General features: G+C 34.1%; 2 long non-coding RNA genes across 2 annotated transcripts; one reads left to right on the forward strand and one right to left on the reverse strand.

Annotated features, from left to right (window-relative positions):
* Nucleotides 1–3311: 3311 nt before the first annotated feature.
* On the reverse strand, nucleotides 3312–9786 carry LOC118151549 (uncharacterized). The gene is made up of 3 exons (XR_004739919.2): nucleotides 9583–9786; nucleotides 8246–8331; nucleotides 3312–3423 (listed from the first exon to the last, which is right to left on the reverse strand). It is a non-coding gene; the product is annotated as an uncharacterized LOC118151549 (long non-coding RNA).
* Nucleotides 9787–12321: 2535 nt separating this feature from the next.
* LOC144578773 (uncharacterized) lies at nucleotides 12322–61788 on the forward strand. The gene is made up of 3 exons (XR_013525175.1): nucleotides 12322–12590; nucleotides 61352–61430; nucleotides 61681–61788. It is a non-coding gene; the product is annotated as an uncharacterized LOC144578773 (long non-coding RNA).
* The last annotated feature ends 82391 nt before the right edge of the window (nucleotides 61789–144179 follow it).

The raw sequence follows: 144179 nt of genomic DNA on the forward strand, positions 1-144179 counted from the left end.
GGTGACACCTTTACTTATCTGTTGACTCAGAGGCATAAGGAGCCCAAAGTGGCTAGAGGACAGTCTTAAATTTCATTTCAATTGAATCACTATTTTATCTCCCAGTGGAAGCATTCCTCCCTTTGAAATTAAGACTTCTGTACTAGCATAGCTAGGATCATAAAGCAAGAAAGAAAAAACCTCCACCAGTGGGTAATATTTACCATGGGTAATACTGAGTGCAATTCCTGTTCAACCTGTTGATTCCTGTGCCCATGAATCTTGGCTATGGGAGAAATTTCTCTTTAGGTATTCATATTGGTAGACAACAAGTATTGTTATTCCTCAATTATCATTTTTCAAATAGTGATATATTCAGAAAAATGTAGGTTTTGTACTAAAAATGAAAAAGGTACAAAGAAAAAAATACATCTTTGATCAAAGGGTACAAACTTACAGTATTAAGTGAATAATCTCTGGAGATATAATGTGCAGAATGATAACTACATTTATTTAATGATAATATATTGTATATTCAAAATTCACTAAAATATTGTACAGCTTACATGTATTTACCACGCGAAGATAAAAAACCAAGAAGATAACTACGTGAACAACTGCATATGTTAATTAGCTTGGCTATAAAAATTGGTTTTATAATGAATATCTATTTTAAAACATCATATCATAACCTTGAATATATACAACTTTTATCTGTCAATTATATTTCAATAAAGCTGAAAAATGTAATGAAATATACATAAAAACAATTTATTTGGAGTTCCACAATGTTTGTATTTCTAGAAACAATAATCCCTGAATAATATCAGATGTATCCTTCTACAATATTAGATGAGATTAAAATCAAATTAATAGTGTATGTCTTATTTCCAGTCAGCTATTAGTCCATGGCTTTCAGTTATGCTGCTTGTTTTATTTTCTAACAGGAAATTCTCTTTTTATGAGTATTTGGGGGCATTTTTATAGTTTTTATTTTCTTTTGCATTGCATTTTCCCCCAAATTCAACATTCTCCCAAACAGATACTATCCTCTATAATTTAAATAAAAATAAAATACCACAATTATAGAAAAAAACGAGAAATAACATGGAAAAAATGTATACAGTTCCCAATTTTCTGGTAATTCTGATATAAAAGAGATGCTAGCAAACTATACTTGTCTCTTTTCTAATGAAATTGATGTCATTTCAATGAGTTTTATTACTTCTTAAAACTTGTAACATTTTACCAAGTCCTAAAATTCTATATTTTAATACTATATTGGGCTTGAGCAGAACCAAATAAATATTTACTATATTTCCTACCCAAGGAGTAGTTAAGAGACAAACAAAAGGTAAGAATAATAGGAATAAAATATGAATGCTACTGTGAATGAAGCAGAGGTTAAAGCAGAATGCTGGGCATGCAAGCTTCCTGTATACTGAACAAAAGAACTGGGCTTTTAACACAATCATAACAGATACTATGAAGCAACTGGAAGCTTCCCTTCACAGAGACAAAATCTACCCTCATGAAATAAACACCATAACAGATTTATGTGGAATTACAGTAGGAAAGAGGAAATGTGGGTGAGGTGCTTGGAGAGAGACCAGAGGTATTAAGTTTAGTGGAGTTTCTCTTCCTGAGAATAGAATGAGGGAATAAGTGTTCACTCAACACCCTAACATCATCTGTTTACTGCCTTTTGTTTATGGTGCCTTCATAGAATCCCAAATTGCAGCTTGTACAAAAGAAATGCCAATATCTAAGTAAAATATTAAGGGGGAAGGTTACTAAGCTATTCTCCCACAAAACTGACTCTCCCACAAGAGTGAAAGAGAAATAAAATACCCTATTAAATAACTAACTGAGAAGAAGAATGAAAATTACTATCCTCAAAAGGTAGAAATAGATAGAAAGTTAATCAAATCAACTATTCTAAGAAGTTATATCCACAATTTTGTTTTCCTGTGGATTTGCAGCATAAATTAACAGCAACTATGGTTAAACATTCTCAATACTAGAATTTATTTTATTGGGACCCCAGGAGTGGTCCACTAGGCAGCTAATAAAAACACATGCAAACCTTATTTGAGAAATGCCTCCATTTTAAGACCTGAAATCAATTAGGCACAATTTCAGGATAAACAATTTCCCCATCAAAAATCAGACATATGAATTGCAAATAATAAACAGCAGAATCAGGACAGTAAAACATCAAATACTATAATGATAAGTCCCAGAATATAAATTAAACATTTAATATACTTAAAATAAAAATATGGGTAAATAGTAAGAAACATTATAAAAACAAAATACTTAGGAATAAAAGTAAAATAATTAACATTAAAGTTTCATATTATAGATTCAACAACGTATTTGGACTAAGCCAAAGAGAGAATTAATAATCTAGAAAAGGCTAAGAATATTACTGAGAAGAAAGTACAGATACATAAAGGTATTAAAAATTGTAAAAGAGAGATAAAGAAAAATGGATATCTAAATGAGAAGGTCGGTAGTGAAACACACTAAAATGAATTACTATACTCTAGAACTAGATATATCTGAAATAAAATTTAATACAATATTGAGTTAAAATAGCAAGACTGGAAGACAAATAGAATTATCTTTTTGTAAATTAAACACCATAAAAACAAATTAGCTATTACTTACTTATAAAAAAACAGCAACAAAACTATACAGCTGCAACATTCTGTTACATTCATTTGTGACCTTGAAGCCAAAAATGAAATTAAAGATATGTCTAGCGAAAGAAAAGTTTAGAGACTGAAATTCTTAGTGGGTGACATCTTCAAGCTTTCATACCAGTTCAGAACTGCCTATCCTGTTTCATGATACACAACAACACTTACCTGTTAGTGTTTGTTAGTTGTTTTCTATTAGCATCAGCTGAAAGAATCTGCAGATAAATGTTCCTAACAGCTTCATATAAGCATTCCATTCATACCTTGTTTACTTTAGAGTATCATATTTTAAAAATATGCAGCTTTTTTGCAAGTGAAAATTCTCATTTTAATATTATTACTTGAATATTTTATATCACTCTTGGTATTGCAGATGTCTTATACACTTATTAGTCATTACATAGTTTTCTTTTGGAATTTTTGTTATATAATCTTTATCTGTTTATGTCTTAGAATAATCATATTATTAATTATAACGTGTTTTATTTGATAAAATATTAATCTATTTGATGTTTACTTATTTTAAATATTACCTACTGATTAAATTTATTTTACTAGACACATTGAATAATAGATACCAACATATTTAAAAGCAATATTGATTATTTAGTTTTTACTCACCCAAATAATGGGATTTTGGTTTCTCTTATAACCCTCCTACTCTCAGTTGGCTTTGCGGAGGCAGAAAAGTGTGACACCTTTTCTTACCTAAATGTCCCAAGTGTTGCAGCCAACAGTCCTATAACAAAAAGGAAAAAAAAAAAAAAAAAAAAAAAACAGGTTAATGAGAAAAGCACAACTAATTAATTTAATCACAATTTTTGGTGACATGAAAGTCTTTAGAAATGAAGACCTAAGACACGGGAAAAAGGATTTTTATGCTTATGTTCAGTGAAGAATGAACAGCCACATAGAAATGTAATTGGTCAAAGTGTGTCAACTAATGGTAATAGACTGAGCAGAGAAACTCATCAAGTCCTATTTGTTGAGACTCCTTTTGGATTCTCTGTAGCTTTCCTTCCTCCCAGGCAAGCAACAGGACTCCTCTGGAATGAGGGTTTTCAACACAGAAAGAAAAGGGAGAAAATGAGCTTTCTAGATTATATGGCTTGCTTTGGGAGAGAGGAGTTCTAGTTTACATGGCCTGTCTTAGAGAAGAGAAATTCTGGTTTCTATGACTTGCATTTTCTTCTGGTGACGAAGAATGGACAGGAATCAAAAGGATGAGAGGTTAGAGAGACCTTGCATCTGAGGCTGATCTCTTTAAGTTAAAAGTTACGCAGCATGCCAAGGTGCCATATTTGGAGTATTGTTTTCTGAGCCCCAACAGCTTTGTTTACACACAAATATACCCACAAAATATATTGCTTCTTTTATCTAGTACTATGCTATTTAACAGGTAAAATTTCCTCTTGTTTCTAGTAGAGGAGGTGCTACTTTCATTTCTTTGAAGTGATCAATAAAATATTAACGTGATTTGGTTAAGAATAGAATAAGACATATTGTCATATAATTTGATCCAAAATAAGAGATAGCTAAATTAAGGAAAAAAATAATCTTTAGTGAATATTTTATCAAAGCATATCTACTAGAAAATATGCTTCTGTGTAAATCTGTCTTCTAAAACTTTTTATGTCCTGGAATGCCCTTCATGATATTGCTCCAAATAAAATGTCTTATTTCACATCTCTGACAATTATTTTCCATCCTTTCCAATAGATATTAATTCAAAATTTGCTTTCCTATGAAGTTTCTCCAGCCAACTTGATCGATTCATCTTTTCTTACCTACTCATAGGTGATTTTGGATCTTTATAACTCTAGCTTAATTACAATGACTGCCATATGAGTGCCGTTATTTTGTCTATATCCCTACAATATTTAACCCAGTTTGCTGCATTTAGTGAATTCTCATAAGATACTTGTGGAATAGTACTTTATAAAAAGAACCCATTCTGCCAAAAAAGCTTGGCTGTCTCTGATTACTCCAGCCTTACCTCCTATAGATCACTCATAACAATCTGCTCTATTCTGATCAGAACTCAATAAAGAACATATATATGTAAGGTGGTATTATTTTCACAGTAGAAGGTGTGTTTTACTATCAATCTATTATCTGACATGTCTAGTGAAATAAATTTAATCAGCAGCTAATATTTGAAATAAACAAGTGGAAAGTAGTTTAATATTCTTATCATATGACACATTTTAGAATTAATAATTATAAAAACAGTCTAAGATTCTGCCACTCTTTTGGTGCACATTTAGTGAAAGCCCAAGCCTTACAATGAGAAGGATAATGAAATATTACTCCAATTTCTCTAATGTTGCAGGGCAGGACAGTTAAATTTTTCTCAATATAAATATTTACTCAGCTACTGCTCATGGATATAACCATGGTTTAGGGTCTTGTCAGATGTAAGAATTCAGCAGAACTAATTCTCTATGCCTGGAGGTAATAGATTAGTACTAGTAACAGTTGGGCTCTTTGCATCTAGGAGGACCATCAGACAGAATGCACAGCATGGGAGCCATTTTAAAATGGAAGAGTTTATTTTATTTATTTAGAATGTATCTACTGAGTGTCAATATTAACAATCACAGTGAATGAAGATGGCATTTAGTTTATTTGGTGGTTGCTGTTGATACAGAGCAGTTTAGAGTATCTTCTAACCTTGACAATTTGAGCAATGAAGATGCAAAAAAAATAAAAGATGTATATTGTAAAGTGCAAAGAGGTGTAAAAGGGAAGAAAATGAATATGTGCTTGTGCAAATTGAAAGATAATGTTAGCAATGAAGTGATTGCCACTCAAGAATCATATATCTTAGGCAAGTATTATAGAAGAATGAAGAAGGATGAGACAAATAATTCATGTAAATTGATGGAATAAACATCACTCTAATTCCCTTGTAGAAACCCTGTGTTAGAGGATCCTTAATTCCATTCTCTGTGTTTCCAGTAACAGGAATAACAAAGCAGCTGCAGTCATAGGTACATTACTAAATCCTCTATTTTATTAGAATATAATACAGAATTGCAAGCTTATGCATACTGATTGTTTCCTTTGCTAAGCAGAAGCTTTTTAGCTTGATGTAATCTCATTTAACTATCTTTGTTTTTGTTGCTTGTGCTTTTGAGCTGTTACTCAAAAAATATTTGCCCAAACCAATATCCTCAAGCATTTCCCAATGCTTTCTTCTAGTGGTTTCAAAGTTTCAGGTCTTATATTTAAATCTTTAACCTATTTTGAATTGACTTTTATACATGGTGAGAGATACGGATCTCATTTTATTTTTCTGCATATGGATATCCAGTTTTTCTGGGACCATTTATTGAAGAGACTGTCCTTTCCCCAGTGTATGTTCATAATTTGCTATTTCTTGTGGAGAAAAAAAATAGTGTATAATTTCCTCTAAGCACTGGATCATTATATCTTTGACCAAGATGCCTGAAGATTTTAAAAATCTGAGCCAGGAAATATGTGAAAAAAATAAAATCATGAATGTCAATTGAAGTATATCATTTGTAATCACAAAAAATTGAATCACTATGATTTTCATGTTTGTCCCTTCCAGAACTTATATTGAAATTTGATCCCCAATGCTGGAGATAAGGCCTCATGGGTGCTGTGTTGGTCATGAGATCGGATCCCTCATGAATAGATTAATGTCTTTTCTCAGTGGTGAGTGAGTTCTCACTCTACTAGTTCCCACGAGAGAAGATTGTTAAAAAGAGCCTGGCACCACCCCATTCTCTCTTACTTCCTCTCTTCCATGTGGGCTCAGTGTACACCAACTCCCATTTGCGCTTCTACCATGAGATACAGCGTCCCAATCTTAAATGTTTCAGCCACCAGAATCATGAGCCAAATAAACCTTTCATCTTTATAAATTGTCCAGTCTCAGATATTCCTTCATAGCAACACAAAACAGACTAAGAAAACTTCCTACACAGAAGAAAAGAGGCACAAACTATGCCACATCAAATGGCTTTTTGTTACAAACACAAACATCTATGTTGAGTCTGATCAATCATGCATACTCCTTCCCTACTCCCTAGATCCCCAGTCCTGGATGCTGAATGAAGGAGTTTAAGGTGGAGAGGTAGGAAAGCTGGACTTCAGGTCATTCTATGAGATCTTTCCAAGAGTGGGCAGAATCCCCTTCTGCTATAAAATTAATTGACCAGAAAGGCTGCTGCACAAATTTGGTTTCTGACTTTAATTGAGTTGAATTTGCTGAAATTATTTATTTGATTTTAAAATCTTTGAAATAGTTTTGAAATGGATCTTATAGCTAATTGTTGTAAAGCTATGACCTCCCTTAATACCTGTTGTTGGTAAGCATAAATGTATATATATTTATTGCTGCTAGTAAACTAATATTTAGCAAAATTTGCTTTTACTGAATTCATAGGTATGCCATTAGAATTTCTTTAAATATATATTTTTAATGCATTAAAACACTTTTTACTGAAATATTTGTCTACATATACTGAGGTTAACTATGTAAGAATTTGTTAAAATGTATTCTATTTTGCTGCTTGATTTGTATGAAATTTTACCCATATTTACCTTGTCTGCATGTGCCGTATAGGAATTAATTCAAATTTATTGTACATTTTGTCTTGCTTTCTACTTACCATCATTACTCAAATAAATTACAGTGTTTTCTTATACAGAGTTTTGTAGCCTAGTGTTTACCAGTATACAAATACATGTATTATTTCTGACTGTGAAGCCTTAAATTACTTTTTCAGTGCTGGTATATTAATGCTTATACAAAACTTATGTTTTACTACAGGATTTTATCATAACTATCATAACCTATACTATATTTATATCAATACAATATAATTTTACAACAAAATAACTTTAAAATTACTTTCAAAATATGTTAGAAAAGAAGTGCAGAAATTTAATTTCTTGCCCAAAATTTATCAGTACATTTTTTGGTAACTCGTTTTGCCTATATACCTCAAATTCTGGAAAATACAAGGTGGTTTCTGAGCACACAGAAAAAAAAAAAAAAAAAAACAAGCATTCTTTTAGGGTACATCACCATACAACTACCCCCAAAACAGTGGTCTCTTGGGAAACCAGAGCTATTGTGCAAATGTAAAGATCTCTAGCAGAGAGTTTACAGCTGATTCCTTTCTACCCTTCTAAGACAGCTGCTTTCAAAGTACAGTAAATAAGGTCAGATATACCACAATATAACTCAGCACAGGAGCTTAACTAGAATCAATAAGAAGATTCTCATGGACTTAGTAGTTACAGTAGTAAGACAGCAACTGAGCAATATTTTATCACTTAATTTTTGTTCCTAAAATCATAGCTAGCTTATATTTATATTACACACCAAAATACTGGATATTGAACACAGATTAGTACTTGTGATTACTAGTCATTGGCTATATCATCATTAATTCACAGCTAATTTACTAAATATAAACACTGAGTAAACTGCCATACCCCCTTGTCCCTTATATCAATATTACATTAGCCACCAAAATCTGTTTTATAATTTGCTCTGCTAGCATTTTAATTTTTCCACATACCTGTACAGCTCTGTTAATATTCTTAATATTCTTATTTGCAATGTTGTTTCAATCCAGACTCCCATGCACCTACATGCTCATCAAAGCTAAACAAAATAAAACACCACCAATTTAATGTTTCAAAGGAAAACATTTATTCCCTGGCTTGGATAGTTTATCATAATATTGTTCCTCCTCATATTTTCAAGCTTCTCTTCCATTACGACTTTCTCTCTGCTGTATACCACAGTTAAATTGAACTGCTTATTTCTTCAAAACTATACTTTTCATTATGTAGTCTCCTCTAGGTGTGTTGTTTTTTCTTTTTTATTACTGTCTTTTGAAGTTTACTCATTTCAAACACAATTTGAAAGTTCAATTTTGTTACACATGACCATAAAGAATTTTGAAAATTAAAAATTATCTCCTTTAAACTCTAACTATCCATTCTTTGCCCTGTTATGACACATTACCCGCTTTCTTACATGGTAAACTTTATTCATGTCTAATCTCCCTTTCTATATTACAAGCCTAAGGTCAGATGCTTATACCATTTTATATTCCTCATTGTACCTTGCTAGGAACCTGTGTGCAATTCATATTTCATAAATATTTACTAATGAATAAAGTGTTGTCACTAAAATGTAAAGGATTTTGAGAACACAGATATATCAACATAAATTATTAGTTGTTTTTCCAGTTGATTGTATTTTGATCCAAGTGGCTAATGCCTGTAAATATATGATATAAGCTCACTTATTTTTTGAAAATAAATAGTAATGTATTAACAATGTTATCCTTAAGTGTAGCCAGTTAGTGTGTAAATACCAAGGCTTGCAAATGTCTTGGAGATTCAAATAAAAAAATAACATCTAGTATTTGTAAATATTTAGAAGTAATTTTCCTTGATAATATGTATGCCACTACTATAAAGATGAATGAAAATATAAATTTAATTTTTAAGTTACTCCAGTTAAAAACGAGTATGTTTAAACATTGTTTATTTCTTAAAATTAGGAAAAATATGTATCAAGTGAGGTCCAGCATACTGTTTCATCTCTCTTTCTGCTCCCAGATGTCCTCACAAATATTACATCAGAAATTCTAACTTGAAAAGATATTTATGGAAGTGATTAGAGTGGAGATACAGTTCTTTTTACCAATATTATGTTAATATTCAGTGCAGCATGCTATAATCTGTTTTTAAAATAAAAGGATATATGAGGGCATCACATTTTAGCAATTACTTTGTGATTCTCTCCATATCCATCATCAGAAGGGATAATAGGCCCTTTCTTCCTTCCCTCCGAAAATGTTTGTGCAAATGATTTAAACAAAACCTTTTAGATATCACTTACTGAGAAGAGGTGTCCACTGGTTTTGTTTCATGTGCCGAACAAGTCGATCCCATAAAGAGGTATTTCAAGTCTCACTAATAAATCACAGGTTCCAAGGATGATATGGAAGACACAGAATCAGAAGGTTGGAGACACTCTGTAGACAAAAGTAATGGTTATTTCCAATGTAGACTGATGATATTATTAAAGGTTCCATCTAATGCCTTAGCAATATGTAGATTTCAGGTCTTTGCAGTGCTTTGGGTAACAAATGACATAATACTCCCCAAAACAACCAGAAGAAGTTTTAGCAACTAACTTACAAAATTTCAGGGTAGTTGAAATTTTTTATATCCCTGAGGTAAAGACCAAGATTCAGTGAACATGAAGTTATTACATAGTCTAAATTTTTATTTGCTCTGAGGAGCTCAAAGCACTATTCAGGTCCTAGTAAATGTTTTCCCTATGGATAAATAATAATAAATAAATTATTGTAAAAATTATGCAAATTATATCCAATAATTCAATGTGAAAGTGAATAAAATACTTAGGTTATTTCAAACACTTAATGCACTATCAGAGAGTTTCCAAAGTACAATGGTAGTTTGAAGATTGAGTTTCAAAAAATCATATAAACTTTGTCAACATGATATGATAGTTTGGTTTCTGCCAAGATATTAATTTTAAAAAATCTTTGGTAGTTTGAAAAATAACTGCTTTTATAACTGTTCTATATTTGCATAATGCTTTCTAGTACTCATGAGCAATAATAATCTAAAATTTTTCACCAATGTGGCTAAAATCCCTCAAGTCATTTGATTTTTATGACATTCCTTTTAGCAGATGAGTATTATTAACATAATACAAATAAACCAAATATACACTTTTCCAAAGCATATATAGCATTATACTAATTCTTTTAATCATTCCATTGTAAAAACCCACACAATAATGACAGGTGTTTAATACTGATAACATACGATTGTATCTTTTTTTTTTTCTTTCTCTTTTTTTTTTTTTTTTTTTTTTTTTTTTGAGATGGACTCCAGTCTTGCTTTGTTACCCAGGCTGGAGTTCAGTGATGCAATCTTGTATTACTGTTACCGCCACTTTTCTGGTTCAAGCGATTCTCCTGCCTCAGACTCCCAAAAAGTTGGGATTACAGGCATGTGCCGCCACACCTGGCTAATTTTTATATTTTTAGTAAAGACAGGGTTTTACCATGTTGGCCAGGCTGGTTACCTACCTTGGCATCCCAAAATGCTGGGATTACACGTGCGAGCCACTGCACCCGGACTTTATCTTAAGCGAACATTTTTAAATGTTTCTTTTTTCTTCTCATATTAGTAATAATCATTTATAGCATACATTACATTTTAAAAGGTGTACTATTTTAATTATTTACTTTCATTTAAGTTTTTAAAATATTATACAATTTTTATAAACTTACACTTTGAAAATACATAAACTTTTGCCCAGTAACTAATGAACAGTTTGCTTTTGTGTGTCAAATACAAGTCTTAATTTTCCATATCCCATGGTATTTTCCTCATACTTTGTCTCAACCACTTGTCATTAAGATTTTGTACCACCAATCTGCATAAAGCTATTTGGTTTGATATATACATAGCTATCTCATATTTATATATATATATATATGTAAACATTATATATATATAAACATCATATATATACATCATATATCTATACATCATATATATACATCATATATATATACATCATATATATATACATCATATATATATATATATATATATGTATATGTCACAGGATCCTTTGAGTGTCACTTAGCCAGCTGGAAACCTCTGTGGCTGGCAGCACCTTTGCTTGAGTTTTGCTTGCACCCGCTGAGCTGATTTCGCCCACTCAGCTCTTCAGGATGCACTAGGCTCACTCACGCTGCTGGCCCGGATTCCACTCTGGTGGAGGTTGAGCCAGGCCTGGAGCAGTGAGGGGTGTATGAGTGAGTGAGTGCAAGGCCTAGTCACTGCCCGCAGCCAGGTGCACCTGCTCCTCCCGCAGGGCGTGCAGCTCCAGGCACTGTCACAGGCGCCAGCTGTGTGAGAGACTGTGGCTGGACTAGACATACCACCAGCAGCTTCCACTGCTGGAACTAGCATCTGGAAGAGCGGAACACTGCGGCTCCTGAAAACTTGGAGACACAAGCAACTGAGGAGTCCAAAGGAGTGAGAAGAGACCGTGTTCTGTGATGGGTGGCCTCATCGCGCTGTTGCTGCTACTACTGGTCTTCGCCGTGGCGCTGTATGCTCAGCGACGTTGGCAGAAGCGTCGCCGCATCCCCCAGAAGAGTGCAAGCATGGAAGCCACTCATGAGATCCAGTACATCCCATCTGTGCTACTGGGTCCACAGGCCCGGGAGAGCTTGCGTTCCTCCCGGCAGCAAACCCACAATTCCGTCATCGGCGTGCCCATCCGGGAGACTCCCATCCTGGATGACTATGACTGTGAGGAGGATGAGGAGCCACCTAGGCGGGCCAACCAGGTCTCCCGCGAGGATGAGTTTGGCAGCCAGCTCTGGTTCCTGCAGCCCGCAGCTTGGTTAGCTGTGGGGGCGGGTTGGGGGTAGGTGTGCTACTGCTCTTTCCTTCCGGCTGCCCGCAACTTGACCAGGGAAGCGAGGGTGTCTTCTTTAGCTGGTTCAATTCCGCAGCCTCACTCCGGCCCTTGACTCCGAGGCGGGCCCAGTCCCGCCACCACTTCCTATCACGTGGGGGCGGCTGCGCCTTGCGGCAGAGGGCGGGAGGCGTAAGATGTTACAGCTCTGACTCTGGGTATACCAAGGTCTGGGATTCCAGAAGGGTCTACCCTTCTCATGTCACGGCCTGCAGCTTGGCGAGGTGGCCGGAATATGTTACAGCTCCTTTTGCCCCGACCCACAATTTGGCAAGCCAGGAAAGTGTTAAAACCCTATTCACGCCCACAGCTTGGCCTGTCCTGAGTTCTCCTCACATATCCAGAAAGAATGAGGTTACACGGACAACTGGCAGGTAAGGCAGACAAAAATTTTATTAAACCACAGAACAGCTCTCAGTTCTGACTGAGAAGTGGGTGGCTCCTACCCTGGGGCACTAACTCCTGATGTATGGCTGAGTCCATCCAGAGTTTTTATGGGCTCAGAATGGAGAAAAGTGCATACTAATTGGACCGTTGGTGGGCCTGGAAATAGCACCATTTGGTTGACGTAAAGGAATCAAGGAAGTTCTCATTCTGGAGTGTAGATTCTACCTGGAACTGGAACCCCAGTTTTCAAGCTTCGAGGTGTGTTTGGCTTGAATGTCAGATTTCACTGGGGACCCACCTCTATCTGCCTAGGAATTTGTCTGCCTCCTGCTGCTATTTTATATATACATAAATGTTTATATGTACTTGTAAATCTGACAGCACAATGGCATGTCACAAAATGAAGCCTTAACATTATCAAGCAACTATTTAATATAAAAGTAGTAATTATAATTCTAGACCTCCAGAGAAAATCTTATACTATTGCAAGAGGCAGTAGTATATATTGTAATAGGCTCAATCCAGATTTAAATTTATTTTGTATCTATACGCTAAATAAAATATTCTGATTCATAATCGAATGCTAAACATGTTTGATTTAACAACTTAACTGTTGTGGAATTTTTTTTTAGTAACAAAGGCAATTTATTATATTTATTATGATTATTGGATTAAATCATCATTCACTTTATTTGAGCCCAAGAAACCTTAGTAGCTTATGATCACTCTATTCAAAATACAGGGGAGCAGTGGTCTAGGTGGTAAGGTAATATAAGCAAATAAATATGAGTCGACAAAATAATTCATTTTTGCCTTCTTATGGATAGCAATAAGGAATGGACAGTACAACACAGAATAAAAGAGCAGTGTAGGTAAAAGCAATGTAATAACAAAGATAAAAATAATGGAAACATCAAAGGTGGAGAATATTAGAAAGTATTATTTTAATTTTAGTTTCAGGAGTACATGTACAGATTTGTTGTATGGATATATTATCTCACGCCTAAGTCTGGGCTTCTAGTGAACCAATCACTCAAATGATGAACATAGTACCTAACAGGTAGATTTTCAACCCTTGTCCTCCTGTTTCCTCCCCGCTTTGGAGTCCCCAGTGTCCATTGTTTCCATCTTAATGTCAGTCTGTAACCATTCTTTAGTGTCCACTTGTAAGTGAAATAAAGTAGGGGTAATAAAAAGAATAAATTACAGAATAAGAAAACAGGACTGTGTGACAGAATAGTTACAGAAACAATTTTAAAAGACACAAATGGGTTAGAAGAGAAGAAGAAAATAAAGACATTAAAAGATTTTTTTTATGCAGGAAACAGTATCCATGAAACAAGCATTCTGAATATGCTTGTGCTCAATTTTGTCCTATTGCTCACACCAACTTCAGTTATTAAAAATTGAAGCATGATACGCATATAAGAAAAAAATAGAGAAAGGAGGCAAAGAAGTAATATAACAATGAGTCAGTAAAAGGAAAATAAAAAAGAGAACTCAAAGAAATGCATGAAGCTAACAAGAAACAACTGGGTTTGAAGAAAGAAAAGGTGTGATTGTGCTCGGGGGATGCTTGTACAGGCATTAGTTTCAGTTAGCCCATTAGAGCAGGTTTAACAGGAAAAGAGAACAAGTCACATAACAAATATTTCTACTTTATGTCTTTCATAATAGACCCCAGCCTTGTCAGAATGCCCTGAGAGGAAATTAAATTAGATGATTTCATTGGAAAGTGATCTGGAGGCAAAAAGCATAGTTTAGAACCCTTAAGAGCCAGGACCTACTACATATTAGGAGAAATATGTGGTCAATGAAAAAGAATGCCTCAACAATAGAGAGTTTCCGACTTTTAAAAAAAATTTTCCTTCACTTTCTTTGCTTTGTGACAAAATATACATAAGTCTAGTCAACTGGCTCAGATCTGCCTTAGGAGCCTGGCAATAACGTTAAGGTACTCACCTGTATTCGGTTTCTGAAGTCAGATACTGCTATAAAATGCTGTTTGAGAAAGATTCTACTTCCCTCTAAGTGCACTCTTTTCTTCCTGAATATGCTTGTGCTCAATGTTCTCCTATTTGCTCACACCAGCACCAATTATTAAACAGTGATTCTAAATCATAAATTAATTCAATTTGTGTAGTCTTGGATTTTGCTCTAGCAGAGTTTGTTTCTTTGTGCTTTTCTTTTTTTTTAGTATTAGGATAGTCCATATATTTGACAGAAGTTGAGTTTTTGTGGGGAAAGGTTGGTATGGTATCTACCCTACTAGTAATACATAGATCTTTTGTTAATAACCCAAAATATGTTTCTGTGAGTGACAGATTTTTATTTCATAAAATGGTTATATTTGTCTTTTCTAGAAAATCAGTTACTAAAATTAAAGAATGAGAAAGGATATTCTTTTAGTTATTTTTAAATGTATAATTAAAACACTTCTAGGCTTCATTCCTCAGCTCTCCAGCTTCCTGGAAGCCTTTCTGTACCCTCACAAGCAGAATCAGTTACTTTGTGGTGCTATGGTAGAATTTGGACATTATTTGTCACATCATATATTGACTATTTTTGTCAGTTCATGTGCTGCATTTACCTCATCTGGCAAGGTACATACCACATTGTATCCTCTTAGAGAGTGGGTAATTGTGCCATCAGTGGCCAAACTTGCCTTAAGGCAAGTAATATAATTTTGTGGAATTGATTATAAAAAGGCAGGAAAGAAGAGAAGGAAAAACTGATATCTATTTCCATGCCTATCAGGGTGAATAAAGTTAAAACCGCTTATTGAAATCAGCCCTTTAAATACATACTATTATCTACTGCTTTATTTCTACTGTCAAAATTAACATATTCTCAGCCCTACATATATATATATATGCCATGTAAATGTCCGGACACACAAATACACACACACACACACACACACACACACACACAAACACACATTCAAAAATACCCAGCCGCATATATAGAAACAGTATAGATTTTTCAATTTGTAATTTCAACTTATTTCCACTTTAAAAGGAAGTATCTAAATCTTCTGGGGATAGTATAGGAAGCACACACAACTTTAGAAATAATTAATTTTGGCATATTAAAAACAAGGTAGAAAATTTTATTTTTATTAAATAACACATGTAATAAAAACTATATGTTCTTTCAGATGAAGAGATAAATATGCATACAAATAGGTTTGTACTGATGCATAGAAAAAGTATAATTATAAGCATAATTTTTATTGTCCTATTATTGGTTCTGATCATAATAAATATATAAAACTTCTATGTATTTATTAAATTTTTAAATATTAAAATATATTTAGCTAATATTTTGAAATATAAAAATAATTCACCAATTATTGATTATTTGCACTCATAATGATATTATATATAAAGCTAATTAAAAGATAACATTTTGAAAATATTTAATATACTCTCAATTTCATTGAGATAGTAAAATAATTTATATTAACTATGTCAGGGATTTACTAGTGGCTCATATCAATAATGATGATTTATTAAACTGTGTTTCTGGCATGGTATTAAGTGTATAGCATATAATAACCCACATAACCTTTCCACCTACCTTGTAATCATGGAAAATACCCTTCTTTGAAGATTTATAAAAGCAAGGATCAGAAAATCTTTGAAACATGCTAGTAATCTAGTTTGGGAAAGGCACACCCCATATTGCAATCCACCAGGGTTTCTCAACTGGAGTACTATTGACATGTTAGACCCAGTAAGTGTTTTGTTAAATGTGGGATGTTTACCAGCATCCTTGACCTCTACCCACTAGATGTCACTCCCTGACACTGAAACAACAACAACAAATACCTTGGGACATTGTCTAATTTCTCCAATGTACACAAATGTCCTCTTTAAGAAGCACTAATCTATGTGAATCCAAGAAACATGTTCTTAATGAGTGCACTGTACTGTCTCTTGACCTAAGTTTGCTGATAATTAGAGACAACTGTCCCCGAGAGTGACTGTGAGAGAGAACATTGACACATGCTATCTGTGAGACAAAAAGATCTGACATGTATTTACCAAGCATATGCTATGTGTGAAGCAGAAAGAACGTAGACTTTGTTCTGTAGTTTTCACTTGCAATATGTTCACCAGTGTAATTTCTACTGAGACTGAATAACCAGAAAGCAAGGGTGAAAAATATCACCCTTTTAATAAGATTGATTCCGGGTACTGCCTCCTAAAAATTATAATTTGAGAAAATTTGATTTGTATCTAAGTTTCCTCATCTGGACTGTGAGGATAATATCAAGTTTATAAAGCCAATATGAGAAATATAAAGAACAATGTATTTAATATTTCTGGGAAATAAGAAGTGTTCAAAAATGATTGGTCTTTATTATCATGATTGAAGAATGATCAAAAATATTCTAGAGGTTTAGCACAAAGGAAGAAACTTATTTAGGGTATATTGCTTCATAGTTCTAAAATAATTTTAAATATTTTCATATCCAAATCATGCATAGTAAAATAAATTATGTGTTGATTGATGTTATAATCCCTAGGATCCTTTTCTCAATAAACAATTTTTTTTTCTTAAAGTCTGTGAAAGCAAGTACAGCACTGTGGACAAATGTACCTGTGCCAGGAAACATTAGAAATGATTAAGAAATGTGATAGAAAAATCTACAATGGAATAAAATCATGTCTTTGAAAATTCTATAAGGAAAGAAACATTTTGAAAGAATAAACTCAATTGCCTCTAAAATTTATATCTGCAAAATTTTATGCTAACTTTTTATTCAGAAATTTTTTTTGTTTTTGTATTGGTTTTAGTAGCTATGCTCTTTCTATAGAAACCTAAAATGTCAACCAGTTCATAGAACTACAACTGCCATAACAATTTTAACAGCAACCACATCTACAACTTATAACCATGTTATAAATGGAATTATTTTTTAAAAAGGGGGGCAAGTTGTCTCTGATTATCAGCAAACTTAGGTCAACATCACCTTATGTTACTATCTAATATAAGGTAATACGAATTATAGTATCTTGTCAATCAGATATTGGAAATGAATATCAGGGGTATGTATATATGTATAGATATGTACATGTTTAGTATCTACCTACCTACCTACCTATCATCCTTTAATTAGGACTGATCTGATTCTGTAAATTCTCAATAGCTTTTGTAGATTTTGATTACTAATAGATTGTGTAGGCTTTTCATTTCTGAGCCCTTAAAACAAATTCTCAAAGGAGGCATGACCATGTGATATTGAAATGACTTCTTCTGAGCATACATCAACCTTAAATACGTCCTTTGCTCAAATAAGTCTATTAATGTTAAACTGCTTAAATAAAACCAACTTGAACAGGAGACCTGTAACAGCTAGGATAAGCTATCTGGTTTTAAAATGGGGACCAATTTTCCTGGCTTCAAACACTAGTAATCCCCTATTTTAAAATGTCTTGTCAGTGTAAATAAGTCTGGAATTGAAAGTGCTCAATTTGGCCCATCATATTAGACTGAGTGACCTGAATAATATATTCTCTACTGTGTAAAGCAGAGATACTCTCAAGGTTTTAGGCGCCCTCAGCAGCCAAGATGTAGGTGTTCCTGTGATCTTATAATGGACTCCTCCTGCATTCCAGTAATTATCCTTCCATATGTTGAATAATTGCTCTTTCTACCCCACCTTTGCAGAACACACATTACATACTGTCACACAGGGAAAGGGTTATATTTCATACACTAATTTATACTGAATAATGATCAATACTGTTGCTGTCTTCTCATGTAAGTGAGAGAAATGACAGGTGTAACTTATGACAGCTTCCAGGGTGCAGATTGTTTTAAAAATCTATCATAAAAGTGCAGATAGGATAAGTGAAACAATTCACCACATCACATCAGAAATCTGAAAATACTCAAATAGGTTGGAGAATTTAAATTCATATTATTTGAGTATAAGGTACATTAAGGACTGTCCCTTAGTAACTCAACTCTGTCAACTAAATAAAAAACAGTGAATAAAATTATAAGTTAATGTAGTGTTCAAGGACAGAGTCTATGTGGAAATATTAAATTAGTCAAAAGGGTTTTATTCAATGAAACCTTGTATAGGAGAGAGGATGCTTTGCCAGACTAATGCTATCATCTGATTTTTCTGCCAAGTATAACTCTGTGGTGGAGACATGTATCTTTGGACCTAATGTGTAGGTTTTCAGAACCTAACATTATACCTTTGATTTGCATTACTAACAATTTTTTTTCATATTTTAACTTACCAAACAATCTCAAGAGGCTTTTGCTTCTTATATAGCTTTTCAAGGGTAATAGAGTAAACACTGGTCAGGCTGACAATCCTGTTGTTTCTGTTTGGAATGTTATATCTATTGCTGGAAAAATTAACCTTTTTGTTTTATTCATTAATTTACTTGCATTATATTGTTAGCTGAATCCATAATCCTGAGTCTGAATAACTCTGCTATTTAGTTGGGACCTACCATGGTGGTTATCTTTGTCTATAATATTCTTCTTTCAACTTCCACATCAGATATATGCACTTTTAGAGCAAAAAATTTTGTAAATATTCACCCAAGTCAATTTATTAACTTAGATAGTGTCAGAAGTGCAGGAGATTGCTGAAAATTTTTAGTCCAACCATTGTGCTGATTTAGCACAGGGACTTTTTTGAATGTTCTCAAGAAACTAAAAAAGTGAATTGTAGCATATGAAGAACTATCCGAGTCCTTAATAAATCATTGGACATGCAAACCTTTTCACTGTTGCATATATAGAATAGAAAATATTAAAAACAACAGAGTTTGTGTAAGTTTATACTTTAGGTATAAGAAATATAACTGAGCACAATGGATTAAAAAGAAAGACATGGTCAAACTATGCTGTCTGTAAGAGGCTTCCTTCTGATCCAAAGACATAATTAGGGTGAAAAAGAAGGACTGGAAAATGTATTGGATATAACACCAAAGATGTAGGCAATAAATGAAAAATAAAGACTAATTTAAATTTATAAAAACTAAGAATGTTAGTGAATCAAAATACACTATCAACAAGTAAAAAGACATCCCCCAAAATAAAAAAACCCTGTATATTATATGTCTAATGAAGGATTAATTTCCAGAATATACACAGAATTCTCAAAACTGAACAATGAAAACCAAATGACCCCATTCAAAAATTGGGCAAGAACTTGAATAGATATTTCTTCACAAAGATATACAAATAGGCAATAAGCACATGAAAAGATACTCAACATCTCTAATTATTAAGAAAATGTAAATCAAAACCACTGTAAGATACAACATCATACCCATTAGGATGGATACTTCAAGCAAACAGAAAAGAAGTGATAGCAGGAATGTGAAGAAATCAAAACACTTGTGCACTGTTGGTGGTAATGTAAAATGGTGCAGCACTATGGAAAACAGTATAGTAATTCTTCAATAAATTAAAAATGGAATTACCATATGGGCCAGTAATTCCACTTCTAGGTATATATACAAGATTTCAAAGAAATATTTTTATACCCAATTGATAGCAGCATTATTCACATAGCCAAAGGTAAAAGCAACACAAGTGTCCATCAACAGATGAATAAATAAACAAAATAAGCTATATATATACAATAGAATATTATTCAGCATTAAAAAGAAATGATAGTCTCTCACATGCCACAGCATGGAAGAACCTTGAGGACATCATGCTAAGTGAAACAAGACAGGAACAAAAACACAAATACTGTATAATTTTATTTATATAAAAGTACCTAGAATAGTCAAGTTTATAGAGACAGAAAATGGAATTGTGGTTACCAAGTGCTACAGAGAAGAAGAAATGGAGAGTTACTGTTTGATAGGTATAGAGTTTAATTTTTATAAGATGAAAAGAGTTCTGGAGACATATGATATTGAGATTGCTCAACAATATGGATGTACTTAACACCATTTAATTATACACCTGAAAACAATATGGCAAAGTGCTACATCTCTTTCATCTATTCCTATACAAATTATCTTTTTTGTGGAACAGAAATTCATGCATTACCTAGAAAATCAAAAGCTCCCACTAATTTAAAAAGAAATCATCTAGAAGGAAAAATTAATTACTTGTAATTTTATTACAGGTAAACTTAAAAAATTGAATATAAATCTGTTTTAATATAAACATTATTTCCAAATATATTGTAGTGATATTTTTGCTCAGTACACTAAATAATACAGTATGATGTAATAGAAAAGAAACTGAACTGGAAGTCAAAAAATTGACTAGGTTCTTACCTTGATATCTAATTGGAAAACAGCAAAAAATAAGGACAAAAATGCCTAGCATTAAGGCAATCGTCACTTGTCTTGCATATTTCCTAGCTTTTTAATCATAGGTAAATTATGCAACTTACCAGGGACTAGACTTACTCATATATAAATTAGTAGAAAAATAGCACCTATATCATGAGATCTTTGAGAGGATTAATAAAAGCATACTAGAGATGCATAAAAAGAACAAAAATGAACAGGCTTTCAGAGCTTAATGAGTTTAGCTATTATGATGATGAAACCTAGATCCTTATGGTACTTATAACTTTAATTACTTGTTTATATTATCTATTTCAATCCCAACGACACATCTATGTTGTACATACTTTTTTTTTCTTTTCTATCTCTTTCTCTCTTTTTTTTTTTTTAGATCTAGTCTTGCTCTATGGTTGTACTGGCGTGCAATAATTACCCTATATAGGCTCACTGCAACCTCTGCCTCTCGGGTTCAAGCGATTCTCCTGCCTCAGCCTTCTGAATAGCTAAAATTACAGGCATGTGCCACCATGCCTGACTAACTTTTGTGTTTTTAGTAGAGACAGGATTTTGCCATGTTAGCCAGGTTGGCCTCCAACTCCTGGTCTTAAGAGATCCACCTGTTTTGGCCTCCCAAAGTGCTTGGATTATTGGCTTAAGCCATGGTGCCCAGTACACAGTTATGTTTTGTAATCTCATAAGAGATAATGTACATAATTTTATCATCCCTATTTTACTGCTGTAAAAAATGAGGCAGAGTAAATAATGTCATGTTTGAAATTCTAACAGCACAACTTTCTATGTATGACATTTAGGAAAATGAGAAATTTTACATAACAGAAAAATAATACACATGAACTAGCATGATAGCTTAGGAGTCTAGAGAGTTGATTATGGTAAACTGGTGAAATAACTTGACTGGTATAATAAGAAATTTAATATGTTTTAGGGTGATACTGATTTAGTATTGAGTCCTTAAACAGCCAAGGTCAAAAGAAAGTTATAATTTTCTATTTGAAAAATATTTAGACATTACAGAATATTAGAAAATAGAAAAAAAATAATTTATTCCACTAGTCTAAAGCTAATATTTTATTTTGTGTGCATCCCACTTAGCTTTTTTATGCATATGCATACATTGCAAAATTATCATCACAATGCACATTTATATTCTATTATAATGCCTTTTTTCATTTAACATACCCTTTTTATTTTTCTCAAAAATGATATATAATTTTGACTGATTACCATCCCTAATAGGCATATAGTTTGTCCTTAGGAATAGTTACCATAATTTATAATTTAATTAACCATTCCTCTGATGGACATTTCAATTGCTTCCAATAGTATTGTATTATAAATAATATTTACATGTCATTGTGCATAAAACATTCTCATAATTTTCTTCATGTTTAGAAGTAGTGATACAAAGTCAAGACATACAAACTTTCTTATGGCATGTGATATATACTGCTGCTAATTTTTTCCCTAACACTTTTACAAATGTTCACAACTACCAATTTTCCCATAACTTGGTCAACAAGTACAAGTTTGTTTTTCTTTGAAGATTACTAATAGGAGTGTGGAGGGAGGATTTCTGTTACGAGGTAGTGTATGGGATGATATTCAAAGGTAAAGTTTAAAGTCCAATCAAAATTAAGGAGTTGATGTGAATAACAATAATGTTAATTTTGTATTTATTAAGTACTTTATATGTGTCATACTCTGAATTCTGGATGCTTTACAGGCATTATTTAATTTACTCCACAGAGTAACCTTAGGAAGTATTTAGCATTATGAAACCTCCTGCAGATGAAGACCCTGAACACAAAGATACTAAGTAGTCAGATGAAGTAAAGCTTTCTGAGTAGCAGATTTTGGACATAAAGAGTTATTAAATGAGGGTCCAAGTAAAAAGCATAGTCAAGCTTTCTGATTTCATTTCAATTTTTAAAATTATATATACATCATTTCTCAGTCCTGCCCATAAATGTTATTATAACTTATATATTGATTTTTTATTTCCTTCTTCCCACGTGTTCAGAGAAACTGATCTCCACATATTTCAGAAGCATATCATACTGACTTCTCCTTCCTTAAGTATTTTAGTTAAACCTTCTAAAATACCATTTTAAAAGTTCTATTTATGTTGTAAATTGATAAATTCTTAAAGTGGCTAAAATATTGTGTATTTTTCACTTCCTTCTTACTTAACTACACTTCCATCTTCTTTCTCTTATTTATAATTTTTTTATTTCTAAAGTCAATGGCATTTATTAATTAATAACTTGTATTGATACTTCCTCAGTTACATGGATACAAAGTAATTTTTGTCTACTTCAATATTTTTTGCTCTATATTATATAACTATGTAATGCTTATATTTGATAAATTATTAGAACTTCTTAGATTTTTATCCTTTTCAAACAGTTTGAAATTTATAGGAATATAAAACAGGTTTTATTTTACCATCTCTTGAAGTGATGAATATAGAAATGTAAAAAGAAATTAACTAAAATGGACTCGGTAAACTCTTGTGACTTGGTTGCCTGGCAATATACTATGCTTTCCTTTCATATTCAGGTAGATTTAGGTTCACCTTAAGATACTTAAGGTGAAATATAACCAGAGCTAAGTAAAAATGTCATATGACTTTATGTAAACCAAAAGAAAATCAAGCTTTTGCTAAAGCATTAAACTATTGTGTGTGTGTGTGTGTGCATGTATATGTGTGTGTGTATATAAAGCTATATATATGATGTATATATGTATATGTGTGTATATATGTCTGTGTGTGTATATATATGTGTGTGTGTGTATATATATATATATAAAGAGAGAGATCTTTTGAAACAATGTCTGGAGAAGTTTGTCCTTATTACATTTTTGTTTGCAGACAATTTGTAATTTTTAAAACTTATGAAATATCTTCCTGGCCTATATGCAATGCCAAATTAAATTTGATTAAAAAAATGTATGTGGAATATATGGTCTTTCTTCTACTATGGTATTTAGCAACATTTAAATGATTAAAACACTATATAATTTTTGGAAGTTCCTCTAAAGAATGAATAGCTCCAGTCCCAACATAAATTACCCTAGAAAATAAATGTTGAAAATAGTTGTAATTCTATTCTCTGTCCCTGCTTTAAGACATCGTGGACTGTTGTTTTTAAAGGTACAAATCCTTTTGTTTCAGAGACGTTAGTATTCCATGAAAATGCTCAGAAGTATTAGGTGCTTTCTTGAGTATATACAAGTTTGGGAAACCTAATGTGTCATACTTTTAATTTTTACTAAGAGCACTAAAGTTATTTCAATAGCTGTTATAATGGAAGAAAAATATTAATTTTACTGAATTGTTGAAATGTGTTGATTGTTGAATATTTGTTATCAATATTTGAACTTTCAGTGTTAGGTTCAGTATATTTTTCCTTTTCACATTGATCACTCAGCTTGAAAGAGAAATACCTTTTTATGTGTAATAGTACTAGATCTTATAATGGACACTATCATATAACCACATTTTAGGAGATACAGCATAACCTCAAATTGTTATGGCTTTTTTTCCTACTGTAGATAAAGGTCTTTGATTGATTAAAATGTCTGTGGTTTTGAATAACCACCTTTACTAAGTCTCAGAGGTAGGTCACTTTGCTCAATTAATTTATAATTGAACATGTTTCCTGTGGTAGTGGCATTTGTAAGGGCAAAATTAGAAATTGTTCCTAAAATATTATATTAATTTAGATTAGATGACACAGTACTGTATATAGTATTTTGTGGTTTGAAATGAATATAGTGTGATGTGCATAATATATGAAGAATGTTTACTCTTCATTAGTTTAAGGAAATATACTCCTTTGTAAACTACATATACATGTATATTTGTGCTTAGATTTATAATATGGTAAATACTTTGCTTTCTTCTGATTCTATTCATTTCCCTGAGGATTTAAATTGAAATTCTCCAAGAACAGCTTCGTCCTCCAAAATTGAACCTGTACTTCTTAACTGCTTTGTGTGTTCAACATGGTATATGTGATTTAATTATATTTGTAACTTGCAAATCAACAGTGCAATTGGGTTATCAACGTGCTCCAGTATAGAGGAACACGTTGCTAAATATATAATCAGAAGAGAAATGTTTTAGAATGAACTATTTTATAAAATCAAAAAATATAATGTATGCCTTATTATACAATATCTTTAGATTTATATGAGAGTATGGGCATCTTACATATTTTAATACATGTATACTAATATTCACAGATGCATAAGTGTATGTCTGTGGTTATATGCAATACATATTATATGTTAACACACATAATTTTGTTTAATTGCCTTTTGTATTTGTATGCACAGCTGCTTCTCAGACTAAAGAAGGTTACTATTTCCGAATAACATTTTTGCGGAAATTACTAGTTGGATGAAAATAAAACAAAACATTTTAATTATAGATATATAATTCTGAATTGAAGTGTGTGTTCTCGGAGAAAAACAAAAAGTTCTAATGAATCTGTGAAGTACTTGCATTACATTTCTAATAGTAATGTAACATCCAATATCCACTTTAGCATTAATCATTGATTTAAAGGCACATGCGCTGTCTTTTGATTAAATGCCAAATTGCCTGGAACAGGCATTGGCAATTAATTCACTGCAAATAGAACACTGACAATAAAGATTATAAAGGGGCTTCACTTTTAATTGTGAGGAAGTGCTCAATGCCATGGAATTTCTAATTCATGTTTATTACTGAATCTCCTACTGAGTTTCTACTCTGAGGTAGGCAATAAGTTGTCAACATATTTCCACAGTATATATAACAGTCAGGTAATAGATACCAATATTTCTTACATCTCTAATTTGTTTATTTGGTTCTCACCCTCTGCAATTTTTTTCTGGGTTTTAACTTAATCATTGAGGAATATTTACTCTGGGTGAGACATTATGTTTCTGCTCAGGTGAGCTTGGGGGTGAACAAGCTGATCTGCCCGTTTGTGACAGTAGGTAGCTAGTAAGCCATAAGCAGGGCAGGAGAGCGTTCCCTCCAACACACACCAGGAGCGTCAGGCAACCCTCAGGTGATGGTCAGGCAGTCCTTCACTGTTTCTCTGAAATAATAAGTGGTCACAGCTGGCGCCAGGGAAAGGCGTTCTCCTAATTCAAAATACCTGAAACTGATCAGCAGCTTCCCGAAAAGATCACAGGAGGGGGGAGAAGTAATGCAAGATCCCGAAACTAGGCCAACAATAGAAAACCACAAGTAAAGAGGCAGAGCTGCGCACTTGGTGTCTCAAGTTCAAGTTGCCTGCTTGGCTCTCTTCCAAGTGTACTTTCCTTCCTTCCTTTTCTTTTTTTTTCTTTTTTTTTTTTTTTTTTTTTTTTTGAGACGGAGTTTCACTCTTGTTACCCAGGCTGGAGTGCAATGGCGCGATCCCGGCTCACCGCAATCTCCGCCTCCTGGGTTCAGGCAATTCTCCTGCCTCAGCCTCCCGAGTAGCTGGGACTATAGGCACAGGCCACCATGCCCAGCTAATTTTTGTATTTTTAGTAGAGACGGGGTTTCACAATGTTGACCAGGATGGTCTCGATCTCTTGACCTCGTGATCCACCTGCCTTGGCCTCCCAAAGTGCTGGGATTATAGGCGTCAGCCACCGCGCCACTTTTTATAAACTTTCACTCCTGCTCTAAAACTTGCCTCAGTCACTCTTTCTGCCTTACACTCCTCAGTTGAAATTATTTCTTCTGAGGAGGCAAGAATTGAGGTTGCTGTGGACCCATACCAGTAACTACCACCACTAACAAAGTGTGGTCCATTAAAGCAATAAACCCAAAATGAAAGAGTAAGCCTTTAGTCAATTGTTGATATAATCAAGAGGCTAACATCAGAGTAGAGGGTGATGCTCCCTGTTTCTTTTACCCTATGCAATGACACACAGTGGGGAGCCAGGTAGATCAGCAAAGACCTGGAAGTCATCTTGCTGTTCAGGAAGTCCAGATAAAAGACTCTGGCAGGTTTATGGTCCCTGGGGTTTGGGGAGGTAGAAGGAGAGGAGGGATATCAGTGGAAAAGTATTTCAGATTGAGATTGAGAGATTGATTCAGATTGAGAAAAGGATCAAGGTTTCCCTCTTCTTCTCCCTCAAAAAGGCCTCTGTAGAGATGCCTGAAGTGATCCTGGGTTCAAGGCTTCATATAAAGAGGCCTAGGAATAAAGAAATAAAGGTGTTGGGGCCGGCAGTAAATATTGTAAATATGCATGAAAATATGTATGCATGACCGGCAGGACAGCATGAGCAGCTGGAGTCCTTGGGTGTCACTCCCCTTAAAGACTATAATGGACTGGCTATGTACGAAGTCTGGTGTTTGCAGGGCAGTACACTCCTCTGAGGCCTGTCAGGTAAAGCCTTTTTTATTGCATGAGGTCTGGCCTGAAAAGTTCCACATAGGTTTTTAACCAGGTGCTGGACTTCTCATTATGTTAATAGTTGCATTCATTAGCGCTTTTAATATTCCCCATAGCCCAATGTGATTGTCTGCGCTTCATTGAGGAAGGAACTAGGGGTTACACATTGTTAAAAAACTTGCCTAACTTTACAAAAACATTTTATAAAAGGGTCAGAGCTTACCTGACTGTAAAACTCACATTTATGTCCTTATATTATATACTGTTTCCTAAGTAAATCTCAAGTAACACCATCATTGAAAGAGGTCGTTCTCTGACTTTTTTCTATACAGTTTTCTTTTCCTTGTCTGAATTTAATCAAACATACTCTGCTAATTTGCCTAATTTTATAAATCTCGTTTCTTAATGTCCTGTTTTTAAATGATTTGAAATAGATGGAAATCATGTTTCCTCAGCCTTCACTTTATACCTGTCTCTTTGTTATTAACCTGACCAATTTGAGTACTGTTTTGAAAATTCTTTCTCTCATTTTTTTCCTCTTAGTTCAACACTCTCCAATCTTTGAGTTTCTTCTAGTTTGGTCTTTCACATGTTGGACAACAGAGGCATTATTGTGTATTAGCTCCCTCTAACCCTAGTGAAATTTCCAAGTTACGCATTTTTCCATCTGCTATTTGTTCTGATACATTATATTTATTTTTCTGTGCATCCTTACACATTTTTTTAACAAAAGGTGTAAGTAATACCTTGGTAGGATTGGGGTGTCAATGTATATGCTGCTTCAGTGTCAGTGTAATGTAATTCCACACAGATTACATTACACTGTAATGCAGTTCTCTGTGGGGGAAAACAAAAGAAACAACTCAAATGAAACAATGAAATCTTTTATAATTATATTCTATGAGCAGTAGAGGTGGAACAATGAATATAGAAGGATACTGAAAATAGTAGAAGTCTTAGCAATTCTGTGTGTGAGGTCATGGTATATTGAGATATGCGAACGAGGGATTTAAGAATAGTCTACAAGACCTTGATATTTCAAGTCCTTTAGAAATCATAACAAGACCAGGACTTGTGCTTTGTCTGGCTATATTAAAGTTACTTTATTTTTCATTTTTTTTTATAATTTCCCCCCACCAGCTCATAAATTTGCTAGAAATATATAAAGCAATAAATAATGCTACAGATTTCAAAGCCTCTATCTTTCATTCTCCTAAATTGTTATCATTCTTACTCTGATAAGTCAAATGACTTTTTTGATGTCTAGGTAATATTCTTTCTTCCTTTCCAAAGCCTCTCTTAACCCCACTTCCAAATCTGAGGCTCACAAAATGAGTCTACTTTCTTGGGGGGCCCCTGTGTCCTGGGCAATCTTCTTCAAGGTTGTTTTCAATTGTATTAGAAATATAAATTTATATGTCTCTTTTAGCATCATTTAGGTTATCAAATATTCTTTAGGATAAAGGATGCTAAATAAATAATTGTTGAAATAATGACCCAATGAAACAAATCTTCCTGTATAAATATACACAGAGACAGCAAAGAAACTGAATTGGGAAATAGCAGATTCCCTTATGTCATTCAGAAATTGTCTCAAGAAACCTCACATTTCTATGTGTTTATAGAAATGTATTTTTATTTCCTTAATTTATAAATTTTATTTTAACAGCTCTATATATTGAGTCACAATATGACAACAAATCTTTTTTCTTAAGAATACTGATGATAGATGTCAAAGGTTCGTTTAAATAATGACCTCAATAAAAAGAAATATGATAACATAGATAAGTGTGTGGAAAGCCTCAATCAAGATAAAGTTGGTATGATGGTGAAACCAGTTGGACAACTAAAAAATGATAAGGCCAGTTATTGGATACTTATAAATCTTTTACAGAACAAGTTTAAAAATCTATGGCTTATGCATACCTTGTACCTTAAATATAAGTATTCTCACCTTGGAAATTTCATATGACAAGCTTGTAATACTCGGACACTGTGGGGATCGCTCCTGCAAAGGGCCCTTGACAGGACACTCGCCATCTTGAGCTTGAGCCCATACACGTTTCTCCTCTCCTGGAGGCTGTTGAGCTAAGGGAAAGGAGGAAGTCTGGTTGCACTGATTTTACAAACATCAATCTTTGCCTCTGACATTTGCAACAGAATGGCTGAGCTCAGGCCTTGTGTTCTAATGAGACATTGTATGGGTAGACATTGTGTGCCTCCTAGTTCCTTCTCTGCACAATAACTGTATGACTTCATTTACCTCTGCTAACTCAATCATATTGTTTGCATATGATCCTATATGAATAGGCAAAGTTAGAATGACATTTAGAAAGGTCCAGCTATACCTTGTTAACAATCTTACTTGCTTGTGTAACTGATTTTAGAAAAACACATGATTAGATTTATGATCCCCTTTTTTCAAACTTTATTGTCCCTTTGCTGTACACCCTTTGATTAAGAGTCATACTTTCTGTACCCCTTTTCTTGTGATTTTTTGTTCTTGATTTTATTTCAAGATACAATGGAATGTACGTCACTCCTCAAACACTGAAAGATATATAACCTGTAGTTTGCACAAATAAACTTGCTGTCTTGGCACTTCTTGCTCCAGCATTGCCTGGCAGTCCTCCAGACCCCACTCTCTATCTATCTTTTCTTCCACGCACTCCCTCTTCCAGGTTAAGAACACTTGAGTGGGGCTGAGGCTCTCCGCTGGTCGGAAGCCCCCTGGCAGACGTGCCGAACCCCCACAGGACACCAGGTCTTCCACACTGTAAACAGAAAGTGCAGTCACACTGTAGACACAGCAATTTGTTACATTTAGTGGTCCTATTTCCACAACTTTTATTTGTCATATGTTTATAAAAACCTGCCATAAGGTGATGATATCTGCTACCAACTCTTGTAGTTTTAACTATTTAAATTTGAATGTATTTGCAATATTCACTCTAGGTACAGGTAACCTAAATAAAATTTGAGGTGAAAATTGTCATACTTTACTTACCCTTGAGCTGATAGTTCTTAAGAAATAAATCTGAATGAATTTCTTTATTTTATTCTATTATTCCCATAATAAAGATATTTGGACATCCACAGTATAAGCATTTTGAGACATGCAATACTTTAGGAAATAGAACATTAACAACTTACGTAGTAAGTTATATACTTATATTTAAGGTAGTAAGTTGTTACATATGGATTGGTTACAGATAGATATAATGCAAATGAGGAAAATGTATGTTTTATTAAGAGAACATGATAGAAAGCTTGAGGAGGAAGTTGATATTTGAGATGAGGCTTAAATAGTACACAACGATGGCTGGATTTGCTTAATTAGGAAAAAATACTTAAAAATACTTTTTAAAAAAGTCTTCTTTTGGTCTGGCATGGTGGCTCATACCTGTAATACCAGCACTTTGGGAGGCTGAGGCAGGTAGATCACTTGAAGTCAGGAATTTGAGACCAGCCTGGCCAATATGGTGAAACCTCATCTCTCCTAAAAATACAAATATTAGCCAGACATGGTGACATGTGCCTGTAGTCTCAGCTATTTGGGAGGCTGAGGCAGGAGATCACTTGAACCCAGGAGGTGGAGGTTGCAGTGAGCCGATCGTGCCACTGCACTCCAGCCTGGGTGACAGAGTGAGACTCCATCAAAAAACAAAAACAAACAAAAACCTCAGCCAGTAAATGTTACATCCTGCATAATCTCATTATTATAAATTTAAAAACAAGCACAACCAAAGAATAGTACCTTACATCACATTGAAAGTTAACTTTAAGAGTGAGAAGTAGAGGGACTGAGAGGAAATATGAAAAGATTTTGAGTCCCAGGAATATCTTATTTCTTTAATCTCAAAAAAGTAATATTTTAAGAGAAGTAGATAATGGGGCTACCTAAAGAACCCTTTACTTCAGGCTACAAAATTTGGGCTTTACATGAGAGTCAATTGAGCATTAGGGAACTATTCTTAGGCTTTGAACAGATAAAAGCCAAACTATATATAGTTCTCCTTAGAGGATAATCAGACAGTTACAGGTAGAGATGACTACAGATGAACTGAATGAAGACATTAAAAAAACTAATTTCATTTGAAAGATAATCATAACCAAAATTTTATTAGAATGAAAATATAATGAAATAAGAAAAAAAAAGAAAGAAAGAATGTATTAAACATGGCAACTAATATGGCTAATCAGTGTGAAAGAGAATAAAGATAAGTATTTAATGTAATGCAAATAAATAAAGGTAAAAAAGATGTCTGGGTCATTGATGGAAAAGGGGAAAAACAGGAAAAGAAAATAATATGTATTGGAATAATAATCAGAGACTCTGTGTGTAATGTATCAGAAATCTTAAATGTTGATAAATGTGCTAAATCTTTCAATCTTCACAGCAAAATATGGGATATGAACTAATATTATTTTTATTTTAATGAAAAATGGAGGCAAAATCAGGTCAGATATTTTTGCATTGTCCCAAAGCTACTGTCAGAAACAGAAATTAACCCAGACTGCCAGAATAATTTCTGAATTTTTAATCACGACACTATTTTACCATCTTGTCTGAAATAATTGAGTGCTTATTCTATAGAAACACCTCTCTAAGTGCTTTATACACACAGTAAGTCATTTCGTCTTTTAATAATCTTATGAGGAGCATATGCTTATGATCTTGATTTTAGTAAATGTCAGTTTAAGAACCTAAAACAGCTTCCTGTCTCCTGAGTCTGCACACTTCACCACTATTAAATTTGTCTGTGAGATAACTGCTTTTAGACTTCCTGAGTTTGAAGTATAAGTGCAACATTTAAGTGCAAATATCCCATTGGAAATTAGGTACAGAATTGTAGGAGAAATTTGAACTAGGTACACTTACGACACACTTTCACTTAGGTTTTTAGCTAAAACCATAGGAACAAATAGGATACTAAAGAGAATAGAAAATACTGCCATACACAAACAACAATATTTTATTTATATGTTCAAGAAAATTAGGGTGAATTTGTTTATGAAAAGGTTACCAGTGCTTAACTAAATGATAAACTTTTAAATTTAGTAGACTTTAACACAATTCACTAAATCGTGTGTTAAATAGAACTGATCAACAAAAGTTCACAAGTGTAGTAAAAAATTAAATATTTCCCTAGTATTTTCTTTTTTTTTTATTGCATTTTAGGTTTTGGGGTACATGTGCAGAACATGCAAGACAGTTGCATAGGTACACACATGGCAGTGTGTTATGCTTGCTTTCTCCCCTTCACCCACATTTGGCATTTCTCCCCAGGCTATCCCTCCCCACCTCCCCCTCCCACTGGCCCTCCCCTTTTCCCCCCAATAGACCCCAGTGTTTAGTACTCCCTTCTTTGTGTCCATATGTTCTCATTTTTCATCACCCGCCTATGAGTGAGAATATGCAGTGTTTCATTTTCTGTTCTTGTGTCAGTTTGCTGAGGATGATGTTCTCCAGATTCATCCATGTCCCTACAAATGACACAAACTCATTTCTGATTGCTGCATAATATTTCATGGTATATATGTGCCACATTTTCCCAATCCAGTCTATTATCAATGGGCATTTGGGTTGATTTTAGGTCTTTGCTATTGTAAACAGTGCTGCAATGAACATTCGTGTGCATGTGTCCTTATAGTAGAACGATTTATACTCCTTTGGATATATACCCAGTAATTGGATTGCTGGGTCAAATGGAATTTCTATTTCTAAGGTTTTGAGGAATCACCACACTGTCTTCCACAATGGTTGAACTAATGTACACTCCCACCAACAGTGTAAAAGTGTTCCTTTTTCTCCACATCCTCTCCAGCATCTGTTGTCTCCAGATTTTTTAATGATCGCCATTCTAACTGGCGTGAGATGGTATCTCAATGTGGTTTTGATTTGCATCTCTCTGATGACCAGTGACGATGAGCATTTTTCATATGATTGTTGGCCTCATGTATGTTTTCTTTCGTAAAGTGTCTGTTCATATCCTTTGCCCACTTTTGAATGGTCTTGTTTGTTTTTTTCCTGTAAATCTGTTTAAGTTCTTTGTAAATTCTGGATATCAGCCCTTTGTCAGATTGGTAAAGTGCAAAAATTTTTTCCCATTCTTTTGGTTGCCGATTCACTCTAGTGACTGTTTCTTTTGCCGTGCAGAAGCTGTGGAGTTTCATTAGGTCCCATTTGTCTATTTTGGCTTTTGTTGCCAATGCTTTTGGTGTTTTGTTCATGAAGTCCTTGCCTACTCCTATGTCCTGGATGGTTTTTCCTAGATTTCCTTCTAGGGTTTTTATGGTACCAGGTCTTATGTTTAAGTCTTTAATCCATCTGGAGTTAATTTAAGTGTAAGGTGTCAGGAAGGGGTCCAGTTTCTGCTTTCTGCACATGGCTAGCCAGTTTTCCCAGCACCATTTGTTAAACATGGAATCCTTTCCCCATTGCTTGTTTTTTTCAGGTTTATCAAAGATTGTATGGTTGTAGATATGTTGTGTTGCCTCCGAAGCCTCTGTTCTGTTTCATTGGTCCATATCTCTGTTTTGGTACCAGTACCATGCTGTTTTGATTACTGTAACCTTGTAGTATAGTTTGAAATCCAGTAGTGTGATGCCCCCCGCTGTGTTCTTTTTGCTTAGAATTGACTTGGCTATGCGGGCTCTCTTTTGGTTCCATATGAAGTTCATCATGGTTTTTTCCAGTTCTGTGAAGAAAGTCAATGGTAGCTTGATGGCGATAGCATTGATTCTGTAAATTACTACGGGCAGTATAGCCATTTTCACGATATTAATTCTTCCTAACCATGAACATGGAATGTTTCTCTATCTGTTTGTGTCCTCTCTGATTTCATTGAGCAGTGGTTTGTAGTTTTCCTTGAAGAGGTCCCTTACGTTCCTTGTGAGTTGTATTCCAAGGTATTTTATTGCCTTTGTAGCAATTGTGAATGGCAGTTCGTTCTTGATTTCGCTTTCTTTACGTCTGTTATTGGTGTAGACGAATGCTTGTGGTTTTTGCACATTGATTTTATATCCTGAGGCTTTGCTGAAGTTGCTTATCAGTTTCAGGAGTTTTTGGGCTGAGGAGATGGGGTCTTCTAGGTATACAATCTAGGTATGATTGCTAGGGCTAGAACTTCCAGTACTATATTGAATAGGAGCGATGAAAGAGGCATCCTTGTCTAGTGCCAGATTTCAAAGGGAATGCTTCCAGTTTTTGCCCATTCAGTATGATATTGGCTGTTGGTTTGTCATAAATCACTTTTATTACTTTGAGATATGTTCCATCGATACCGAGTTTATTGAGGGTTTTAGCATAAAAGGCTGTTGAATTTTGTCAAATGCCTTCTCTGCATCAATTGAGATAATCATGTGGTTTTTGTTTTTGGTTCTGTTTATGTGGTGAATTACGTTTATAGACTTGCGTATGTTGAACCAGCCTTGCATCCCCGGGATGAATCCTACTTGATCATGATGAATAAGTTTTTTGATTTGCTGTTGCAATCGGCTTGCCAATATTTTATTGAAGATTTTTGCATCTATGTTCATCATGGATATCAGCCTGAAGTTTTCTTTTCTTGTTGGGTCTCTGCCGGGTTTTGGTATCAGGATGATATTGGTCTCATAAAATGATTTGAGAAGGATTCCCTCTTTTTGGATTATTTGGAATAGTTTTAGAAGGAATGGTACCAGCTCCTCTTTGTGTGTCTGGTAGAATTCGGCTGTGAACCCATCTAGACCTGGGCTTTTTTTGTGTGGTAGGCTCTTAATTGCTGCCTCGTCTTCTGACCTTGTTATTGGTCTATTCGTAGTTTCAGCTTCCTCCTGCTTTAGGCTTGGGAGGACACAGGAGTCCAGGAATTTATCCATTTCTTCCAGGTTTACTAGTTTATGTGCATAGAGTTGTTTGTAATATTCTCTGATGATGGTTTGAATTTCTGTGGGATCTGTGGTGATTTCCCCTTTATCATTTTTTATTGCATCTATTTGGTTGTTCTCTCTTTTATTTTTAATCAATCTGGCTAGTGTTCTGTCTACTTTGTTGATCTTTTCAAAAAAACAGCTCTTGGATTTGTTGATTTTTTGAAGGGTTTTTTGTGTCTCAATGTCCTTCAGTTCAGCTCTGATCTTAGTTATTTCTTGTCTTCTGCTGGGTTTTGAGCTTTTTTGATCTTCCTCCTCTAGCTCTTTTAATTTTGATGATAGGGTGTCAATTTTGGATCTTTCCATTCTCCTCATATGGGCACTTATTGCTATATACTTTCCTCTAGAGACTGCTTTAAATGTGTCCCAGAGATTCTGGCATGTTGTGTTTTTGTTCTCATTGGTTTCGAATAACTTCTTTATTTCTGGCTTCATTTCATTGTTTATCCAGTCAACATTCAAGAGCCAGTTGTTCAGTTTCCATGAAGCTGTGCAGTTCTGGGTTGGTTTCTGAATTCTGAGTTCTAACTTGATTGCACTATGGTCTGAGAGACTGTTATGATTTCAATTGTTTTGCATTTGCTGAGGAGTGCTTTACTTCCAATTATGTGGTCAGTTTTAGAGTAGGTGTGATGTGGTGCTGAGAAGAATGTATATTCTATGGATTTGGGGTGGAGAGTTCTGTAAATGTCTATCAGGTTTTTCTTGCTCCAGGTATGAGTTCAAGCCCTGGATATTCTTGTTGATTTTCTGTCTGGTTGATCTGTCTAATATTGACAGTGGAGTGTTAAAGTCTCCCACTATTATTGTGTGGGAGTCTAAGTCTCTTTGTAGGTCATTAAGAACTTTCCTTAAATATCTGGGTTCTCCTGTATTGGGTCCATATATATTTAGGATTGTTAGCTCTTCTTGTTGTATTGATGCTTTTACCATTATGTAATGGCCTTCTTTGTCTCATTTGATCTTTGCTGCTTTAAAGTCTATTTTATCAGAGATGAGAATTGCAACTCCTGCTTTTTTTTTTTTTTGCTCTCCATTTGCTTGGTAAATCTTCCTCCATCCCTTTATTATGAGCCTTTGTATATCCTTGCATGTGAGATGGGTTTCCTGGATAGAGCACACTGATGGGTTTTGGATTTTTATCCAATTTGCCAGTCTTTGTCTTTTGATTGGTTACTTAGTCCATTTACATTTAGGCTTAATATTGTTATGTGTGAATTTGATACTGCCGTTTTGATGCTAGCTGGCTGTTTTGCCCGTTAGTTGTTTTAGATTCTTCATTATGTTGATGCTCTTTAGCATTTAGTGTGATTTGGAACGGCTGGTACTGGTTGTTCCTTTCTATGTGTAGTGCCTCTTTCAGGAGCTCTTGTAAAGCAGGCCTGGTTGTGACAAAATCTCTGAGTACTTGCTTGTTCGCAAAGGATTTTATTTTTCCTTCACTTCTGAAGCTCAGTTTGGCTGGATATGAAATTCTGGGTTGAAAGTTCTTTTCTTTAAGAATGTTGAATATTGGACCCCACTCTCTTCTGGCTTGTAGTGTTTCTGCAGAGAGATCTGCTGTGAGTCTGATGGCTTCCCTTTGTGGGTGACCCAATCTTTCTCTCTGGCTGCCCTTAGTATTTTCTCCTTTATTTCAACCTTGTTGAATCTGACGATCATGTGCCTTGGGGTTGCCTTCTTGCAGAATATCTTTGTGGTGTTCTCTGTATTTCCTGCATTTGAGTGTTGGCCTTTCTTGCTAGCTGGGGGAAATTTTCCTGGATATTCTTGGATAATGTCCTGAAGAATATTTTTCAGCTTGGATTCATACTCTTCATCCCCTTCTGGCACACCTATCAAATGTAGATTAGGTCTCTTCACATAGTCCCACATTTCTTGGAGACTTTGTTCATTCCTTTTTGCGCTTTTTTCTCTGATCTTGGTTTCTCGTTTTATTTCATTGACATGATCTTCGACTTCTGATATTCTTTTTTCTGGTTGGTCAATTTGGCTATTGAAACTTGTGCATGCTTCGCGAAGTTCTCGTATTGTGTTTTTCAGCTCCTTTAATTCATTCATATTCCTCTCTAAGTTATCCATTCTTGTTATCATTTCCTGGAATCTTTTTTCATATCTTTTTTCAAGGTTCTTAGTTTCTTTGCATTGATTTAAAACATGTTCTTTTAGCTCACAAAAGTTTCTCATTATCCACCTTCTGAAGTCTAATTTCCTCATTTCGTCACAGTCATTCTTCGTCCAGGTTTGTTCCCTTGCTGGTGAGGAGTTTTGGTCCTTTCTAGGAGGCGAGGTGTTCTGGTTTCGGGTGTTTTCCTCCTTTATGTGCCGGTTTCTTCCCATCTTTGTGGATTTCTCTACCTGCCATCTGTGTAGTTGCTGACTTTTCGTTTGGGTCTCTGAGTGGACACCCAGAATGTTGATGATGAAGTATTTCTGTTGCTTTGTTTTCCTTCTACCAGTCTAGCCCCTTCGCTGTACGACTGCTGAGTTTCGCTCCAGGCCCTGCTTGTCTGGGGTGCACCTCTAGCAGCTGTGGCACAGTGAGGGATGCTACCAGTTTCTTTTTCTGCTATCTTTGTCCCAGAATGATGCCTGCCAAATGTCAGTCTTTTGGATATAGAGGGTTCAGGGAGCTGCTTGAGGAGACAGTCTGTATTTATAGGAGCTCAATTGCTGAGCTGTGAGCTCTGTTGTTCATTCAGGGCTGTTAGGCTGCTATGTTTAATTCTGCTGCAACAGAACTCATTAAAAAAAAAACCTTTTTTTCTCAGATGCTCTGTCTGGGGGGGTTGGGACTTTATTTTTGAGTGTTTGTTGTGCTGTCCTGCCCGGCTAGGAGGCAGTCTAGTCACTATTTGCCTGCCGAGGCTCCGCCCTGCTGGTGTGATGTTTGCCCTGTTGCTGCAGGCTCTGTTCTTCTGCTGTGGTCTCCACCCTGCTGCCACGAGCTACGCCGTGCGGCGGAGTCTCTCTGTTGTACCGGGTTGCCTCGGCAATGGCAGGCTGTGTCAGCAATGGGCGTGTACCTCAGTAGGGGCTGATTGCCTTGGTAATGGTGGACGCCCCTCCCCCATGGAGCTGCGCTTTCAGGAAACCTACCCACCAGGTGCCTTTGGAATCACCATTTTGTTTGTCGCACTGTGCTACCCCAAACGCTGCGTCCCTAGAATCTTCTTGGCTGGCTCACTGTCCAAGTCCCGTTCAGTCTCAAGTTCAGCCCTCTCAAGTCTCAGGTTGCCAATTCAACAGGGCACCCAGACTTGTGCCCTTTGTGCAGAGTTCTGTGGAGTGCCGCTGCGCTACAGCGCAGGTCGCCACCGCACCGGCTGCCGGCTACACCAGCCAAAACCTCTGCCTGGCGTCCCGCGTCTCTTTTATACCTGGGAATTTCCCTGTTCTGTGGGCAACAAAGATCCATCTGGAAATGTTTCCCTAACTCACCCTCTCCACACATCCACCGAGAGCTTCAATCCTGGGTTGTTCTCACAGCGCCATCTTCCAATAAATCGTATTTTCTTTGTATCTCAGTTATATAGCTATTTAGGGGGCAAATCAGATATTTAGGTTCTAGTATTCATGAGACTTAGTACACCATCTATTTGTTCATATTTGTGCTTCACTGTTTTGGGTAACTGAAAAAAGTGTTTACTCACACACCTTCTGCAATCCTAAATTCTAATGCTGGAAAAGTCTAGTAGTTTCTGAAGTCATTAAATGAGAATCCAATAATATATTTGAAGACTTAGCAATATTGATCAGAAAAATATTTCTAAATTTACTTTAAGATTATTTTTATTTTAAAATATTTAACCATATATTCAAGATGTTAATTGCCTGTAAGTATCACAGAAGGCATAACTATCAAATCAAAATCAAAGAAGGGACTTTGTATATGAGACATAATCATCTTACAAATCGGAATAGTACATAACATGGAGTAGTTTCATTTTTCATGGATTTTCAATTAAATAAGAATTAAAATTTTAGCTCGCTATGGTCATTACATTTATTATGATAAACAGAGGTGTATTTTATTCATTGAGATAAATAAATTGTTGCCATTAGAAAGAGTTTTATTGCTCATTTAGCTCTTCAAGAATTTTAGGAATTACACTAATTTTGTTTTTTTAATAGAGCCTATGTTATAAAATTACTTCTTTTTCACACAGATAGATACCATATTAATAAAATAAGTGTAATATCTCTGAAAACAAGAAGTGAACCAAGATATCAGTAGTAGTTAATATCTTGCTGGTGATTAACTAGATGGTTAATTGGTCAATTCTAATAGGTAGTAGGAATGTCAGTTACCTACAGAACATTATTGGAACAATAATGGAAGAGACCAATTTCAGAATATTTCTTCTATTCTTTCAAAACCTGCAGACTCCTTACCAGAGATAAGCTTAAAATTAATATTTCAGGCTGAGCACAGTGGCTCATGCCTGTAATCCCAGCACTTTGGGAGGCCAAAGAAAGTGTATCATTGAGCTTAGGAGTTCCAGACCAGCCTGGCTAACATGATGAAACCTGATCTCCATTTAAAAAAATACAAATATTAGCCAGGTATGGTGGCATGCATCTGTGGTCTCAGCTACTAGGGAAGCTGAGGCATAAAAATTGCTTGATCCCAAGAGGGTGAAGTTGCAATAAGTCAAAATCATGCCACTGTACTCCAGCATGGGTGACAGAGTGAGACTCTATCAAACAAAATGATAGTAATAATACTTCACACTGCAGTCTGTTTTGTTAACCACTACGTACAAAAAACATGTCTGGCACATTCAGTGTTCGAGAAATGTTTGTTAACTTAATGGATAAATATTATCAGGTTATACTTTCTAGTAACACAAATCCCTGGTAAGGGAATCCAAAAGTGAAAATAGCAAGAATCAAGTCAAAGCGTAATGGGCATGCTTCGCAGAGTCACCTAGGGTCACTAGTCGACTCTGTGAAGCATGCCCATTGTGCTTTTACAAAGAGAAGCCAATCCAAACAAAATTGCTCATCAGCTTAATTCAACTGATATAATTTTTTAAATTGCCTTAAATTAACTTTCTTTTTTCTCTTTTTAAGCACAAATAAAATAATCATAATTTATGTATATTGAAATCCCTAATTTTGCTAATGAATCTAAACATAAAAGAGTCATCACAGCCTGAAATCATAGCTTTATTGTTAACATTCTTTCAAAGTTTTGGGCTGAATTTAAATTGTTTTTTCAATATTCATATGCTATTCCTGTCTCTATTTAGGGATAAGGTGGCAAACATGGCCTTTATTCTTAAGAGTTGTAGGAATAATTTTTGAAAATACTGTAATAAATGTAGTTACCACTTATGAAAATTACTCCACGCAAACAAATAGAATTGGCAGTCTGAAAGGGATTAGTAGGAAACAGAGCATTTAGAAACACCACAGATAGCTGTTACTCTGACTATTGTTTTATTATACTCGCTAGCCAGAATAGAATAGCCTTAGTTTGAATTTGCAAAAAGATCTTACATTTCTGTTTATGTGTGTGTGAGTATATGTATATGTATGCACACATGCACATATGCTGATTCTTCTAGATGGAGTCTCCCCAGACATGTTTATCTCTTAATGAAATGGAAGAGTTCACTTGACCCCTTGTGATACTTGCCACAGGAGTGTGGCTCATTTACTCCCTGCATGTTCAAACTGTTTTCGAGAGCAGAGCATGCAGGTGAGCAGGTGCTTGGGCCCAAGCAAGTGCTTTTGGGCCATGGCCCCACTGTGACATCTAGGGGTGTGTTACAATTAATGCTCTTTTAGCTTTGCCATCTGCAGATGGCTTAAGTGTTAAACAGCTTAGTGCAGAGTCAGTGTGATTCTTTACACTGACTTTTATTGGGTTCTTGCACCCCGTGCATCCCGAATTCTTGTTCAGTGTCCAGCAAGAATCAGGTCACATGAACAGTTTGAAAGATGATGAACGCAGAGGATTCTAGTAAGCAGTAGAAGTATCTCTCAGTGGAAAGGGAGCTGGGAAGGGATGGAGTGGGGAATAAGTTATCTTTTCCTGAAGCCCCGCCCTCTCCAGCCTTGGTTCTCTTCAAAATCATGCTGTCTGAAGTTAAGCTGCATCTTTTCATACTCTCTGATGCTCAGTTACTTCTTCTCACAGCATTTAGCTAGTTGTCTCTCTTCCAGCAGAGGTCTGGGGTTTATATTGGTACAGGGCAGGAGAGTGGGGTGGGCCAAAAAATGTCATTAGGATGGGAAAACAGAGACATGAAGGTCTCACTTAGGGCCATAGTCCCAAGCTTGAGGGTGGAGCCCTTGCCAGGGACCCCACTGTTTTCTACCCAGTATTTCTGTGCCTCCTGTCCATATCATTAACTATTGTTGATTCATTTAAAATTTAAATCTGCTGAGCACAAATGTCACTAAAGTCAATGAAAGAAAACAAATCCCATTTTAATATAACTTCAGTTAAAGAATTATAATTTCTTATTCAGTTATCCATATAGATGGTATTGTATAAGTTGTTACAAGTCATTCTTTTGTATTGTAGTGATTGACTAATTTTCTTTTCTTTCCAATAGACCATAAAGAGCTTAAAGGCAATACATTGTTTATTCAGTTTAGCACTCTAAATTTCTAGCATATGGTGAGCTCACAAAATGCATATTTGCCTAATTAATTAAATGATAATATATAAATACAATAACCACAGTGTTTTAGAGTATAGAAGGCAAGAAAATATAACGAGAATATTAGATTCCAATTTAATTCTACACAAATGTGAGGGTTATCTGTTTGCAACATCTGTCACTCCACTGATCACCAGGAAGTCCCCGTCCTCCCTCTCCACTTCATGTATATCCCTCCTGAAGCTGTGCACTTGGTCAAAGAGGATGACCATCCCTGAAAGAGGAGGACTGGTCTTCAGTCAAGGGTACACACGTAGCTGTGCTTCCCTGTTAGAATCGCCAAACAAGCACTCAGTTTAGTTCAACAGACATTTATTGGATATTTCCTGCATGTCAGGCACTGTTTTAAATAGCTCATCTGAAATAGTGGTCTTTAAATGTATTCATCTTGCACTCTTAGCAATAACATACAAATAAATAATATTTTAAATGATCATGGTAGATATCAGAATCAAGTATATTGTTTCTATAAATTGCATATATATATGCTTGCCTCAACATAAAATTATTAGGGAATAGATGAAATCATATATAAATAAAATTTATAATGTTTTATTTTCAAAACTCAATAGATTGTCCTTTCAATCCCACAGTGTGTCTTTGCTATTAAATAAATATATAAATTTAATATTATTGCTTTTAAAATAAAGACATTTTCACATTTCAAATAGGTATTAGGTTGGTGTGAAAGTAATTGTGGTATTTGCATTAATAAAACTAATTATAGGACAAATAAATGAGAAAAAAAGACTGGGCCCATCACACATGAAAAAGGGCAGAGTAGGCATTATACAGATATTTAAAATAGCAGATTTTCCTGCTTAGGCATGCAGTCTCAGTCTACATTCAAAACAGTTATATGTGGGACTTGAGAACTGTTGAAAGATTAGTTTACTCTACAGTATGTGTAACATATTTAAACAATCTTCAGATTTTAATCACCGTAGAAAATGTTTGACAGTTGATCACTAAAACCAAATAAGAACAAACCAACCATAGGTAAATATATTTTTAAATAATTTTTAAACTTTTTATTTTTTTTTCTCCTGATAAAATTGAGTTAATTTTTGAGTAAAATCTGACCAGGCATGGTGGCTTATGCCTGTAATCCCAGCATTTTGTTAGGCCAAGGTGGGTGGATCACTTGAGGCCAGAAGTTTGAGACCAGCTTGGCCAACATAATAAAACCCTATCTCTACTAAAAATACAAAAATTAGCCAGTTGTTGTGGTGCACACATGTAGCCCTAGCTACTCAGGAGGCTGAGGTGGGAGAATGGCTTGAGCCCAGATGACAGAGGTTGCAGTGGGCCAAGATCATTCCACTGTACTCGAGCCTAGGCAGCAGAGTGAGACTCTGTCTTACACTTCCTGCCCCCAACAAAAAAAAGCAAGTAAAATGAGAGTAAAATTTCATCTTGGCCACTGCCTGGATGAATCAGTAAGATGCAAAACCAAATGAATAGGCAATGGGAGTAGACATTTTTCAGAATATTCAATAGAAAATTTCTCTGTAATTTAACATTTTTTGAATTCTGTGCTAACAATTTGAAATAGTGGTAAATACTACTATATATATATGTGTTTGTAAACATTATTCATAAAACATGAATGTAAAGCAATTCAAAAAGAGTTAAAGAAATTAATATCAACTTATCATCTTTCATTCAACAAGAGTATAATTTAAATTTCATGACAACCTGTAATTTAGAATTCTTAACCTCATATTATAGCTGAAAGAATGAAATTATTCAACCAGCAAATATTTAATGAGTCCCTACTGCTGCCATGTGCTGTCTTATGTCTTGAGGATATAGCAAGGAACAATTGTAGACCCTTCCTTGTTAGAGCTTATATTTTTGTGGACATAGACAAGTATATGAACAAATATATGTATTATACATAAGTTGATGAGAAGTTTTGTAGTCAAGAAATAATCCAGAGAGCCAGAAAGTCAGAGATTGGGACAGTGCTTTTTTATGTAAAGCAATCAAAGAGTATAGAAAGAGTGCCATGTTAGAACTGGGGAAGCAAGCCAAACATTTATGTGAACAGCACCATGGATTGAAGAAAGGATTGGTGCAAAGCAGGATCAAAGAAAAGCAAGAAAGCCTGATTAAGTACCTGGAGATGAATAAACAAGGGAGTCAGAGACTGCAGATGAGAGGCAATATAAAAATTTTGTCTTCCACTTTGTGTGTGACTGGATTCCATTGCAGGGCCATGAGCAAAGAAGTGGCATAATTTAGATGGTAGGACTGGCTCTTTTTCTGAAAAACAAGAGTTTGGAGGAAGACATAATAGAGTTAGGAAGCCCCGTGAAAGTTGGGGGTGCTGTTGAAATAATTGAAGTGAAAGATTATCCAGGTGTTAGCATCTGTGGTAAAGATGAGATTCTGCATTCAGTTATATTTTGAAGGTAGTCAGAAAATTATTTGCAATTGGATTAGATATAGAGTATTAAAATTAGAGAGGATTTAAGAAATACTTCAAGATTATGAATTTAAGAAATTGGAAGAATGGAAGATAGCAGGAGAAAAGGTGAGAAGGAAATAATCAGATATTCATTTGTAGAAACTTTAGGTTTGAGATGTTTTTTAGTTATCAACATGAAGAAGTTAAGAGGGTGGAAGAATATTCTGAAATTTATGGAAGTGGTCTGAGCTGGAGTTTGAAAGTTAGTGGCATAATATTGGCAATTAATGCCAAAAAATGGAAAATAGTTAAAATAGTCTTAACATAAACTTATTTTTCAACTCACAGTGGTAAAATCATCTTTTGTGAGTATGATTGCAATTATTAATATCCTGCAACTATGCGATTTAAGTCCCATAGTGCAGTTGTTCAAAATGCTGTACTGTTTTTATATTAATATGTAACTCTCTGCTTCTGTAAGTTTAATATGGAGACTCTCTTTTATTCTCTGTGATAATGACCAAAATCCTAATTTATTCCCTTACTATACCTTCATCTGCAAATGGAACTATCATAAGGTTTAGTTTTCGTCTCCTATTTTGGGCTTTAAAATGGGTTTAAACAATCAAACAAGAGAGATGGCAAGATTAGCTGGGTTTTTTTTTTTGTTTGTTTGTTTGGTTTTGGTTTTTTGTTGTTGTTGTTGTTTTGTTTATTGAGACAGAGTTTCGCTCTTGTGACCCAGGCTGGAGTGCAATGGTGCGATCTCCGCAACCTCCGCCTCCTGGGTTCAGGCAATTCTCTTGCCTCAGCCTCCTGAGTAGCTGGGATTACAGGCACGTGCCACTGTGCCCAGCTAATTTTTTGTATTTTTAGTAGAGACGGGGTTTCACCATGTTGACCAGGATGGTCTTGATCTCTTGACCTCGTGATCCACCCGCCTCGGCCTCCCAAAGTGCTGGGATTAGAGGCGTGAGCCACCGCGCCCAGCCAAGATTAGCTGTCTTTTACCCAGAGAGGAAGCCGTATAATCACATTTGGTGAAACAAGTTTATAGTTGGGATCCTATTACACAAGTTGGAAAATGATTGCCCTGGTTAGACTCAGCAAAGAAGGCAATTTTTTAAAAACAGTGAAAACTGCCGTAGAGTGACAAAAGAGATGTGCTGTTTTTGTAGTTTGTTCTTTATATATTTTTATATCTGACAATCACAGTAGTTACAAATGGGTCAGCTGTACTGTTCTGTAAGTGATGATTTTTTTTAAATACTCTCAATTTGCAGGGGGGACATTGGTGGCTGTTAATTATAGTGTCCCTATTTTTCAGAATTAGAGTGGTAGTTAGCAATCATATGCTTTTTTCTTACAGTGGCTATTGTTAAGTATAATTTAAGTCCATTATATTACTGATTGGAAAATGCATATTCTGTCTTCTGGCATCTTACTGAGTATATAATTCCTTTTTCTGTTTTGCTATCAGATAAGGTACACTTGTGATTTTGAACAATACTTCTGTCTTTAAAGGCTGTTGCATCTAATAGTAATTACTTAGTCTAAGAGAATACATTAGAACATTTTCTAATTAAGCTTTATGTTAATTTTCTTTATAAAAACTGTTAATCTGCAAAAATGTAGTCACATGAATTAAAAAATAAAATCAATTTTTGATACTCTGTGATATATTAACATAACCCTTATATATATATTTACCCATAACTTAGATCACAATTTTGTTTGGAAAGTATAATTTAAAAGGTTACATTAATTATTACTCTTTTATTCAGTTATATGGAGGATTTTAACTATGATGATTATAACTTTGTCTTTCAAAATATTTTAGCAAGATAGTAATCAGGCTACAGTGTCTATGTACCCAATGACAACCTTTCAAGATAGATTAAAAAAAAAATACCTGCATCCTTATTTTCTCCTGAAGCTGTGCTTTGAGGAAAAAACATTCCTCAAAGAGATCTGTAATTTCACTGAGGATACATAAGAGAATATGTTTTTCTGAAAAAGTTTCCAAGCAAATATATTAATGTACTATTGGTGTCTCATCTTGCCTTAGGTGTAACCAACAGAATTGAGAGATATTTTTTGGCAAATGGAAAGATTGAATAATGATAGTTCAGTTACTGTATAATAGTGACATCCTGAAAATATCTACAATGTTTTGAAATCATATAATTAGGTGAAATTCATACTTTAGTTTCAACCTGAACACAATATTTCTGCAGACTCTAAGATGAATAAAATTATTTGGAATTAAATAAATAATATTTCCAGGTCATAATGTTTTTGAGAAGCAAAGTTAATAAGTTTTAGATTAAACACTTGTGAGAAATTTACCAATAGCAATCATTATTATATAACAGTTGAATTTGTTGAAATTTAAGATATTATACATCCTTTAGAATACAGACAAAACTAGTAGCAAAAGCCATGAATTTCCCCCAGATGCATACTTTTTGGCTCTGGTACAGTAGTTTAAAAGTGGTATAAGCAACATCACACCTACTTATATAACATATTTTCAATACTTTTGTGTGTGTGTGTGTGTATGTGTGTATGTGTATGTGTATGTGTTTGTGTGTGTACTGAAGGAATTTTAGTTTGCTTAGGGGTTAGAGGAATGGTTTATAACTGTTTTCTGTAAGGCCTGGGGGATTTCACAAAGTGATTTAGCGGAGGCTGCAGAAAGGGAGAATGGCTGCTTTGGTTTTATCTGCATTCTGTATTAGGCTTTAAAAAATATATAAGTTTACTTGAAGAAATATTTTAATTGTTGTGTGTGTGTTTATGTGATATAGTGTCTTGTGCTGTCACCCAGGCTTGGAGTGCAGTGGCACAATCTGCTCACCGCAGCTTCAAACTCCTGGATTTAAGAGATCCTCCCCCTTCAAACTCCTGAGTAGCTGGGACTACAGGTGCATGCCACCACACCTGGCTAAGTTTTCTATTTTTAGTTAGTAAAGGTGAGGTCTCAGTATATTTCCCAGGCTCAAAGGATCCTCCTACTTGGGACTATCAAAGTGTTGGAATTATAGGCAGGAGCAAGCTTGCCTGGACTGATTTTAACTGCTAAAAAATACTTGATAACCTCTTTCTAGATAGATCATGTTAGGATTTCTTTTTTCTTCTATCTGATAGGGACAAATCTTATTTGAATAGAAAGACAGTCAGAGTCCAACCTTTTCTTCCAAGAAGTCAGCTGCTCTAAATAGCACATTTATTCTTGTTCTTGATTTTAACAGATAAAGATGATAATTGTTTCCATGTTATCTAGAATTACAAAATATTTACGTAACAAAACAAGATGATTGTTAAAAGTATTTCAGATTCATGGGATTTTGTTAGAAGCTAGTACATTTCTAAAATCCCCATTAGCTTCCTCATTTCCCATTTATGAGACTTTATATTTCAAGCTAATCATACAAGAAAAGTCAAGGAAGGTAATATTATAAAACTATAAAATCAGATTTACAAATAGTTTCGATTCCTAGACCACACAGCTTAGTGCATCTTAAATGTAATTGTGCATAACAAGGGTGTATTTTTATTTAAAATGCAGATGCCCAAACATCATGCCCAGAAATAATAATTTAGTAGGTACTCTGGATCTGCATTTTTAACAAACATCACATATGGTTCTACATTAGAAGTTTCATAAACACATTTAGAGAAAGATTGATTAAAGTCATCATAATTTCTTCATTGTCTACTTCTATGTCAACTGTCTTTTTTTCCCAACTCACACTTTCACTTTATTTTATAAACTGCAAGTGATAATAAAATGCAAAGTACTGAATTTACTGTCTAACGTATGGCAATCATATTCCAAGTGGATGTTCCTGTATTATTTTTCTGCGGGTCATGATGAAGAAATAGTAATGGTGCTAGTATTCTAGATTAGGTATCTATAATTTCTGACTATTGTTAGCAACATGTACAGTAATATTTCAAAATAAAAACAAAATCGATTTAAATAAAAAACACTATGGACAAATAATGATTGAGAATTATTCCATATGTTGCTAGAGAAGGAAATATAATAAATAATTTTCACTGGAATATTTGGGAGATCTCAAAATATAGAAAAGGGCACAGCTTGGTATCTTTTAAAAATTAATTTTAGAAGGAATTCTTAAATTATTTTTTTTTTGAGCCAGGGTCTTGCTCTATTGCCCAGGCTGGACTGCAGTGGCTCTGTTGTGGCTCACTGTAGCCTTGACCTGCAAGGCCCAATCAATGTTCCCACCTGAGCCCCCTAAATAGCTGAGACTACAGGAGTGTATCACACTCTAGCAACTATTTTTCTTTTCTGTGTGTAGAGACAGGGTGTCAATATGTTGCCAAGGGGTGAGCCACTGTGTCCCACCAAGAAGGATATCATTTGAATTATTTCTGTGAAACCAAAATAATTATTTTTGAAATGAATTTCTGTTACCATGAAATATGCTTTAAAAGTTATTTATTTTCTTAATCCAAAAAGAAAACATGCACATTTCTTTTGTTTTTTTAGACGGAGTTTCGCTCTTGTCACCCAGGCTGGAGTGCAATGGCGCGATCTCGGCTCACCACAACCTCCGCCTCCTGGGTTCAGACAATTCTCCTGCATCAGCCTCCTGAGTAGCTGGGATTACAGGCACACGCCACTATGCCCAGCTAATTTTTTGTATTTTTTAGTAGAGACGGGGTTTCACCATGTTGACCAGGATGGTCTTGATCTCTTGACCTCGTGATCCACCCGCCTCGGCCTCCCAAAGTGCTGGGATTACAGGCTTGAGCCACCGCGCCCAGCCCTGCACATTTCTAATCTTGGCTAATTCATTCCTCCCATCACAGCTCATATAGCATATTACACTAATATCTTCCCTCTCATTGTATAAAGCCTTCAGAATAATCAGTAATATATTTATGTCTATAGTAAACTGATTTAGGAAGAAATCTACCAATATAACATGTCTTTTTTTTTTTTTTTCTTTTTAGATAGAGTCTTGCTCTGTCACCCAGGCTAGAGTGCAGTGGCACAATCTGGCTCACTGTAACCTCCACCACCAGGGTTAAAGGGATTCACTTGCCTCAGCCACCCCAGTAGCTGGGACTGCAGGCACATGGTACCACACCTGGCAATATTTTTGTATTTTTAGTAGAGACAGAGTTTTGCCATGTTGTCCAGGCTGGTTGGTCTTGGGCCCCTAATATCAGGTGATATGGCCGCCTTGGCATCCCAAAGTGTTGGGATTACAGGTGTGAGTCATACACCCTTCCATAATATTTCTAGATTAATTAATACACTCATTTTTAGATACTATGGATAGAAAAGTTACTCTAATTCTCAGTCTCTGAGCTTATTAAGCGTAACTAATCTTCAACCTGGCACAGTGGCTCACAATTGTAATCCCAGCAATTTGGGAGGCTGAGGCAGGCTGATCACTTGAGGTCAGGAGTTCAAGACCAGCCTGGCCAACATAGCAAAATCCTGTCTCTACTAAAAATACAAAAATTAGCCGGGTGCGCTGACATACACCTGTAATCCCAGCCACCCAGGAGGCTGAGACAGGTGAATCTTTTGTACCCTAGAGGTGGAGATTGCAGTGAGCCAAGATTGCACCACTGCACTTCTACAAACAAGTTTGTGTTTGGTTTTCATTGCATTTAATCATTATCAAATAAATAAAATATGTTCTGCAACACTCATTTGTTATTTATTTAAAGCATTTATTGTGTTCAAGATATTTAAGATTGAAAGGTATTATTAATTTATGAAAAAAATTATGAAAAGATATTCCATATATAATCATAATTATTCTATAGATACTGCAGTAGGAGGGTTGTGTTTTACTGATAATTTCTCAGGAAGAAATACTAAGTCAAAGTGGCCCAGGAAGAAATTCATAAAAGAAATACATCTTATATTATTAAAAGACTAATTATAAGTTTTCATTAAGGTAGCATTATAATTTATCCTTTGAAATAAGAGTTGGGAGATTGGTTTCAAATATGCCTATTTAGGAGGACATGATTTTATTTATGTTAAGACTATTTTAACTATTTTCTAAATTATCTAATTACTATAATTATCTAATTTTGTATTACTGAAAATTTTGTACATGTTCTGTGTTTGGAAGAAAATAGAAAGATGAAAAAAAATACACAGAATATCATGGAAATCAAGCCAAAAATATCAATCCATTAAAAATTTTGGTGGTAGGTACTTTAAAATGACTTTTTTCTTCTCATATATTTTAGTATGTATTTATATAATCAATATTTTATTTTTCCCAAAAAAGGGAATCATGAGGCCAGTTTTTTCACTTTAGATTTTGTATTTATTTGGTTTAAAAATATAAAGTATAAGGAGCAATTTAGCTATTCACATAAAATGAATAAATTTTATAATTTATCTGGAACATATAATGAATTAACTAAATACAAACCCAATGTTATTGTTGCATTTTTCTTTCTCAGTGATGAACCACTATGGCATGCTCACATTTATTTTAGTTATGGCTTAAATCCATTAAATTCATGGTCATAAACCTCATTAAAACAATGAAGAACAAAACACATAAACACACAGGTTGATGATAGATTTTAGACCTGCGCAACCTGTGTTCATTTTTATATGCAGGAGTCACTTACCTTACTCAGACCTACAGTAGGCAGTTAAATATTAATTAAAAGAATCAAAATATGCTTTTACCTAATTATGTAACGAAAAAAAACACAGATATGTTCAATGAAAATCATTACATGAGCCACACTTAGTGGCTTACACCTGTAATCCCAGCGCTTTGGGAGGCCCAGGCAGGTGGATCACCTGAGGTCAGGAATTTGAGAACAGCCTGGCCAACATGGTGAAACCTTATATCTATTAAAAATAGAGATAGGGTATTTATTAATCTCTATTAAAAATACAAAAAATTAGCAGGGCATGGTGGCAGGTGCCTGTAATCCCAGCTACTCAGCAGGCTGAGGCAGGAGAATCAGTTGAACCCAGGAGGTGGTCGTTGCAGTGAGTCGATTGTGCCATTGCACTCCAGCCTGGGCAACAAGAACAAGACTCCAGCTCAAAAAAAAAGAAAAGAAAAGAAAATTATTCCATGAATCTGGAATGCCAAAAATCTTAGGCTTTTTAAATCTCTTTTCTTTCTTTCATAACCCATATCCCAATTCATTAGTGACAGCAAAATCTTTGTGCCAGTTTCCAAACATATGTAGAACTCTACCCTTTCCCAGACTTTCAGTGCTATCACTCTAGTCAAGGACATCTTCATTTTTTGTCCATTTTATTCCAATAACCACCTAACAGGCCTCCTTCCTACTGTGCCTGGCTCCCTATGGTCTTTTCTTCACCTAGTATCTATGCAGATATTTCTAAATGCACAGCATAATTATCTTGTGAATAAAATATTCCAAATGTCTATGCCTTACTCTTAATGAAATTTTTTTAAATTTGAATCAATTCTTATTCTCTAAATGACTTTTCCCTTCCTCTTTGAACCCATTCACTAATATTTTGCATTAGAATATGCAAAATATGCTCCTCCCTAAGGACTGTATTAATTATCTTTTGCAGCATTTTAACACAGCATTTTAAAGCACACCCATCTAATACATTACAGTCTCTGTAGTTCAGGACCCCAAGATTGATCTACAGGGTCCTCTTCTTCAGGGACTCACAAGGCTGCAAAAAGGCATCAGCTGGGACTGCAGTTTTATCTGAGGCTTGATTTTGAAAGGATCCCCTTCAAACTCAAGTTCTTGTTGGCAGAAATTCATTCTTTACATACTGTTGGCCAGTGGACAATTTCTTGCTAGCTACCACCCAGAGGCTGCCCTCAGTCTCTTGTGACATGGGCCTTCCCAAAATGCCTGCTTATTTCATCAAAGCCAGCAAGGGAGAGCATCTTCTATCAGGACAGGTATTAGAATTTTTTGCAGCATAATTGGATAAGGGACATCCAATGACCTTTCCATTATTCTATTGATAAGGCACTTTAGTGTTTTGCTCACACACAGGATCACAGGAGGACATAAATTTCAGGATTTGGGTATCATGAGACCCTCTTTAGAGTGTATATGTAATAAGATCTTTCCACATGTTAGTTTTCTATGTGCCCTGAAAGATTTTTCTTCATTTATCAACCAGGTTTTCTCCTCATATTTTGCTGAAGTTTGTATTCAAATGTCAATTTGTCAGAAAAGGCATAGTTATCCCTACATATGAAGAACACTCCACAGAGTTTTTGGTAACTTACCTTGCTCTCTGCCTTTTTTTTTTTTTGATGGTAGTTATTATTACTAGATAGAGATCATATTAATTTTGTTTCACTTTTCTAGATTTAAACTCTCTTCAAACAGGTATTCTCTGTCTTATTCTCAAATGTAACTCCACCTTCTAAAAATGTGCTAGGCCCAAAGAGGAAAGGTGTCTAAAAATTAGAAGGCTTTTTTAAAACTAAAGAGGAATACTTATTCCCCAGTATATTCTAACACAATGTCTTATAGAACTGTACTTTGTATAGTCACCAGCTATATGTGACAATTTATTTTCAATTAGTTAATACTAAATATTTTTAAAATATCAGTTTCTCAGTTATACTAACCATATTTAAGTGGTCAATAGCCACACAGTGGTTACCAATATTTATGCTTTCCACTGGGTAACCTAATGGAAAGCACCAATATTGAATAACTTCATTATTGCAGAAAGTTCTATTAACCAGTCCTATTTTATATATTTGTTCTTTTTTTTCTTCTATTAGGTTTTGAAGTTCCATGGAGAAAAACATCTGTCCTAATCATCTTTATATATTAAATTTTTATTCTATCAAGACAGCCTAGAATATTTTACAGAAAATGTTGTTGAAGGAATAGATTTTCGGGTAAGCACATGAAAATACACTTCCAGGGCAGAAAAAAATTATCCTAAAAACTCCATGAATTATTAGTGAGCAGATATAATTCTAGGTCTGTGTTCTTCCTTATAGAAACTCACAAAGGGAATTTTATTTAAAAATCTTTGCAAACCGTGATGAATTTTATTTCAGAAAAAAATATTATCTTTCATGAAAATTCATGAACTATATTACTGTGACCATAAACAGAGAGAAACACATAATATTAGTTTCCCAAACAGTATAAATTTTTGCTCTCTTTTAAGAGACCATAATGACATACAAAACCATGCCTGCTGACTGGCAGATCTCAGTATCACTAGGCTTGTTTTATCTTGCTCGGTGTGCCTTAAAGCTCATCATAAAAGCTGTAGGAATTCTCTGTTCAAAAGTTAGATCAAGACAGAAAACATCTCTTCATTTTTGAGATGAATAATTTTTTTTCTGATAAACAACAATCTACTAATTTTTAAAAATATGAACTATTATATTGGGAATGTACCTAACTTAGAATGAAAAGCTTGTAACAGGTAATATGAAGCATAGTATTGGAAGAATGCTTAACAATGAATATACTTATAATATAAATATATATTAAGTGTATGTCTATTATACTACAAATATCTGTCAATGACATTGTATTTATATTTTGATAATGGCAAAATATGGTGCTGATTATTCTTTTTGCATTTTTTATTAATCACCAGTTATATATCTAGAACTTAACTTGGAATTCCTAGAAATTAAAATTTATTCCTCTATTAATATGGGTAGTAAATCGAGGCTGTTGACACATTTCTGAAAGCCCATGTCCAAAACTATGAGAATCCTTATTGTGAAAAGTTTTATCATGGCCCATTTACAAACAGAATAAGGCAGTGAGCCTATGGAGTCACAAATCCATTTTAAAACTTTGAAGTATAATAACACCAGGATAATTTATGGAAACACATATAGTATATGACAATAATTATGAGTGAAAAGAAGCAGTACCAGGTTGATCATCTTTTGAATCTCTCCATCTGTGAGGATTGTATACCTATCAGAAAAGACATTGAACATGATGTTTGTTTATATATTGATACTATTACTTTTTTCTTGAAGAAATGACTTGGCAATGTTTCAAAGACTATCTAAAGAGGAAGACTAAATTTTCATTTCTTTTAATGTAGGGCATATGCTGATATTTTGGTAGTGTTTGGGGTAAAGTTGAATTTTTGTATAATATTTCTATAATCTGGTAGATAAAATTTCTTCAGTCAGATACTCGTCACTGTTTTAAGTAGATTTACTTAAAAAGCACACAGAAAAAATAAAGAATTTCCAATATACATCTAACTATCCACATAGTTTTTTTTTTTGTACTGCATAGTAATATAAAATAACTCCAATTATAAACCTTAGGCCAGTTAGGTCAAGAATTTATTTTCTTAGTAGGTGAAATTTTTTTCTCAAAATATGGAATGTTGAGGTCTTATATTTTCCATGAAAGTTTCACTAATACTTTGTTAGCAGAAAAATAAGAATGACTTTATTATATATAAAAAAATTTATTAGAAAGAGTATTTGTAAAAAATAATTTCAAGTTCAATAAAGCCATACAGAATGAGCCTTTTTTTTAAACTGAGAAAATGTTATGTTCATCTATGTTGGAAAAGCTGAAGCAAGCATATTGGATGTCAAGTATCTCTAAGTCAATTTCTCATTTGCTCTGCATCTTTGCAAAGCTGATTTGAGCATAGCAATTCTTTGAAATCAATGGGAAGTTGGTGGTTGGATTAGGTAAGTACCATCATGGAGCATGACAAGAAACTGGTCCTGTTTGTCATTTTCAATGTGTTTTTTCTTATTGCAAACTAATAAAGACAGGAAAACCTTAGTAAGCCATTTTATTTAATCTTCTCATTGAGGATATTCAAGTACTTTTATTTAAATTTCTATACAAATTTAATGTTTTCAGAAATTTCCTTGATCACTTGATCTTAATAGCTAACCTATTCACAATACTTGCTGTTTGTTCCCTTATATAAATTAGTTTTCTTTATAACATTTATCATTACTTGTTTTTAAATTACAGATTTTTTTTTATAATTTTTGGTTATTTTGTTCTGATTTATCTATGATAATAAACCCAGAACTTAGAAACTTTTTATCACTGGATACTCAAAATATACAATAAAAATATTTAATTTATTTAAGTGTACCATATATCTAGAACCAATCAGATATTTGATGAAACTACTCAATATTCAGTTTGAAGTATTTACTGGTGATGAGAGAAACTGATCTGTAATCAAGCAGACATTTTCATTATTCTAGAAAGTGTCATCAACCCTCAAGGAATAAAAAAGCAACAGATATACTTTCCAGGTTTTAAGGCAGCTATTGTCATTGATATAGGAAATTACAATCTTGACATCTAATTTTACCTCCTGGTACTTCTCAGAAAGAACCTGAGCCTCCCAAAAGAAGAACCATTCATTTTCTTCCATTTGCTTATTCTGTTTTTTTAATGAATGCTTACCACACTCTTATTTATCATTTATAGTTCAAAAGTTTGCTCTTGATTTCTGCTAGTAGAGAGGGAGGGAAGCTAGGAATAGATGAAGCCAGTTTTTTTTTTTTTCCACTAACTCTTTGTCTGTAACAAGAAAGGAAAAGAATAAGCAGATTTCATCATGGGCACCACAAGGCATTTTCTTTCCACTTGATACAGGAAAGAGTGTCCTAATAGAAAGATACACAGCCTTTCCTCTTCAAAATAAAATATGCATATTTTAAAGTCTACTTCCCAATACATCATGTGTAGATAGCCTTGTTACTACTTCTCACAAAAATAGCTTATAGGCATTCCACTTTCTAAATAAATCACTAGTAGCTGCAGTCTATATAATCTCCCTCATCATTGTTCATGAAATGTACTTGAATATTACACTTGGTGCCACATTTCTGAGAAGTGTTTATATTCTGGTTTATATTGATTTATAGGATAAGTACACAAAAAAATCGATACCACTCAAATATATAAATTTGGTTTTTTAATTTAAGTTATTCATAACTATTTGAATGATGTAGGACAGAAAATGATATAGGACAAATTATTCAGATTTCTAGGCTCAGGATACGTGAAATAATTAACAATTGTGTAAGATTATCATTTGCTTCCAATTGATGAGGTATTAACTTGATAACTAAAATATTTACATAGACAATATATTAGGACATTTGTCCATATTTGAGAGATGAGGAAATTATTTTTTAATAGTGATAGCCAAGTTGTTGATATTGAAGATATCAGAAAGAAACCCTGTAGAATGTCAAATTTCTAGGAGGTTCATTAAACATTTTTAGATAGATAAAACAGACAAAGCCAAAACATTTTAGGCATCTGTATGAATCATAAATTATGTATTCATACTTAAAGGCAACAGAATAAAGTAAAAGCCATAAATCAAGTGGCCAAAACAAAATTTCCTTAAGGGATCAGTATGCTTGGTGAAGTAGTTAATGTGGGTTTCAGAGCACATTGACTCCAGAGGTACCAGCTACCCTCAGTCTGGTAATATTACTCCTCACTCCTCTTTGCCTGCCCCGTTAGCATCCATCATAATATTTTGGTCTTTTAGCCCTTCATAAACTTTTCAACTGACACCCTTTCTTATGTCTGAAATATTTTCCTGTTTTGTTGATCTACCCAGGCTAACACAGATACCCACATACTTTATTGATTTACTTATCAACAAAATATTCTTTCCCAAATTGTTCATGATCCCATGACCATGTTATGGGTCTTCTTTCTTTCTTTTTTGACTTTGTTTCTGTCATATTTCTTGCTAAAATTTTGTTGATTTCGACCATCTGCTTTATTTTATTATCCCATTCTTCAAAATGTACTCAATAAACTTTATCATACCAATATGCTGTTTTTTTCCTCTCCAGGACCCTGGTCTAATTTTCCGTATTGATTATTTGGTACAAGATAATGTTTAATCTATAGATTTCTCCCTTGACACTATTTATTCCCAACCAGTGCAAGTAGAATTCAAGAAGTCATACAGAGTAAAAAAGGTGTTCATCAAATAGGAAAAAAAAAAAAGAGGTTGAGAGAACTTGTGACCATCTGTCATCTTCTAAATAGGGAAGATGGTATTTGTCCTAGTGTCTCATTTTTCACTGAGTAAAGATTGTGTAATTGTTCAATGTTGGACTTAAAGTGTATAAAGGGCAAGGGATTATTTAAGCTAAGAAAAAATATTCAGGAGCTGTTTTATTCTCTTTTAAGGAATATAAATCAATTGAAGCATTTTGGTGCCTTTGCGCCTCCTGATTGACTGAGGGGGCATTTCTATACCCAATTTGCAGTAGGATGAAGTGTTAATGAATTTTGAAGATGTGGAAATAGTTAACTTTGCTATGAAGGTAAATTGAAAACTGGTGTGTTAAATAGTGAGAGACAAATTTTTGCATGTATTTTAAAAGCTGAGTAGGAATCAGGGAAAGATAAAATGCTTGAAAGTATAGGAAATTAGGATTTATCAATGGAGACAGCTTCACAAGTTACTAAGAATGAGTATGATTGAGCAATTATGTGAAAGAATCTTCCCTGATTAAGAGAAATAAACTAATGATTAATTTGAAAAATAATAAACATCATATTTAAAGATTTGAAACGTCCCTTCCTAATAACACCTATCTCATTTGGCAAATTGGAAGTAAAACTATGTGCTTAGGAAAGAGGAATGAAATTTGAGATGAATAAGAATCTTTCAGATGGATATCAAGGAAAATTACAAGATATGCTGAACTAATGCAGCAAAAGATTAAAAAAAAACAATTACACCTAATGCCTTTATATTATTAATGGTACCAATTGTTAATGTATATTTTCTCCAGCTGGGGCTGATACCCTACTTCTTCAAATAAACGTTGAAATACTGAATTAGGAACTAAGTCAGAGATTATGATCTACTAGGGATAGGACAGTAAAAATACAAATAGTTCATAGTGTTGAAAATGCCTATGCAAAACTATGTGTTTGAATATTCTGTCTATGATACTTAGGCTTATGTAACTACAAGAAGAGGACATTAGATATTGACATAAAAGAGGTAAAGAACAGAGACCAGGCATAGTGGCTTACACCTGTGATCCCAGAACCTTGGGAGGCTGAGGTGGGCAGATCACAAGGTCAAGAGATGGAGACCATCGTGACCAACATGGTAAAACCCCATCTCTATTAAAAATACAAACATTATCTGGGTGGTGGTGAGTGCCTGTAGTCTCAGCTACTTGGGAGGCTGAGGCAAGACAATCACTTGAACCCAGGAGGCAAAGGTTGTGATGAGCTAAGATCACACCACTGCACTCCAGCCTGGTGATCACACCACAAGACTCCATTTCAGGAAAAAAAAAATAGGTAAAGAATAGATTATTTTTTTTTTCCTGACTGAAGAAAGAAAACAAAGAGTTAAGAAATTATAAATGTTTAGTTAATTGATTTGAGTGTGCTCCAAGTGGCATAGTAGTTTATGAAAAAGTATAGAGTAAGATCAATGCTGTAGAGTGTAGTAAAATAACTAATGAAGACCAGAAGCATCTCTCTTTATATTTTAATTTGTATTGTATGTGAATTTTAAAATATACCTGAGTAATTACATGTTCAGTGATACGGAATAAAACCAAATTTTTTTTAACCTGTCTTCTCATTGAATATGGATAATTGACCCTGGAAGTTAAATGATCTCAAGCACAATGCATAATGGAAAGTGATGGAATGGGAATGCAGAAAATCCACAGGGAGCAGAGGGTTTTTGTTCTATGTGAATTGAGAAGTAGTGGTCTGGAATGTTGTAAATTATTCTTCTACCTCTGGGTACTTTAGTGAGTAGAGTATAGGGAAAGGCACAGCTTCTCATTGATGAGTCTGCAAGAAAAAATCAATGGGAAATGGCCAGGTTTTATTTTTAGCAATAAAGGAGGATAACTTTTCTATGAAGAAAATGAATATGTAATACTTGTTTATTAAGGATCGAAAAGCTTCAAATGATGTAGAAGGAAGGAGGGTGTAAGTGAGAAGACTAAATGTAATTTGGAAGGATATGCCCAAAGGAAAAAAAAGAAAACCAAGAAGTGAAGAAAAGACCTAAGGGGTCCACATATCCTTCAGTGGATGAAAATCACCACCCCTGTATCAATGTTGTTTTGGTTTAAAGCCAAAGTTAAGCTGAGGATTGCAGGCACATACATAGTATGGAGATACAGGTGTCAAGACACACCCCGTTGGCATTCCAGTGAGCACTTTTGATGAGAGTCAAAGTAATAATAAAAAAAAAGTCTTTCACAAAGTAGATTTGAAGACAATGATATTTAGTTAAGAGGCACATCAGAGTCATCACTTTGGTGTCCAGGCAGTGATATCAAGGGCTCAATTGCCCCATATTTTTTTCTTCCCATTCAATTTTTAAACCCTTTATTGATGCTTAGTAATATTTTATATTAATAATTATTCCATTCTATGACTCAAAAATTTTAATGCATTCAATGATATGAAATAGCACAGGAAATTCATATTGAGGATGAATATTTATATAAATAATAAAGATATATAATTTTTCACATGTCAAAAGTATTAAGGCACTATTTAATGAGCAACAACAGCAGACAATATTATGGTGATGCTTAAAAGTGAAAGTCAATGTCAGCAGAACTGGAATTCTATCACCAGATAACAGGCTCTAAGTCTACAAAAATGCTCAGTCACAGCCAAAGCATAGTTTCAAAGATATTGATCTTGTGACAACAAGACTGAAATGACTTTATTTCTGTTCCAATAAATGACTCAAGCAGATTTTAAAATGAAGTTGAAACCACATAAGGAAATCTACATTGCTGTTATGAAAGTGCCTGTTTTGACTGGCTGAGAGAAACAGTTTAGTATGTCATTTCTCTACTAGACATATGTTACAAACACTCTAAATAACAGAATATAATGCATGCTTTGTGTATTAAACAGTTTATAATTGCAATCAAGTTCTAAAGTATTTTATTCTGATAATCACTTAGTATTAACCCCTGGATGAAGTTTTTTTCACAATATTTCAGTATGTTTTGTTGAGGCTTCAATGAGTTCTAATTGTGAACACTGTTGATTATAGATTTTATATAATTTAGAATTTAGTATTAAATATACATATATGGACTATATTCTTTGTATAGACTTATATATGTTACAAGACTGCATATAACCATCCTTTTTCAGAAAGGATTCTAAATTATTTCTTAATTTAGAAATAAATCTAATCCGTTATATTTGAGTATAATGTGACGACTTAAAAATAGCATTCCATTTTTATTTATTTCTATCCATGTTGGCCCCTTCAAAGTAGTGACACGTGCTAGAATACATGTAGAAAAATTGAGTATGGAAATAAAGCAAAGATATATGGTAACAGTGAAGGTAGTTATCAAATAACTATCTGAATTATTTGAAAGATAGCTGTGCTATCACCTTCGTAGTCCACTTCCCTTCAGCTGCTGAAAGATATTGGTTGTTGCTTATAACACAATTTGAAACTGTTGCATTCTATCTTTACAAGGTTTTCACCCAGATGATAAAATAGCACTTACTTCACAATATGTTGTGGACAGATGATAGAAAAATACAAGAAAAGGACTTCATAACATTACCAAAAATCTAAGATAAAGTAACCTGAACAAGCAAGTATATGATAACAGAGAACATATACATGTTTGAAGCCTGAAGCAGCCTGCAGTATTATATGTTGGAGTTGTTTAAAAAAGCCACCAAGAAATTTTAACTGTGTAAAACCATGCTATGTACACTGTTGGCAAAACATTTCCTAATTAAAAATCTAACAGTAGATATACATTTTATCAAGTGCAAGCAAAAGCCTAAAGAAGGAATATAGAAAATTGAAATTGATGCATGGCCTCTTCAACACAAAATAAACATTGAACTGACCTTAAAGTTGTGAGCATCTGGTAATTTTCCAGAAACAAATCTCATTCTTTTAAACACAGCAAAATATTATCTGAAGTAGTGCTAAAGGCAGCATAATTTTTGTTTGTTTGTTTGTTTCTAACTTGTTTTTTTTTTTTTTTTTTCTACACTTCGCAGGTGTCTGGAGAGAAAGTTTCATTGGAAAGCCTAAATGAGGAATTAGAAAGAGCCTGAGGCTAGAAGATCAGAGACTCGGGTACTTTTTTTTTTTTTTTTTTAAGAGATTGCGTGTTTTCTAACCAAGAAACAGAAAAAGGAAAGACAGTTTCTCTCTGCCAACTTTTTGGTATTCTCTATATCTGACGACATAACATTTATGGGACACTAATTGCCCTATTCAGGTCAATTTTATTTTCTTCTCATGAAAATTCCTTCTAGAATCTGGTCACACATTTACTTTTTTTTTTCTTTTCTTTTTTTTTTTTTTTTTTTTTAATGGATTGGAGGTTTCAGTGGGACGGGAGAATCACAAGGAATCAGGTGTTCAGAGGAATGTATTGAGTAGAGGTGAGGAACTAGGAAAGTAAAAGGAGAGAAGGAGAGGAAGAAAGAGGACAGCATAATTTGGTATGTATTTTTTGCTATTATTTCTTGTATTTCCCTCATAACAAAATTAGTATATTTAAATCTGGTATCAGACCCCTATTTAGATGTTATTACATCCTCACTTTAGATTTTCACCATTCAGAGAAACTAAGTAAATTCCAACAATTAAATTGTACATTTATTTATGTGTCATAAAGCTTTTCTAAAAACCACCATTAGAAAATGACATATTGAAGTAAAACCAAATGGAAAAAGTTAAATATTACCCTGTCACTGGATATATTAGTACCCAAATTATTTGCTTTTTTTATTATTTATTCTCCTTATTCATTCATCCACATGGCATGTGCTTACTTAAAATCTATTGAACATAAGCTATTTGATAAGTACATGGAATAAAGAGATAAGTATGGCAAAGATTCATGTATATGAAATTAAGAGTCTAGAAGTACAAATAGATATAAAAGTAATATCACAATTGTATTACCATTTGGAGAACTTTATACTCTACAAAGTATTTTGCATATGCTCATTCACTTTTCATGATAATTTTATGAGCTAGGGATAAGTATTTTCATTTTACTGGAGAGAAAACTAATGTTTAGAACGTTAAGTAACTCAACCAAAGTTTCAAAGATATGTTGTATGTTGAGATTTGACAATATTTGGCTTATTTCAAAGTGTCTGCTCTTACATTTTAATATTACCTTAATACTATTTATGCCATAAGATATTGTAAATATTTTGTCTGCATAAGCAATTAAATAACATTCCTCTGTACTAGTTTTCAACAATGATTAATAAATCTTCATGCACACTGTTTAAACATCAAATATTTATTTTCAAAGTTGTGGGTGCCAGAAGGCAAAAAATGGTTTTACCTGGCTGAATCAAGGTATAATGGGGTCATGGTCTCTCCACAGGCTCTCAGGGAGGATTATTTCATGCCTCTTTTAGATTCCCGTGGCTGTTGGCATTTCTTGATTTGTGATCACATAACTCCCATCTCTGCCTTTGTGGTCGCCTTGCCTTCTCTTCTTATAGATGTCAAATATTTCTCTGTTTTCCTCATGAAAATGTATGTGATTGCATTTATGGTCCACCCAGATAATCCAAATTGTCTTCCCATCTTAAGATTCTTAATATCTGTGGGATTTTTTTTTTGACAAATAAGTACCATTCACTGTTTCCAGGGATTAGAATGAGGTATATTTTAAGTGGCTAGAACAGTAGTGCTCCCTTATTTGTGGTTTTGCTTTCCATGGTTTCAGTTGAAAGTAATGGTTGTCTCAAAATATTAAATAAAAAATCTAAGATATAATTTATACATGTTAAATTGAGCATCATTCTGGGTAGTGTGATTAAGTCTCACATCATCTGCTCAGTCCAGCCTGGGACTTTATTCAACCCTTTTTCCATCATATCCACACTCTAGACACCTCCTGCTCAGTAGCCACTGAGTGGCCATCTAAAGTATCACATTGACTGTTGCAATATCACAGTACTGTGTTCAAGTATTCTTTATTTTACTTAAAGGTAGTCCCAGTATACAAGATTAGAGATACTGGCAATTGATATATGCCAAGAAGTAGCTGATAATCTCTTACTGTGCCGAATTTATAAATTAAACTGTATCATCAGTATGTATGTATAGAAAAAATGCCTAGTATATATAGGGCTCAACACTATCCACAGTTTCCAGCATCCACTGGGGGTTTTGAAATGTATTCCCCTCAGATAAGGGGAAATTATGGTATTCAGCCTATGTACTATTCTAACTCTTAATTACCTTGAACTTGAATTGCTATAATAGTGTTATTTAATTAAAGTTGCTGTCTAAAATTTCTTATTTTCAAAACCATATTGCTTATCAGAAGTCCTCCCTACTTGGATGAATTGCTTATTCTCAAATATATTATAGCTCGAATATCCACTGACTATCTGGAATTTCTTTCCTATTTTTAAAACTCTAGATTTTACTCTCCTGATCCAACCAATTTCTTTCTCCATCTATGCACATTCTTTATTCTAGTCAATGTCTTCACTATCCAATTAATATATAATGATGATTACTAATGCTGTTTCCTTGCTTGCATAAATTATTCTCATTTAAAAACATTTCCTCTGATTTGGTTATCTAAATTACTTACTTTCAGAAAACGTAATGGAAATATCCACATCTCCAAAGGAAAAAAAGTAGGAGAAAATGTCATAAGAAAACCCATAAAATGCTTAATTGACATGTAAAATCGTTCCATATAATCCACAATCAAAATGAAAATTTAAAAATAATATAAAATCTATTTCTATAATCATTTTATATACCTAAGATTTCATTTGTTGCAGTGAAATAATCATTCCCACACATCAACATTCGTTTTCTCCATTACATCACTTTGGTAATTAAATAGCTGTCATAATCTCTTTCATGCCTGAATTTATTTTACTTATGCAGGCTAATTAATACCCTGATTTTTACTACTTTGGGCTTTTCCATGAATTAAACTTCTTATACCTGTTATGATATAATAAATTGTACAATCCTAGAAATTCCTCCAGCAATTAAGAAAAAATCAATATCTGTATGTTAGAACAGAAAAAGCTGACTATTTGACAGTAATTCTCATTTGGTCTTAAAGGCTATTACATGTCCAACAAAATATGGAAAAATTTCCTATTGTACCATGTTTAGTCCTTCCTTTTATACCATAAGTTAGTTTCTTTTGCGCAGAAACTAACTTATATATTCATTTTTCTACATAGAATTTAAATAATGGTAGAAGCATATTCAATAATAATACTTATTAATTAAACTAAAAGAGTAAATTTCTGGCTGGGCGCGGTGGCTCAAGCCTGTAATCCCAGCACTTTGGGAGGCCGAGACGGGTGGATCACGAGGTCAAGAGATCGAGACCATCCTGGTCAACATGGTGAAATCCCGTCTCTACTAAAAATACAAAAAAAAATAGCTGGGCATGGTGGCGCGTGCCTGTAATCCCATCTACTCAGAAGGCTGAGGCAGGAGAATTGCCTGAACCTAGGAGGCGGAGGTTGCGGTGAGCCGAGATCGCACCATTGCACTCCAGCCTGGGTAACAAAGAGCGAAACTCCGTATCAAAAAAAAAAAAAAAAAAGAAGAGTCAACTTCTTTCCTCCCAAAGCAAAGTATAATTAAAATGATAGTTTACTTACTACAGATTTAAGCAATCAAATGTATTTGCATATGAGATAAATCACATATTTTATTTGTAGATACACAGTTGTACATGATACATGCTTTTTTTCCACTTACCATTTTACTAACAACAGAGTTAAGTCAAAATTATGGAGGAAAACTAGATTATTTGAAATAGAAATACATTTTAATATATACAGTAAAAGCTCTAAGTAGGATTAAAGGGGCTAAAGGGAATCTCTGAATCATACCCTGCATATGCCAAATAAGCAGACAGATTTCAAGCCCTTTAATGGCCACTCATTTTATTTATTTTTTAATTTGTAATATTTTATTTTTTAAATTTTACAATAAGTTATTGTATACATGGGCAGGTTTGTTACATAGGTATACATGTGCCATAGTGGTTTGCTGCACCTATTAACCCATCATCTAGGTTTTAAGCCCCACATGCATTAGATATTTGTCCTATGCTCTCCCTCCCCTTGCCCCTGACACCCCACAGGCCCCAGTGTGATGTTTCCCTCCCTGTGTCCATGTGCTCTCGTTCAATTCCCACTTAATGAGTGAGAACATGTGGTGCTTGGTTTTGTGTTCCTGTGTTAGTTTGCTGAGAATGATGGTTTCCAACTTCATCCATGTCCCTGCAAAGGACATGAACTCATTCTTTTCCATGGTATATATGTGCCATATTTTCTTTATCCAATCTACCATTGATGGGCATTGGGTTGGTTCAAAGTCTTTACTATTGTAAATAATGCTGCAATAAACATATGTGTGCATGTTTCTTTATAGTAGAATGATTTAGAATCCTTTGCTGGGTCAAATGGCATATCTATTTCTAGATCCTTGAAAAATTGCCCCACTGTCTTCCACAATGGTTGAACTAATTTACATTCCCACCCACAGTGTAAAAGCATTTGTCTTTATCCACAGCCTTGCTGGCATCTGTTTCCTGACTTTTTAATAGTCATCATTCTAACTGGAGTGAAATGGTAGCTCATTGTAGTTTCGATTTGCATTTCTCTAATGACCAATGATGATGAGCTTTTTTTCATATGCTTGTTGGCTGCATAAATGTCTTATTTTGAGAAGTATCTGTTGCTATCCTTTGCTAACTTTTGGATGGGGTTGTTTTTTCTTGGAAATTTGTTTAAGTTTCTTGGAGATTCTGGATATTAGATCTTTGTCAGATGGGTAGATTGCAAACATTTTCTGCTGTTTTGTAGGTTGCCTGTTCACTCTAATGATAGTTTCTCTTGCTCTGCAGAAGATCTTTAGTTTAATTAGATCCCATTTGTCAATTTTGGCTTTTGTTGCAATTGCTTTTGCTGTTTTAGTCATGAAGTCTTTGCTAATGCCTATGTCCTGAATGGTATTGGCCACTCCTTTTAAAAATCAGCCAAAATTGTTTTATGGCAAGCTCTCATGTTCACACAAGTTCTTATGCTTCACTGGCCACTATAAACAGAGGTTTAAAGAAATATAGCTAGTTTTTTTTTCCCCGTTTGTTCATCCAGAAAATGTTTCCTTTTGTCATTATCTTATAACAGTCCAATAGATTTTCATGAAATATAGAATAAAACTGCACATTTAAGTGTCACTTACTGCTTTTGTTACCGTACATGCTGGTTTTCCTGAGACCTCCTTGTATTAATTTTACAGAATGAAATATAAATATTTAAAGTTATACCTTTAAACATAAGATCGATACATAAAATATTTCTACCTTATATGATTCAATTGTAATTATCTTCTCCTTTAAAAATTAATTCAACACTTTAAACAATTTTAATTCATTTATATTTATGTACAACCTAAATGTTCACTAAAGCTGTTTGTGATTTCTGCCCTTTTATGTCTGATTTTATTAAATTTCATTATTCTTTTTATATAGAAGACAAATTTTAGGATTTAATGATGTCACAAAGAGTAGCTAAACCTTGTAAATTAAGCATTACAATGCTGTAAAAACAATCATAGTACTCTTGAAAATACTTGATGCCTTGCAACACCGACTGACTACCTCCTCACATAAAGCCCTATCACCATGTCTAGCGACTGAGAGTCATGGGCATAGCACTTTTAAATTACACTTGTATTACAATGTTTTTTACAAAATGTCTTGTCTCTAACTTAACACTTATATAAATCCTCTTTTTTGTCACTGTCAGACTCTTTTTGCCTTTGGTATTTTTCTTATCACTTTGTCTTAAACCTTCTTTGTATTGTCTATTTGCTCTTTTCAAATCACCTTTCATATTTTTTCCTTCTGTTCATTATTTAGTACTCTTCTTTTTAGAGTTCTATTCTTTGTTTTGTTCTCTTCCTGTTCTAGAGTCAAGGGATAGCAATTCCCTGTATCCTATGAATTATGTGATTACTCTAGCCCAGTACTTCTCAACCAGGGATGATTTTGTTCCTCTACCGAAAGACATTTGGAAATGTCTGCAGACATTTCTGGTTCTCAAAACAGCAGGGGAGGGTGCTATTGCCATTTAGTGGGCTGAAGGCAGAAATGCTGCTAAACAGCCTATAATGTAAGATATCCACCCCACTGCAAAGTTATCTCTTCTTAACACATATCTCTATCTTGCTTATTAACATATTATTTGCACACTTCTGAACTCACCCCTGCTTTTATTCATTTTATCTTGGACTTTGATCTTATATCAGAAAAAGATAATTGCAATCACTATTTTATATAAATTTTATATGACATAAGGACACTGGAAAAGATACTATCAAACTCTTATCCTAAAAATTCCAGTGAAAAGAATTAATATCCTAGCTTTCTTGATGCTGACCAACGTAACCTTCAGAGTGGGTAGCATATATGAAGCCAATAGCTCCTTGAAGAATACATGGATATAGAGGATAAGTTGAAGAGGAAGAAAAAATATTCTTGAAGAAAAAAATTACTATGTTATAATGATCTCTTTTAGGCAGAAGGCACTATGGGTTTAAAATTAAAATTCTCCAAGCCTTCCTATTTAAAATTTTATTCTATTAATGAAAAACAAAGAAAGAGAGAGGGAACAATAAGATGTGTTCTGTCTTCATTTCTTTCACTAAATTATTACTCTTTTAAAATTATCCTCTCTCATGATGGTGATAGAATCTACCAAATTAGGGTAGTATTTAGGTTTTATTCAATACCAAATCAATTTCACACATTCTAGATGTTAGAGGCACACTTTAGGGAGATTGGAGTGAAATGAGAAAGATTACTGTGAATCCTTCAATTTGTCGTATACGATAATAAGAATTTTCCTATTGTGATTCTGATTACTGAATATTTGATGTGTAGTAGGTTGATATAATACGTTGTTTGGCAGGATCTATCTTTTTAAGAATCTGAACCAGTGTTCTTTCTCTATGCAGTCTCAAATAGGCATGTAATCTACTGAAGAACCACATTCTCCAGACCTTCATGTTGTAAGCAGGTTGTTTCCCTAAAGTGCTAAATTATCATTCAGTTGCATATTTGCTGATGTTCCTTTTCTGCCGTTTCTTATTGGCAAATTGTATCCCATGCTGCTTGATGCATTTTCTCTAGTTTTTCCAGAGTCAGAGATTTTAAGGGTACACAGTTTGAGTGTACACAGCATTGCTGTGGTTACATCTTCCACAAACTACTGCCCTTGTTTTGGAAAAACTTTACTTCCACCATATCGGAACTGTTTAAGGAGTTTTTTTTCTAGTGTTTCCTTCCCCATGGATTGAGTAGAATATTGTCCTGAAGTCATTCTGTTTATAAAATCCAAGCATTCACTGCTTACATTAATCTTTTATTTCTAGTACATTATTCTACTCCCTGAACTAAGCAACAAAAGATCATTCAATGACACCTTCTCCCACTTCAATAATTATTTGTATTTGTTCTCTTGTACTAATTAAAGACAATTCAGAGGAGGCCTTGATAAGGAAAAATTTAGAATTATTATCTTGAATAATATAGTGTCTAAAAATACTAATAGTTCCTTGGCTTTTTTCTGAAATCTATGAGTATATAAGCTTTGAAAGTAGTGTCTCAGAAATGGTATCATCCTAAAAATGAACATTTTATATAATTATCTTATAATATGTCTTTCAAAATGTTTAACTTATTTAACAGTTAATGTGATTATGAAATATTTGTTCAGATTTACCAAATTTATAAGTATTATACTTTTTTATGAGTTAATGAAAATATCAATTCTGTGACCTATATTTCAACAGCCTAATTAATGGGGAAGGTTTTAAGAAATCACATCACATGTATTTTGAAAACTAAAGTCATGAATAAGGAAAAAAACTTAGATATTCTATATAACATTTATGGTTTTTGTTTCTTTTTTTGCATTGCCCAGAAGATATGTTTAGCATATCTTGAAGAAGCAGAAACATCACTGAATATCCATCAGGTAAAGCAATTTTTATTCTATTAGAAGGTCTATCAAAGTCATGAAAAGACCGGAAAAATAATTTTAAGTTGAGGAGAAAACGTACATGGTGTTACCATCTGCTTTGAAAGAAAGCCAGATAGATAAGACTGAAAATCCATTTGATAGCGATACCCTGTAAGAATCTGGAATAATGAAATTTTATTTCTTAAAGACAAAATTCAGAGATGCTTAAGAAAATTGGAAAATGCCAAGCAGACTGGCAGCAAATAAGACAGACATATTGTCTGTGTTAAAAACAGAGTCTTACAGTGATAAACAGAGTTCTTCAACTAAATTTGCTTAAAATATGATGCATGGGATCCATAAATTAGTTTTCATTACTCATTATAAAGAGTATAGCTACATATTTTGAAACAATAACCATTTTGAAGAGTATTGTTTATAGTTAAATAAAAATAAGCTATTTTTCATAAATACTTTAATGCAGATAGTTTATTTCTGTCACGTTGTAATAGTCTCACTCTATTTTTGATGATTGATTTATGACAGACAGCAAGCCCTGCTATTCTTCCTTCCCTTCTCCTCAAAATCTAGATAAACTGGTCATAGAGGCCAGGTGCTCCCTTCCTGGGCACCAGTGAGAAATTAAATCATGTAGGACCCTGCCCACATGGCAACCCTGAGGTTAGCCCTGCTTTCTGACTATAATAAAAACCAAATCCAGTTGCCTTTTTCTTCTCTCCCAAATCATTTTTGGACTGCTTGAGAGCCTGCCCTGCCTTCCTCAAAAAGCCTCATCTATGAGAAATAAATTTACTCATGCTTGCTTGGTACACATGTGATGTCATCAGTTGTGACATTTAAATCAAATTTTAGGAGGTGGGACAGGGGTTCATATCTCTTTTGCAGGGTGACAATAACACACCTCAATAGATAAATATATGTGCAAGATAATTTATATTAAATTTATATGGAAGAAATTATAGATTGCAGAAAATATCTTTGTGTAATTTAGCTCACACATATGAATCTAATAAAACATTTTAGTTTATTTTTAATATACCATTAAGTTAGTTCTTCCCTAGATGAAATAGTTAAAAGCACCACTCTCCCAATACAGTTTCATTTTCAATATTTGTACATAGATATTAAAACAGGAATGAAAATTTAATGTTTAAATGAAGTTGTTAGCTAGAAAGTTTGCAGCCACCGTGATTTGTGGAAGATACATTATGAATGTTTCCTAAAGACACAAAATCTGCATATTAAGAATAAGTACATTTGGGGAAAAAGAAAAATTTAACTTTTTTTTTTTTACCTTGGCGTTTCTTTTCAATCTTAATATTGACAAATATTTACAGATTATAGGATTGATAAATTGTAATACAAAAGAAAAAAATATTTTTGCTTTACACTGTGTTAATTATATGTTTCTATCTGGGTATGTAGATGTTGATTAGTAGTTGACTACAGTAGGAATTAATATAATGAATTAGCATATATTCACAATTATATTTAAATTCAAATTAATTGCATACCATGGGAATTTAAATTATTCAAGCACACATAAATAGGGCATTAATAAATATATATAGTGTGTATATACATATGCATTATATATATAATATAGCACCAAAATATATATCTGTATGCTTCATATCAAATTTAGAATGGTTACTGGTATATATGTATGTGTGTGTGTATATATATATATATATATTTGTCTGTGTATATATATATACAGTCTGTGTGTATATATATCTGCATGGTTAAATAATGTGTACAATATAATGGTTAGTTTTGCACATAAATTTATTATTCATTTGAGGACATCTAGAAAATATTTATTATTTCAGGATAGTATGAATTATTAATTTGTACCACTGAGATTATTATCACAATGTTAATTGTGTATGTGTGATGTTTGTATCATTCGGTCATTCTTCTAGATAAGGATTTTTTTTTAACTAAAAAAATAAATATTTAAATGAATCAATAATAGAAAATGCCTTCTGAAATACATGAACTCTTAATATGTGTCTACTCTCTTAGTGAAAATCTAAAAATATGAAAACCAAGTCTTCAGAGCGGCAGCAATGAATCAAACCTATTACTGAGACTTTAAGCCTCTCCAGCTGCATGTGAAGGAGGTGTGAAAAAATGAAAGTTCAAAAATCTAAAAAAAAGTAATGCCTTTCCGCACTTTGTGGGATGGTGGTGATTGTGGAGCACACAAAGTAGTATTCACTCAGTGGGTGATTTTTGCAGTAGCAGTCTGATCTAAGTCTAAATCCCAATCCAAAATTAAAACTCAAGATGTGTTTCATTGCTTCTGAGCCAACATTTTTCTCAACTGCATTCTCTAGCTAAGCTCCTCTTAGTCTCTGATCATCTTGTGATTTTACCTTATTTCAAATGAAAGTCTTTAGAAAATCCCTTCTGAAAAAAAAATGTGCAATTTTAAAACACCTGCCTGGATTATTGCTTCTTATTTTTATTACCTAATTTGGAAAATCATAAATTGTCTCCTATAAAATGGAAGAGTAAGATGGAGTGGAAAAATGTCTCCAGAATTTAATGTTTCTTTCTGTGTTTTCCTGAGAGATCATCAGTTTACAGAATATAGCTACAAGGATTTTTCAGTTTTTAAACTCGTTAAAAATGATAAATTATGATAAATATGAATAGCTAGATTTTCTTTTGATGGAAAGACAAAAATTGATTACATCCTTGTTTTTTGCTCACGGAATTTTGTTATTGCACTCAAATATGTTATTGCACTCAAATAATAACATGTATTGATAGTTTTTGAAATAAACTTTGTTGAAAATTATGACAACATACACTGAATAAGCTATTCCTAATTGCTGGTGTAACTGAGCACATAATGAAATTAAGTAACTGGTTTATAATTAGTCCCTTGTACTTAAAGCTCTATCTAACAGGGCTTTGCTTCAGCAAAATAGCATCAGATCTTCAGGTTTAGCAAGAACATTGTATTAATGTAAAATTACTGAACATAAAGCAAGACAAAACTTACATAAATGCCCACTCAGATGATAATAAGTGCTAAATAAAATTTCAAAAGTGTAAAGTCATTATTTGTAAGTTGAAAATTTATATCAGAAGGGCTGATATATCCTTTGCTTTGTGCTACTTGCTTGTCCACCAGTTCCGAGTCTCACTGATATTTTCTGTAACAGAACAATATAGAAACATTAAATTCTCTCTCTCTCTCTCTCTCTCTCTCTCTCTCTCTCTCTCTCTCTCGCTGTGTGTGTGTGTGTGTGTGTGTGTGTGTGTGTGTCTAATATGTGATCAACAGAAATCTTGATAAAATAGGAAGTATGGATTTTAGTATCTGAAGAACACTGGATTTTATTATCTCATCTACTTGCAAAGTGATCTATGAACTATAATTCTACTGAGGCACTAATATGACATTAATTAAATGCTTAAATAACACCTAGGTAGATAACATATGGATAGCATCTGCCACAAAACAGGTACAAGATAAAATTTCCAAAATGACTGGAAATTTAAATACAAATTAGTCATGTGGTTTGGAAATATTTTGGTACTATGGATTTGTTCAGAAAACAAAGTGGAAGAAAACAAAAAAATTAAAATATGTATTTTACTTAATATTTTAAAATGTATTTAAATTTTTTAACTCAATAAGAAATAGACAAGTCACTGAATTGATTGGTTGACATAGGAGTTGAATAGACGTGATCTTCCAATAGATTCAGATACAGAAAATTTGATCAAATCAAATACCCTTTAATGACAAAGAAATAAGAAAGTAAGAAGCTAGACAATTAAGAGAATATTCTCACCTCAGAAAAGGCATCTGTGTAACTCCATAGCCAACAAAATATTGTTGAAAGCCTGAAATTTTCCTTTCTAAATCAGAATCAAGGCAAGAATTCCACTCATAATCTCTTTTAATATTTTAATGGATGTTTTACTCAAGACAATTGAACAAAACAAACCAAATATAATCCATATAAAAGAGGAGTAAGTAAAAGCATCTTCATTTACAGACAACATAATTTTATATAGAGAAATAGTAAAAAATCCACATACAAACTAAAAATGGACACTATTAAATAAGTTCAGTAAGGGTGCAGATTTTAAGATTAATATACAAAACTCAACTGTATTTCTAGACAATAATAATGAACCCATGAACATGAAATTAAGAAAATAATTACATTTTCAATGGCATCAAAAAGAATAAAATACTTGGGAATAAATTCACTCCCAAAACACAACCCTCATACAGTAAAAACTACAAACATTAATGAAAGAAAATAGACTTAAATGAATGGCAAAATGTCACATTTCTGAATTTTTAAATGTAATGTTGTAAGACGGCAATATACTTTAAATTGACCTACAGATTCCTTATAATTTCTAACAAAATCCAAGCTGTTTTTTTTGCATAAATTGTATGCAAAATATTTTTTGACAAATATTTAGAAGACAACATACTTCTAAATATTTGTAAATACAAATGATACAGAATGTACAAAACATCTTGAGGAAATAAATGCAAAGTTGGGAAACATAATTTGTTTTCAAAACTTACTAAAAAGTTATATTAATCAAGAATATGTAGTAATGGGATAAGGTTAGACACATACATCAATGTATATGTTTAAAAAAAAATAATAACCCATTGATTCAGAGTCAGTTATTTGTCCACAGGTGTGCTTATACTATTCAGTGGAGAAAAATAATTTTTCAACAATATTGTTCTGACACTCAAGTCAGCCTCCTATTATACACCATGTGTAACAATTAATTGAAGATTAATTATCTAAATGAGAACTAAACTCATGAATAGAAGAAAAATAACTACAAATTTTTGTGATGTTGATTGTGCAACATTTCTAACACATGATTATGACACATATGGTACAGCAATTAAGATAAAATGAAGTGGACTCATCAAAATGAAAAAAAAATTATTCAAAAGATGCTCTCAAGACAGTGACAAGATGACTCACAGAATGTATGAAAATATTTGAAAATGATAAATCTGGTAAAGGTAAGGATATAGCATGCAGAATATATTTAAAATATTTAAAACTCAATAAGAAATAGACAAGCCACTGAATTGAAAGGTAGGCATAGCAATTGAATAGACATTTTTCCAAAGATTTACAAATGACCAGTAAGCACATGAAAAGATGCTCAACATCTTTAGTCATTCAGGAAAGATCATTTAAAATCACAGCAAAATACCACTGTACATATACTAGAATAATTACAATGAGAAAACACAGCCAATTACAAGTATTAGCAAGAATATGCCAGTATTTTATTAAGAATTTTTGCATCAATGTTCATTATGGATATTGGCCTGAAATTTTCTTTTTTAGTTGTATCTCTGCCAGGTTTTGATATCAGGATGGTGCATAGCCACTATGAATAAACTGCATGAACTAACAGGCAAAACAACCACTAGCATCAAAATGGCAGGATCAAATTCACACATAACAATATTAACCTTAAATGTAAATGGGCTAAAAGACAGAGACTGGCAAATTGGATAAAAAATCAAGACCCATCAATGTGCTGTATTTAGAGACCCATATCATGTGCAAAGTCACATATAGGCTCAAAATAAAGTGATTGAGGAAGATTTACCAAAAAAATGGAAAGCAAAAAAATAAAATAAAATAAAATAAAAAAGCAGTGTTCATAAGCCTAGTCTCTGATAAAACAGACTTTAAACAAACAAAGATCAAAAGAGACAAAGAAAGGCATTACATAATGATAAAGGGATCAATGCAACAAGAAGAGCTAAGTATTCTAAATGTATATGCACCTAATACAGAAATACCCGGATACATAAAGCAAGTTCTTAATTACCTACAAAGATACTTAGACTCTCACACAGTGATAGTGGGAGACTTTAACACCCTACAGGCAATATTAGACAGATTAATGAGACAGAAAATTAACAAAGATATCCAGAACTTGAACTCAGATGTGGACCAAGCAGACCTCATAGACATCTACAGGACTGTCCACCCCAAATCCACAGAATATACATTCTTCTCAGGATCACATTACACTTACTCTAAAATTTTCCACATAATTGGAAGTAAAATACTCCTCAACAAATGCAAAAGAATGGAAATCATAACAAACAGTATCTCAGACCACAGTGCAATCAAATTAGAACTCAGGATTAAGAAACTCACTCAAAACTTCACAAGTACATGGAAAGTGAACAACCTGCTGCTGAATGGCTACTGGATAAATGATGAAATTAAGGTAGAAATAAAGATGTTCTTTGAAGCCAATGAGAATGAAGGCACAACATACCAGAATCACTGGCACACATAAAGCAGTGTCTAGAGGAAAATTTATATCACTAAATGCTCATATGAGAAATGAGGAAAGATCTAAAATCAACACCCTATCATCAAAATTAAAAGAGGTAGAGGAGCAAGATCAAACAAATTCAAAAGCTAGCAGAAGGTAAGAAATCATTAAGATCATTGAGCAGTGGTTTGTAGTTTTCCTTGAAGAGGTCCCTCACGTTTTTTGTGAGTTGTATTCCTAGGTATTTTATTCTTTTTGTAGCAATTGTGAATGGCACTTCGTTCTTGATTTGGCTTTCTTTAAGTCTGTTATTGGTGTATAGGAATGCTTGTGATTTTTGCACATTGATTTTTATATCCTGAGACTTTGCTGAAGTTGCTTATCAGTTTCAGGAGTTTTTGGGCTGAGGCGATGGGGTCTTCTAGGTATACTATCATGTAGTCTGCAAATAGAGACAATTTGGCTTCCACCTTTCCTATTTGAATACCCTTTATTTCTTTTTCTTGCCTGATTGCTGTGGCTAGAACTTCCAGTACTATATTGAATAGGAGTGGTGAAAGAGGGCATCCTTGTCTAGTGCTGGATTTCAAAGGAAATGCTTCCAGTTTTTGCCCATTGAGTATGATATTGTCTGTTGGTTTATTGAGGGTTTTTAGCATAAAGGGCTGTTGAATTTTGTCAAATGCCTCCTCTGCATCAATTGAGATAATCATGTGGTTTTTGTTTTGGTTCTGTTTATGTGGTGAATTACATTTGTACACTTGTGTATGTTGAACCAGCCATGCATCGCCGGGATGAATCCTACTTGATCATGATGAATAAGTTTTTTGATTTGCTGTTGCAATCGGCTTGCCAATATTTTATTGAAGATTTTTGCATCTATGTTCATCATGGATATTGGCCTGTAGTTTTCTTTTCTTGTTGGGTCTCTGCTGGGTTTTGGTATCAGGATGATGTTGGTCTCATAAAATGATTTGAGAAGGATTCCCTCTTTTTGGATTATTTGGAATAGTTTCAGAAGGAATGGTACCAGCTCCTCTTTGTGTGTCTGGTAGAATTCGGCTGTGAACCCATCTGGACCAGGGACTTTTTTTGTGTGGTAGGCTCTTAATTGCTGCTTCGACTTCTGACCTTCTTATTGGTCTATTCGTAGTTTCAGCTTCCTCCTGGTTTAGGCTTGGGAGGACACAGGAGTCCAGGAATTTATCCATTTCTTCCAGGTTTACTAGTTTATGTGCATAGAGTTGTTTGTAATATTCTCTGATGATGGTTTGAATTTCTGGGGAATTTGTGGTGATTTCCCCTTTGTCATTTTTTATTGCATCTATTTGTTTGTTCTCTCTTTTCTTTTTTATCAATCTGGCTAGTGGTTTGTTTATTTTTTTGATCGAAGATGGAGAAACATTCCATGTTCATGGTTAGGCAGAATCAATTTTTGAAAATGTCTATACTGCCCAAAGTAATTTACAGAATCAACGCTATCCCCATCAAGCTACCATTGACTTTCTTCACAGAACTGGAAAAAATCAGGAACTTCATATGGAACCAAAAGAGAGCCCACATAGCCAAGTCAATTCTAAGCAAAAAGCACACAGCGGGGGGGCATTACACTACCAGATTTCAAACTGTACTACAAGGCTACAGTAATCAAAACAGCATGGTACTGGTACCAAAACAGAGATATAGACCAATGGAACAAAACAGAGGCATCGGAGGCAGCACAACATATCTACAACCAATCTTTGATAAACCTGACAAAAACAAGCAATGGGGAAAGGATTCCCTGTTTAACAAACAGTGTTGGGGAAACTGGCTAGCCATGTGCAGAAAGCAGAAACTGGACCCCTTCCTGACAGCTTACACTAAAATTAACTCCAGATGGATTAAAGACTTAAACAGAAGACCTGGCACTATAAAAACCCTAAAAGAAAATCTAGGCAAAACCATCCAGGACATAGGAGTAGGCAAGGACTTCATGAACAAAACACCAAAAGCATTGGCAACAAAAGCCAAAATAGACAAATGGGACCTAATCAAACTCTAAAGCTTCTGCACAGCAAAAGAAACAGTCACTAGAGTGAATTAGCAACCAACAGAATGGGAAAAAATTTTTGCACTTTACCAATCTGACAAAGGGCTGATATGCAGAATTTACAAAGAACTCAAACAGATTTACAGGTAAAAAACAAGCCCATTCAAAAATGGGCAAAGGATATGAACAGACACTTTATGAAAGAAGACATATATGAGGCCAACAATCATATGAAAAAATGTGCATCATCACTGGTCATTAGAGAGATGCAAATCAAAACCACATTGAGATACCACCTCACGCCAGTTAGAATGGTGATCATTAAAAAATCTGGAGACAACAGATGCTGGAGAGGCTGTGGAGAAAAAGGAACACTTTTACACTGTTGGTGGGAGTGTAAATTAGTTCAACCATTGTGGAAGATAGTGTGGCGATTTCTCAAGGCCTTAGAAATAGAAATTCCATTTGACACAGCAATCCCACTACTGAGTATATATCCAAAGGACTATAAATTGTTCCACTATAAGGACACATGCACACGAATGTTCATTGCAGCACTGTTTACAATAGCAAAGACCTGGAACCAACCCAAATGCCCATCGATGATAGACTGGACTGGGAAAAATGTGGCACATATACACCATGGAATATTATGCAGCAATCAGAAATGATGAGTTCGTGTTCTTTGTAGGGACATGGATGAATCTGGAGAACATCATCCTCAGCAAACTGACACAAGAACAGAAAATGAAATACCGCATATTCTCACTCATAGGTGGGTGATGAAAAATGAGAACACATGGACACAGGGAGGGGAGTACTAAACACAGGGGTCTAATGGGGGAAAAAGGGGAGGGCCGGGGGGGAAGCTGGGTAGGGATAGCCTGGGGAGAAATGCCAAATGTGGGTGAAGGGGAGAAAGGAAGCAAAACACACTGCCATGTGTGTACCTATGCAACTGTTTTGCATGTTCTGCACATGTACCCCAAAACGTAAAATGGAATAAAAATTAAAAAAAAAAAAAGAAAAGAAATTACTAAGGTCAGAGCAGAACTCAAGTAGATAGAGACACAAAAACCCTTCAAAAAATGAATGAATCCAGGAGCTGGTTTTTTGAAAAGATTGACAAAATAGATGAACTGCTAGCCAAACTAATAAAGAAAAAAGAAGAATCAAATAGATGCAATGATAAAGGGGATATCACCACGAATCCCATAGAAATACAAACTACCATCAGAGAATACTGTAAACACCTCTATGCAAATAAACCAGTAAATCTAGAAGAAATGGATAAATTCCTGGACACTTACACCTTCCCAAGACTAAACCAGAAAAAAGTAGAATCCCTGAATAGACCAATAACAAGGTCTGAAATGAGGCAGCAATTAATAGCCTACTAACCAAAAGAAGTCCAGGACCAAATGGGTTCATGGCCAAATTCTAACACAGGTACAAAGAAACCGGTACTATTTCTTCTGAAACTTTTTTAAGAATAGAAAAAGAGGGAATCCTTCCTAACTCATTTTATGAAGTCACATCTTATATGAATCCAGTTATATGGAATGCCCAGAATAGGAAAATCAATAGGATAAAAGTAGAATAGTGATTTTCAGAGGTAGACAAAAGAGTGAATGGAAAGCACCTGCTAAAGGTTATGATATTTATTATTGGATGAGAATTGAAATTAGAATTTTTTTGTTACTGAAATAACAATAAATAGCATGTTTAAAGTTCTGATGGAAAAGGTAGATTATAAGCATGATTAGACGATAAATATCAGCAGAGAGATGTAATTTGTAAGAGTGAATTGAATCCTTATTTTACGAATAACAACTAGTGATGACCACTAACAACAAAACAATAATAAAGATGTCTTTATCGGCACATCTGTAACATGACATGGCTGAGAAAAAAAAAATCAGTGAATTTTAGGATAACTCAGCAAAAATACACAGATTGAAATGCAAATAGAACAAATTAGAAAAAAGAGGAGAAGGATAGAAGTAGAAGAAAGGGGAGCAGAGATTCAGGAATAGGAACAAGAATGGGAGGAGGAGAAAGAGGAAAAAGAAAAAGATGAGGATAAGGCGAAAGAGATGAAAAAGAATGAGAAGAGGAGGAAAAGGAATAGAACATTTAACATTTAACAGTTATGTGAGACAATATCCCAAATTCTAGAATGCACATTTTTGCAGTTACCTGATAGTTTGCCAAAGTCACTATATAGTAAATGGGCTAACTGTATTTCATTCAGGCTTTCAAACTTCAAACTCAAATTTTATGCAATCAATTTTCAAACTCATATTATTTACACGGTACTAAATTTTATTCCAGAAAAATATACATACACTGTAGTAGATTGGGTAAATGAATAATAGCTGTTGCAATGAAATAAAAAACATTCATCTTTAACATGACTAAAATCTATACCTTGCCCTAAAACCCAGCCCTTTAAAGCACAGACTGTATTGCCAGGAGTTCTCTGACAAGTGGTAACTTGGAGACCTATGTCGTTCCAATTTGCTATTTTTGCATGGCAAGAAAGAGCTTGGGGCACACCAAAGAGATTTTGTATCCAGAACCACATATTGCATATATGAATTCTGCTCAGATATTATTGAACAGAACCCAGTGACATAGCCCCAGAATAAAGGCAAGAAACTGGGAAATGAACATTTCTTGTCTGGTCAGGAGAAAATGTGAATAATGCATATTTAGTATTTGTCTGCCACTATTCACATACTATATGTCTACATATTATGTGGTATACTGATTTTATCATATAATTTCCTTAATAAGGCATATAATATTTCACTAATAAAACTTAGATATCATTTTTTTGATGAGAGCAGTGGCTCATGCCTGTAATCCCAGAACTTTGGTAGGCAGAAGCTGGTGGATCACATGAGGTTGGGAGTTTGAGACCAGACTGGCCAACATTGTGAAACCTTGTTTCTACTAAAAATACAAAAATCAGTTGAGAGCGGTGGGGCATGCCTGTAATCCCAGATACTTGGGAGGCTGAGTCAGGAGAATCCCTTGAACCTGGGAAGTCGAGGCTGCAGTAAGCTGAGAATGCACTATTGAGCTCCAGCCTGGACAACAAGAGTGAAACTCCATCTAAAAAATATATATATACAAAAAAAACCCCTATGTATCATATTTTGTATTAGTTTTCTATTGTTTCATAACAATGAACATAAACTTAGAAATTCAAAAAAAAGCAATACAGATTTATGATTTCACAATTTATTTGAGTCAAAGGTAGAAACATAAGCTAGGTGGGTCTTTTGATCTCAATCTGCAGCAGAATGAAGTCAAGGTTTTGGAAAGGATTTCAGTCTCATCTGGGGCTTGGAGTTCTCTTCTAAACTTAAAGATTTCTGGCAAAATTTCAATTTTTGTGTTGTAGAACCGAGGACTTCAAATCTAAGAGGCTGCCCATTATTCCCTGCCACGTGATCATTTTGAAACATGGACATTTTTTAATTCAAATCCAACAGAAGTATATCTAAACTGCTTCAAATCTCCTTGACTTTTTCCATGTTGGAGCTCTAGGCCCTCTTCTAAAAACTCCCTTGAGCCAATGCTGTCTTTACCACTGGAAACATTCATTATTTCCATTAAATCTAATTAGATTAGAAAAACACTTCTAATCTAAACACTCTGCACGATGCAGCAGCTCTTCGTGCAGAGTAAACTGGACTGGTTCCCCTCTGACCAATGTTTGGAGCTCCGGGAAGGCAGAGCTGCTTATTACAGACTCAAGAAGAAAGCCAGACTGGAGATTCCTGGGCAGAATCAGTCTTATCACTGCTGTTTTGGCCGGTGCAGTGAATTGCTCAGATTCCAGCGCTGGGAATCAATAAACTGCATGTCCACTCAGAAACCTAATTAGAAAGGCGGTAATTGTAAAGATGACAGATGGATAAATTTATAACAAAGGGAAGAAACCAGCCTAAAAATGCTGAGAATACCCAAAATCAGAATCCTTCTTCTACAGGGGATTACAGTTCCTCATCAGCAACAGGACAAGGCCTGATGGAGAAGGACTGTGTTCTATTAATGGAAGTAGGCTTCAGAAGGTGGATGATAAGAAACTTCTGGGAGTTAAAAGAACTTGTTCTAACCCAATATAAAGAAACTAAGAACTTTGAAAAAAATGTTTGATGAAATGCTAACAAGAATAGACAATATAGAGAGGAATATAAATGAACTAACGGAGTTGAAAAACACAACATGAGAATTTAGCGAAATATGCACAAGTTTGAATAGCCAAATTGATCAAGCAGAAGAAAGGATATCAGAGGTCGAAGACCAACTTAATGAAATAAAACAAGAAGACAAGAATAGAGAAAAAAGGATAAAAAGGAATGAGCAAAGTCTTTAAGAAATATGGGAATATGTGAAAAGCCCTAATTTACGTTTGATAGGTGTACCTGAATGTGACTGAGAGAATAAATCCAAGCTGGAAATTACTCTTCAGGATATTATTCAGGAAAACTTTCCCAATCTAGCAAAGCAGGACAATATTCAACCCCTGGTAATACAGAGAACACCACAAAGATATTCCTCAAGAAGAGCAACCCCAAGGCACATAATCGTCAGATTTACCAGCGTTGAAATGAAGGAGAAAATACTAAGGGCAGCCAGAGAGAAAGGTCAGGTTACCCATAAAGGGAAGCTTATTAGACTTACAGCAGATCTCTCGGCATAATAATCTATGTATATAAACACAGAAACCCTGCAAGCCAGAAGAGAGTGGGGGCCAATATTCAACATCCTTAAAGAAAAGAACTTTCAGCCCAGAATTCCAGAATTTCATATCCTGCCAAACTAAGCTTCACAATTGAAGGAAAGATAAAATCTTTTATGAACAAGCAAGTACTTGGAGATTTTATTACCACCAGGCCTGCTTTGCAAGAGCTTCTGAAAGAAGCATTATACATAGAAAGAAACAACAATATTAGCCTTTCTAAAAATATACCAAAGAGTAAAGAGCATCAACATAAAGAAGAATTTATATAAATGAATGGATAAAATAGTCAGTTAACATCAAATGGCAGAAACCCTAAATTTAAGTTGACTAAATCCCCCAATCAAACGATACAGCCAAAACCTAACAGTATGCTGTATCTAGACCCATTTCACATCCAAAGATACACAAAGACTCAAAACAAAGGAATGGAGAGTTACCAACCAAATGGAGAGCAAATATACATAAATAAATAAAAAGCAAGAGTTGCAATTCTCACATCGAATAAAATAGATTTCAAAGCAACAAAGATATAGTGGTAAAAGAATCAATGCAACAATAAGAGCTAACGATTCTAACACCCAGATACATAAGACCCATAAAGAAATTTAGACTTGACAAGACAGAAAATTGATGAGGACAACCAGGACTTGAACTCAGAACCGGAACAAGTAAACTTAATAAATATTTATAGAGCTCTCCATTTTAAATATATAAAATATACATTCTCCACTTTAAATACACAAAATATTGATCGGCCATTATTAATACCAATTTTTAGAATAAAGCAATATTTCCGTTTTCTCTCCCTCTTTTTTTTCCTCTTTCTTCCTCTCTGTCACTCCTTTTTTCTCTTTGTTTTCTTCTTTCCAAAAGAAAAGAAAAAAAAAGAACACTTCCAGAAAATTTAAAATAATACATCCTTAACAATATGTTGTCTGTAATCACTTTTTGTACCAAAATCTTTATCAACTAAAGTTCTACAATGGAAACAGTAGAACTGTTTCCATTATAGAAATTATAAAAGAATTTGCTGCTAAAGCAACTGTGGATGTTTACTCAGTAATTCTAAATGTGGACTTGCTATTTAGCAAGTCTAAAGTCTGAAAGATTATGGCCAGGCTGGAACTACATGGGGATGGGCCAAACTTACTGCAACAAATGGCAACCAATCTCTTTCTCACTAAGGAAAGTCCAAACTATCTTTTAAGAATTTTCTACTGATTAAATCAAGTATACCCAGGAGTCTGAAATTTAAAGATAACTGACTTGGGACTTTAATTTCACCTCCACCACCAAGAAAGAAAGAGAGAAAGAGAGAAGAGAGCTAGAGAGAGAGAGGGAAAGAAAAAGAAAGAAAGAAAGATGAATGAAAGAAAGCAAGAAAGAAAGAAAGAAAAAGAAAGAAAGAAAGAAAGAAAGAAAAGAAGAAAGAAGAAAGAAAGAAAGAAAGAAAGAAAGAAAGAAAGAAAGAAAGAAAAGAAGAAAGAAGAAAGAAAGAAAGAAAAATTGTTTCATAAAACACATAGACTAGTGTGTTTGAGTAACTGGGAGAAGTTAGGCTACAAATGACTGTTGAATTTCCTTTGTCCCCCAGTGCTTATAAGAGAAGATCTTTTGTAGCACATCCTATCTAGATGCATTAGATAGGGAATTCTGAAGAACAAAGTTTGGCTTTGCCAATTTGACAAAGTTGTAATAGTTCACCACTTGTCAATATGGCACCCATACACATCTCCTAAAATAATAATCTATGTATATAAATAATAATTAAATCATATCTCCACAAGATACACTTATATAGCATACAGTAAAAAACTTTTTTTTTTCCCAGAAAAGAATACAGAGTCCTTAAGTGATATTTACTCTTCCCCACTGGTATCCTCTCGTATCCAAATCCCTGATTATCCAATCATGCCATTTACCATTAGGTCATCTCTCATTTCAGGTAAAAGATGTAAGAAAAATTAAAAATAAATAAAGTACACAGCTCAAGATTATACACTAAGATTTCCCTTCACCACTCTATGTTAGACCCATAATATAATTAAAGTTTCTTAGGGAATGTGTTGTATTTCTTGAACTACTCTACTTCTGTCTATGTTTATTGCTACATGAATGAGAACACTTTAAAAATGTTGTTCCATTTCCAAATTAGATATTGACTCTTTATAAATAGCCATGCTTCTCTCTCCTTTTAAGTGTTTCAAATTTAATCTACATACAAAGTCTACAGTTTTGAAAGTATTTTTGGTAGACTGTAACAACAGGCAGTGGTAAAGAAAAAAAGTTTTCAGAGGATAAACAGCTTATTTCTTGATTTCTGTTTGTGAGGAGTTATCTTCAATCACTGTTATTGTCTTTTCCTTTTAATATTATAGCAAGTAAAAAGATTGTCAAGAAAATTGATTTTGTCCCCAAAGAATAATAGAGCATTCCAAGAATAGTTTTTCACAGTCATGGTTTTAATTTCTTGAGAAAAAATTAAAGACATAGACTTTTATGCTTCGATTTTTGACAGCTTGTTGTATTACCTTAAGTAAATGTATATGCATATGCACTTGTTTGTGTGCACCTATATATTTACAAAATGTCACAATAAAGCAACTGCACGAAATTGTTTATGATCATCCTATAGGAACAGTGAAGAATTAGTGTGGTTCACCTCAGAAGATATGATAATTTTAAAAAGATGAGTGTGATCATACAAGTTCTGTAAAACTACAATAACTCTTATGAAACTAAACTTGTATATAGAAAAAATGTTACCTCTAAAATGTTTATTTTTTTTAGGTAGATATAGTTGAGTAAATAATAACACCTGTATTTATCTAATGAGGTACAAACACATTTTTATCAAGAGATCTGTCATTTGTATTTTCTTTCAAATTCGGTTTTATAATTTATCTTGTATTCAGAAAATAAAATCAAATCCTAGAGGATTAAGCTGAATAATTATGACTGTAAGTATAAATTTACCAGAATAGATTTTGCTTTGCTGTAATATGTCTCTGTATTATAGGTAGAAGTACCAGTATTAATTGAAACATAGGCTCAGTAATGGGTATTATTAGCAGAATTGCTTGGTGAAAATTTCACAAAGACAGTAAAAAAATTATAGTAGAATAAAAATAAATCAGTAACTTTTACATAGTATGATTTTTCCTTCCTATACGGTAAAATAATAAATTTTAAATTAGGAGCTATTTTAATTTTCTAGCCCTCCCTAAACCTTTTATGTATATATCTCATTTTCATCTTAATGAAAGCTATTCCAATTTTTAAGTGAAATATGGAAGAAATAGGTATTTAGATGATCACTTACAGAATTTAAATATGTTGGCATCACGGCTATTTTAATGAAAAAACAAAGGAGATTATATATATACATATATATATATATATATCACATTATTATTATTAAATAATTTTCTCTGCATAGAATTGAAGGTATTTTGGGGTGGATAATGAGGTCAAGAGATCAAGACCATTCTGGCCAAATGATGAAACCCTGTCTCTCCTAAAAATACAAAAATTAGCTGAGCTTGGTGGCACATGCCTATAGTCCCCACTACTCGAGAGGCTGAGGCTGGAGGATTGCTTAAACTTGGGTTGTGTACCAAAAATGTAAATATTTCATTGTTTTATTAATATTTTAAGTCAGAAGATTATCAAGTGACTTATATCTGTTTCATAATAAACCTTGTTATTTTAAAGAGAATATAATTATTTTCTGTAAATTAATGTTTAAATGAAGCAAATATAAACAATAACTTCAATTTTTATAAGAGAATAACTTAACTGTGAACTCTGTGACTTTATCCAATGAAGTATATGTTAAAGGGAAAATCCCAAACTAAGTTATAAAAACACTTATTGCGAACTTATTAGGCTTTGGCCTCTGGTGATGCTTAAATGAAAAATAGAGAGTCTCTTTCTTCAAGTTAGTTAAAAATGTAATGAAGAGAAGAATGTGTAAAAACAAGTGATTATTAAAAAGTACATTAAGCATTAAGTTAATTATAAATGTAATTCCTTAGGGACCCAGGGAATAATTTCTTTTTTTTATTTCTTTTATTTTTTTTTATTTTTTAATTTTTATTGCATTTTAGGTTTTGGGGTACATGTGCAGAGCATGCAATACAGTTGCATAGGTACACACATGGCAGTGTGTTTTGTTTGCTTTCTCCCCTTCACCCACATTTGGCATTTCTCCCCAGGCTATCCCTCCCCACCTCCCCCTCCCACTGGCCCTCCCCTTTTTCCCCCAATAGACCCCAGTGTTTAGTACTCCCCTCTCTGTGTCCATGTGTTCTCATTTTTCATCACCCACCTATGAGTGAGAATATGCAGTGTTTTGTTTTCTGTTCTTGTGTCAGTTTGCTGAGAACATTCACAATTGCTACAAAAAGAATAAAATACCTTGGAATACAACTCACAAGGAACGTAAGGGACCTCTTCAGGGAAAACTACAAACCACTGCTCAACGAAATCAGAGAGGACACAAACAGATGGAGAAACATTCCATGTTCATGGTTAGGAAGAATTAATATCATAAAAATGGCTATACTGCCCAAAGTAATTTACAGAATCAATGCTATACCCATCAAGCTACCATTGACTTTCTTCACAGAACTGGAAAAAACCACCATGAACTTCATATGGAACCAAAAGAGAGCCCACATAGCCAAGTCAATTCTAAGCAAAAAGGACACAGTGGGGGGCATCACACTACCGGATTTCAAACTATACTACAAGGTTACAGTAATCAAAACAGCATGGTACTGGTACCAAAACAGAGATATAGACCAATGGAACAGAACAGAGGCATCAGAGGCAACACAACATAGCTACAACCATACAATCTTTGATAAACCTGACAAAAACAAGCAATGGGGAAAGGATTCCCTGTTCGACAAATGGTGCTGGGAAAACTGGCTAGCCATGTGCAGAAAGCAGAAACTGGACCCCTTCCTGACACCTTACACCAAAATTAACTCCAGATGGATTAAAGACTTAAACATAAGACCTGACACCATAAAAACTCTAGAAGGAAATCTAGGCAAAACCATCCAGGACATAGGAGTAGGCAAGGACTTCATGAACAAAACACCAAAAGCATTGGCAACAAAAGCCAAAATAGACAAATGGGACCTAATGATACTCCACAGCTTCTGCACAGCTAAAGAAATAATTTCTTATATATAAAAAAAAAACTTTTAAAAAACTGACACTTTCTGGATGTTAAAAAAAGACAAAAAAATTTATAAGCCTTGCTAGTGAGTTAATAATAACAGAAAAAGAACATTGATAGACAGTGAGTACAAATAGAAGGCCTAGAATTCAGGGGCAGCTGAAAGAAAAATTGCCAAAGGATGCATGTTGTGATAGAACTTTTAAAACATAGGACTAATAATTAATTTTTTAAGTCTTCTAAAGCTGCATGCTAGACAGAACATAAAAATCATGGTTCACATTTGGGATGCACGGCAGAGAGAACTTACTAAGATTACTGTGGTAACCACAAAATCACTATTCGGAATATTCTAGACCAAGATGATTAAGAAATATTGTAGTATTCATGAAAGAAAGTTTAATTAGCTGTGAACATAAGAGAAAAGAGCATATAGATTAAGAAATAGTTGCCAATGTTACATTTCATATATTTCTCATTAGAATCAGATTTTGTCAGTCACAAATAAAAAATCCTTTCACAAAATTTTTCATAATGTCCTTGGAAACAGTTAAAAATACATGACACATTAATATTTTAATGATATTAAAAGACCAAGTGATAAAGACACCAATAGACAAAGTGGATTAAAACAAAACCTATTTTAAATCTTTGATAGGATGTGTTGGAAGAGTATGCCAGTTTGACAAAATGGGAGGCTGCAATCTAAATCAGGAAAAGGTATTGTATTTCAATCCGTTCATGAAAATTTGACACAAAATAATGAATCAACGAGTCACACAGGATATCTACTATAGGATAGTAGAAGTTTTATTGTAACAGAGGCTCAAAAAGATTATCATTTAATTTACTAGACTTGGGATAATTGACCCTAAGTCATCTCCTCCTTTTTCTTCTTCTGGCATTCATGAACATATACAAGTAGAGAGAAATGAAATTATGAAATGAAAATTAAGAGACCATGTATTTGGACTCACCACAGTCGAAATATCACTGAATAACTTTGTACGTGTTCTCATTTTATATATATATATATATATATATACACACACACACACACACACACATATATATACACACATATATTTATGTACTATATAATATATATGTCCTATACAATATATATTACATATATGTCAATATATATTACATATTACAATATATATTACATTATATTACAATATATATTACATATATATTACCAAATATATTATATATCTATTCTATACAATATATATTACAGATATGTAATTACATATATGTCCTATACAATATATATTACAGATATGTAATTACATGTATGTCCTATACAATATATATTACAGATATGTACATATATTACAATATTAAATATAGGTAATATATGTATATGTAATATATATATTATATATAGTATAGTACATATATATTACATATATATAATGAGTGTAGCAATTGCTTATTTATTTAATTGTAATAGTTTTGTGGTTGTAATACTTTTATAATTGTAATATTATTAGTGGTTGTTGTAAAAATATTTTAATAGTTTTGTAATGTGATTAGTTGAGATAGTCTTGTAGTTTTGTAACTATTAATGATATATTTGTTGAAGTACTTGTAAGAAAGATCACTGGGAACAGAGATAATTGGCATACCTTGTCCAATTCATCTTTAAGCAAATGAATGTACATAGCCAAAAATATTTTGTCTAAAACCAAGCATTTTAATGAAAAAATATAAACTATGAAATCAGAACAGTTAATTTTATTAAGTCCTGACTCTACCAGTTTACATGTTTTGTAATCTTACACAATATACCTAGTGTCTGGCAGCCTTTGTTTCACTTTAAAACATAAACATCGTGGGGGAAGGAATATGGAATGGAACAAGCAAGAAAATATTTTACAGTGAAGATTTATTTTCTAAAAGATAATATATATTAACATGCTTTATCCAGTCTGTCACTGAAATGACAGACTGGATAAAGCAAACGTGACACATGGGATGAGTTCATGTTCTTTGCAGGGACATGGATGAAGCTGGAAACCATCATTCTCAGCAAACTGACACAAGAACATAAAACCAAACACCACATTTTCTCACACATAAGTGGGAGTTGAACAATGAGAACACATGGACACAGGGAGGGCAACATCACACACAGGGGCCTGTTGGAGGTGGGGGCTAGGGAAGGGATAGTAGGGGTTGGGGGTATTGGGGAGGGATAGAATTAGGAGAAAACCTAATGTAGATGATGGGGTGATAGATGTAGCAAACCACCATGGCACATGTATACCTATGTAACAAACCTGCAAGTTCGGTACATGTACCCCAGAACTTAACATATAATAGATAAACAAAACAAAACAAAACAAAAAAAACATGGTTTTGAATACTGTAACCAGGCATAAATTTATTGTAAGCAGGCAAGAGAATCCTGTCAATCATTTCTGTGGTTGGTAGGCTGTTGGCAAGTATCATGTTTGGCGATTAAGAAATAGTTTCCAGTGTTACATTTCATATATTTCTCATTAGAATCAGATTTTCAACTTCTCTTGAAAATCTGAAATATCTGACAACACTGATTTAAAACTGTTTGATGATAAAAATTGGTAGGAACTGAGTAACTTGCCTTTTAAGCAAGGCATTCTCCCTCTAGTCTGAACTTCATACAGCTCTTTGTGGTCTCCCTGATGTAAGGATGATGTCAGTTGTCAGCATTGTACTTGATAAATTTTGTCCTTATTGAGTTTAGAGAAATATGAAACATTTTGTAAGCCAAATCACTGCTAAATTTTGAAGTCAATATATACTGAAGGACTAGAGTGTTTTGTATTTTCTTGGGGACAGTAGCATATTCATGCATATTTAGTTTGTAAAAATGAAATATTTGTTAAGATAAAGCTAGACAAAATTAGCCAATTTTCATATCTCCATCTAGTACATTCTGCATTGCAAAACACTATATTGTGCTTCATTGTTTGCTTGACTTTTGAACAATAGCCTTATTCTTTTATATATGTAATGTATAAGTAATTAACTATTACAATATGATCATTTAATATCACATTGTTGTTAAAGTAGTATATACTTATTTTTTAAAATATATAGAAAAATCAAGAAAGGTTTTTTAGTTTTATGAACCACACAGTGGTGAGAAAGATAGAATCTGGAAATAAAAGTCTACTTTAAAATATGCAAAAAGGTAAATTAAATTTTAACTAGGAGAAAAGAATCACTATATAAAAATGCATGGAGATTTTCTTTCAAAGTCTAAATGATAAGAATTACAGCATTAACTTTTCATAATTGTTTTGATCCAAACATAAAATATGTCTCACTGGTCAAGGATAATAACAAAAAAATACAAATGTAGAATTTTTATTTCACAGAATTTAAAAAGATATGTTGACATCTTTGCATTAAAGTACAAATTAAAGGAAATTTAATAATATTTGGAGATGCTGAAGTGTAAGAAACTGGTGTGATTATGTCACTGAAAATTAAGCATGGTAATTGAATGTATCAACATTTTTTCCCTACCATCTCTTGGCATACCAAGAAAAAGAAACTTACTGTTCTTTAATTTCATCCCTATATCTGTGAGCCTTTTCAGTTAATATTTGTATTTTCTAAAACAAAATTTGTGACTCAAATCACTAGAGAAGCAATGTAATAAGGTACTAGATGGAGATATGAAAATTGGCTAATTTTGTCTAGCTTTATCTTAACAAATATTTCATTTTTACAAACTCAACAAACTAGAAGAGAGTGGGGGCCAATATTCAATATCCTCAAAGAAAGGAATTTTTAACCCAGAATCTCATATCCAGCCAAACTAAGCTTCATAAATGAAGCAAAAATAAAATTTTTCACAAACAAGCACTCACAGATATCATCACTGCCAGGCCTGCTTTACAAGAGCTTCTGAAAGAAGCATTACACACAGAAAGGAACAACCAGTATCAGTCATCCCAAAAACTGACCAAAAGGTAAAGAGTATCTCCACAATGAAGAATCTATATCAACTAATGAGCAAAATAGCCAGCTAGCATTAAATGACAATATTAAACTCACAAATATCAATATTAATCCTAAATTTAAATGTATTTAATGCCCCAATCAAAGACACAGACAGAGAAATTGAATAAAAAGTCAAAACCCGGTAGACTGTATCCACATCCATCTCATAGGCAAGGACACACAAAGACTTAAAAAAGGATTGGAGGAAGACTCACCAATAAAATGAAAAAAAAAAAAAAAAAGAAAAAAAAAACAGGAGTTGTAACTTTCATCTCTGACAAAATAGACTTTAATAGTAACAAAGACTAAAAGAAACAAAGAAGGACATTGCTTAATGGTAAAAGGATCAATGCAAAAACAAGAGTCAATGATCATAAATATATATGCACCCAATATAGGAGCACCCAGATACATAAGACAAGTTCTCAATGACTTATAAAGAGACTTGGACTCCGCACAATAATAGCAGGAGACTTTGACACCACTTTGTTAATTTTTGAAGGATCAATGAGATAGAAAATTAACAGGGACATCTATGATTAGAACTCAGACCTAGAACAAGTAAACTCAGCGAATATTTATAGAATTCTTCACTCCAGGTCTACAGAACATACATTTTTCTCAGTATCACATTACACGTATTTTGAAAGTGACCACATAATTGGAAGCAAATCACTCTTCAGCATTTGCATAGCATTTCACAGACTTAAATGAAATATTGGTTTGTTTGTTTGTTATTTTCTTCCCTTATTCCTTCCTATCTCCGCTGTTAAGCACAATTATCAGCATAAAAGGTTTTTAATACCTATTTTTAGATTACATTCCAGCTTGGGCAATAGAGCAAGACTCCTGTTCTCTCTCCCCCTTTTTCTTTCTCTTTCTTTCATTAAAAAAAAAGCTTACTTTTGTGTCCTTACTTTTCACCATAAAAGAAAATTAGAAAAATCTGAATTGAATAACCATCTGCATAATGAAAAACTTCTCAAAAAATAACTCCAAATTCTCCAGGGATTGTTTTACTAGTGAATTGTTTGAAACTTTAAAGGAACTAGTAAATTTAGTTCTATATGATTTGTTCCAGAATATAGGGGGGAAAAAAAGCATGGAAAGCAATCAAATCTATTACATAAATCAAGGATAATTCTGACAGCAAAAAAAAAAAAAGGACTATAACAACAGTAAATATAATACTCAGCATTCATTAAAATTGTCTGTTACATCACCATTAAAAGAAAATAAATTGACATCATTATTTAAAACAAGTAACACATTCTTAAGCATTTATTAAAAATAATTTGTTATAATGACACTCAGAAGCTCTAATTCACATAAAGCAAAACAGTTCTTAAATAAATTTACTTCTTGATGCTTGTAGTGATGTAGTCTAGACATAGCTAAAATCTCTAATTAAAATATTTTGAGTATGATTATAATAAAATAATGCTTACTAAATCATAGCTTATTTTTTGAAAAAAATGTTTGATTATAGTTAGAATTGAGACATCTGCATAAACTACTTTATAAAGTCATCTTTTCTAGGATTATGATTATTTACCTTTCCAATATTAAAAAAAAATAGCAACTGCAATATAACCACCAAAAAGTCAATTGATAAAACCTTTATGTAATAATCACTGCTAGTTTTCACTGATAAATGATATTTTTTCTTAAGCATTTATATTAGGTATAAGTTTTGTATTTGTTCTTTCTGTCTAATAGAATACATGGAAGTTTTACTGAGAAATTAGGTGGGATTAGGAAAAGTATTAGTTCACCTTCCTGTAAATAGGGGAAGTCTAGAAAAAAAGGGAAAGGTAGAGATTTGACTATTAAAAGTACTTTTCAAAAATTTGTATAAGTGTATGAGATATATGTGCAATTCTATTATATGCATAGGTTGCATAGTGGTCAAATCCGGGCTTTCAGGTATTGATCACCTAAATCACTCATTTCACATCCTTCTCCCCACTCCTATCCACTCACCCTTCCAAGTATTCATTGCCTATTATTTCATTCTCTATGTTCATGTAAACATAGTGATTACTGTAGCACCCAGTAGTCAGTGAGAATATTTTACATTAGTTTTTCTGTGCCTGACTTGTTTTACTTAGGATGATGATCTCCAGGTCCACCCATATTGCTGTAAAGAACATGATTTCATTCTTCTTTATGGCAGAAAAGTCTTACATTGCATATACATAACACAGTTTCTTTATCCATTCACCTGTTGATGGACACTTAGGTTGATTCATTATGAATGGTGCTGCAATAAACATTTTGAGTGCAGGTGTCTTTCCAATATAATCATTTCCTTTGAATAAGTATCTTTCTAATATAATCACATCCTTTGAATAAGTACTCAATAGTGGGATGGCTGGATTGTAGTTCTATTTCTAGTCTTCAGGAAACCTGCATATTATTTTCCATAGAGTGTGTACTAATTTATATTCCCATCAACAGTGTATAAGTGTTCCCTTCTCTCCACATTCTCACCAACATCTGTTCTTTTTTGACTTATTAATAGTAGCCATTCTCCATTCTAACTGGGGTAAGTTAATATTTCACTGTGGTTTTGATTTGCCTTTCTCTGATGATTAGTGATGTTATGCATTTTTTTATGTACCTGTTAGCCATTTGCATGTCCTCTTTTGAAAAATGTCTATTCATATTCTGTGCCCAATTTTAATGGATTATTTATGCTTTTGTTGTTGTTTAGCTGCTTGAGATCCTTGTATAATGTGGGTATTAGTCTCCTGTAAGATGAATAGTATGCACATATTTTCTCCCATTCAACAGATCGTCTCTTCACTCTGTTGATTATTTCTCTCACTGTGAAGAAGTTGTTTAGTTAAGTCCCTTTGTCTACTTTTGTTATTGTTGACTGTGCTTTTGTGGTGTTAGTCATAAATTCTTTGACTACACCCATGTCAAGAAGAGTTTTCATTATGTTTTCCTGAAGTAGTTTTATAGTGTCATGTCTTACATCTAACTCTTTAATCCATCTTGATTTAATTCTTGTTTAAGATATAGGGATCATATTTCATTCTTCTGCATATGGCAGTATGACTTTGAAAAAACATTAAGTGAAGAGGGTGTTCTTTTCTTAGTGTGTGTTACTGCCAGTTTTCATGAAGATTAGATTGCTGTAACTGTGTGGCTTTATTTCTGGGTTCTTTATTCTGTTCATTGATCTTTGTGTATATTTTTATACACATACCATGCTATTGTGGTTGCTATAGGCTTGTAATGTAAGATCAAGTCAGGTAATATGAAACTTCAAGCTTTATCCTTTTTTTACTCAGGGTACTTTGGCTATTCAGGCTCTTTTTGGTTTCATACTAATTTTAGAATTGTTTTCTAATTCTTTGAAAAATACATTTAGTATTTTGATAGGAACTGAACTGAATTTGCATGTTGCTTCGGCCAGTAAGGTCATTTTAATGATATTAATTTTTCCAATCCATAAGTATGGGATGTTTTTCCATCTGTTTGTGTCATCTACATGTCTTTCATCAGTGTTTTGTAAATTTCCTCATAGAGATAGTTTGCTTAAATGGTTAAATATATTCTTAAGTGTTTTATTTTTTGGTGGTCATTGTAAATTAGATTGCCTTTTTTCTTTATTTCTTATCTAGGTCATTGCTGGTACATAGAAACACAACTTATTTTATACATCAATTTTGTATGCTGAAATTTTAGTAAATTCGTTTATCAAATCTAGAAAATATTGACAGTTTCTTTAGGTTTTTCTAGATATAAGCTTATATAATTAGCAAACATATATAAATAGGGATTATAGATTTTATTACTAATAATTAAACTTCCTCTTTTTCCAAGTTGGATACGTTTTATTTCTTTCTCTTCCCTGACTGCACCGGAATGGTGAGAGGAGACATTCTTGTCTTGTTCCAGTTCTTAGAGGAAACATTTTCAATATTTTCCTATTCAGTGTGATAAAGCTGTGTGTTTGTCATAATGGCCTTTATTATTCTGAAGTTTCTTAATACCAAGTTTGTTAAGAGGTTATTATCAAGGGATGATGAATTTTATCAAATGCTTTCAATGCAGCCATGAAAATATGTGTTCTTTTTCCTCAGTTCTGTTTATGTGATATATTTATTGATTTGCATATGTTGAACCATCCTGCATCCCTGGTATAAAATCCACTGGACCATAGTGTATAATATTTTTGCCATTGTGATGGATTCAGTCTGCTAGTATTTTGTTGGAGATTTTTGCATCTGTGTTCATCAAATATATTGGTCTGTAGTTTTTCTTTTTATGTTGCGTTTTTGTCTGGTTTTGGTATCAGAGTAATACTGGCCTTGTGGAATGAGTTAAGAAGAATTTTTTCCTCCTTTATTTTTTGAAATAGCTTCAGGAGAATTGGTATTCTTTCTTCTTTGCATATTTGGTAGAATCTAGGTGTGAATCCATCTGGTCCTAGGGTTTTCTTTGTTGGGATATTGGTTGACTCTTGAGAAGTTATATTTTTCCAAGAATTTATCCATTTTCTCTAGATTTTTTATACTTGCAAATGTATAGTTCTTCATAATAGTCTCTGATGATCTTGTGCATTTTTGTGTTATCAGTTATAATGTTTCCATTTTCATTTCTGATTTTGTTTTTTGGGTCTTCTTTTCTTGGTTAGTCTAGGTAGGAGTTATTAAAAATTGTTTATCTTTCTGAAGAACCAAATTTTGTTTTACTTGATGCATTGTAAATATTTTAGTCTCCATTTGATTTAGTTATGCTCCAATCTTTGTTATTTACTTTTTCTGCCTCCTGGGCTCAAGCAATCCATTCCCCTTACCTTCTCAAAGTGCTGGGATTAAAGGAATGAACCAACTGTTTCTGGCCTGCTTTTCTCAATATAGGCACTTCAGCACAAATTTTGCTCTATTTCACAAGATTTTAATATAATGTGTTTTAATTTTCATTTAATTCAATTATTTTGTCTAAATTTTCATTCCAGACTGTGTTGTTTTATGTATTAGTCTAGTTTCATGCTCCTGATAAAGGCATACCCAAGACTTAGCAATTTACAAAAGAAAGAGATTTGATGGACTTATAGTTCCACATGGCTAGGAAAGCCTCACAATCATGGCAGAAGGCAAGGGGTAAGTCACATCTTATATGGATGACAGAAGACAAAATGAGAGCTTCTACAGAGAAACTCCCCCTCATAAAACCATAAGATCTCATGAGACTTATTTGCCATCATGAGAACAGCATGAAAAAACCTGCCCCCATGATTCATTACCTTCCACCAAGTCCTTTCACAGCACATGGGAATTTGCAGGGTCCAGCCCTGCTGGGTCTAGAAAGTATTCTCTATGAGTGCAGAGATAAGAGACTATAGAAATAAAGACATGATACACCAAAATCAAGAGAAATGAGTTGGGCATAGGGGACCACTACCACCAATACACAGAGACCGGTTGTGGCCCCCAGTGCCTGGATACTCTGAATTTTATTGGGTATGAAACAGTGGGGCAGGGTAAGTAGGATGAGTCCTCCACAGTAGTTGATTCGGTCAAGCAAATCACATGTCTAAGGAACAAGGGGCCCAGGGCTTGCAAGGAACCAAAGCAGGGGTAAACAAAATGCATCAGCACTTTATGTTATGCTCGTCAAGTAAAAACAAAGGCTTCAAGAATTATGCTATTTCTTACTATCTACAAAAGAGGAACCAGGTGCAGAAGTAGGGACTGACAGCAGACACAGATTGTAACCAATATAGCGCAGCACCACATAGACACAATTAAACCACTGGGTAGCTGCGGGTTGGGCTGACTGATATCAGTCCTTGCACAAGAGCATGGGGGAGTGGAGTGTTCTCTGACTCACCCAAGGACAGGGGATGTTTCCTTCCATGGTTTGCTGAGTAGCAGGTGCTTCCCCAAGCCATGGCTACCACAGATTTTAGATGCCCTCCAGCAACCCTTATATGTGTGTCATAGAGGGATTGTTTTGGCATTCAACAGGTTGTCCTTGCTGATCACCACCAGTTGATGTTGGACAGGTATTAATGCTCTTGCCCCATGGCCACTTTCCATAGTATCCCTTATCAGTCCCCGGCCACAGCAACCCAAAGTTCCTAGATAATCATGCATAAAGTACAAGCAGGCTTTAATCAAGGCTTCATGTTCATTAAGATTAATATCCAATCACTCATGCTACTTATTCCTAACTATATTCTTCTTTCTATATTCTATTTATTAAACAGGAAATGACCAAGGCTTCACTCTCCAGTTTTGGCACTTATGATACTTTCCACCTATAGGTATTCAAGATGAGATTTAGGTGGGGACACAGTCAAGCCATGTCATTTTATTTCCATGTATTTGTATATTTTCCAAAGTTCCTGTTGGTATTGATTGCTAGTTTTATTTATTCCACTGTGTTCTGAAACATTACTTGATTTAATTTCAATTTTTAGTAATATATTTAGATTTTTCTAGTGGCCTAACATATGGTCTGTCTTGGAAAATGTTCCATGTGCAAATGAAAAGAATATGTATTCTGCAGTTGTTAGGTAAAATCTTCTGTAACTGGTTAATATGTACATTCGGTCTTAAGTCCAGTTTACATTTAATGTTTCTGTTGATTTTTGTCTTGATCTGTCTAGTATGGTGAGTGTTGGGTTGAAGCTTCCCACTATTATTGTATTGTTGTTTCTCTCTCTCCAGGTCTAGTAATATTTGTTTTATGAATCTAGGTGCTCCAATGTTGGGTGCATATATATTTAGAATTATTATATCGTCTTTCTGAATTGAATTAGTTATCATTATGTAATTGCCTTCTTTGTTATATTTGTACTGTTTATTGCTTAAAGCACATTTTATCTAAGTATAGTTATGACTGCTTACTTTTGGTTTCAATTTATGTGAAGTATCTTTTTCCACCCCTTTACTTTCAGCACATGCATCCTTATGAGTAAGTCAGTTTCTTATAAGAAGCATACAATAAGATCATGTTTGTTTGTTTTTTTATTCATCTAGCCAATCTATATCTTTTAAGTGGAGTTTAATTCATTTACATTAAGGCTTATTATTAATATGTGAGGTTTTATTTCTGTCATGTCCATTGTTTTCTAGTTAGTTTTTTAAAAATTATTCGCTTCTTTCTAGTTCGGTTAAATTCCACAGTAGTGCCATTTGATTTCTTTCTATTCCCCTTTGTGTGATTATTTTATCAGTAAGTTTAAGCTTTCATGCATTTTTGTAATGGTAAATGTTATCTTTTCACTTCCAAGTTTAGGACTTCCTTATTTCTTTTTTTCTTTTTTTTTTTTTTTCTTTTTTTGAGGCGGAGTTTCGCTCTTGTTACCCAGGCTGGAGTGCAATGGCGCGATCTCGGCTCACTGCAACCTCCGCCTCCTGGGTTCAGGCAATTCTCCTGCCTCAGCCTCCCGAGTAGCTGGGATTACAGGCACACGCCACCATGCCCAGCTAATTTTTTAAATATTTTTAGTAGAACCGGGGTTTCACAATGTTGACCAGGATGGTCTCGATCTCTTGACCTCGTGATCCACCCGCCTCGGCCTCCCAAAGTGCTGGGATTACAGGCTTGAGCCACCGCGCCCGGCCAGGACTTCCTTATTTCTTGTAAGGTTGATCTGGTAGTGATGAATTCTTAAGCATTTGCTTCTCTAGAAAAGACTTTATTTATTCTTTATTTATGAAGGCAATCATAAATAAACTGAATGTACAACTCTTAGCTGTCAGTTACTAGTTTTTCTCCCTAGAATATTGAATATATTATGCCTTTCTCTTCTGGCCTGTAAGGTTTTGGTTAAGAAGTCTGCTGTTAGGCTGATGAGGTTTTCATTATAGGCAATTATAAAATTTTGTATTCTTGATTATGTTTTCTTTATTTTTCTCTGACTGAATTATTTTAAAAGAGCTGTTTTCAAGTTATGAATGGTTTTCTTCTTCTTGATATAGTCTATTATTGAAGCTTGTGAATATATTTTATACTTCCTTCAGTGAATTCTTTAATTTACACATTTCTGTATTTTGTTTGTTTGTTTTTGAGTTTCTATCTCCTTAATCAATTTCTTCTTGACATCCTGAATTGACTTTCTGAGTTATTTGTATAATTTTCATGTTTCTTTTATATTCCATTGAGATTTCTACTAGGCTGTTCTTGCATTGCTATGAAGAAATATGTGGTACTGGGTAATTTATAGAGAAAAGTGGTTTAATTGGCCCTCAATTCTTTAGAATTTACAGAAAGCATGATGCTGATATCTTCTCATTATCTAGGGAGCCCTTAAGAAGCTTATAATCATGACAGAAGGCAAAGCAGAAGCAGGCACCTCATGTAACACAAACAGGAGGTGCTACTCATGTTTAAATAACCAGATCTTGTGAGATCTCAGTCACAGAGACAGCACCAAACCATAGGGATCTGCCCCCATGATCCAAACAACTCCCACCAGGCCCCACCCTCAGCAGTGATTCAATATGTGATTTGGGTGGGGACAAATATCCAAACTACATAAAGATTATTTGAAGTCAATATTTAAATTCTTTATCTGTGTCTTGAGAATTTTGTTGTTGTTGTTTAATCTACTGTTGGATAATTATTGTGTTCTGTTGGGGGTGTTTTATTTCCTTGCTTTTTAAATATTTCCAGTGTCTTTACATTGACTTCTCTTCATCTGAAGTAATAATTGCTTTTATTTTTGAATTTACTTTCACTAGGGGTGATTTATATCCTTAAGATATGTCAAGTGTTCTTTGGGTATGAACCTCTGACTTTGCTGCTAGATGCATGCAACTGTGAAGTTTCCATATGATTTCTTTGGCTAAAAATAGCATTAGTGGTATCTATTATTTCCTCAGTGTGCTAGGGAGCAGTTATTAGTGGAAGCTAATTGCAGGCTTTGAGGACTCTGCACTTGTATTGACAGTGGTTGCAATGGGCTCTGCAGGCTGGCCACCAGGCCAACAGGTAGTGCATAGATGTAGAATCCAGCTTGTGGCAGGCCAGGTCTCATTAAAGCAGGCCTCCAAAACAACTGTTTTAGCACTGACTGAGTGATAAAGTTAAATATTAAAAGCTGAAAGAGCCAGTGCCCTTATACAAAGGCTGGAATGTAACACAAGCCCACAAGTGTTTTGCCTAGGGCTTTCCTAGGCCTTAAAGCATGAGAAAATAATGAAGAAATTCTTAAGGGGACATGTTATAGAATTAAACAAGTTTTACGGGGGATAGGAAAAAACTCCCCAGCAGTCCATGTCCAGGCTACATTTCAGGGCAGCCTGTAGGAGCCCTTGCTTAGCTCAAGACCAAGCCTCTGCAGCAACTTACTTACAACTCCAGTCCTAGCAGGGCACCACTTTCTTAGTGCCAGGAGTCATAGTCCCAGCTGTGGGAACTTACCCCTCAACTGGTGCCCCAGTTCTGTGAGCAACAGCCCAGGTTTCCTTAATGCCTAACACTAGTGCCTCTACTTCCCAGGACAGCACAAAGCCTGTTAAAAGCTAGTATGGAAAATGCCATTTTGCTGTAGCTGCTTAGGTTTTAGAAAGGATGAGAAACTCACTGTGAGTTCTCTCTCTGAAGCAGTTGCTTCTCATAGTCTCATGGCCACTCCCTAAATTAGATTCAAGGCTTGGACAAGTCAGGGTGCTTTCTCATGGCCTGGATTGTACAATACCCTGGTGGGAACATGGACTGCAGAAAGACTCTCCCTCACTTTCTCCCCACAATAGTGAGCAACTCCTAGTTTGTGGCTGGTCTGAGAAAAGCAACCTACCAATTTTCCTTCTCTTTTCTAGTTTTTGGTGTTATCTGTCACTTTTTTGTTCAACTCTTGTGTGCCCTCTTGAATAATGTATTCGAAATGTGATTATCTACACATTATCTTAGGTTTTCTAAGTGGATGAGGCATGTACAAAATGATTCTAATCAGCCATCTTGAGAAAGGTGATATATTTTTAAATCTCATAGGAATTTGTGATCAAGAAAAGTGTTATTTTCTAAAAATGTAAATAGACTTGAATAACAAACATTTTATGTCAGCAGAAATTTCTCAAATTTGATTACCATAGACAGTTTCTAAATTTTAATTTATTGATATGCAAGTTAATCAATTTAATTAGTTCTTCTCTCAACTAATTGAGACCCAATTGTGGTTTCATTTCCAACCCATTATACTTATGAGTAAGTTACATTTGAAGAGTCTGTTACTAGTATGCCTTGTTCTCAGACTTGAGATACAGTTACTCTGATAATTCTTATCTTCTTAATAATGTAAGGAACAGAAAATAAAGTAAATTATCAAGTATAAGGCAGTAACTTTTGTGGTGTATGCATATGTTTCTTCCAAAATCTCCAATATTGGAAGTGGGGCCTGAGGAGATTTGATTACACCTTGCAGACAGATTTCCCCTTGCTGTTCTCATGATAATGAGTTCTCATGAGATCTCATTGTTTAAAAGTGTGTGGCAACTCCCCATTCCCTCTCTTCCTCCAATTCTGGCCGTGTAAGTCATGCCTGCTTCCCCTTCAGACTCTGCCATGATTGTAAGTTTCCTGAGATCTCTCCAGCCATGTTTCATGTATAACCTGTGGAAATATGAACCAATTCAACTAATTTTCTTTATAAATTACCCAGGCCCAGGTATTTTTTATATCAGTATGAGAACAAACTAATTCAGAAAATTGCTACCTGGGAGTGGGGCATGGCTTAAAAAGATAACTGAAAATGTGGAAGTGAATTTGGAACTTGGTAGGGAGCAGAGGTTGGAACAGTGTGGATGCCTCAGCAGGAGACATAATGATAAGAGAAAGTTTGGAATTTTCTAGAGATTTGTTAAACATTTGTGACCAAAATGCTGACAGTGATATGTACAATGAAGTCCAGGCTGAGGAGATCTCAGATGGAGATGAGGAACTTACTCAAAAGTAGGGCAATGGTTACTTTTACTTTGCATTAGCAAAGAAGTTGGAGACATTTTGCCCCTGCCTAGGAATCTGGGGAACTTTAAACCTGACAGTGATGATTCAGGGTACCTGGTGGAGGAAATTTTTAATCAACAAAATGTGTTCAGGAAATACCCTGGCTGCTTCCAGAAGCCTGTGCTCACATTTGTGACCAAAGAAATGATGTAAAACTTTAACTTAATATTTACAAAAGAAGTAGAGCATAAAAGTTTGAAAAATTTGCAGGTTGGTCATGTGTTAGAAAAGAAAAGCCTATTTTCATGGGAGGGATTTAAGCAGGTGCAGATATTTACATAACTAAAAGGAAGTCAAGTACTAATAGCCAAAACAATGGGGAAAGGGCCCTGAAGTCATTTCAGAGACAGGCCCTCCCATCACAAGCCTGGAAGTTTAGGCGGGAATAATAGTTTCCTGGGCCAGGCCCAGAACTCTGCTATCCTGTGCAGCCTCAGGACACTGCTTCCTGTATCTCTTCCATTCCAGAGGCTAAAAGGGGCCAAAGTACAGCCTGGGCCATTGCTTCAGACTATAAGCCTTGGCAGTTTGGTGCAAATGGTAAGCCTTGGCGGTTTGTACATGGTGTTAAGCCTACAGGTGCACAGAGTGCAAGAGTTGAGACTTGGGAGCGTTCATTTAAATTTTAGTTGTATGGAAAAGCCTATATGTACAGACAGAAGCATGCTGCAAAGAAAAGCCTTCATGGCGAACCTCTACTAAGTCAGTGTAAAGAGAAAATATGAAGTTAGAGCACCCACACAGTATTCTCACTGGGTACTTTCTAGTGGAACTATTAGAAGAGTCCCACTGTCTTCCAGACCCCAGAGTAGTAGCTCCACCAACAGTTTGCACCATGTGCCTGGAAAAGCTGCAGACACTCAATGTCAGCCCTTGACAGCAGCCATGGGAGGTGAGCCCTGCAGAGCCACAGGGGCAGAGCTACCCAAAGCCTTAAGAGCCCACTCCTTGCATCAGTGCGACCTGAATGTGAGACATGGAATCAAAGTAGATTCTTTTGGAGCTTTAAGACTTAACGACTGACCTACTGGAGTCCTGGAGCCCCTTTCTTACAGAAGTACCTACCCAATGCCTGTGTCCCCATTGTACTTCGGAGGTAACTAACTTGTTTCTGATTTTACAGGCTCAAGTCAGACTTGCCTTTACTCAAACTAGACTTTGGACTGTGGACTTTTGAGTTTAGGCTGAAATGAGTTAAAACTTGAGGGACTGCTGTGAAGGTATGACTGTATTTTGCCATGTCAGAAGGACCTGAGATTTGGGAGTGACCAGGGGCAGGATGATACGGTTTGAATGTGTGTCCCTGCCCAACTCTCATGTTGAATTATAGCCCCCAGTGTTAGAAGAGGGGCCAGGTGGGAGGTGATTGGATCGTTGGTACAGGTTTTCTCCTTGCTGTTCTCATGATACTGAATTGAGTTCTCATGAGAGATCTGGTTATTTAAACGTGTATAGCAAGCACCTCCTGCTTCTCTTTTACTCCTGCTTCAGCTATGAAAGTTGCGCCTGGTTTTCATTTGTCTTCTGCCATGATTATAAGTTTCCTGAGGCCTTGCTAGCCATATTTCTTGTATAGCCTGAAGAACTATGAGCCAATTAAACCTCTTTTCTTTATATATTTCTGTCATTAAATTGTCTTTCCTTTCAATAAGATGGAAGAGTCAAAACAAGAATGACTTCTCCCTTTAATAATTTTTCAGAAGTTAGTAAAATGACAAAATGGGAAAAAATTAGCTTTCTCTGACAAATGTGCTTTCAGTTATCTAGTTATTTGAGTTATTTACTGAATATATGTTTCCTAAACTTTAAGCATAATTGGGTATATATAATATTATCATTTTCTAAAAAAAACCTTAATATAAAAATCAGTAAAAATTTTCACTATAACAACATGTGGTTGAATATATATCATTTTTAATCTATAAAATTTTAAGAAAACTACTTTGTTATGACAGATTTTAGAGTCAATAATATCTTTTAAAAGATGTTTTGGAAACTTTTAAAGAAATAAATTGTCAAGAGCTGATTTGAGCTGGAGTAAACTGAGGTACCATGTGTTGGATTAGACAATTAAGATGACAAGCCAAAATGAAAATAACTAAAAAGTCAAGTCTGTAATCACTTGCTGCAATAGTATAAGCAACATGAAAAAGTGCCAGCTGAGAGTCAGCACTAGTGCCAGATGAGAGTCAGGTTTCTCACTACCAATGTTGGTGGGATGGAACGGAGAGATGGCTCACTGCTGAGGCTGCTCTGGACAAAAGGGTCCTGCCATTTCATGGAACAGGGGAGAGAAAATAAAATTACTAGTAATGGAAAAAAATATGGAGTACTGAGTCAGAGTGCGGAAAAATGTCTTCAAAATCCCTCCTCCCCCAACCATGAAGAGGTCTTGGTGAGAAGCCTCTGCCAATGGTCCAGAAAATACTGTTTTCAGATGGAGGTATCAAGGCTGGGAATGCAGGATGCAAAGGTTATGATTGGCCTTAGGGACTGAATTATTTCAGTTCAGAAACTGCAATGCATTCACTGTGCACCAAGTCTGGTGTGGGGAAGGCAGTGTTCTAGTGCTCCTAACTTCATATTTTCATGTGTGTTTACTTCTGTATTAGTCAGCTTGGGCTGCCAAAAAAAATATCACAGACCTAGTGGTCTAAATAACAAAAATTTGTTCTGGAGGATGAGCAGTCCAAAATTATGGTGCTGGCAAGGTAGGTTTTATTCTGAGCCCACCTTTCCTGGCTTGTAGATAGTAGTCATCTCATTTTGTGTTCATTTGACCTTTTCTTAGTGCCTGTGGAGAGAGCAAATTGGCTCTCAAGTGTCTCTTTTTGTAAGAATCCTAATCCCAGTGGACTTCATTTAACCTTAATTATGCCCATAAATGTCCTGCATCCAAATACAGTCACATGGGTGAGTTACCGCTTCAACATATAAATTTGAGAGGACACAAATATTCATTCCATAACAATTTATTTTGACTTTAATTGAAGAGACTCTCCACAAAGCCAACTGCAAGAAATAAAGAATATCATCAAAATTACATTATAGTCATAGTATAAAATAATCACTTTCAGATTTTTAAGAAAAGATAAATAAAAATTCATTAGTTATTTCACTTATAAAATAAACAGGAAGTGTAATAATCAATAAATGATTCTGATTTATCTTTACACATTAACTGATAATAAAGATGAGTTTGTGGTAGTAGCTACAAGTTTGGTGGTAAAGGGGAACAGAGAAAATTCATAATGTTGATATTCAAACTACAAATATTGTGAATTAAAGCTGTAAACTGTGTTTGTGATTTCCTATGCATTTATACATTTATATAAATATATATAAGCAGATACAAATATTAATAGATATATAGCTGTATCGATACAGATATATTCCATGATAGTTTTCATTTAAAATTTGAATTTGGTGTAGGATTTGCTTCCCTTCTCCTATGCACTCTCTGAATATTTTGCCTACATATGCAGCATTCTTAATAATCAGGTACACTTCTTTGGATATATTAAGTTCATGTTAGGAAAAAATGTATGTATTTATAGGATTTTTAATAGCTAAGGTGGTTAACACTATAGGAGACTACATATTAAAGTTATTAAATTGTAGAATCACAATAAGAACATTTGCAGTGATTTTATTAAGGTTATGTTGGGCTAGTGCTAATCTCCTACTATAATTTATTGAATTTCATTCTGAAGTATTCTACTATTGGTGTTGTTTCAGTGTGTTTTTAGTTTTAAGATAAAATTTATATTGAGAACACTTATTTCATGATCCCTGAAAAAGAAAAATGTAGACCAACATAGTTTTTGAATGTTTCAGTACAAGAATGTATGTGTTTGGGTTGTTCTGATTTTAATCCTATATAATGATATAGCTTGGAAAAATGACAACGTGTATATAAGTTTTAGTTTTCCATTTCATTAAAAGAGAAAAATAATAAGGTTTGAAATATAATTTTAACACAATCTACCATGTAAAATATGAGTTTTATAAAAATCTTAAATTTCTCATGCAGTTCTATGATTCAGTATAACTATATTCTATTTATTTTTTTATATTCATTGTATGTAATATTAGTTCCCATTTAAGATTTTTAACATAAAATAATATTTCTTCAATATTCAGGAGGCCATATGTCTGCCTTTAATTCCTGCCAATATGTTTATCCATTTCATTTATTTCAGTTCTAATATGGCTCCTACAGATAAAGATGTATTTATAGACTATTTTAGCAAAATTATTATTTTATTTATTTCATCTGTAATGTTCTTGGTGTTTATCTATAACATTCTATTTATTAAAGTATCTTCCCTGATGTAAATGTACCAATTTGTACTCATGGAAGTCTTGATACATATGACTGTGTTGAAAGTAGAAGCTAAATTGAGATTATGCGGTTCCTCATGCTGAAATACATTTTCAATTATTTTTAATTACACAAAAATATTATTGTAATTGAATTTAGCTCTCTAATAGCTACCACTTAAAACTGGTTCATAGAAATCTGCTTTTCTATCTTTTAGTTATGAAATAACAACAAAATTAAGCTGACTAATAGAAAAAAAAAATGGCTAAATGGATGGCCAGCTCAAGAATGGGATTCCAAATCATTAGAATTCAATATTTTGTTTGAGAAAAAATTCTAAATATTTTATAGCTTCTGAATGAGACTGTTTGAAAGAAAAGTAGCAAACCTGTACAGTTGCAACAATGTTAAAATCTTTGATGAGGAATGGCATTGAACCTATTACTGAATTCGAGGATGATAAATTGAAACAATATGAAATAAAAATATAAAAAACAAAATGAAACCTCAGTTGGAATCACATTCTATATGGTATTTACTTAGCACTTAATAAAACTCTGTTTATTAAATTCACATGAACATTTCCCAGTGGGCATCTCAGTTGTCACATTGTCTCCAGACACCTTCCCTAAGAATTTTCTATCCCCCACAGCAAATAATAAAATGGTGATTTTACCAAGCTCATTAGCACTCCATACCCTTTGAGTTAATTTTGTTTGCTTTGGACTAAATAGCTAATCCCTTCATGTAGTCTTCAAAGGTACAACCTAGGATGTGTCACAGAAAAGAGATATTTTTTATTCCAAATACAAACTAAAGAAAAAAATAAACAAGAATAGAAAAAGGAAACTTTGAAGATGGTACTAACAAGTGTGAAATAATGAGCATTCCTAGGCTATGACTGTTATTTGTGATAGTAAACAGAAACTTCATTTACAACAAGATTATGTCCTAATAAGCCTGTCATAAGTTAAAAACATTTTAGGTTGAAAATACACTTTATTCCATCTAAGTTACCAGATATCCTAGCCTACCTCAACAGTGCTCAGAACACTAGCACTAGCCTAGAGTTGGAAAAAGTCACCTTATACAAAGCCTATTTTATAATAAAGTACTAAATTTCTCATATAATTTATTAAATACTCAGAGTGAAAAACAGGATGGTTGTATAGGTCAGTGGTCCCCAAACATTTTTGCACCAGGGACCGGTTTCATGGAAGACAATTTTGCCACAGGCTGGGGGGTGGGGACAATGGTTTACGGATGACTCATGTGTTTTGCATTTATTGTACACTTTATTTCTATTGCTATTACATTGTACAATATAATGAAATAATTTTACAACTCACCGTAATGTAGAATCAGTGGTAGCCCTGAGCTTGTTTTCCTGTGACTAGGCAGTCCCATCTTGGGGTTATTGGGAGACAGTGACAGATCATCAAGCATTAGATTCCAATAAGGCACATGCATCCCAGATCCCTCACATGCACAGTTCACAATAGAGTTTGCGCTCCAATGAGAATTTAATTCCACTGCTGATCTGACAGGAGGCAGAGCTAAGGTGGTATGTGAGCAATGGGAAGCAACTATAAATACAGGTGAAGCTTTGCTCACTTGCCCACTGCTCACTTCCTTCTGTGCAGCCCAGTTCGTAACAGGCCACGGATTGGTACCAGCACTCATCAAGTGTAGACACTCACTATTAATATACTGGTACCAAGTATAGTCACTTACCATTAATATACTTGTACCATGGATAGGTATTCACCATTAATATACACAGCTGGAAGCACCCTGGGCCTGAAGAATATTTGAAGCAACAAAGTAGAGTTAGTTGCTGGATGATTGGGATTCTATAGTGATAGAGTCATCCATTTCTCTCTCTTCTCATGAGGTTTGAGAATACCTGGTAGAAAACACTGAGGCATCAGCACTTGATGATTTAGCAAACATCGTGTTCTTCAAGAAAATATTCAAGTTTTGATTGTTACTTTTTATTTCCTCAGCTCTTTATATATATTTTTATACCAAGCAAGTGCATCCTGTATCTCCCACCAGATTCTGCAAAAGTGTTTTGCTGTAAATTTTCTTGGTAGGTCATATATAACTTTTTTCTCTGCCTCAACTTATTTATTGCTTCCTTCTTCCACATTGATCAGCTGCTCATTGGACAGTTCTTCAGCCTCGGTGCCAATAAGCTTATGAATATCCTTTTCATTCACATTCATTTGTAGCTGTTTCCTGAGCACCACTAACTTGATACCATTTTATCAACAGGAGAATCTTTCTTAATGTCTTTGAATGTGTTCACATGTCTTCAAAACTTCCTTCCAAATAACATTGCTGTGTGACCTCTTTCTGTGTTGCAGAAATGTTAGCCTTTAGAATCTTTCCCAGAGTGTGGACCAGAATCAGTCATTTTAGCAGCCTGCAAAAATATTTGGTGTACATAGTATGCTATGAATACAGCTCTTGCACGTGGGTCCATTGGTCAAATGAGTGTGATTGTGTTCCGTGGCAAATACACAAACTACATTGGGATACATGTCACCAGAGATGTGGTATGGATGCCCAGAACATTGTGTAAGACCAGAAGAATCTCAAGAAAGATGTTGTTTTGTCTACAATATTCTCTTGGCTGCAGAGCAAAACAGTTCAAAAACAAGTCTTCAGACAAAGCTATATAACCTAAACTTTCTTGTTATGATGATAATAAATGGGAAGGGTATGCTTACTCTAGCGAACTTGAAAATTCTAGGGCTCTAGAAGCCGTAGATTAGGAAAGTCTTTCATTTGAGCTTGATTAAATTTCTACCCCAAAACAGAATGCCATGGTTTTTGAATGCCTTGAATCTTGACATTGCCTTGGACTCTTTTTTTTTTGAGACGGAGTTTCGCTCGTGTTACCCAGGCTGGAGTGCAATGGCACGATCTCGGCTCACCGCGACCTCCGCCTCCTGGGTTCAGGCAATTCTCCTGCCTCAGCCTCCTGAGTAGCTGGGATTACAGGCATGCGCCACCATGCCCAGCTAATTTTTCGTATTTTTAGTAGAGACGGGGTTTCACCATGTTGACCAGGCTGGTCTCGATCTGTTGACCTCATGATCCACCCGCCTAGGCCTCCCAAAGTGCTGGGATTACAGGCTTGAGCCACCGCGCCCGGCCTTGCCTTGGACTTTTAATGGATGCATGTATGCTCCTGTATGCACTTCCAGAACAAGCTAATTTCATTGACAACAAACATTTGTTCTGGCAAATATCTCTCCTCCACAATTATCCTATGCAGTTATTTCTTCAAAGCTATGGCACCTTCAGTAATATCATCTGCTGCTTCACCATTGACCTTTACATTATAAAAATTATGATGGCTTTTGAGGTGTGGGAGCCACCCAGGACATGCTGTAAACATTTTTATATACATCAGATCATCAGCACACTGTTTAGCCAAAAGACTTCTTGCCTTTTTCTGGATTGTGAGTAGATGAAACAATATAAACTTCTATATTTTCCATTCATGTGACAAGTAATTTTTCCATATCATCAACCAGTCTAGCTCTTTTCTTTGTATTCAAGTGGATTTTACCTTTTTTGATGATATTACTGCATCAGTGATTTTCTTTGTATCCTTTTAGATGATCAAGATCATGGACTGCAAAAGTCTTAATTCACATGCAATGGTCATTACTGGCTTGTCACCTTAATGCTGGGCTATTATTTTGAATTTCATCTCAAAAGTAATTGCCTTTCTCTTCTTTTCTTCAGATGCAGGAGACACCAATGAGCATTTTGTAGACATTATGGAATCTAATAACACCAAACCCAACACCCAGAAAACACGGGCTCCACAGTCCATGGTAGAATATTGGTTGTTTACTCTCATGAATGTATAGCTCATTGAGAGCTGAGGCCCACTGCAGCTGCTCTGCATAGGTAAGGCCTACCATACTCTATATTATTGGCTCAAGAAAATGTCAAAATTCACAATTTTAGTTTCTACTGCATTTGTGTCACTTTTACATCATTGTAAAAATCATTGAAAAATTACAAGTCAAGCCATCTGTATTTAATAGGTAGAAAATTAACTACACTTTAGTGAAATTTTTGTCTAAAGTTAATTGATAACCTATCAGTGAAAGTTCTGAAGACAATGTGCTCTGGAATAGGTGAAGCCATAAAGTCAGAATAAGTCTCACAGAAAGAACTGAAAAACGTAATGAAGCTGAGTCCTTAAACCACTACTCTTCTTATGTAATTGGCTCTAAACAAACCATTTTAAAGCAAAACAAGTTCAGCTTAACTTCTTAGTAATAAGAAACATTTTTACTCTTTCTAAACACATAAATAGAATGTCATTTAAAATTCTTGGCCCATAGTCATCATTTCAGGGATTCTTAAGGTAATTGGATAAGAAAATCCAAGTAAAAACTTACACTGAAGATTTTATTTTTGAACTGCTTGCAGAGAAATGAGCATTGTGAAAATGAATGGAATGTTATGCAGTTAAAAATCAGTGCAACACTATTCCACAAACAGAGGAGTGGGTCGATAATTAAAAGTTGCTTATGTTTTCTGTTTGTAGCTGAAATTCATTCTCCATTCTATTTTTGCCAGCTAATTCTCTTTAGAGTTCCATGTTCTGGACCAGAATTAGAGTCTCTACAAAATGGATGAATTATGGTTCATTTAGTAGCATTTAAAGATTTTTGTCTACTATCCAAAAATGTAAAGTTTTGTCCTTTATCGTTTCAATACAATTTGTCAGTTTTGTAATTTATAGAATACACAATCATGAATACTATATATATCGTAGCTGTTAACCATTGCTTTCATTCCAGGAGCCGTGCCACATTTCAGTTTTTATTTTTGTGCCAGAAGCACTGAGAAGTCAAATGATAAATGTGACTTATGCTCCTGGAAGTTGGTTTTATCAATTTTAAATATTAATGTTTTCTTTTTATACAGAAAAATCAAGTATCATATTAAATAGAAATATAAAAAGATTGTATTTATTAAGGTAAAAGGGGAGAATTTACAAATATATCGACCCTTTAGCAGAGCATATTAGACTTAAACCCCTACTTTTATCACCATATTAAGCAATTAATTCACATTGAATTCTTGGTTAAAATGAATTTGCCACCTTTGGCAGAGTCATCCAGGAGAACTTCAATGTAATATCATTAAGGAATACCAGGATTTGATAAAATAGGCATTTTTCAACATAGTTTAAAGGTAAGTAGCAAACAAAATCCCACATGTTAAATTTGACCTACATATGTGTTTTGTTTAGACAAAATATGATTTAAAATTTTTGTTTTAAAAAAGACATATTTGCTACATTAAACATTTATTTTAAACCTTTGGGTAACAAAAACAAAGTGGACTTTTATATTCTTTTGAAGACCCACAAACTCAGATGACACTTCTACCACACAATCTCTGAAGGCAGCAATCAGAGCTCCCTTTTAGTGAAACACACATTCTAGTTGCCACAAACTCCAGCCTTTACTATAGTTTACTTCCACTTGCTTCACTCGTTTGGAGTACTAGTATACAAATCAGCATCCTTTGCTTTATAAGCCAGAGAGCTTCGACACAGATATGCCCAACCATAGAATGAAACTACACTGGTTTCTTTAAAGGAGCCACATCAAACATCATACAAATGCAAGCACAGTTGGTTTCACAGATTGTACCACAGTTGCCATTTGTCTATAGTAAAATTAATAAAACAGAAGAACACTTACAAATATTGGATCTTAAAGGGAAGCCCCATCTATAATAGAGTCCAAGTCATCTGCAAGCAACTACCAAATCCAGAAATAAAAGAAGGATGAAGGAAAGGTGCAAAGATTTTATTACTAGCCATGCACCAAATGAGAAGAGGGAAATGGGCTCACAAAATTTAATGATTTCTTGAGATCATAGATAAATAAGGCATGATTAAAATGAGACAATATGAAATATCTGTCAAAAAAGTCTGGATTTAATAAAAATGTATGCGTTTAAACAATTATGCTTAATATATACATTTTGCTAGGGTCATTTCTGATTCCAGGAATCATGTGTTTCAAATTTCAGTGAGATAAACAGATACTCTGGAATCAGAAAACTGTGGTTCAAATTTCAGTGAGATAAACTTGAATTTTTACCTGAGAAGACGAGATTTCATTGGTGAGGCTGTAAGAATAACATTTACGAGTGACGTGAAAACCACTTTTTTATGTTTCATAAAATAGTTTCAGTAGTTTTCAAAACCTTGCTGAAGGCAAATGAAATTTGAAACAACGTAACTTTTACTCCTTGCTCCTTTGCAGTGAGTTAGGAAGTTCCTTTATTAAAGAAAGTAAGAATTATAGAAAAAAATCTCCAAGTGATTTAAAAACTCTTTTCTTTTTTCAATGCATGCTGTCTTTCTTTTATCTTCTTTCTGCATGCCTCTTTGTCTAATAGGTTTTCCTTCTGGGAAGAGATCATTGAATGCTAATGTGTCAGTGTTTGCCTGTTAAACGTGATGTCCCAAGCAACCTACTAGTTCATTAATCAGACTGTTCAGGAAATGTATATTACTGCTTGGGCCCTTAAGTATAAATGCTAAATGTGTATCTAAATAGACAGGTCAGGACTGTGATTCCTTACATATTTTTTAAAATTTTTATGTTATGCTTACTCTTCTTAGTTTCTTTCCATTAGCATATCTATCCCTAATTAGCATGTCTCTCTTAAACAAATGTGACTTCAATAATAAGATTTTTTCAATGATACAATTTTAAAACAAGGAGTGGGACTATGAATTATTCTCTTAGAAATTGTGTGACTGAGACATAAATGACCCTGGAAATAGAAAAGGTATGAATTTAATCACTTATGAACCCAGCTTACAAACCCCTGTTATATTCAGCACATTTTCTCCGGACCTCTATGACTAAAGACATAACATTTAAACATTAACATAAAATCGTGTGTGTGTGTGTGTGTGTGTGTGTGTGTGTGTGTGTATGTGTGTGTGTGCATGCATATCTTAAAGTAGGGGATCAGAACAAAACTATACAAGTCGTTTCAGGGACAATGTCTAGTATAAAATCCAAAACCAAATAGAAACATTCTCCTTTTTCAATGTGACTCTTTTTGTCACTCAAAATAGACTCACATAGTTAGATAATTCAACATAGCTTCCTCCAGAAAAATCTGGACTCCAGTATTGGCCCTAGCTGATAAAATAAGAGTACATTTCCAGAGTTTTGTTTCATTACCATACAATGCTTCCTCCCAATGAGAAAAAAATGTACTCAAGCTGAAAGAAGAAAGAAAGAAGGAAGGAAGGAAGGAAGGAAAGAAAGAAAGAAAGAAAGAAAGAAAGAAAGAAAGAAAGAAAGAAAGAAAGAAAGAAAACAAAAATGGCAAAATTAAAATGCCCTGGTATGATTATTAAAAAAAGATTTATTTTACTGCCATAGCATTTGACATATTTAGGAACAATGACAGGTAACAATAAGAGTCTATAGTTAATTTGCACAGTGTATGAGTGTCCAATATTAAAATTTTTGTTTCATGGAATAATGTGAAGCCTTTATAGATTTAAGAATACAAAAGTATGCACAGAAATGTCCCTGTGTTACTGTTTTCATTATTATTTAAAAATAGCTATTTATTTTTTTATAAAAAAGAGAAATTTATAATCCAGTGAATGTAAAGTTATAAAACTGATACCACAGAAATATAAAGATCATTCAAGCCTGCTATGAACATCTTTATTCACATAAACTAGAAAATCTACTGGAGATGAATAAAGTCTTGGAAATATTTACCCTCCTAGATTAAACTAGGAAGAAATAGAAACTTTGAACAGACCAATAACAAGAAGTGAGATTGAAATGGTAATTAAAAAGTTACCAACAAAAATTCCAGGACCAGACAGATCCACAGCTGAATTCTATCAGACATTCAAAGAAGAATTGGTACCAATCCTTCGACAGTATCTAAAAGACAGAGAAAGATGAAATCCTCCTTAAGTCATTCTCTGAAGCCACTATCACTCTAATACCCAAACCAGGAAAGGACATAACAAAGGAAACTACAGACCAATATGTCTGATGAACATAGGTGTAGAAATCCTCAACAAAATACTAGCTAACCAAATCCAACAGTATATCAAAAAGATAATACATCATAATTAAGTTGGTTTCCGTACCAAGGATGAAGCGATGGTTTAACATTCACAAGTCAATAAATGTGATATACCACATAAACAGAATTTTAAAAAATTAAATCATCATCCCAATAGACACAGAACAAGTTTTGACAAAATTCAGCATCCCTGTATGATTAAAACCCTCAGCAAAATTGGCATAGAAGGGATATACCTTAAGGTAATAAAAGCCATCTGTGACAAACCTACAGCCAACATTATACTGAATGTGGAAATGTTGAAAGCATTCCCCCTGAGAAATGAAAAAAGACAAGAATGCTCACTTTCACTGCTTCTGTTTAACATAGTACTGGAAGTCTTACCAAGAGCAGGCAAAAGAAACAAATAAAGGGCATCTACATCAGTAGTGAGGAGGTCAAACTGTGGCTGTTTTTCTGGTGATATGATCATATACATGGAAGACTCTAAAAACTCATCCAAAAAGCTCCTAGAACTGGTAAGTAAATCCAGCAAAATTTTAGAATACAAAATGTACACAAATCAGTAGCCCTGCTATACACTAAGAGTGACCAAGCTGAGTATCAAATCAGGGACTTAACTCATTTTACAATAGCTGGAAAAAAGAAAAAAAAACCTTAGAAACATACTTAACCAAGGAGGTAAAAACCTCTACAAAGAAAACTAAAAGACATTGCTGGGAGAAATAATAGATGACACAAACAAATGAAAAACACATCTCATGCTTATGGATTGTAATAATTAATATTGTGAAAATGATCTTACTATCAAAAGCAACCTATAAATTCAATGCAGTTCCCATAAAAATGCAAACATCATTCTTCACAGAACTAGAAAAAACAATCTTAAATTTCATTTGGAACCTAAAGGGAGCCTGCATAGCCAAAGTCAAAGTAAGCAAGAAGAACAAATCTGAAGGCATTACATTACCTGATTTCAAACTATACTATAAGGTCATAGTCACCAAAAGAGCATGGTACTGGTATAAACAGAATAGAGAACCAATGAAACAGAATAGAGGACCCACAGAATGTCTTAATTCTTAATTAATAGAATTAAGCCAAATATTCACAGTCAACTAGCATTTGACAACACAAACGAAAGCATAAAGTGGGGGCAAAAAAACACCCTCTTCAATAAATGGTGCTGGGATAATTGGAAAGCCACATGTAGAAAAATGAAACTGGATCCTCATCTCTCACTTTATACAAATATCAAACTCAAGATAGATCTAAGACTTAAATCTAAGACATAAAACCATAAACATTTTAGAAGATAAGATTGGAGAAACCCTACTAGACATTGACTTAGGCAAAAACTTAATGTTCAAGAACCCAAAAGCAAATTCAACAAAACCAAGGATAAATGTATGGGTCTTAATCAAACTAAAAAGCTTCTTCACAGCAAAAGAAATAATCAGCAAAGTAAATAAACAATTCACAAAATGTCACAAAATCTTTTAATCTGACAAAGGACTAATATTCAAACTACAAGGAACTCAAACAAATCAGCAAGTAAAAAACAAACCATCCCATCAAAAAGTTGGCTAAGAACATGAACAGACAATTCACAAAAGAAGATATACAAATAGCCAACAAATGTATGAAAAAGTGCTAAATGTTCCTAATTATCAGAGAAATGCAAATCAAAAACAATGAGATACCACCTTACTCCTGCAAGAGTGGACATAATCAAAAAACAAAATATAATAGATCTAACACTTTTACACTGCTGGTAGGTATGTAAATTAATACAACCACTATGGAAAACAGTGTGGAGATTTCTTTAAAAACTGAAAGTAGATCTATCATTGGATCCAGCAATTCCACTCCTGGGCACAATTTGCAATTGCAAAAATATGGAACCAGCCCAAATGCCTATCAATCAACAAATGGATAAAGAAAATGTGATATATATATTTATATATTCATATATATATGAATGAAATAAAAAATTTGCAGCAATCTGGATGGAATTAGAGACCATTATTCTAAGTGAAGTAACTCATGAATTGAAAACCAAACATCGTGTGTTCTCACTCATAAAGTGGGAGCTAAGCCATGAGGACAAAAAGGCCTAAGAATGATACAATAATTGGGGGGACTCATGGAGAAGCACGGGAGGGATTGAGGGATAAATGTCTACATACTGGGTACAGTGTACATTGCTTCGGTGATGGGTGTACCAAAATCTAAAGAATTTACTCATGTAACTAAAAACCATTTGTTTCCGTAAAACGTACTGAAGTGAATAAAATTATAAAACTATATCACACTGCCGAATAATGTTTTATTTGTTTTTTCTTTCTAATTTATTATTATTTTTCAAATTTTTATTTCAATAACTTTTGGAGTACATACCTTTTTTTATTACTTGGATGAATGATATAGTGGTAAAAACCAATACTTTAGTGCACTAGTCACCTGAGTAGTGTATATTGTCATTTCTTATCCTTATTCCCCTTCCAACTCTCTGCCTTCTGAGTCTCTAAATTTTATTGTATCACTCTGTATGCCTTTGCATACTGATAGCTTAGCTCCCACTTATAAGTTAGAGCATATGTTTTGTGGTTTTCCACTCCTGTGTTACTTCACTTAGAATAATGGCCTCCAACTTCATCCAAGTTCCTGCAAAATACATTATTTCATTCTGTTTTATGGCTGAGGAGTATTTCATCGTGTGTGTATACCACATTTTCTTTATCCACTCTTTAGTCCAAGGGTACTTAGGTTGGCTCTACATCTCTGTGAACTGTGTTACTATAAACATATGTATGCAAGTGTCTTTTTCATATAAGGATGTCTTTTCTTTTGGGTAGATGCCCAGTAGTAGGATTGCTGAATCAAAACGTAGATCTACTTTTATCTCTTTAAGGAATCTCCATATTGTTTTCCATGGAGAGTGTCCTAATTAACTTTTCTACCAGCAGTGTATAGGTGTTTCCTTTTCTTCATAGCTACACAAACAACTATTGTTCTTTGACATTTTAATTATGGCCATTCTTGCAAGAGTAAGGTGGTATCTCATTGTGGTTTTAATTTTCATTTTTCTGATGGTTAGTAAAATTGAGCATTTTTTATGTTTGTTGGATGTTTGTAAATCTTTGAGAAATGTCTATTTATGTCATCTGCATAGTTTTTGATGCTTTTTTTTTTCTCGCTGATTTCAGTTCCTTGCAGATTCTGACTACTAGTCCTTTGTTAGATACATGCTTTGCAAATATGTTCACCAGTTCTGTGGGTTGTCTGTTTACTCTGATAATTATTTATTTTGCTGTGCAGAAGTTTTTCAGTTTAATTAGATCCCATTTATTTGTTTTTGTTTTTGCTGCATTTTCTTTTGGGATCTTAGCCATGAATTCGTTGCCTAAACTAATATCTAGAACAGTTTTTCCAATGTTGTCTTCTAGACTTTTTATGGTTTTAGATCTTATATTTAAGTCTTTGATCCATCTTGAATTGTTTTTCGTATAAATTGAGAGATAGATATTCAGTTTTATTCATCTACATATGGCTTGTGAGTTTTCGCAGAACCATTCATTAAGTAGAATGTTCATTCCCAATTTATGTTTTTGTATGCTTTGTCAAAGATCAGTTGGCTTTATTTCAAAGTATTTGAGTTTTATGTAAAGTATTTGACTTTATTTCTGGGTTTGTGATTCTGTGATTCTGTTCTATTGGTCTATATGCCTGTTTTTATATTAGCACCATGCTGTTTTTGTAACTATAATTTTGTAGTGTAACTTGAAGTCCAGTAATGTGATCCCTCCAGATTTGTTCTTTCTACTTGGAATTGCTTTGGCTATTTGGGCTTTTCTTTGGTTCCATATAAATTTTATGATTGTTTTTTCTAATACTGTGAAAAATGATGTTTCTCTTTTAATGGGAATTGTATTGAATCTATAGATTGCTTTGAGCAATATGGTCATTTTGACAATACTAATTCTTCCAATCCACGAGCATGGAATATGGTTTCACTTATTTGTGTCATCTATGGCTTCTTTCACAAGTGTTCTATATTTCTTCATGTAGACATATTTTATCTTATTATTATTATTATTTCACCTGAGGTAAAAGGGGTGAGTGCTTGATTTGATTCTCAGCTTGGTTGTTGTTGCCAAATAACCATGCTACTAATTTGTGTATATTGATTTTGTAATCTGAAACTTGGTTGAATTTGTTTATGAAATGTAGGAGTATTTTGGAAGAGTCTAGGATACTCTTCCTATCATCTGCCAACAGTGATATTTTGACTTCCTCTTTTCTATTTTGGTAGCCCTTTATTTCTTTTTCTACCCTAATTGCTCCAGCTAGGACTCCCAGAACTATGTTGAATAGGAGTGGTGATAGTGGGCATCCTTATCTTACTCCTATTCTCAGGAGAGATGCTTTCAGCTTCCTCATTCAGGTTAATGTTGGTTGCAGGGTTTTCATACAGGGCTTTTATTATTTTGAGGTATGTCCCATTTATGTCTAGTTTGTTGAGAGTTTTTATCATAAAGGGTGCTGGATTTTGTCAAATGCTTTTACTGCATCTATTGCGATGCTCACATGAATTTTGTTTTTAATTCTGTTTATGTCATGTATCACATTTATTGACTTGCCTATGTTAAATCATCTCTGCATCCCTGTGAATGGACCCACTTGATCATGTTGTACTGTCTTTTTAATGAACTGCTGAATTCAGTTAGCCAGTATTTTGTTGAACATTTTTCCATCTATGTTCATCAAGATTATTCATCTGTATTTTTTCTCTGTTATTTTCTGGGTTTGATATCAGAATGACACTGGATTCATAGAATGCTTTAGGTAGGATTCACTCTTCCTCAATCTTTTGAAATAGTTTCAGCAGAATTGGTACTAATTATTTGAATGTCTGCTAGAACTCAGCTTTGAATCAATTGTTTTTTTTCTTGGCAATTTTAAAATTACTGATTCAGTCTCACCTCTTGTTATTGGTTTGTTCAGGGTTTCTACTTCTTTCTGGCTTAATCTAGGAGGGTTGTATGTTTCCAGTAATTTATTGATTGCTTCTAGGTTTTCTTGTTTGTGCACATAAAGGTATCCACATCTCAAATGATCTTTCATGTTTCTATTATGTAAGGTGTATTGTCTCCAGTTTCGTTTCTAATTGAGCTTATTTGGATTTTCTCTCATTTTTCTTGGTTAATCTACATAATGGTCTGACAATTTTACTATTTTTTTATATAACTCGCTTTTCATTTCATTCATCTTTTGTATTTTTTTCTTTGAATCTCATTCAGTTCTACTCTAACATTTTTTATTTATTTATTTTTTTGTTCTGCTAAGTGTGGGATCAATTTGTTCTTATTACTCTAGTTCCTTAAGCTATAACATTAAGGTGTCAATCTGTACTCTTTCAGATTTTTTGATGTAGGCATTTAGCACTGCAAATTTTCATTTTAGCACTGCTTTAGATGTAACCCAGAGGTTCTGATAACTTGTGTCATTATTACCATTTACTTCATATATTTTCTAATTTTCATCTTGATTTTATTTCTTAACCTAAAAGTCATTCAGAAACAGATTATTTAACTTCCATGTATTTGTTCACTTTTTATGCTTCCTTTTGGAGTTGAGTTCCAGTTTTTTTACTCTGCAGCCTAAGAAGATACTTAATATGATTTCTATTTTATTAAGTTTATTGAGATTAGTTTTGTGACCTATCAAATGGTCTGTCTTGGGGAATGTTCCATGTATTGATGAGAAGAATGTAAGTTCTTCAGTGCTTGGTTGGAATGTCTGATAAATATCAAAGTCTATTTGTTCTAGTATGTTGTTTAAGTCCATTGTTTCTTTTTTGACTTTTTGTCCTGATGATCTGTTTAGTGCTGTTAGTGGTATGTTGAAGTCTCCCACTATTATTCTACTGCTGTCTAGTTCATTTCTTAGGTATGGTAGTAATTGTTGTATGAATTTGGGAGCTCCAGTGTTGATGCATAAAAATATAGATTGTAATATATTCTTGTTGAATTTATTCTTTATCATTATATAATTACTTTTGTATTTTTTTTTACTGTTTTTGCTTTGAAGTCTGTTTTGTCTGGTGTACGAATAGCTACTCCTCATTTTTGGTTGTTTTCATTTGTGTAGAACATTTTTTTCCCACCCATTTGCCTTGAGTTTATATGAATCTATTTTTGTTAGGTGAGTTTTTTGAAGACAACAGATATTTGATGTGTGATTTTTAAACATCCCACCATTCTTTATCTTTTTAAGTTGAGCATTTAGGTCATTTACATTCAATGTTAATTTTGAAATGTGAGATACTGTTCCCTTCATCATGTTGTTACATAGGTAGTTTGTTTTTTGTTGTTGTGTTATTGTTTTATAAGCCCTGTGAGTTTTAAGCTTTCAGGAAGTTACATTTTGCTGCATATTGGGCTTTTGTCTCAAAGTTTAGAACTCCTTTTAGCATTTCTTGTAATGCTGCTTTCGTAATGACAAATTACCTCAGCAATTATCTGTCTGAAAATGATTTTATTTATCCTTCGTTTATAAAACTTAGTTTTACTGGATGCAAAAGTCTTGGCTAACCTTTATTCAGATGAACTCCAGTCCCGGTTCTCTTGCTATTCAGATTAGATGGGCACTTCTTTTCATCCATAGGAATGTTAATGTTCCAAGCAGAGAGAAATTGTGATTCTATCTCTTGTGCAACCCTGAACCTGGAAGATGCTGCTGTTATGGGGATCTAGTCACGCTGACATATTTCTGGGTGGCTATCTGTAGTTTTGCCAACACCAGCCTCCTGTGGAAGAAGCCCCACTGTACTTGCGGTAATGGAGGAGGGAGGAAAGATGTCCCTTTCTCCAAGACCCTTCATATGCACCAGGGCTATCTGTAGGGGTGAGCTCCAGACTCTCCCTGCTGAGCTCAGCACAGCAACTGTGCCTCTGCTGAAAGAAACTTCCCACCACTGGAGAAATCTAATTCTCAAAGCCTGATGTCCAAATTATTTTGTCATACAGGGTATTTTTTGTTGTGGTGCACTCCCCAGTCCCCTAAGAATGGGAGTCCCTGGGAGCCAGACTACTGTTAAGTGTTGTTGTTCCTCTGGGCCTAGTCACTCAGTGAAGCTAGCACAGTCCAAGCTGGTGGTAAAGAATGTAAGCAAAGAACCCAATAATGTTACCTGTTCTCAAGTCTCCCAGCTGGGGTTAGTAGCACCAGCTCTAATCAGGATGGCAGGGGAGTGATATAGTGTCTGTAAGATTCATTGGTTATAGATAGTCTTAGTATGTTGACTTTCTTCAGTGCTGGTTATAGTAGTCATCAACTGGTCACATGGAGAAACTCAGGACCTCCTGGTTAGCCAGAGTGGTATAAGCAAAGGTAATAGCTGAGATCATGCAGCCATTTTTTTCTTTTTTTACTTCCTGAGTAGCCTGAGTAGTGTTATTCTACCAGAAGATGTTGTAAAGAACTCTGTTAGCTGCCCTCCAGACAGGAGGAGGTGCTTGCAAAAGAACACCAGCTGTGATAATAGCAGTGGGATTTTTGCTTACCTTATGTAGTCCAGGGTGGGTCCTCTCATATCTCAGGCAATAGTTGGGGCCATATAGCTCCAAAAAGTTTCTGGTCTTTATGTTAAATTACCAGGGCAGGTGATGGGGCAAAACTGGGTGAGGATTGGCCCAGTTCTCTGGCTATTCAGATGAGACAGTCACTTTTTTTCATCCATAGGAATGTTGATGTTCCAAGTAGAGAGAAATTGTGATTCTATGTCTTGTGCAACCTGATAGTTGTTGTACAGCTCTCACTCTATGTTTGTGCTCTGACTCTCTGCCTACAGGGAAAGTAGCAGCTCCTGTGAGTGTTAGGGCATCGGGGATGTTTCTCTGGCCATTGGGTTGATGTTCCAGAAGGAAGTGTTGCTGGGTCTGCTTCACTGAAGAGTTTGTGCGAGGAGTGGAGAACAGCAGGCAGCAGTAAGCCCCACACTGATCCCATGATTTGGGCAGGGCAGATCCACTCCCTCAGTGTTCCACTGGCAGCAGCAAGCTAAAGTTCAGGCAGCCCCCACTCAGAACTTGCAAGTGCTCTGGATCATAAGCTTTCCCTGTGAAAATCCCAGCTATGGCTTTCAGGCCATGCCCCTCCACATTGTGCAGCAAGGCTGGGTGCCCAGCTCCTGTACTTCTTGTAGCTACAGGCAACTTTTTACTTGTCCTCCACCCCTGGCCCTAGCTAAGGGATTTCATCCCCACCTGAGGTTATATTGTGGGACACAGTTGAGGGCTTCTTTTAACCCGTGACCACTGGCTGAACTATTTGGCTAACCTCTTCAGGGTCCCCTGTGAGGAACATGAAGGAATGGCTTCCCTTGGTCCACACTGGGGATTGAGAGTGTACACAAGGGTATTCCCACCACTACTCTTACTTGTATATTCCATGACCTTCCCCACATTGGTTCGTGTGCTGGCTGGATAGAGTTAAAGCCATCCCCCGTGGTCTGGACTTTCAGGCTATCTGGTGAAGGGCTGTGTCCCGCAGGCAGTCTTTTCCCCTCTCACATTCTGGGGACTCACTCATTACTTGACTTACAGTAAAGGCTACACTCGGCTGATTCCTTCAAAAAGGAATTTGGTTTTCCTGCTCAGTTATTGTGACACTTCTTAAAAAAATGTTCACAGTGTGAATCTCTATATGCTATTTTGTCCTTCCAACAGAGGTATGTTAGCAATGCCAATAATCTGCCTTCTTGGGAAACAAAAAACAAACAAACAAACAAAAACATGTTTTGTCTTTTTTTGTGTGTGTCTGACAAATATACTCTAAGACTATGCTGTGGATAGATTTAAAATGCATATATTTTTACTTATGTAACAAACCTGCAAGTCCTGCATATGTATCCCGGAATTCAAAATAAAAATAAAAATAATTTTTTAAAAATCTTCCACCATTTTGGAAGAGATGTGGTGATTCCTCAAAGACCTAGAGGCAGAAAGATCATTCAATCCAGCAATCCCATTACTGGGTATATAGCCAAAGGAACAGAAATCATTCTGTTACAGGGACTTATGCATGCATGCATACATTCATTGCACCACTACTCATAGTACCAAAAACATGGAATCAACTTAAATGCTCATCAATGACAGACTGGACAAGTGAAATGTGGTAGATATATACCATGGAATATCATGCAGCCATTAAAAGGAACCAGATCATGTCATTTGCAGGGAAGTATATACAGTGGAAGGCATTATTCTTAGCAAACTAATACAGAGACAGAAAACCAAACACAACACATACTCACTTATAAGTGGGAGCGAAATGATGAGAACACACGGACATATGGGGTGCAGTGACATACACTGGGGCCTGTTGGAGGGTGGGGCATGGGAGGAGGGAGAGGATCAGAAAGAATAGCTAACTGATGCTGGGTTTAATGCCTGGGTGATGAGATGGTGTGTGCAGGAAATCACCATAGCATGTATTTACCTATGAAACAAACCTGCACATGTATTCTTGAACTTAAAATAAAAGTTACAACTTAAAAAAAATTAACTAGATTATATAAAATTAACTTAGAAAGAGAGAAAAAGTTTTTTTATTTAAGCGCTAGCAATTGAATGCTTTTATTCCAAATCACTATTCTTATTAAGTATTTGCAAATTCATTTTAACTATTTCAGGGTTCTTATAGTGTAGTTTATATACTATTTATTAAGATATTTTTTGCTTTGTTATGTTACTAAGAATGTATTGATGTTTTTAATCTAAAAAATTGTATAACTAATTCTAATTACCTTACATACTCTTTTCATTTATTTCATAAGACATCAGAATTATCCTTAAGAAAAGGCTTAAGGATCATTTGTCTTCTCTATTTTATTTTGAATCATCTTACTGTTTCAAACTACATAGTATTCATGTATTGGTTTTAAGAATACTCTTACTTTTCATCATTATTGAAATAATTTGACCACATATTAAAGCAATTTATAAGTCAAAATTAGTGCATTTTAATACCTTAAATATAATTTTGTCCTATACTCCCATGTAAGCTCAAATTATTAATTTTGGATGTTGGGGAGAAGATGATATTTTTAAAAATACAAAACTTAAGGTTAAAGCTGGAAAAGGATATTAAGAGTTTGGTGTTTGAGCAAATTATATCCTTTCTGGGGTAATTAAGTACTTTATTGGTCTTTTTTGATTCAAAACATCTTTAAAACATTTTATTCTTTTTTCTTCATGGAAACAGTAGCAAGACAACTTAACAATGGTTAATTACTTGCCCTATCATTGGATATAAATGCTTATATCCATTATAAATGCTTATATATAGGCATTTCTTTCCCTGCAAAGAACATTACCTTTCTGAGTGTAGAATATTTATCACTCCATTCAAATAGCTTATTGAATAAGGTCACTTTAAGTATCTGTTCTCTTTAAGCAGTCACACAATTTTCTCCCTTTTATTGAGGTATCATTAACATACAATACAATTTACTCTAATGTATATAATTCAATTGTTTTGTCTTTACAAAATTTTACAACCATTGCCACCATCTAATTTTAGAATATTTTCATCACCTCATAGCCATCAGTAATCGTACCTCATACCTCCCTCCCACATTCTCCTGGAAACTACTTAATGTAGTTTAAATATGATTTATTTGTTTCCACTATATCTCATGTTGAAATTTAATTTCCAGTGTTGGAGATGAAGCCTAAGGGAGGTCTTTTAGTCATTAGAGCATATCTCTCATGAATGGATTAATGCTTTTTCTCAGGGTTGATTAAGTTCTCACTTTATTAGTTCTCACAAGAGCTAGTATTTTAGTCAAAATGGACTAAGAGCATGGAACCTTCCCCGCTCTCTTTTGCATGCTTCTGGCCTTGTAATCTCTGCATACACAGGTGCCCCTTCACTTTCCACCATGAGTAAAACAACCTGAGGCCTTCACCAGAAACCACAAAGATGCTGGTGCCATACTTCATGTACAGTTTGCAAGCCATGACCTAAATGAACCCCTTGTTTTTAATAAATTACCCAGCATCACCTACTGCTTTATAGTAACACAAAGTGGACTAAGATATTACTAATTGACTTAACTGTTTGTATAGAGTTGCCAATTCAGAATATTTAATATGAATTAAATCATGCCATGTGTGGCCTTTTCTATCTGGTTTCTTTCACTTAGCATATTTTCAGGGTTCATCCATTTTGTATCATATATCCAGTAATTATTTTTTTCATGGCTGAATAATATTCCATTTTACAGATTATACCATATTATGTTGTCTGTTTATCAAGTGATTTACACTGGGTTGTTTTCTGTTTTTGTTACTATAAATAATGTTTCTATGGGCATTTGGGTCTACATTTCTCTGTGGACAAATGTTTTCAGACCTCTTTATTGTATAGCTAGCAGTAAAATTGCTGGGTTATAATAATTCTCTGTAAAAAGTTTTTGTGAAAGTAGAAAACCATTTTTGGAAGCATCTGTAAGATTTTGTATTTCCACCAACAGTCTATAAAGATCCCAGTTCTTTCAGATTCTTGTTACCACTTGTTCTTGTCCATCATGTCTAATCATAGCCATTCTTGATGGTGTGAAAATTTACTGTTTTGATTTTCATTTTCCTAGTGCCTAATGATATTCAGCATCTCTTTATGTACTTATTGTCTATTTGTACCTACCACTATCCCAGTACTATGTAGTCTTGGTTAACATATCTTTGTAGTATGCTTTGAAATTGGAAAATGTGAGAGTATTTAAATTTTATTTTTCAAGATTTTTTGGTATAGTTATTCTAGATTTCCTGCACTTATATATGAATTTTAGAGTAAATTAGTCAATTTGTGCAAAGGGATCATCTGGTATTTTAATATAGATTGCATTGAATCTGTAGATTGGTTGCAGAATATTGCCATCTTAACAATATTAAGTAACTACCCATTAGCAGAAGATCTTTTTGCATTTATTAAAGCCTTCTCATAGTTTTTAAAACAGTATTTTATAGGTTTTAGTTTATAAGGGTTACACTCTTTGTTGAATTTATTCCTAATTATTATACTTGTTTTGATGTTATTGTAAAGGGAATTTTTTTTCATATTTTTATGACTCCTGTAACCTTGTGTCTGTAATGTTGCTGTATTTGTTTACAAGCTTAAATGTTTTTAGTGTGTTTCTTTGAATATTTTTATATACACCAATGGCTTTTGAAATGGGAAAGAGTTCTACTCCTATCACTGTCTGGATAAATTTTATTTATTGTTCTGCTCTATTGTGCTGACTGAAGTCTCTAGTGCAGGGTATTCAGTCTCTTTTCACTGAAGTTTGATATTACCTGTGGGTATTTTTATACACCCTTTAGCTGGTTGAAAATGTTTATTTGTATTTCCAGTTATTAAGTGTTTTGTTATGAAAAGGTGTAGATTTTGTCAAATGCTTTTTTGATATAACTATTGAGATAATTCTATATTCTGTTTGTTTTTTGTTATCCTAATAAGATGATATTATATTGATCAGGTTTCATATCTTGAAGTAAACATCGATTCCTGGGGTAAATCTCACTTAGTCATGTTAGAGAAGCCATTTTATACATTATAAGATTGGGATTGCTAGCATTTTGCTGAAGATTTTTATATCTACATTCATGAGGGATGGAATATTGGTTTGTTGTTTCTTCTCTTGTGATGACTTTCTCATTTTAGTATCAGTGTAATAGTGGCTACATAGAATAAATTGAGAAGTATTTCCTCACATTCCTTTTTTTTTAAAGAATTTTCACAGGATTCTTTTAATCCTTCTTTAGACATTTGGTTAAATTTACCAGTTAATCTATTTTGTTCTTTGTTTTTACTTATAAATAAAATAGCCACAAGTTAAATTGCATTACTTTTTATGAATCTGTGTAATTTTTTATTTTTTCCAGAGTCTGCTCCAGTACTTAGACTCACTCTGGAAATACGTTCCTGGTTTATCTAATTTTTGTCCTATAATTTGTCATAACATATTCATAATATTTTTCCTGTAAGACTGGTAGTAATGTCTGTCTTTCATTTCTGATTTTAAATGGATTCTTATCTCTTTTTTGCTAAGTCAATATAAATAGATGTTTGTCAATTTTGTTAATCTTTTTGAAAAAGCAACTTTTGGCTTATCTATTGTTCTTTTTATTCTATATTTTATTTCTGCTATTATTTTTTTCTTTTCTGCTTGATTTGTGTTTGGTATGCTCTTAAAGTTTCTTAACATTATTTGTGGTACTTCTTTTTCAATATAGATATTTATAGCTATTCACGTTTTATGGATACATAGTATCCATAAAAAAATCTAAAAACTGTCTTGATTGTGTTACATATTTTGATGTTTTCATTTTTATTTCATTTCACTTATCTCTAAGTATTTTTCTAATTCCCATTGTTATTTATTCTTCAGAATATTTGTTATTTAGGAGAGTTCTGCTTAATTCCTGTATATTCATGCATTTCCCAAATCTTTTTGATATTTATTTCCAATTTAATTTTCTTGTGTTCACAGAACATACTTTATATAATTTTTTTACATAAATTGATACTTGTTTTTATGAAATAACATATAGTCTGTCTTGGAGAATGTTTAATGTGAAATTGAGAAAAATGTGTATTCTTCTGTTGTTGAATTGAATGTACTGTTAGATTCAGTTGGTTAATAATTTTTTTTTTTTCATATGAGATGGAGTCTTACACTTGTCGCCCAGGCTGGAATACAATGGTGTGATCTCAGCTCACTGCAACCTTTGCTTCCAGAGTTCAAGAGAGTCTTCTCTGCCTCAGCCACCCAAGTAGCTGGGATTACAGGCACCCACCACCACCCTTGGCTAATTTTTGTATTTTTAGTAGAAATATTATTTCACCATGTTAGCCAGGCTAGTGATTTTCTGTCTCTTTGTTATACCTACTACACAAATTGGGACATGAAAGATCCAATTATTAATTTTTATTACTATTTTCTACTTCACTTTACTTTCTAAAGCTGTCTTACCTTTCAGTTTTAAAGAATAATTTTCCTATAAGATATAACACTTGGATAATATCATTTGTTTTGCTTTGTTGTATTTTCAATCCTTTGAATATATTATTTCATCACCTTATATCTCCATATTTTCTGATGAGATATCATATGATCATTTCTCTGAGAATTCCTTGTCCATAATAAAGTCCTACTTCTCTTTTGCTGGTTTCAAGATTCTTTCTTTGGCTTTGATTTTGATGTACCTCTGTATGGATTTATTTAATCCTATTCTAGTCAGAATTCAGTGAGCTACTTAGAAGCATAACTTAATATATTTCATGAAACTTGAGAGTATTTGGTCATTATGCCTCCAACTTCTTTCTGCCTTTATATTCTTTCTGAGACTCTGAGTTTGTGTAGATTGGGATGGTGGTTGCTGTTCCAGAGATTTCAAGGATCTTTTCACTTTTCTTTATTTTGTTGTCTTTCTGCATCTTAAACTGGATAATCTTTACTGATCTATTTTCCCAAATTTGCTTATTTTACCTCCTCTACGTGCTAATATTTGCAATTAAGTCTCTAATAATTTTTTCATTTTATTTATTAATATTTTTAGTTACAGAATTTCTATTCAGTCCCTTTTTGTAATATTAATATCTTTAATTGTATTATTTATTTGAAAAAACATTAGTCTTATACTATCGTTAGTCCTCTAGACATGATTCACTTGTTTCTTGATGATATTTAAAATAGTTGATTTAAAGTCTTTGTATAGTAAGTTCAATGCCTATTCCTCATTAAAGAAAATTTGTTTTCATAGCTATTCTTTTTATTTTGTTCCGTATATATGACATAATTTATTGTTCCTTTGCATTTGAATAATATAATATGGCTACTCTGGAAAACAGATTATATCTCTTGGTCAGGATTTTCTATTGTTGCTTTTATTGTTTGTTTTCATTTGTTTAATGATTTTGTAAATTAATTATCTAAAATATATACAGCAGTCATGGTTTTACTTCCTATGGGTTCAGTTACCTGCATTTAAATGTGGTACAAACACATTAAATGGAAAATTCCAAAAAATTCATAAATTTTAAATTGCATGCTATTTTGAGTAATGTAATGAAATCTGACCTGCTCCATCAACCCAGGGTGTGAATTACCCCTTTGCACAGTGTATCTGCACTGTATACATCCACATATACATTCACAACCAATTAGTTACTTAGAAGCCATCTTGGTTATCAGATTATCTGTAAATGGTTTAGCAGTGCTTCTGTTCATGTAACCCTTATGTTATTTAATAATGGCTCCCATGCACTAAGAGTAGTTATACAAAAAACCAGATATGCCAAAGAAAAGACATTTAGTGCCTCCTTTAAAAGCAAAGGTAAAAGTACTTGACTTAATTAGGATGGAAAAAAATCATGTGTGAGAATGCTGTGACCCAAGTAAAAAACAGTTTTTCTATTTATTAATAGTCTACGTGGGGTTTGGTACTATCCACAGTTTCTGATATAAAGTGGGAGTCTTGGATTGTATTCCCCATGTATTCTGCTCATGAATGACCTCTAACCAAAGGTAGCTTATTGGTCAGCTAGTGATTAAATGGAAATTTTATTAAATGCCTAGTGCCCATAAATTTGTAAGAACTGAGAGGTTCATTGTGTTTGTTGAGGGACATCGTCAATACTCAGCTAGGATATTTAAACTCTGCCTTAGGTTCACTTTCTGATTTTACAGATCCTCATAATTAGCAAGAGGTGATAATTTAGAGACTTGACAGGTTTTCCTGAACATAAGAATAGTCCTAGTTATGAACATAGTCTATGAATGCATATGGCTTTTTAGAGTTTCAGGAATATTTCAGTGCTTTGAAAGACCCTATGAACATCTCATTGCCTAGCTTTATTTTTTAAATTTTTAATTAGCCTGTTGTTTGCTCAATTTATCAGCCATCTCTATTAGTACTGTTATTTCTTTCTTTCAGGCAGCCATAATTTTAATCAATTGCTACAGATTATTTTGAACAAATGCCTCTAGCCAAAAGGTTGTTAAAAAGGGAAATATTCAAGTCAGTCAAACAAAGACTGAAAGAGGTAAGGTTTTGCAAAGAACCAGCAAATGGGTCAAGTAATCACAATTCTATAGAAATGGAGCTTTGAAGGAACCCTGAGACATTTTGTTCCTTCAGTGGCTGGAAGGTTGTTGGTCATAGATAAAGATTACTTTTTTAATGTTTTAAAGGAAGTAAGGGGCTAAGATTATTTTTTTTACTGTTTAAAGTTACTGTTTTAAAGGAAGTAAGGGGATAGAAACAGGCCAAGTTAAAATGCCATAAAACTTATTATTCTTACTGATATTCTTACTGATATTCAGTTGTTTCCCTTGATGAATGTTCCAAGATTGCTGTAAAAAATTAATTTCCAGTATTACACAAATGTTGATTCTGACATTTTTGCCATTGATTTTGTTTCTTTTACAAAGGAGAGAATTTTTGAATTTTTTATTATTTCATTCTCACTGTTGTCACCTCATAGTTTTATTACTTGATTACTATAAACCAAGGATAATATAATAATTACAATATGTTTTTATGTTAATTGTATCTTTTTCTTTGACAGTTCCTATACAAATGTTAATAAAAAAATTTAGCAGCTGCAGATGGTAGAGAAACCACCCCTCTGTCACTTCCCCACTCTTTCATTATTTTCAGCACACACTCTCTTCATATGCACTCTCACACCAATATATTTCAACTTGGAATACTCTAGTCAAATGTTGCTTCACTGTAAATGTGCTTTTTCCACAAAAGAATATTTGCTAGATAGCTTTTTACATAGTCTAGTATCTCTAAAATTTGAACATAAGTAGACTATATACATGTCTCCTTCATCATATCAAGAGAAATTATGTTATTATTTGTACATAGACATATCTCAAATCAATTAAGGTTCAACTTATGAGCATAACCTGTAAATAACACTTTATTCATAAGAATAAAGTCTTTCAGATTAACTATTATTTTGCAATTAAATTATATGATATTTTAAATTAAAATTAGTTTTCAAAATGATTTTAATCTTTAATTTTATTACAGAGATAAAAATAGTAATCTTTCAAGAAAACCTTTTGAGTGATATGAAAATTGTAAATCTTAATGCATTCATTCAATGTGATTTATTCAAGATTAAGCTAAAGATTAAGTTTTCTATATTGATCTTATCATCTCACCAATAGTTTTGCAAGAAAGTAACTCTTTTTATATATCTATCTTAGATAGATAGATGTAAATAGAAGCTTAATGTGTTTTTCAGTATTAATTTAAAAGATTATTTCATATGAGAATTTATTATTTTACTATTTACAATTGTTATAAGGTATATATTTAAATAAATACAACAACACACTTCCAAAAGCCATAAAAAATTATATTACCAGAAATATAATAAGTAGGGTGAGGACTAATAAGTGTATACAGACAGAACATTAACATTATTTATTAATTTTTCATGGGAAATAAATTCTAAGGTATGGCTTATATTTTAGATTCATGATCTCCTAATGGTAACTCAAGGGCTGTCCTTCCACAAATTTTATCAAATTGGTTTAAAATATTTGTGATAAAATTTAATCATTTGATTAAAAAACAACATTCCTCCCAATAGACTTTTTATTTTTACAGTTAGAAGTTGCCTGTGTTTGGAGGAGCAAACTAATCTCCGTTCCTCTTTTCTCAACAGTGATTCTATGCTGTAATTTTGTTTACTCTCACTTGATTTTATCTATCACATTACCAATTACATTTATTTCTCTAAACAATATATTATTTTGTTTCAGATGTTTTCAAAATAAAATCATATTGAAGTTATTCTCTTGCAGCTTGTTTTCTCTCTATACTATGTTATTGAGACTTATCTATATTGTTGCATGTAGTGTTTAGTTTGCATTTACTTTCACATCTCTATCATTTTCAATTGTAGGAATGAAATAAGATGTATTTATATAATCTTCTATCATTTGGACTGTTTCTTGTGTTTTGCTATTGGAATCTATTAATAAAATCATTCTTTACAGGCTTCCTGGTGAACAACTGCAACCTTATTTAAGACATACATCCAGATAAGAAACTGCTGGATCAGGGTATGGGCATGTTTAACTTTACTAGGTTATATCACTTGTTTCTTCTAAATTAAAAAATATATATATTTGTGTGTGTGTATGAGTATATACACCAGGCAAAAATTTTAGAATACTCTTACATGCTTTGTTTCTTCCTTACCATTGATATACTTTGATAGATATTATAATTTTATGCTAGATTACTATAGCTATATTTTTTCTGTGATCTCATCTATTTTAACATTTTAAAATGCTTAAAATTATTTAATTGATGTTATTTCACATATATCTCATAATATCTTCTGAATTTATTTTATTCTGTACATACTTTATCTAAAGTTGTGTTTGAATATTTGAGCATGTATGTCAGATATTCAGGGAATTTGCATGTCTGAGTATACTCTTAATATAATCTCATAATTTTAATGATAGTTCTGTTAACATTCTATTCTTCCAATATTTAAAGTTTGCATATATTTATCTGGTATTATCACTGAAAAATCTTACATCATTCTGATTTTTTAAATAAACATATCCTTTTCTTCTGGAAGATTTTATAATTTTATTTTTTGTCATTGATATTTTACATTTTAATAGTGGTATCAAGGTTTGTAAATTCTTTTATTTCTCCTCTTTGATATTTGAAGGGATCTTTAAATACAAAGGCCAACATGTATTGTTTTAATTGGTTACAATATTTTCATTATCTATTCAGATATTTCTGATGCCCAGTTTTCGATATTTTCTTATTCTATAACTCCCATGATCCAGATGTTAATACTTCTCTGTTAGCTTTCAATTCTCTTCACTTTTCTTATAGATAGGTTGTTTATTAGTTTTCATTGTATTCCTGGGAATCTAGGATTCCAGTTTTATATTTCAATTTAATATTCCATTTTGAAATTTGTTCCTCATGGGTAATCATTCTCTAATTATTCTATCTGCCATGGTTTTTATTTTCACTCTTCCTTTTTCTGTATGTATTTTACTTTGGTATTTATTTTTTTCTTTTCATTTACCATAGTGCTTATAGATGTATCTCTTTGTGTTTAATTTTTTGCTTCTTTGTGCTTATAGATGTATCTCTTTGTATTTAATTTTTTTGAAACTGTGATCCAGCCCATTGATTTTATTTCTATATGCACAGGTGTTATTAATTTGCTTATGAGCTCATGTTTCTTGCAATAAGCATTAGATAAAAACCACAGGATATCATACAGTGTGTATCAGCACAGTGACCACAATGAAAGGACTAGGTAAAAAAAAGTTCTGGAGCAGATAGACCCAGGCATGAGAAAATACCATGAGCAGGCTTCTGAGTTGTGCTGATTTTAACCCTATGTCTCCTAACTCTACAGGAATAAGATGTCACCTCTAAAGGTAGGCTCTGAATGTCCTGAAACAAGGTGCCAATCACTAACACTTGTGGAACTTAATCATTTTGTAATATTATCCAAGCCATCTTTCTGGATTTAAGGAGTCCTACATTCTTGGCCAAATGGAATTAAACTTTCTACACAGTTGCTGAAAATAGAAAGTAACTAAGTTTACCCATATCAGTTGTTTTCATTCTTGAAATATATAGGGTTTTTTTGGCCAAAATAACCTCTACAAAATATTATCAAGTCATATTCTGCACACCATTACCAAGGTCAAGAATAGCGCACAAAATTTCTTCATGAATCTCCTAGAAAAAAAAATCTAACTGTGATGTTATTTGGCTACCTTGATTTTTCAGTTTATAGAAAGTTTCTAATGTACTATTTGATTTTATTATCATATATATAGTGATTCAACATAGTTCAACAATATGTTTATACACAGAATTTTAATAGACTTAGATGAAGATAAGCACACAGCCATTATTGACTACACTAAGTGTGTATGTAGTGTATTATAATGTCTGAGATAATTGAGGGTATTAAATTCTTCTAAGTATGGTATAGTTTTCTTATAATGTAGCAAATATGTACGTAGAAAATATGCATTTTAAAGTTAGTCTTCAATTTCAACATTTAAAACATAATTATAAATTCAAATCGGTCTAGTTGATATTAGTATATTTAATTACATGGTTGAATATGACATCTTCCTTATTAAAACTGACCCTACACCAGAAGTGATGTTGCTGTTATACGCAGTAATGCATATTTAAGGGAAGGCAATATCTAATTCCTGAATGTTCTTCCCTGTAAGATAAAGGGGCTTTGTATAGAGCATTGTGAAAATGTTCTCTCAATCACCCACGATGACAAGCTGTGATACATTCAGCCTTCATAGCTATTGCTTAGAAATACAGTCAATGTCAGAAAACTATACCTTTAGATTCACTTCTACTTTTATTCTTCAATGTGTAGTAGAAAGAGGGCAAGGCTGATGATGCAGTAAGTTTAAAAAGTGATATGTTAGTATGTGAATGATTTACAAAGGATGTAAATTTAAATAACCACTGATATATTTAGAGATTTTTGTGTTACAAAATTCGTTTGAAAATTTCACAGAATTGTAGATACCTCTTTTCTGTTTTTTTTTTTCAAGGCAGTAAAATTTGTACTTTAAAAATATTATATGTGAGAGAATATGAGCGGTATATTAGGTATACATACGTATTTATGTAATTAAATTTAACTGCATTCATTATAGAAAGTATATATTTAATTATCTTACTATAAATTTATATATTTTTTATTTCTTATTTCAGGTTGGAGAGTAATAGACTACCTATAGGGCTTTCTTTAGAGGTATATTTCATAAATAACTACATTTCTCTAGGAAATACCTATTTAAAACCAGGTCTTACAAGCTTTACATCTCTGAAGCATGATCTATAAAAATTTCATGCTCCTGGGTAGATTTTGGTATTAGCTTCAAATAATTACTAAAAGCCCCCTTTACAGCAGATATAATTTTAAACCAAGCAGCATCTCCCAAGTCTAATGAATCTTTCTTTCTTACCTAGTCACTTTCACAAATCTTCCTCTGACACAAGCAAGATGAATCTCTCTTTGATCCTAACATTAAGTGTGTGCATGAGAGTCAGATTCAATACCCATCTCAAATATCAAGTTTCAAACATCTACTGTTTTTTATCATGAGTTTTTCATTTTAATATCTTTACTTTTTTATCATGAGTTTATCTCTTTAATTTTTTTGTATCTGTTTCTTTAGATCTCAGATTTAATCAGCAAGCACTTTTGGCTACACTAATGCTTTCTTAGCACAATCTTGTTTGTCATAATTTAAAAATGAGGAATAGAATTTATTAAGTGACTTTAATTTTCCTTATGAGAGGAAAACAAAAACAACGCATTATTAGAGTTCATACAGCTTACTTTAAATAAAAATGCATAGATATATGGGATCATTGTATATTTATGAATTATTATTATTTTGCTACCAAATTAATGCATTATTCTGCCCAAATAATATACTCGTTATTTGAATGGGAACTTTTAGAGTTTAGAAAATACTGAACCATGCAAAGTCTTTGGGGTCAATATATTCTAAAGACAATGTTGAGATGCATGGAGTTTACATTTAAATATGGTTTATATAAAGATTTCTTCCAATAATTAAAAATTGGAAAAAAAAGAACTTGCATTTCATGTCATTTCCCAGTTTAATCTAGCATAGATCACTGCATTTTGACATTCTTGGGCTTCTATGAAACAGGTAATATAATGATACAGCCCAGGAACATGAGGGCATTACAAGGGTGATGATCAAGATTCATATTAAGAAAGCAATTTAAATTGGTATACTTCAAATTGGTCCTACTGACCCACTGCTCATGTATTTTTGTATAATACTGGTAAAACACTGTGTAATTCAGAGCAGACAATCTGAATAACTTTAAATGGCATATATTCATTTCAAAAAATTCTTATATAAGTGATATGCTCTCATCATTATTTTAAAATCCTTTTTAAAAAACCTGCTCTACGTTTGGGTTACATGTTTACATTTGCTATATCGGTAAACTGTGTGTCATGGGGTTTAGTGTACAGATAATTTTTTCACCCGGATAATAAGCATAATACCAGATAGACATTTTCCTGATCCTCTTCCTTCTTCCAGCCTCCACTTTCAAATAGACCCCAGTGCCCATTGTTCCTCTCTTAGTATTCATGTGTTCTCATTGTTTCACTCACACTTACTTGTAAGTGAGAATGTACAGTTTGTAGTTTTCTGTTCCTGTGTTAATTTCCTTAGGACAATGGCCTTTAGCTCCATCCATGTTGCTGAAAAGAACATAATCTTGTTCTTTTTTTTAATGGTTGTATACTGTTCTATGGTGTATTTATATTACTTTGCTTTATCTATCCTACCACTGATAGGCATTTATGTTGCTTCCTTGCCTTTGTTATTGTGAATAGTGCTGCAACAAACATTCACATGTATGTGTCTTTAGGGTAGAACAATTTATATTCCTTTAGGTACAGGCTCAATAGGGAAATGGCTGACTCAAATAATTCTGCTTTAAGTTCTCTGAGGAATTGCCACACTGCTTTCCACAGTGGCTGACCTAATTTACACTCCCACAAGCAGTGTACAAGTGTTGCCTTTTGTCACATCCTCACCAATATCTCTTATTTCTTGACTTTTTAATGGTAGCCATTCTGGCTAGTGTAAAATGGTTTTTCATTGTGGTTTTGACTTACATTTTTCTAATAATTAGTGATGGCGAACATCTTCTCATATGCTTGTTGGCCATATGTATGTCTTTGAAAAGTATTTGTTCATGTTCTTTATCCACTATTAAATGGAGTTGTTTGTTTGTTGCTTCTAAATTTGTTTAAGTTCCTTATAGATTATGGATATTAGCCCTTTGTCGAATGCATAGTTTGCATATATTTTGTTCCATTCTGCATGTTGCCTGTTTACTCGGTTCATAATTTATTTTGCTGTGCAGAGCTCTTTAGTTTAATTAGATAACATTTGTTAATTTCGGTTTTTGTTGCAATTGCTTTTGGCATTGTAATTATGGAATCTTTGTCAAGTCTTATGTCCAGAATTATATTTCCTAGATTATCTTCCAGGGTTATTACAGTTTTCTGTTCCACATTTAAATCTTTATTTAATCTTGAGTTGATTATTTTTCATATGGTGAAAGAGTGGGATCCAATTTGAAACTTCTGCATATGGCTAGCCAGGTAACTATAGCACCACTTACTGAATACAGAGTCCAGTCTTCTGTTGCTTGTTTTTGTCAGCTTTGTTGAAAATCAGGTGGTTGAAGGTGTATAACATTATTTCTGAGCTCTCAATTTTGTTCCATTGGTTTATGTGCCTGTTTCTTTTTACCAGTACTATGCTGTTTTTCTTACTGCTATAAAAAACTGCTTGAGACTGGATAATTTATAAAGAATAGAGGTTTAATTGACTCATTGTTCTCTATTGCTGGGGAGGCCTCAGGAAACTTAAACTTATTGCGGAAGATGAAGGGGAAGCAAAGATCTTCTTCACAAGGCATCAGGAGAGAGAAGAGCATGTGAAAATATAGGAAATACTACAGTTTATAAAACTATCCACTCTCTTGAGAGTTTCCTTGCTATCACAAGAACGACATGGGGAAATCACCAGCATAATCTAATCACTTCCCACCAGGTCTCTCCCTTAACAACTGGGGATTACAATTTAAGATAAGATTTGAGTGGGGACACAAAGCTAAAACATATTAATCCCATAATATACAGCTGAACACTAAACACAACCACTGGTATAATATTTTAAGAGATAGGCAAAAGGAAATCCTAAGACAAAAGGAGAGATGGAAATATGACCAAATACTAAGGGATTGGAATGATGTAGCCTAAGAATTTCAACATCTACCAGAAATTAAAAGAGACAAGGAATGGGATTTTCCACTAGATTCTTCAGTGGAAGTGTGGCCTTGCTGACACCTTGATTATTGTCTAGTGAGACTGATATCAGACTTCTGGCCTCCATAACTGTGCAAGAATAGATGTACTTATTGTTCTGAGACACTGAAGATTGTGAAAACTTGTTATAAAGCCCCAGGAAACAAAGATGGAAGAAAAAATTACATTGGTTTCTGTCTTATGTGAGGGGAGCTTCTTACTAGGACCTTTTGTTTAACATAAACCTCCAGAATCCAAAATTTACAATTCCAAAAAAGAAGTGAAAATCTTTAAGATTGTTTCCCCAAAACTGATCATTAGTGGTAAACAGGCCAGTAGATTTCAGATGTATTTTGTCAATAAAAAATTGTGAGTTTTCAATTGGGTTTCTTATCAGTCCGATAGGAAATTGGTTAATGAAGCTTAACCGTGGATACACCCTGTACCTACCAGTCTATGGTTTATAGTCCCTACCATGGCCATAATTGTGGTTATGAACTTTAGATAAGACATTGTTATTATTGTTTCATGTTTGGACCACATATCACAGCATACTTTTTAATATAGTTCATATCTAGGCCACCTTTTAATCAGAACTATATTTGCTCCCATTACTCAGGGAATTGGCTGAATGTAAAGGAATATACATTCTTACAAGTAATTCCATAAATAATGGTTACCTTAAAGAATCTCTTTCTCTTTTCAATTTAATATTATTAAACTCTGTATTTAGACTGTTAATAATCTATTTATCTTGTTAAGGTAGATGTCTTTAATTATGTAGGTTCATGTAACCCTATTTCAATTTTGAGGATTCTGGAGAATTTCAGTAGCTTAGCAAATGTTTCTGTTTCTCTAATAATGCCAGAGGATAAGAAGCATTTAATAAATTGGATATGTTTCTCCACATTCAGCACATTGGAGAATTTCAGTAGTTTAGCCAATGTTTCTATTTTTCTAATGATGCCAGAAGAATCTGAAGCATTTTATAAGTTGGATATGTATCCCATTTTCAAGATGAAAACCAAGACAACATTTCTCTCAATTCTCTCCAGGGATAACCGCAGGGGCAATTTTGACTAGAGTATTTCTAACTAGAGCAGGGATTTCTATTATTTACTTTTGTTTATTATTTTTTCTTCCCCAAATTTGGCAAGATGCAGTAGGCACATTCCTTTGGGCTTTCTTAATTCAATTAAGAAATTTATTTCTCGTTATTCTATTGTGTTTTGGAATCTTCACACAAAAACCCTGTAGCTATTTGGAAATCTTTCTATTGTTATTGAAACGGGAGAGCTCCCTGCTTCCCCTCATAGGACATGGGACTGGGTGTGCCTCTCCTGTTTGGTTGCCCTGTAGCTCAAACCTCTAGGGGGAACATGCCGACAGGCAGGTGCAGAAGCTGTGGTAAATACCTCAGGCTGTTGGCGCCATGACAGTCTAGGAGTAGGAGTGGGTGCCTGCAACTCCCTAGTTACAAAGCTGTTTCAGCTTTGCTGGCTGTAGATGGCTTATGTGTTAGTCAGCTCAATGGACTGTGCCTTATTGCAATGCCAGAGGGCCAGTGTGACAGCCTTCTGCATCCCGAGAACTTGCCAAGTGTCCTGAAATAATTGAATTCACACATGGGATTAAAGAATGAGTACAAGGTTTTAATTGAGTGGTGGAGTGACTTTCTGCAAGATAGATGGTGAGCCAGAAGAGGGGATGGAGTGGGAAGGTAATGTACCCATGGAGTCAGGCTGCCTAGCAGCCAGACTCTTCTCTGACTGCCCCCAGCCAAACTTGACTTTGTCATCCAGACATCCTTCCTCTTCTCTCTTTTTCTGCCACGTCATTCCACTGTCACTCGTCTTCTGGTCTGCTCTGGAGCTTAGGGTTCTGGGTTTATGTGGGGGCATCATAGGGATTGTGATGGGCTAAAAGGCAAATTTTGAGCATGAAAACAGAAATGCCAGTTTTCATTTAGGGCCTCAGGTATCCAGGCTTGAGGGTGGGGCCTTTGCTGGAGAGCCACCTTCTTCCACTCAGTATTTCCCTGTCTCCTGTCCATATTATTTCCTTCTCTGAAGAGGTACATCTTAGCTGCCATTAGAATATTGACAATGACTAATTTTGGCTACTTCCTGCTGACAGGGGGCATTGTTTTGGGGAAACAGCAGTCAGATTCCTCCTAGAGGTCTATCTAAGGGTCCTGCGTGAAGGGGAGCCATCATGCAAGGTTTCGGTTGCCTAACTGTTTGGAGTTTGATGGCCTCTAGGTGTAACATTAAAGAAAGCAACAAGTTTTATAAGGTTAAATATGCATGGGTTAAACATGTGTATTACACAAGAATCTAGTGCTGAGGACCATAGAGATGATAAGTGAAATATACTAATATTCTGAAAACACTATTGTGTTCTCTGGTATAAAACAGATGTAAGAACAGCAAGCATAGACAAAACTGTAAAGAGGATATCCATAAAAGGTCTATTACTAACACTTACCTTTTTTTATTTTTAGCTTGAGGGCCCTGATCTCTTCACAGTGGTACTTTGAGTGCACTTCTGGGTCAATGGGAGGTGAATACATTGGTTTCCCAGGTCTTTACTAGGAAATAATAAATTCAAGACTCTATTTCAGTGACCTACTGTAAAATACCAGGGTGGCCACTTTCAAGGGGTTCTCTAAAGTACTCTCTGGTTTAAGGAAATTTCTGCAGCTTCCTTCTGATATCGGGGGTACCCAAGTAATAAATTTATCCTTTCGGGTTAGTTGTCCCTTGACTGATTCAGGAGATAGAGAGGTGTGTTATATTAAGGCCTCTCTTAGCCTCTCCAATGAGGCAATCAGATTTTCATCAAATCCCTGGTCGATCATGGATAACTTAGTATAATTGAGAGGCTCGGTCTTAGTCCTATGTAAGCCCTCCATTATGTACACCTAAAAACAACTCTTCTTTCAGTCTCCCATCTCATCACTGGGATCCCATCCAGGGTCATTCAGTGGTACTGCTTTTTTTTTCCAGTTGGATAATGTTTTCCACCTTCCCTGATGCTATATGAAATACAAAGCTCATCCCCAAATCTCCCTGGCATTTGCAGAGTGGTTTGCTTCTCAGTGTATGTCAGGGTCTGATTCAAAAGTAACATAACAACTCTCCAAAAGAGTTCAAATATGTGGATACAATTCTGGAAAGCCTCTGTGTATCTGTCAGGGTCATCTGAAAACTTGTCAAGATGCCCCTTAATTTGCCTTTAGTCTTGTAGAGAGAAGGGGATCTGCACCTTACTGGGGCCAAATTCACCAAGCATCTGTTGGAGGGGTGAGAGTGAAACTGGAGCTTGTCTAGGGCAAGGATTTCTAGGATAGGGCAAGTGAGAGGCTGAAGCTGGATAGAGAGATCAGGGTGAACCTGGAGGAGCAGGGTTGGAGGAAGCTGGCTCCTCTGCTGGGAGGACCTCTGCAATTTGTTTCTTCATATCCCTGAGATTGTCCCTGGCAGCTTCTCCTAAGATGGCAAACAGGAGGGGTGAATCAATCCTACACTGTCAGCAAAGGTTGGAATTCCCTTCAATGTAGAGAAAGCCTGCACATATGGGACCTCAGACCACTTGTCCTCATCTTTACAGGAAAGGTCCAATTGCCAGGTCATATCTAAATGAACGGTTCCTTCCTGAGGCCAAACCAGTCCTAGCTGTAAATCATAAATTGGCTAAACCTTTGTGCGGATGGCTATGAGGCATTTTCTTTCTCCAGATCCCGAGGGTCAAAGCATCCCCAATGGATCAGGATACACTCCAGAAGAGTATAAGCTGGGGACAGTGAAGAAAGCTAGTTACCCTTTTATTCTGAAAGACAGAAAACTAGAGGCAGCCTTCATTTCCTTTCCTTCTTTCAGTGAAAACTTGGGGTGTGATGGAGAGAGAAAGCAAGCATTCTCACTTTCTCTTCCATCTTTTTATCCCTAAGTCCCAGAGACCTAAGCAGGTGCTGCCCATAAGAGCCAGTGCACCATGCACCCATGAAGCAGGGGAGGCCTAGATAATAGGAATTATCTGCCCTCACCTATGTCTCCAACTTCCCCTTCTGTTAATAACCTTTTTATTTATTTATTTTACTTTAGGTGCCTACTATATCTGGCATTTCTCCCCTGGGCCTTATTTATACCATGGAGCATGGCCTCCTTCTATGGAGTGGGGGTTTAGTCATCTGGAATTGGTCCTGACCATTTACATTGTGCCTGTTGCCTGGTTTTGGATCCCTCAGATCCCTTATTGCAAGGTCAGAGGGCCAGTGTAACAACCTTCTGTATCCCAAGATCTTTTCCAGAGTCCCAAAAGAATCAAATCACATATGGGCTTGAAAGATGAGTGCAAGATTTTATTGAGTTTTGGAGGTGGGTCTCAGAAAGATGAATGAGGAGTGGGGGTGGAGTGGAAAGGTGATCTTCCCTTGGAGTTGGGCCACCCAGCAGCCAGACTCTTCTCCAACCACCCCTGCCCGAACTTCTCTCAGTGTCCAGATGTTGCTCCTCCTCTCTTTTTCTGCTGCGTCATTCAGCCATCACTGGTCTCCTGGTCTGTCTGGAGCTTGGGGTTCTGGGCTTATATGGGAACAAGATAAGGGAGGTGGCAGGCCAAAAGGCAACTTTTTGGGCATAAAAAGAGAAATGCTTGTTTTTATTTAGGGCCATGGGTATCTAGACTAGAGAATGGGGCCTTTGCTGGAGAATTGCTCTCTTTCACTCAGCATTTCCCTTTCTCTTATCTGTATCATTATGATCCCATGAATGTACCAGATCACCATAATTTGTTGAACAAGGATTCTTTGATCTCTTACAAAACAATGAGGGAATGAACTTCTGGGAAATATTACAGATGACTGTGGCCTTGATAAAAATGGTCTCAACTTGGAAGTCACTCAGGCAGACTTATTTCAGTGAAGGTCTACTCTAGTAAGCAGGCCAGAAACAATCAATAATTTATATTTGGTTGATCTGTGGTTACTTGACCTCCCTAACTTAAAATCATTGATTGAATCATTTTCTATAACAAGCAGTGGTCTATAACAGCCACTGCTTGTTATAGAAAATAGACTTCATT

Source organism: Callithrix jacchus, chromosome 1, assembly GCF_049354715.1.
Source record: "Callithrix jacchus isolate 240 chromosome 1, calJac240_pri, whole genome shotgun sequence".
Taxonomy (NCBI): Eukaryota; Metazoa; Chordata; class Mammalia; order Primates; family Cebidae; genus Callithrix; species Callithrix jacchus.